The 111,736-nt window shown below is 61.9% G+C and overlaps 1 protein-coding gene and 1 non-coding gene across 51 annotated transcripts; both read left to right on the forward strand.

Moving 5' to 3' along the window:
- The first annotated feature begins 6,839 nt into the window (after positions 1-6,839).
- MEGF6 (multiple EGF like domains 6) lies at positions 6,840-109,270 on the forward strand. Of its 50 annotated transcripts, none has more exons than XR_011433706.1 (39): positions 6,840-7,219; positions 12,919-13,053; positions 17,171-17,280; positions 29,705-29,809; positions 77,202-77,324; positions 85,053-85,178; positions 86,054-86,176; positions 87,541-87,663; positions 88,026-88,163; positions 88,723-88,842; positions 89,227-89,349; positions 89,959-90,129; positions 90,537-90,689; positions 91,406-91,534; positions 93,700-93,828; positions 94,625-94,759; positions 94,837-94,971; positions 96,197-96,238; positions 97,496-97,621; positions 98,195-98,326; positions 98,423-98,551; positions 98,711-98,842; positions 99,683-99,811; positions 99,912-100,040; positions 100,342-100,470; positions 100,868-100,996; positions 101,314-101,442; positions 101,701-101,829; positions 101,961-102,089; positions 102,176-102,383; positions 102,520-102,648; positions 103,250-103,378; positions 104,170-104,298; positions 104,509-104,637; positions 104,933-105,061; positions 105,151-105,279; positions 105,873-106,001; positions 107,537-107,584; positions 107,909-109,270. XR_011433706.1 is itself a non-coding variant. In XM_023635932.2 (39 exons), exons 1-39 carry the CDS (start codon positions 7,011-7,013, stop codon positions 107,971-107,973), a joined length of 4,899 nt encoding a protein of 1,632 aa, XP_023491700.2. In that variant the 5' UTR covers positions 6,840-7,010; the 3' UTR covers positions 107,974-109,270. The 50 variants fall into 50 exon arrangements, 45 of the variants coding, with proteins under 45 accessions (XP_023491700.2, XP_070110307.1, XP_070110311.1 ...); XR_011433711.1 differs by having other exon boundaries at positions 107,912-109,270; XR_011433710.1 differs by having other exon boundaries at positions 104,509-104,628.
- On the forward strand, positions 46,076-46,137 carry MIR551A (microRNA mir-551a). The gene has a single exon (NR_032807.1). It is a non-coding gene; the product is annotated as a microRNA mir-551a (primary transcript).
- Positions 109,271-111,736: the final 2,466 nt, after the last annotated feature.

Raw genomic sequence — 111,736 nt, forward strand, 5'->3', positions numbered from 1 at the left:
TGTGGTGGGTCCAGGCATGTGCCAGAGGGAGCCCCAAGGGTGGGACTTCAGAGCTGCAGGGTGCTCCGGGGGCCAGGGCCCCCAGGTTGGAGGGTAATGTGCAGCCCAGAGAACATCCCCATTTGCGGGGTCTGTGGGCCGAGCTTACCTTCCAGAGATAGCTGCCTTCTGGGCGAAGCCTCTTCCTCCTTGAAGGAATCAAGCTGTGCAGTCAGCTGGCCCCAGGGCTGCGTCCAAAGCTGAACAGTGCTTGGCAGCTGTTGTGGCCCCTAGAGACCCAACTAAGAGTGGCTGTGTAGTGTATGGTAGACACTGCCCTCGACCTTTGACTTTGGCAGGTCACAACAGAGGTAGGGGCAACTTCGACAAAGAAACACCCAGATGGGGACGTTGGCCTTCGGGATCAAGAGGACAGGCTTCCGAAGGTCTTGGCTTTAAGGCTCAAGAGCAGGATACGGAGAGTTAGGATGGGACAGAGTTCTCTGCAGTTTCGAAAGGCCAAGTGGTTTCCTTGGCAACTTTCATCACATCCTACTCTGTTGAGAGCTATAGCCACCACATGAAGTTCTGACACCACGGCAAGCGAGAGCCAGGAGGACACTGGGGAACAGCAGGATAGGTTTAGGGGCCAGGAGATCTTGGAAAGAACGTTGCCTGAGACTGAGGTGTTGGTTCTGTTCCGGACGGCATGGCAGGTGAGGGACAAGGAGACGCCTATTGCCTCGTTCCTGAGAAGTGCAAGGGCTGCACCGCCAAAAGTGTGTCCAGCAACAAAGTTCTGTCCCCAGACTCGGCTTCAGGAGGAGCCTCTGTCTGTCCCGCGGACACGTGCTGCTGAGACGCCCCGGCAGGAGGGGTCTGTTGGGCTCCCCGTGCATGTCCGTCTCCTCTCTGGGGGGGGGCTCCCCCAGGGCAGGCACTGGTCTGCGTCGTCACAGCTTGTATGAATTTCCTGTGGCTGCCGTAAGAAATGATCACAGCCTCAGTGGCTAAAACAACACAAATCTGTTCTTTCACAGTCTGGAGGCTGAAGCCTGAGATCCAGGTGGGGCAGGGCTGGCTCCCCCCAGAGGCTCTGAGGGAGGGCCGTGGGTGCCTCTCTCAGCTTCCGGTGGTCACCGCAGTCTCCCGTGTTTCTTGGCTTGTAGAAGCATTGCCCGGTCTCTGCCTCTGTGTGGCCGTGTGCCTTCTCCGTGTGTCTCTGTATGTCTCAAATCTCCATCTCTTTCCTCGTTTTCTTTTTTTTTTGAGGAAGATTAGCCCTGAGCTAACACCTGCCACCAATCCTCTTTTTGCTGAGGAAGACTGGCCCTGAGCTAACATCCGTGCCCATCTTCCTCTACTTTATACATGGGACGCCTACCACTACATGGCTTGCCAAGTGGTGCCATGTCCGCACCCAGGATCCAAACCAGCAAACCCTGGGCTGCCAAAGCAGTACGTGCAAACTTAACCGCTGTGCCACCGGGCTGGCCCCTCTCTTTCCTCCTATAAGGACACCTGTCATTGGCTTTAGGGCCCACCCTAAATTCTGGATGACCTCATCCCAACATCCTTAAGCACATCTACAAAGACCCTGTTTCCAAATCCAGTCACATTCTCAGGGACTGGGGGTTAGGACTTGGACCTCTCTTTTTCGGGGACACAGTTCACCCCACTGCACTGCTGGACCCCATCACCTGGCACTGTCATGTGAATGGGTGAAGGTTTCTGCTCTCGGTGTTGGCAGGTGATCTAAAACACCCTTCTCGATGCTGCCCCGGCCCCGGGTAAGGGCAGGGATGAGTGAGGAGGAGAGCCTGCGAGGGCGTGCGGGCCAGGCCTGTCTGCTTTCCAAACAGCAGCTGTGCATGTTGACCCAGCCCAACAGGCCTGGCGGGTCAGAAGCTGAGCGGGAACCAGCTTCTGAGATGCTGCCCTGCTGTTTCTGTTTCATCCATGCGGACCAAGGCACAGAAAGGCACCCCACCTGGTCCAGGGCGGCACAGCTGGTCAGCAGAGGAACCCTGACCCAGGCATCTGCTCCAAATCTCCATCCTACCCACTGAGCTTGGGGGCCCGTCACACGGCCTGCCTTAAGTTTGTGTAGACCGCTTCCTTGACTTTGGTTTCTTTTCTGGGGCTACCCAAGGACTTCCTACTGAATTGGCAGAACGTCAGGTGTAGCGTTTCAGATGCCAGACTTTGCTGGTCTGGAGGTTCCTCCACCTCTGGCTCCAATCAGAAGTGATGCTGATTCACAGGCAGCCCCCGGGGGGCCTGTCTGTGGACACCGGCAGAGGCTGCCTCTCTGGTACAGAGCACAGACCCCTAGGAACCCCTGCACGCGGGCCTCTCATCGGAGGGCCTGAAAATGCCTTTGGCGCTACTTCATTTGCCTGCTTGCTGTCAGGAGAGTGTCTGTAAAACCTCAGCCCAGACGGAGATTCTCCTCTTGGACAGCCGACAAGGGGGTGCGGGAGCTTGAGAGGCTGTGTGGAGCCCTCTCCGTGGGGCCCTGTCTTCCCTCCCTCCAGGGATGCGAGTGGACCACAGGAGAGGAGCAGCGGGTGGCTCTGGGCCGGTGGGAGGAAGCCGTTTGTATGGAAACGACCAGCCCGGCTGTGGGGGGCTCTCCCTCCTCCCCATGTTATTTTTCTTTGGACCAGAGGCCATCTTTATTGTTTCCCCGCAGAGAATGAGACAAAAATATTGAAAAGCAGCGTCTTTTAAAAATGCTTTTCCCCACACCCTGCTGTGTTTGCCTGATGTGAAAGGGAACGGTGCTCTCTCCCACCTCTGCTTGGGGAGGCTCCACACCAGGCCCAGTTCCACGTGAGAGCCCGGAGAGGCCACTGGGGTGTCACCAGCGGGCTAGTGAGTGTCTGCCAGGCCTGAGGTGGGGCTGCTGTCAACGCCTGGCTTCCTCGCTGGTGCCTGCTGAGCAGGGCTCTCTTTCTGGCCCGAGAGGGTTGCCTTCCGTCGGGTGTCACACACCCACCAACACGAGGGATGGTGATGAGCAGACGGTGTCTGTACCTGCGAAGTCGAGTCAGCGAATCCCAAGGTGGAAGGGGGACGTCATGCTACAGGTTGGCAAAGGCTTCCGGGATGGGAATTTGGGCTGGGACCTGAGACCCGAGGTGGGCAACACTCCCTCCTGAGCTCCAGTTCGACTCAACGGGAGTCTGACGCCTTGGATATACAGAGGCTTGTGAGCACAGCGCGGGGCCCAAGGGCTTCACTTCTCCAGCCCTACAGCAGGGGCAGCGCCCCACAGTGCGGGCTGCCAGCCTCTTCTCCCCCGCCAGAGGGTGAATCTTCCCACGATAACTCTTGCCCTTCTCAAGGTTGGATTACTGTGAAGCCGTCGGTTCTGCTGGCATTAACGTATACGTTTAGTGCAATTCCAACAAAATGTCCAGTGCAGCTTTGAAGGAACTGCATAAAGGGACTCCAAAGTCCATTTGAAAGAATGACGGGCGGGAATTACTAGTGTCGTGTGTGGGGGAACATAAAGCAGGGACAGGGAGGTGCTCCATGCAGTCACCTACGCCTGTCAGCAGCAGCTTCTGGAAGGACGACCATGGTGCACCTGTCTCATTGCGGGCTGCAGGGCAGATGGTGAAGCCACTTGGAGGTGGCGCCAGAGTCAGTGGAAGTGCCCACAGGCAGATCCTATTTGCAATTTGTCCAGTTGAGATGCTGTGTCACGTGGGTGGAAGCAGGCTGGCCAGGTGGCACCGGCACAAGTGGACAACTAGTGAGAGTCCTGCCTTCCGGCACAGAGCAGGGTAAATCCCACGTGGAATAAATGCATACAAAAAGTCAGTGAAGAAAGAACATATTCATGATCTGTCTACACTAACTGCTTAATTCTAAGCAATGGAAGAAACAGCAGAGTGAAAAACCATACTTTCTTTTAAAAAAAAACTGTTTAAACTAAAAAACAAAACTATACGTTTGAGTACACAAAATTAGAAACATATCATCTGGAAGCATCGTCAACTGTATTAAAACTGAAAGTACAGACCAGGAAAATGTCTGCAGCGTCTCACACACTGTCCCTTTATTTCGAAAATGGACAGAGATAGATAATTCTTAGGGGATATTTACTGTGTGTCATCTGTTTGGTTTGGTGACCCTAAAAGAAAACTTCCTTGAGTGAAATCCGCTTATGAGAGAGCACTAAACACATACGTGCAGCTCGGTTACTTGTTTCACGTATAAAGTCTAAGCATCCCTCTTGTGGCACATTGGTCATCTGTGCAGAAAACACAGTAGGATTCGAACCATCAGATGCTTACCCATTGCCCCCCTCTCAAGTTTCAGACTGGGCAGAGGAGACGGGCGGGCGTGCTGGGGGCAGCATCAGGGAGGCCGGACGGCCTGCGTGAGGGTGGCTTTGCTTTGAGAGGTGCGGATTCATTCTCCACACCTACACCCAGGAATGTTGGCTCTGTCTGGGGGTGGCCACAGACCTACTGAGTGGATTCCTGGGGAAGGGCAGGTGGCCGAGCAAAGGGACTTCCAGCAAGAAGAGCACACCCTTTTCCTACCTGCCTGCCCACCTGGCACTTGCCTTAGGGCTGTTCCCTTGGTGCCTGTACTAGATGCCCTGGACAGTGGGGTGGGTGGGTACTTCAGGGGCCCTTCCAAGTTGGGGGCAGGAGAGGGACTGGAATGTGTGCACCGGGTCATGTATTTTTGTACAATTAGCAAAATAACTTTTATTTACATTGCTTTTCTTAAAGAGGGCCCCCCAATTTTATATATTTCAGGCCCCACCAAACATGGATCCACCCAAATTCTTTCCTTCTTCCTCTGAGAAACTGGGGAATTTTATGAAACCATGAGTCACCCTCACTCCACTGTCTGGGGGCAGGATGGAATTCAGAGGAGAGGCTGGTGACATCTTAAAGGTGTTCACTCAGTCATTCAACACGCACTTATCGGGCAGGTCCAGAAGAGAAGGGTAAGCTGTAAAGATGGAGAAATGGGTGGACCTGCTGGGAAGCTCTTGGGGTTCACAAATGCCTACTTGTACCCCAGGACTGTGGATACAGCACCCCAGGAGTGTGGGGCACTCAGAGCCTGTCTTTGGAGGACGAGGTGTCAGGGAGCCTGGGAGAGTGTGTGGCCGGGAACCCAGGCGTGGGTCAGCCCTGCTGCTGTGATCCCAGCGAGGGGCTGAGGAGTAAGACTGGGAGCCCAGCAGGCACACAAGGGTCACGTTTGGGGTATCAGCAAGCAGGTGCCAGCCTGTATTTGGGGTTTCAGAAGACAGTGAAATCACCCTGCTGTGGACTGAACTGTGTCTCCCCAAATCCACATCTTGCAGCCCTAACCCCAAATGTGACTGTATTTGGAGGGGCCTTGAAGGAGGTGATGAAGGTTAAATGAGGTCAGGGGGTGAGGCCCTGATCCTCTAGGGCTGGAGCTTTATAAGGAGAGGAAGGGACCCCAGAGCTTGCTCGTGCTCTCTCTCTGTCTCCCTGACCTGGCAAGGACACAGGGAGGGGCTGGACCCTCTGCAAACCAGGAAGTGGGCTCACCAGCCACCCCACCACCAGCACCTTGATCTTGGACTTCCCGCCTCCAGAACAGCAGGAAAACAAACGTCTGTTGTTTAAACCTCCTGGTCTGCAGTGTTTGTTACACAGCCCATGCTGACTGAGATGCCCTCCCTGCCATGGGGCAATCAGACTTCCCGGACATTTGTCTACTGTCTGCACTTGAGTGGTCTTCTCTGATTTACAGGCAACAGAGTAGGGGGTTTAGCAAAGGTCCCCACAGCCAGAACCCTGCGTTCGATTCCCAGATCTGCAGTTTACAAGCTGGGTGACTTGGGGGTGCTGCCCCCTGACCTCAGGTTCCCCATCTGTACAGTACAGTGGCAGCCGGCAGACCTGACAGGACACCCCCTCCCCCCCCCAATTAGGATGACTGTAACCCTCCAGGTGGTGTGCAGGACTCAGGTAGATGGGGGGCACTATTGCATCTCCATTGCTTCTGGACAGCTGGGGGTCTCTGCCTCCCAAGCCCCTCCAGCCAATGCTCTGTGTGAGGGTGGGGGTTCTTCAGCCTTCCAGGTCACTCAGACCCCACCAAGCGTTGGAGGAGGAAAGTCCCAAGGAAGAGGCCCTGGAAGGCGTTGCAAGTGAGGCTGATCATCTGTGGGCCTCTGTAGCTGGGCCTGGGGGGGGCTTGCCCTCCACACAGCTTCAGGTGACTAGGTGGGTGCCCCCAACCCCAGGCCATCGGCCAAGAACGCTCTGAGCAGAATAGGGATAAAAATGCCCTGAGGGCGGTCGGTGACCACCAATGTAGGTGCCAAGTGGGAGTGCTCAGAGGCACAGGGAGAGCTCGCCCGGTGCAGGAGGGGACAGGGTGCCAGAGGGGATGGTGGAAGGAGCATCCGCAAGGAGGACAAGGCAAGGCCGGTTCCCCAGGGTACTTAAGAGGGAGAAGGGCTGAGGGCTGCTCTCAAGCGCGGGCCTCTGGGGTCCGGGGTCCGCGGAAAACTGCCTTTGCAGGGGGTAAGGGGCGTGCCCCTTGGCGCTCCGTCCCTCCGGGGTTGGTCTCTCAGATCGCATGGGACCTGGGAATTGCAGCCTGAGGGGAGCGGGCAGAGAGAAGGGGATGCGCCGGCCCGGGGAGGGGGGGCTGGGGGCGCTGGTGACCGGTTGAGGACTGGAGCGGGCCTGGGGGGGACTGGAAGCCTGGAGGCGCCGGGCTAGGGGTAGGGGTCTGGGCGGGCCGGTCGGGCCGGGGGCGTGGCGCGGCGGTGGTGGGCGGGGACGGGCCGTGGGCGGGGTCGGGGCTGGGGTCTCGGCCGGGGGCGTGGCGAAGGCGGGCCGGCCTCTCGGGCGCGCGGCTCGGCGCGCACAGGGCTCGCTCGCGCGGGGAAGGTCTCCGCGCTGCCCCAGGGGCGCGGGCGGGAAGCCGGACCCTCCGCACCTGCAGCGTCCTCGGGCTCGGCAGACCCTGCGCGGACACCTGCGGCTGCGCCCCGTGCGTACCCCGGGGTCATGGTGCACGTGGAGGCGGCGGCTCTGCGAACCCCCAGGGCTGCCTGTGAGCTAGGGACCGGAGGAGGGACCCGGCGCGGGGCCGCGGGCACGATGCCTTTCCTTCCGGAGGCGAGGGCGGCGGGGCGCGCGGTGGCCCTGACCCTGGTGCTGCTCCTCCCTGCCGTGCCAGCGGGCGCCAGCGCCCTGCTCCGCCTGCAGCCCAGCATGTGAGTAGCGGGAGCGGGAGGGCTCGGAGAGACCCCGGTCCCTGGTCGGCTTTGTCCCTGGAGCTCTGAGAACAGTGGTTCTGCCGTAACTGGGGAGGGGGAGGTTAAGAGACAAGTTTCCGGGGTTGGGTCTGGGGGCGCTTCCGTGGCAGGGCCATCCCGCCTCTCCCCTTCCCCTTCCTCTTCTCTCTCAAGTCTGCAATGTGGGTTTGTACACTCAGGCAGATGCTGCGCTCTGCACCCGACGTGAGGGAATCTGAGTCCTTCCTTGCCGGGCAGGGTCTGGCCAGGGAGCCCAGCTTGGAGAAGGAAGAAAGGAAGCAGTCAGTTCCCACTTCCTCCCAAAGCCTGTCTCCTGGGGCCTGGGGGGCCTGTGCAGGGGCGGCTTGTGCCCAGACAGGGGGCCGCCCGGGAGTTGGTTTGTGTGTTAAACACGTGTGCTTTGGGGCTGAGAGACAGAAGGAATTCAGTACCAGAATGGGCAGGAAGAGAGGGTCGGGGAGCCAGCCGAGATGCATTTAATTTTGAAAGATGATTCCCCAACGGGCCGTTTAGCGGTCTCTTTTAAACAGCAAATCGATCCTTTGTTGGCCTCAAAGAACACTGGTGCCGTGGTGAGCCAGTCTGGAAGAAGAGCAGGAGGGCCGTGCTTCTGCAGGGGGCTGGGCCTGGGGCCTGCAGAGCTTGGAAAGGTTGTCGAGGGGCTGCAGGGGGGTGGGGGGCAGCCCTGGCCTGGCCCGGGTTAGGGCCTCCTGGAGGGCCTGGTGCACCTGGCCATGGAGGATGGAGAGGACAGGCTTCCAGGCAGAGCTGGGGAGGGGTCAGTCCATGCCCCCAGGACCCTCACCCTGGGAGCAGGCTCTGGGAGCCTGTGCATCCAGGAATGTGAGTGGCTAGGTCGCTACTCTCCACGTGACTTCTGCCGGACATTCCTCTTTCCTGTGATCCGTCCCAGGGAGCTTAGTTTGTCCAGGGAAATCTCCAGCCTCCGACGGGATTATCCTGGTGGCGGTCGGCCGCTCAGTGTGCCAGCTTTTTACCTGGTTGGCCAGGGACATCCAGACACCCAAGCTCCTGGGAACTCCAGGTTGCTGGCTGGGTGGGCAGCTGCTCTGCCAATGAGGACAGAGTGCTCCGCTCTCAAGAGGGGGCCTCCTGCCCTGTGCACGGTGCAGACTGCTGGTCGCTCTTCCTGGACTCCCGTCCCTGAGCCCCGGGAGGGGAGCCAGAGCCCGTTTCTGTGATGTCTGCCTGCTCACCTGGGGCTCCGGGAGACCCCTGGCCAGGCTGGGGAAAGCCTTTCCAGCCAGCAGCTAGTGGCCACATGAGAGGTCTGTCTCTCCCTGCTTCATGCTTTTCCCAAAGCCGCCTCTCCCTCCCTCCTCCCTGCTCTTCAAATCCTGGGCTCTTTCAAGGCTCCGCCCACTGCTCCTCCTCCTCCTCCTTGGGGAACCTCCCACTCGCAGAGGTGGCTGCCTCTCTAGGGGCCTCTGTCCCTCTTTCTTGGCCCTGGGGTGTAGCCACTTGGAGCTTCTATCCTCAGACCGCCCCACTCCCACTGAGCTCCCTGCTGCCCACGCGGGTCTTGTAAGCACCTGGCGCATGCCCCGACATACAGTTTGCCCCATGGGTGCCACTGGTTCAGCGGGGTAAGGGGAAGGCTCTTCTGCTGGACCCTGGAGCCGTTTCTCCGCTGGGCTGTGGAGAACGAAGTGGCTGGTTCTTTGGCTCCCATAGGCCAAATGTGTCCAGATTCAAAACATCCAACTCTTATTTGTGCCTCTAAACTGAATTTCTGCAGCCGTGGAAGAATGGCTTGCCTTTCTTCCTGGGCCTGGAATGACTGCTGACTGCATGCAGGGCTGGCCCAAGGCTGCTGGCTGGACTGTGGGAGCAGAGTCTGGGGACGGGGAGGTGATGTGCACACACTGGGGCCCTGGCCAGCCGTGGTCTGGGGCTGCACAGCTCGGAGGAGGCATCCGCTCCAGGACTCTGCTTCCCCGGGACTGGAGTCTGCTCTGGGCAGCTGCGCCAGGAAAATGGCCAGTGCTTCAGAGTCAGCTAGTTATATCGACCCCTCCCATCCAGGGAGAGATGGTCCCCCAAGCTCAAGTCCCCACCTGGAAGTAGCTCTTGGACCCACTGGCCCTGAGGGCTGGAACGGCCCCATTTGCCAGGCTGAGCCTTCCTCGGGCCGTTTGGAAGCCCCCTGCCCACCAGGCAGGAGTCAGAAGGCTGAATTATACTTTCAGGGAACCGTGGGCAGCTATTGGGAGCCTCCCCTTTGGGGCCCTGCCTCCCCGCCTCTCCTGGTGGAAGGGGACATAGTGCACATGCATCGCCAGCTGCTGCGCGCCAGGCCCTGTGTTTGGCGCTGCACACGTGGTGACGTTGCACTTACTGTCCAGTTGTCTAGTGGGAGGGACCCCAGGGGTCATGACACTCTCAGGCCCTGGGGCTGGAACTGGGCTCACCCAAGCCCAGAGCGAGAAGCTTCCCCACATACCGGCTGCACCCAGGCCAGGGGATGCACGTTCAGAGGCCAGCTGTGGGGGTACAGACGGGAGCCCGGGAGCACAGGCGTGATGGAGACGCTCCTTGGCAGTGTGGCCTCCTGGACACGGGGGTGTGTGCAGCCGACCATCCCTGCTTGGGCCAGGTTGGCCATCCCTAGTTTTCTCAGCCTAACTGCCTCACCCTGAAGCCCAGGGGCCTGGAACACCCACCTGGAAAGATGCATGTCGTGCCCACCCTCACCCCCAGCTCTGGGCGAAGCCCGCCAGCCTCCAGGAGCCGTGCTCTGTCTGGGAGTGGATGGCCCCGTGGCTGCGATGAGCCCTCTCCGACGGAGCTGTGTTCACTTTGTAGTCTCCTGCCTCGTCCTGACTTTCCAAGCTCTGCATGGCCTGCCCCTCCTCCTGCTGACCCGTGGCCAGACCACTGCCCCAGCTCCCCCTGCAGCCCCTGGCGCCCCTAAGGACCCCTGCGCTCTGTGATGTCACCTCCCTGAGGCCCCAGTGCTGCATCCTGTGTGCTGAGCTGGGGTTGGCAGGAGGGCATGGTGGTGACATCCCAGGGCATGTGGGACCCTGGGACCCAGAAACACAGGGCCTTCCTCTGAGCCAGGGTCCGTGCCAGGTTCCAGACATGCAGTCTCATCTCAAGAGCACAGGAGCTATAGAGGCACTTGCTGCCATTGCACCCTCTTTACAGATGCTGAAAGAGGCTCAGAGAGGGCCAGTGACTTTCCTCAGACTGCGCAGCAGGCCCCAAGCCTGGGTTGTTGGTTCTAAAGCTTGTAACTGCTCTCCTCAGTGTCACCTCCATCCTCAGAGGATGACGGAGCCACTCATGATGGCCACCCACAACACGGGGGCTGTTTCAGGGTCAGGCTGGGGCCTGCTGCCAGGAAGCTCAGAGGCCCGCTCCCTTCCACTCTTGACTGGGAGTGCTGAGAGTAGGTATTTGCCTTGCGAGGCACAGGTGTGGGCAAAAGAATTTGGAACAAAAGTGATGCAACACCTGTAGCAGTTCATTTGGGCTGATTTCAGTTTGCAAATGGCACTGTTTTCCCTGAATAGAGAAGCAGTCGTTTGCTGCCCGCGTGCGCCAGCATCGGTAGCGATACCAGCTCACACCCACAAGGCTGTCAGGAGCCTTCTGAACTGGCTCATTTAACCCTCACGACAGCCTGCGAGGTCAGGGCTGAGTCCTCATCGTCCAGCGAGGAACCGAGGCGCGGAGACATGCTGCAGCTCGCGCTTCTCCTCCATGTGCATGGGAGCTGAGGTCCAAGCCCAGGCCGCCTGGCAGCAGGGTCTGTGCTGCGAGCTGTTGGGCTAGTGGATCTCACACATGAGTGTGCCTCAGTATCCCCCAGAGGGCTCGTTACAGTGGGATGCCCGCCTCCCCAGCTTCTGAGTCAGTGGGTCCAGGTGCCCAGAGAATTTGCATTTCTGATGAGCTTCCAGGAGAGGCAGCTGGGGACTTCCCACTGCATGGCACTCTGCTCCCTGGGCGAAGGGCGAGTTCAGAGAGGGTGTCTCGGGTGGCAGCCATGGGAAGGCAATTCCATCGCTGAGGTGAAGGACATGGAGGGCCCATTCCCTGGAATCCAGGGAGCTGCAGCTGCAGGCGGGGCACCCAAGGGTGCTGTGGCCTGGGATGAGGTGTGCAGCCCCTGCCCAACCACCCGTGGCAGGAGGAGAGCGAGAAAGGGCAAGTACCCAGCTTCTCTCTCCTCTCGCCCCCCCATCTCCTGCTGGTCCTCCCGTGGGCAGAGCCACCTGGAGCCAGAGGGCAAGGATGTGTGTGTGCGTGCACACATGTGTGTATACACACGTGTACACATGTGTGTGCGCACATGCTTGTGAGTGTGTGTATGTACGCATGTGCATTTGTGTGCATGTACTTGCATGTATGTGCACCCATGCTTGTGAGTGCATGTGTGTATGCATGTATGTGGGTGTGCATGCCTGTGGCCGGCCTTGGGCCAGGGCAGGCCAGAGTCTCCGAGTGCTGAGCCTGGGAGGACCAGCCAGCCCAGCAGACCAGCCATGGACATTGGGGCCTTGTCAGGATGATGAAGTCCCTGCCTGGCGTGGGGTGGGAGGGTGGAAATGAGGCCAGATGATTTTAGGTACAGGGGCTGTGGGCTGTGCCGATGTGGCCTGGCAGAGCGGGGACCTCAGGTGGGAGTTGGGGAGGGGCCTGTGCCCCATTTTCCAGGCCTGCTGTGCCCCCAGCTTGGAAGGCAGACTCATCTGAGGCGCGAGCCTAGAGCTTGGCTCATGCAGGAGGAGGCGCCTTGCTCTGGGCCGGACCCTCTTTCTCGGAGGCCCTGTGGAATCTGGCCGGCTCAAAAACCCCATGGAGCAGTGAAGCCTTGCCATCTCTCCTGAAGTTTGCCTCTGTGGGGACCACCCGGTCCCTGAATCAGGGCAGGCGAGGGGCGGGCCGAGCTCTGGACATCTTGCTTGGCCTGTCTCCAGGACGCCTCTCCCCTCACCTTCCGGAGCAGGGTGGGCCCCTTCTTCATTGTCGCACTCACCACCACTTCCTTCCCGAGCGGGCATGTTCGTTGTCCACACGTTCACCTGTTGGGGCTCAGGAGGGCTGGGGAACCCCTGAAGTTGCAGGGATGGTGGTCACCGGGAGCCGGCCGTGCCCCTGCCCCGCATGCCCCCACTCCACGCTGCCTGGATACTCCCCTCTCTTCCACACCTTGCTGCTCTGCTTGTCCTGCCAGGAGCAAGCTCCCACTTAGCTGCGTGCCCCAGCATGCCCAGCTCGGGGGACATCTCTGAGGCCGGGATGGTGGGGCAGAGAGAACCTAGGAGTGCCGTCAGAAGACTCAGGGTCAACGTTGTTGCTGTTCCTGCTGACCCCCAGTTCCCTTTTCAAGGGGGCAGTGGTATCAACCAGTCAGGGTCTTGGGAGGATTGGAGCGATGCTATGGGCAGCATGTGGCCCATGCGTGGGGGAATGCTCAGATGTGGCCCTGTGGTCATTGTTCCTTTTCCTTTTGAGCCCCTGTGCAGGCCTGGGGTGGGCATCTGGCTGGGCATCCTGCCGTGGGGACTGGCCTGGGGTCTGGACCCCGCTCCGGATGACTGGACACTTGAGAGCAGGCATGCAGGGGGACTGCTGCCTGCCAGCTGTTGGTAGTCGGGGTGCTGACTGTCTGTCCTCTGTCCCAGGCCCCACGTGTGTGCTGAGCAGGAGCTGACCCTGGTGGGCCGCCGCCAGCCCTGTGTGCGGGCCTTCAGCCAAACCGTGCCCGTGTGGAAGCCGGGCTGTGGGCGGCAGGTGTGGTGTGTTGGCCACGAGCGGAGGTATGTGCTGGGGTCCCGAGGTCCCTCATGGGAGTGGGGTCTCTGCTCACACCAAAAGCAGCATTGACTGCCCAGGAGCGAGGTGGCCAGGGCGGGGGCTGTCCTGGTCTCAGGGCCACCTGCAGCCCCCTGAACCCCTCATCTGAGGTCAAGGCCTCTCACAGGCCCCTTGGGGTGAGGCTGCCACAGTGCCAATTCCCAGACTGTAGCATTCCTGCTGCGCAGGCACCCGGGCCTTGGTGGGCTGGGGGGCACTCTGCAGGGAGGAGGGGCTCTGAGGGGGATGGGGGGCCCTGTGGGGGAGGTGCAGACCCTTTGGGGAGAAGGAATACCCTTCGGAAAGGGAGTCTCTGCGGGGGAGGACCCCATGGGGTCGACTGGGGCCCTGCAGGGAGGGTGCTTGTCACTCAAGCAGGTGAGACATGGGCGCCCAGCCTGCTGAGTTCCTGGCTGGAGACGGCTGCTGCCTCACCCTGGGCCTCGTTCCCAAGCCCGTGCAAAACCTTTTATTGCTCAAGATTTTATTTCAAAATCAAATGCAGGGTGTGCCTCTGCATACCTCTCATCTTCTTATAGATGCGGGTCCTGGACTCTGCCTGGGTGCGAAGCTGGATGGTGGAGGGGGCTCAGCTGGGGCAGCTCTGGTTTGGATGAGGGAATATGGGGCTGTGTCCTCGGATGGGTGTGGTATCCAGCCTCTCGGCGAGGTCTTTGGGAAGTTGCGTGCGTGGTGTTGTCTGTGTGGGGCGTGAACCTGCTGTGTCTGACCCGGGAGCCCCAGGGCGGCTGGTTTGCCCCATGGGGGGTGTAGCTTTCATTTTGAACGTGGGTTTGCTGTACGATACATACGTGTTCATGGGAGAGAAGGTGCAGCGGAGCTCCAATGGTGGTCCTTGACCCCGAGGACCCTAGAGTGTCTGGAGAGTTTGGGTTGCGTAGGGTAGCTGGGAGGACGGGCTGCTGGAGCCAGAGTAGGAGTGCTCGAGTTCCTGGGGCGCGCAGGCTGGCCCGCGGCCGTGAAGGGCCCCCCGAATGTGCGGAAGCTGAGGTGGAGACACCTGGGCAAAAAGAAGAAAGCTCTCTCGTGCTTCCCCCAGAGGCACATGCTGCAGCCTGTCCTCCAGCCTCCACGCTCTCGAGGATGTGTGTGTGTTTACAAAACGGGACTCAGGTCCCGTCCTTTGCATCCTCCTCCGCAGCTCCTGGTGAAAGGGTACTGCTTTGGAAGCAGCTAGAAGCCCTGTGGACCCAGGACTGGCGAGTGTGGTGGTGGCTGCACTGGGGAAGCCCCCGTGGTGGCGGTCAGGTGATTCTCGTCGCCAGTCTCCAGGCTGGCCTGGGCAGGGCGGGAGTAGCATTTCCAAAGTGGCTGGGTGCCTGCAGCGTCCTGGCGGGGTATCTGGCAGGGCGAGTCCAACTGTCAGGGGGCCATGCTGCCCGGCCATGTGCGGGCAGGGCCACAGGCTCTCTGCCATGCTGCGTGCCTGGGGGTCTGTGCTCTGTGTCAGGGTCTCCTGGGAAGGCTCAGGAAGGGCCTGTGCACAAAGTGGATTCGGGGATCTTCTCCTCGCATGGCCCAGCTCGAGGGGCCTGGGAGCCTCCCTCCCCAAAACACGGTGGTCCCACTCGGGGATCGGCGGGGGCAGTTTGCTTCACTGGCGGGGCTGGGGGCAGCTGGGTGGACGGGTAGCCGTCTGGTCTGCCCGGCTCAGGGACATAGCCGAGGTACCCCTTCGCTCAAGGTGAGTGGGAGCCGTCTCGCCACCTCTGTGCCCACGGGCGGTCAGGTGGCCTGTGGGGTCTCCTGGACCCAGCACCCAGTGTTTGGGAGGACCCAGCCTCACTTCCCTTCTGGAGGGCCCTGGGCACCGTTAACGTGTCGTATTCCCTCCCATGATGCCCACGACTGAGCCCACCGAGCCGGCCGTGGGAGGTTCCCAAATGCCTCGTCCGGGGGTCCCTCCAACAGCTGTCCAGGCTGTGGCCGGCGCCGAGGATGACCTCTTGCTGACCTGCTCCTGTTCATCCTTCACCAGCCCACAGAGGCTGCGGCTTCCCTGTGAAGCTGACCCTGAGCCCCCACCCTCCCTTCCCCATCTGCCAGACCAGCGTCCAGCCCTCCTTCATCCATGTCCCCCTGCTCCTAGTGTATCAGGAGCATTTCCCCGATAAACCCGCCAGCATGCAAGGCCACCCCAGGCAGGGGGGCTGCCCAGGCTGCATCAGGGGCCTGCTGCCCTCTGGGGCTGTGGTCCACGCAAAGGAAGAAAGCGGGGAGGGAGGAGGGAGGAGGGGGGAGGTCATGGCCAGAGCACCGAGCACACACAGTACCCCTCCCCTGAGGGCCCCCTGAGAGCCCGCCATGCTGTGGCTTGGGCTCAGAGGTGGCCACAGAAGGTGGAGGGTCGGGCACCAGCCTGATAGCCACTGTTGACCGTGGACCTGCCATGAGCCAGGTCTGTGGTGGCGCCTGGGAGCCTGTGTGAACTGTTTCCTGTGGGAGCTGTGTCCTGTGTGAGGTGTGTCCCGCATGAGGTGTATCCCATGTGAGGTGTGTCCCACATGAGCTGTTTCCTGTGTGAGGTGTGTCCTGTGTGTGCTGTGTCCCCTGTGAGCTGTCCTATGTGAGCTGTCCCGTGTGAGCTGTATCCCACGTGAGCTGTATCCCATGTGAGCTGTAACTCATGTGCTATCCTGTGTGAGGTGTCCTATGTGAGCTGTCCTGTGTGAGCTGTCCCGTGTGAACTGTATGCCATGTGAGATGTCCCATGTGAGCTGTGTCCCATGTGAGCTGTGTCCCATGTGAGCTGTCCCGTGTGAGCTATCCCATGTGCGATGTCCCGTGTGAACTGTATCCCATGTGAGCTGTCCCATGTGAGCTGTCTCCCATGTGAGCTGTATCCCATGTGCCATGTCCCAGGTGAGCTGTGTCCCATGTGAGCTGTCCCGTGTGAGCTGTGTCCCATGAGCTGTCCCGTGTGAGCTGTCTCCCATGTGAGCTGTATCCCATGTGCCGTGTCCCATGTGAGTTGTGTCCCATGTGCCGTGTCCCATGTGAGCTGTGTCCCATGTGAGCTGTCCCGTGTGAGCTGTCTCCCATGTGAGCTGCAGGGGAATGAGGGGTCAGCTTTCTTGAGGGCCGTGGAGGCACAGGCTGACCAGATCTCTCCAGGGATCTCTAACTTTCGAGGACACAGGGGTGGCCGATGGGCTGGTGGGCCCCGTCTTCCGGGTGCCCGAAGGGAGCAGCACGTAGCCCCGGGAAAGGGATAAATATTTACGGTGGAAGGCCCAAACACTCTCCGCTCTGCCAAATCCTGTCCGCTGCTGCGGTCGGTTTCTGTCCAGGCAAGTGGTTTCATGTCCTGCCAAGGCGGGTTTTGCACAGCCCTCCCGAGGCGCCCTGTGCAGTGTGCACACACTCACGCTTCCGGGCAGTGGCCCTTGTTTGTCTATGGGGTCTGGGTCCCCACGGTGGCCCGAGAGCTGAGCCTCTGCACGCAAGGGTGTGTTTGTTCCCTGGAGACGGGAGCTCAGGCCCTCTGGGCATCCCAGGGGCTCAAGGGCTCTTGACCCAGCGGCTGTTGGCCGCTGTCGGTCTCTGTTCCTACAGACTGCAGTGGGAGGGGGAGGGGTTGCTGTGTCTGGAGGCTACAGGGTGGCCCCAGGGGTGTCCCCTTCCTCTCCTTGGGTGACTCCACTCTCTGTCCCTCTCCCTCCCTCCTGCCCCCACACGTCCATGTGTCCAGTCCTGTCCTTGTGGACACCTGAAGAGGAGCTGGGGTGTAGGAGCCCTGCAGTCGGGGGTGCAGCCAGAACCCAGGGCAGCGTGACCCGGCTGAGTGGGGGTGGGGTGGGGGCGGGGCAGCGTGTTCTCTGGCAGAGCACGGCACGAGGCCACTGTTGCTGGCTCCCGGATAGCCGTGCACCCCCTTGCTGGCCCCTCGTCCACGCGGGTGTGGCCCGGCCTAGGGTCATAGACCTTCTACCTGCCTCCAAGCCTCCACCTGCTCAGCTGTGAAGTGGGGACGCTTGGAGACGCAGTCTTGGGGAGGCGGTGTGGCAAGAGTGCTGGGCTCTCCATGGTCAACACTTCCCTTCTCTCTTTCTTTTCTAGAACCGTGTACTACACAAGCTACAGGCAGGTGTACACCATGGAGACCCAGACCGTGTTCAGGTGCTGCCCAGGGTGGAGCCAGCAGCCTGGTGACCGGGGCTGCCTCTCCCGTGAGTGCCCTCACGCTGTCTTGCCTGTCACTCTGCAGACACTATATCGGCCCTTGGCAGAGGCCGTGTCTAAGGGACCGGGTTCCTCCGGCTGCGGTGGGATGCAGGCCCTGCGTTTCCTCGCTCGTGCGACTGCTCCCAGCAGCATGAGCAACGTCCAGGGCCTCTCATTCAGCCACTCTGTCGCCACAGGCTGTTAGAACGAGACACTGACAGAAGGAACGGTGGATTCCCCCGGTGCTGATGCTGGCAGGAGCTGCAGAAAGAGCAAGCTTGGGCTGTGGGGGCTCTGAGCTGGAGGGTCTGGGGCTGGCTGCTGGCGCCTGAGAGCCTGGCATCAGGAAGGGGTTTGAGGGTGGCTGTGGGCCACGAGTTGGTGTCCGTGGGCTCAGGCGACTCTGAGCCTGGCTCAGGGTGGGTGTTAGGGGGTGTGACCCCTGGACCACCTGCCTGGCCATGCCCATGCCCCTGCTTTCGGGATCCTTCTGCCTGCTTTGGTCCCAGAAAGGTCTGGTGCTGGGCAGTGGGCCCTTGGCCTCTGTGGGCACGCGCGACTCCTGTCCCACCTCCCACTTGCTGGCACCCTGGGCCCAGTCTTCCCATCTACTGAGTGGAGTCAGCCGCTGCCTCCCTCAGAGAGAGAGCGGGACCCCTGAGTATCAGCACATACGAGCGGCACCACACCGCACATGACAACCCAACCCGGGGGGCACCAGCAACCTCTTTTATAGACAAAGAGGCTGAGGCCCTGAGAAGCGGGCTGGGGCTGGAAGTGACTTGTCTGATCCTAGCGGGTGGCTGTGAGTCCTCTGCTTCATAAAGGAACAGGGCTCACGGCAGTGGAGTCCAGCTGCAGCAGCTGTTTGGGAAGCTGGCCTGTGGGTGTGGGCATAGGTGGGCCTGCAGGTGGCTGTGGGGACAGGAGGCTGTGAGCACAGGTGGGTGGGTGTGGGCACGGGTGGGCCTGCAAGTGGGCATGGGCACAGGTGGGAGGCTGTGGGAACAGGGGACCGGCAGGTGAGGCTGACTGGGTAAGAGTAGTCAGCATCTCTTCCCTGGAGAGATCGGCCCAGAGGCCTGGCCTCCCCTGGAACAGTGACGTGGCATCTGGTGACGTGAGGTGAGGGATGGGGCTGGGCTGTGGGGAGTGGCTGGGGTCAGGGCTCCCCTGAGTCGGGGGCTAAGTGTGGGTGGGTCGTTCTGTGGCTGGGACGGGAACTGGACACAGCGGTCCTCATGGCCCCTGGGTCCCTCCTCACACAGAAAATGAAGGGGCCCATAAACGGGGTCCAGAGACGTCCTCATGCCAACTCCAGCGGGAAGAGGGGAAAGGAAAGGATGTGGCAATGTTTTTCCAGGAGAGGAAATGAACAATTCTCTCCAGGAAGGGAGTTGGAGGACGCAATAGAAGGAAGCTGCTCAGGGGCCTCCGGTGCAGGCAGGAGAGGCGCCGGGGCTGGGTGCCGGCCAGCTGGGCCCTCGGCGAGGTGGCCAGGCCCCGACAGCAGCCTTCTCCCTGGCGCTGTGATTGCAGTGGCTGATGGGAGACGGTCTCTGCTTCTGGCATCTGGGAAAATAAAGGGGTCTGTTGAGTGGGGGTGCAAGGCGGACATCAAAACTGAGGTCCCCCGGGTTCCTGCTCTGAGGTGGGGCTCCTCAGGCCTGCCACAGGTGGCTCCAGTAACTGGTGAACCAATAATGGGCGAGCAGAGGGAGTGGGGCCTAGGTCTGCCACTCCTGGGGTTCACGGTGGGGAGCGTGGCCTCTCACACCCAGAAAGGGACATGGGTGCACAAGTGCAGTGCAGGCTCAGAGTGGGGGGTGTGCGCACCCCTCATGGGCTGGGGGAGGGAGCCGGGGGGCAGGTGCAGGTTTGCATGGCAGCGTCCCCATGATTATTGTCTCCTCCTGCACCCCTGAGCTGGTGTCCGGTCATCCTTGGTTTCACCTGTGTCTTGGAGTAACCGTTCCAGGGTCAGGTGAGGGAAGTGCAGGGCCAAGGCCCAGCCCCACCCTGGGAGGCCAGGTTGACCTCTCCCTACTTCGGATTTGAGGCCTGAGTGCTGGCTTCTTGGGAATTTGGGGCTCAAATTGGGACAGGTCCACAGGGCCAGGGTTGTGACAGCGTTTCATCCCCAGTCTAGCTCTGTGTGAGCTCCGGGCCTATCCCACAGCTCTGCCTTCTTATGCCTGGCCTGGTGGGCCGGCAGGGGAAGGGATGCAGCGGGGGGCCAGGCCACACTGCTCACTGGGAGGTGGGGCCCCAGAAGGGCAGAAGCACTTCAAGTTCCTCAGCTTGGGGAGGGGTCTCGGCTGGGACCCTCCCCAGGGCAGCCTGAGCCTCGCGGAGCTGAGGGAAATGGGCTGGGGCCAGGCTGAGGTGGTGGGGAAATGGGGGGCCAGGCCCGGGAGGTCCAGGTTGTCACATCCGCCGGAGACACAGGACAGGGTCCCCATGTGTATCCTGAACTTGAAGCTTTGGCTTTCTTGGTTGTTTGTTTTTAAAAAATCATTTTTAGGTCAGGATTTACTGATTTATGCTTTTGGCTTTTATCTGTTTGTTTTAATGATCCAGGAAAAGCCCTGTGATCTGGCCTCTTGGGACCTTGCTTGTCCCCCAGTGTCTGGGTCACCAGTGCGTGCAGGAGACGGGGTGGGGGTTCTCACGGGTGGGAGGGGTGTGGGCACGTGTGCATTGGTTTGTTCATTCATTCATTCATTCTTGCACTCCTTCATTCGTTTGGCTTTTGCTCAGCTGCCACCAAGCCGTGGGTATTCACTGCCTGCCCGTGCGGAGCTCAGGTCTGATGAGGAGGCTGGCTGCTGGCAGATTCTGATGTGACAAGGGTGTGATGGGGAGCACAGAGCCAACTGGGGCATCGCTGTGAGGACGGGCAGGCGAGGCCAGCCAGGTGGGGCCTGGGGTGTGAGGGAGCTGGCGGGAGCCCCGGGCAGGAGGAGTGTGGGCGGCTGGGGAAGGCACCTGCACACCTGGGAGATGCAGCTTCGTGTGGGGCAGTGTCAGGGCCCTGGGGTGTGTGTGTAGGACCGAGGAGAAGGCGCAGTGCCTGGGCGAGACAATGGCAGGAAGCTCCGAACGCTGCTGGGACTTCTCCGAGACCCACTTAGCAGCACTGTGACCAGGCCGTGACCGAAGAGAAGAAGTGCTGGCTGGGCGGGGCGGTGCTGCCTGATGACCAGGGGCTTCCCCAGGATCCGCGTGGCCCCGCACACGTGCGCCCGGGGGGCAGCTGGGCTCTGACCCCTTCTGCTGTGGAGGCCCCGTCTCCCTGCTCAGTGATTCTCTGAATTCCATGTCTATCAGTGACACTCAGGTGACACATTTTGCCTGGAGCTTCCTCATGTTTCAGCTCTAGTTGCCCTGGGTCCTGGCTTCCCCTCATTGAAGGGGGGGACCCTGACTGCACAGACGTGCCAGGCCTGGAGTAGCTGTGCCGCCCAGACCCCCAGCATGCAGACCCTGAGGTGGATGCCCCCAGGAGTGAGGTGCCAGGAACACCATCTGCAGCTCTGGTCTCGAACTCTCTCCATGTTGGCTGGGCTCAGTCCATCCGAGGAGGCCACAGGATGGAGGGGCACAGCCTGAGGAGCCACACCAGCTCTGTGGGATGTGAAGAGCTCTGGGAAGGGGATTCTGTGGTCCAGGGAGCTCTGAGCAAAGCACGGTTAAGCAGGTTCTGTTTTTGCAGGACTTCTCAGAGCCTTTAATATGCTAACAGGCACTGTGGATTCCTGAGACAGACTATGTAGTGTTTTCCAAACTAATTCTTTCTTTCAAAAGAAAGGAAGGAAAAGAAGCACCAAAGTCAGAATAATAAAAGTGCCCCTGAAGCATTTGCTGGGAAGTGCTGACACGGGCCATCCACTTGACGAACATTTGTGGCGGCCCTGCGCTGTGGGTGGTGCGCGAGGGTGGCAAGGGCAGAGACTGGCTCCAGCCCTGTTCTCAGTGAACTCATGTCCTATGGCAGGCAACACTCAGGAAAGCAAGCAAGCGGTTCTGTGGCAGCAGGTGTGTGAAAAATGCTCCAGGGCGCAACGAGGCGGGAAGGGGCCCAGGGAGGGGCTGCTGGCTTGGATGGGGGTCTGGGACGACCCTCTGTCTGGGGCATGGATGGTCCTTGTGACGTGAGCAGTGGGCCTTGCTCATATGGGCCTTGAATAAACTCGCATTTACTCTCTCACGGTTCCGGAGGCCAGACATCTGAAGTCGAGGCCTCGGCAGGACTGCGAGCGTCTGGGAGCCCTGGGGGAGGAGCCCCTGCATCTTCCGGCTCCTGGCGGCTGCTGGCGGTCCTCGGTGTTCCTGGGCTTGTGGCTGCGTCACCCCAGTCTCTGCTCTGTCTTCACGTGGCCGCCGTCTCCCTGTGTGTCTGTGTCCTTTTCTCTCTCATAAGGACTTCATTGGATTTGGGGCTGATCCCCATGCAGTGTGAACTCAGTCCTTACCTTAGTCACACCTGCAAAGACCCTATTTCCACACAAGTCACTTTCTGAGGTCCTGGGTGGACATGAATCTTTGGGGGACATGATTCAACCCATCGCAAGGGGGCAGGTCCTGGAGCTCTTGTAAGGATGGGAAGCCGGTGCAGGGTTTGAGCAGAGGGGGGACACGGTCTGCTGTGCAGGGCAGAGGCCAGAGCAGGATGGCCAGGGGCTCACGATGGCCCAGGGGAGAGGTGGCGGACTCGGCCCAGGGTGGTCAGGGCGTGGGGGTGAGAAGTGGCGGGATTCTGGATTTGTGGATGGAGTGGGCGCTGGGTCTGGGAGTCTCTGCCCTGGCTGTGCCTCCGAGAAGTCTGGGGTCCCAGGACCGTGGAGGCCTCCAGACCCCCTGTGTGTGCCCTGGGTGGCTGGGGCGGCCTGGCCCATGACTCTGGAGCAGACCCTCAGAGGTCACTGCACCCTGGGAGGACACTGAGTGTGGTGACCCAGAGTTTTCTCCACAGGCTGTCCCTGCCCCTCACTGACTCCTGCTTTCCTGCTGCCCGGGGGATGCCAGCCCGTCTGGGGGATTGACATGGTCTGTTGCTGCAGGAACCCAGGAGGGGCTGTGCCATTGCCCCCTGCCCAAGTGGGCTTGGCCGAGGGGATGGGAGCCCAGACCGCTGGATGCAGCCCTGGGTCTGGGTGCTAACGCGCCTTTGGCCTTGGTACTTATGGTCAGGGGCCCCTGGGGCAGGGCCTGGGCTTGGTGCGCCTGTGTCCAGCGTCCGCTGCTGGTAGGTGAGCCATGCCGGTCTCTCTTCCCTCCTCTGTGATCCTGTGGCTCTGGGCTGCTGGTTGGAGTGGCAGGAAGGCCGCCGTGAGACCCCAGGGAGGGCCGCCCTCTGCTTTCCTGCCTCTGCCGTTCGCTTTTCCTTTTCCGTTCTGGACACCCGTCAGCCCCACGCCCAGCGTGGGAATTTGCAGGGCCGGCATCTCGGCTCTCCCGTCCTCGGTGTGGACACAAATGCCCACGCAGTTGCCGGGGGTGGGGCATGTTGTTCTGCTGAGCCCTGACCCCCCGGGTCTCTCCAAGCTGTGGAGTCACATGCAGACTAGCATGGCCTGGTGCCCACGTTTGCACACCCATGCCGCTCCTGCATGGGACCTGCTGTCCACCCAGACAAGCTTCCACACTCACAGCCTCACACATATGTGTCCACACACATGCACATGTGCCTGGGTCCATTCAAACACACATGCTCACACTCACATATGCTCGCTCACACGTGTTCAATCACGCATGTGCACACATGCACTTGCATGCATGTGCTCATGCTCACACACCTGTGCACGTAGGTTCATGTTCATTCACACGTGTGTATGTTCTCACACTTGCACAAGTGTGTCCATACCCACATATGTGCGCTCGCTCATATGTGTGCTCATACTCACAGTCACAGTCCCGCTACAGGGCACGTGGAGCCCATGTGGAGGCTTTGGAGTCCTCAGGACGCCTGGTGGGGGGCAGGGGCGGGGCGGTGGCCGACAGCCTGCCCACTGAGCCCCGGCCTCCGGCTGAGACCCACGTGGAGCTCTGTGTCGTTGCTATCTCAGACACAGTCCTGGGACTTACTTCATGACCTTAGCAGAGGGTGGGGGAGTTTCACTCATCGATTTGGCCAGGAGTTACTGATGGTCAGTTGGGTTCTGGTCCCTTAGGTGGCCCTGCTGATTCACCGTGACAGGACCCCGAGCCTCTCCCGGGGGCTCTGGTGTAGTGGGGAGCACAGGTGATGAGACACAGAGATGCCACTACCACCTGGAGCAATCCTAGTGCCAGGTGGAGCTGGCAGTCCAGGTCTAGCCCTTCTGGAAGGTTTCAGGTGCATGGCTCCTGGCCTGCCGACCACCTTTGGGGGCTGGCATGGTGGGGGTCAGGGAGGAGAGGGAGTAGGCAGAGATATGCTGCCCTGCTCCCGTCTGCTCTCAGGGGCTCACAGCCTGGGATGGATGCTGGCCTGGAGTGGGCAGTGGGCTTCTGTCGTCATCATCAGGTCCCCTTGCTCTGCCACCTCTCTTATTGACAGGACACGATCTCCCAAACCCATGTGGCCAGCTTGTGTCCCAGACTTGCTGCCATGCAGCAGCTTTGGGAGCTGGGCCTGACTCTGGGCAGAGAGAGTCTGTCCACCCACCTGTCTCCCGGGACCCACCTGTGTGGTGGGCGCTGGTGTCGGCACATGGCACAGGGGGCTGGCCTGGAGGCCTTGGCCCTTCTCTGGGAGCTTGGAGCCTCAGTATCCAGCGTGGAGCTGAACTGACTCCCTCCCTGTGGCAAGGGTCTGGGTTGGGGGAGGTTGAGGTCGGGACATGTGGTTGGGGCTCCTAGCCCCCAGCCAGCGTTGAGTCGTGGGCCAGCAGGTTTGGGTGGCAGGAACAGGGACAGAGGGACAAGGCAGGAGGGGCTCACGGCCTCGAGGGGCCTTGGGTTCCCAAGGAAGTGGCCTCCCTTCCTTAGCCACTCCTGGCCGTGAGGTGGGCACTGCACTTCCCACGCCCACCTGCTCACAGGCAGCTCTTATCAGTGGCTTGGGCGAGGCTTAGGAAACGCTGCCCAGCACCCTCAGCCATGAGATGAGAACCACGCCTGAGCCGCAGCGCTGAGTCCTCGTGGGCTCTTGTGCTGAACCAGCCTGCTCTGCGGGGTCTCTGGGCCACCGTGGTGGAGGTGCCAGGGGATGCAGGCGACTGCTCACTCTCAGGGCTGGCTTTGAGAAGGCCCCACGTTTCTTCCCTGTGCACATTTGGCAACCTCGGCCCTGTGTTCACAGCCTGTGGCGGGTGGGTGGCTTAGCAGACTGGGAGAAACTGGTCAGCCTGGATCACACCTGCCCGCCTGGGCTCGCTCCAACTTTCCACCAGATGGCTGCTCGGGGGAGAGAAGAGAGGGAACCGGCGGCCCGGCCGGGCAGCAGTTCCAGGGAAGTGGCCCGGGGTCCAAACTAGCAAAAGCCAAGCCCTTGGAGAGGAGGGGGTTTCCATAGTCAGCCCGTCCTGGACGGGGCATTGTGCTGGGCGCTGCTCCAGCCACTCGTAGCGGGTTCATTGGAGGTCCAGCCATGCAGATGTTTCTGGCCTTTCTCCGTAACAGACAGTGGCTGTTAAGATGCCGCAGAAAATGTCTAGACGTGCTGCCCTCGCCCTGCCACCGTGCTCCCCAAAGCTGCCGTCCTGCACCCGGGCCCGGCCAAGAGCACCCTCGGGTCTGGACACCCCTCAGGGCCCTCCAAGCCATTGATTCTAGGAATGTGGGCAGACCCGCCCAGCCTCACCCCAAAGCTGGGACGGTTGGGTGATGGTCACCATCCCCGTGCCTCCGGCTCTCAGTCTGTACACTTGGGAGAGATGTTCTGCATCGTGGGCAGGGAGACCCGTGCAGCCCTGGAAGTGGGCTCTGCAGATGGGGTGTGCTTCTCCAGGTTCAGGTGATCGTTGGAGGTGACAGGGACAGTGCAAAGGGTCGTTGAGAATACCGAGTTTGATGTGTGCAAATGGCCTGTAAGGGAGCGTAGCCCAAGTTTCTAACCAACTGATAAGTGTCAGAACTGGAACTTGAACACATGTCTACAAACCCAAGCGCCCTCGCCCTGCTGAAGCCTCTGGGGCGGTGGGGAGCCAGTCAGGGTTTGGGGTGGCAGTTACTGGGGGCCTTCTTCAGCTGTGAGCGTCTCGCCCTAGCTCAGGCCTGCCCTCCGCCTGCACGTGGCCACCGTGGCCCCGGGTCACCTGCACCTGAACTTGCATTTCTCACACTTGTGGGTTCGGATGGTTCCTTCCGGGGCCCAAGGGCCTGTGAGTGCCGTCTCGGCCAAGCTGACAGCCACAAGGGACAGTCCCCAAGCAGAACTCCTGCCTTGGCCCTGGCACACAGCAGGTGCTTGTAAGATTCATTGTTTTTTTTAAATTAACTAATAGTAAGTATAAAACCAATTCGTTACTTAGAAACCTCTACATTGTTTAGTGAAGCCCCGTGGCCCCCGTTGGACAGCATGTGGTGAGTTTGACAGTTTGTGAGTTTTACAGTCTGGTCTCCAGGAGTCCCCTGGTCTTCCTGCTGTCCGCCCCTCTCTCTTCATTACACGGTGCCAGCCCTCTGCCTTGGAGGAGACCCAACGCTCTCTAGAGCCGTGGGCGGATGCCCCTGAGCTCCGTTTCCTCAGAGCGAGCTCTTCCGCCTTCTGACTGTGGGTCTCTCTCCTCGCCTGTTGGGGGCTTCTTTTAGGGGCTTGTCCTTGTGGCGGAGACAACGTGCCACCGCCGTCTGGTCTGTGCTGTGCCCTGGAGAGAGACACCACCGTTGTTTGCTGGTTTTAGTGATAGGGGAAGGGGTGGGCTCTGCTGCTGACCGCTGCCCTGGGGTCCCTGACCACTGCCACATCCTTCTGACACGAGAGGCAGATCCCCGTGGTGCTGCCAGGCCTGAGGGGTGGGGTCCTGCAGGGCTGGACCCCTGGGTGCCCTGCGGGGGGCCCTGTCTCTTTGTGGCGGTGCTCTGTCCTGCCCCGAGCTCCACTCCTGCCACGTGTGGAACGTGCCCAGCACCACTCCGTGCCACCCCTGGCCCTGGTCCCGGGCTCTGTCTGTGGTGTCCTTGTCTTTCCAGCATCCCACGAGCCTCGGAGCCACCAGGAGCACCCCTTCTGGGTTTGGGGCATAGCTTTGTGCATCTCTGTTGTGAAACCTTTTCTTTTTTCCCATCTCTGGCTGTGCTGCCGTTTGCATCCCTCTGTCTTGAATCCTGAGCTCCTGTCCTTCCCCCTAAGGCTTCTCGACAAATACCTTGCCCACTTCCAGCTCTGCCTGCCATTAGTTGTCTTGTTCGTTTGCTCATTCATTCATTCATTCATTCAAAAAAACTTATCAAGCACCTTCCAGGTGTCGGTGGCGCGAGGAGCACGACGGTGAGCAAGGTGGAGTTGGTGCCTGCCCTCGGGGAGCCATGGCCAGGGAGATAAGCTGTCGCCCCGGTTAACTGCTTGGGTGCGGTGGAGAGGCCCTATGGTGGGAGACTGCAGGGTACCACAGTGCTGATTTGGGGATTAGGAAGACTCCCTGAGGAAGCGACTTCTCGGGAAGAGAGAAGATATCCAGGCAGACAGCAGCCGAGAGCTGGGCAGGGTCTGACGGGCGGTCAGGGGGCTTTGTGCCAAGTCAGTGGGAAGCCACCAAAGGGTTTTCCACCATTGCCATTGTCCGATTCCTGTTGTAAAATATCTTGAGGGCTGCGGGTAGAGAAAGTGGGTAAACAGGAGCAAAAGCCAGGGCCAGCTACAAGGCATCTGTGGGGAGCGATGTGGCGGCTCTGACCGGTGTGGAGATGGAGGGAGATGGTGTGCTCGAGGTACAGCGGGGGTAGAACCCATTGGCCTGACTGTGCGCTGGACACGGTGTGAGCTGTCGAGTGCCCGTGAGGGTGGCTCCTGGGCATCTGGCCCGAGCCTCTGGGTGATGGTGACACTGTTTACATTGACTGCGTGCTCAGAAATGACAAAGCCGTCTCTCTGTAGACACTGGTCCAATGGGCTCGTCCCGGGTCTGTCCAGCGATCTCATAGCTGTGTCAGCCTAGGGTGGCGATGGATGAGGGATGTCTGTCTGGGACACAGGACAGACAAGGGGTCCCCTGGCCCATGTGCTTGTCGCTGCCCGCTCCAGGGGAGGGATTTGGCTCGATTTACCTCGAGAGATGGGGTTTTCAGCCCAGACCACCGGGGATGTTGCATGGGGACAGTAGGAGTCGAGGTCTTGATAGGGCTTTTCAGAGCTCGTTTCCTTTCCTCTGTTTAGGATTAGTCTGGGGGGTGGTGGAGCAGGGTGTGGGATGAGGGGCAAGTGACCACTGTGGGCACAGGTTCCAGAGAGGGCACCTGACATCCGGGAGGGCCGGGCCAGCCTGGGGGATGGAGGAGCCACAGGCTTCAGGCAGAGCGCCCGCCCAGGGGAGCAGGAACAGGCTGCCGGGGCTGCTTTCTCCTGAGCTCTGAAACCAAAATAAGAAGCGGACGCAAGGCAGAGCGCTGGCAGCTGGGGCCCCAGGCTGGTCCTTAACGTGGGCAGGACCTGAGAGGGCCCTGGGGGTCACAGTCCAGGGGGTGGGCTTCCAGGCTGGGTGCCTTCTCCCCACCCCAGGCGTGGCCCGTCTTGGCGGTTTGGGGCTGGAGGTCTCCGGGACAATGAAGTCCTTCTTAAGATGTGAAAAATAAACACAGCTGGCCTCTCTCCCTCAAGAGAAGTGCAGGGGTCAATAGGTTTCAGACCCTCAGCACTTGGGATACTGATGCTGCATGAGTGTGGTCTCCAGGATCACTATGTGCTTCCTCACCACCCCTCTGTGGCACCCACTTTGTCCCCCAGCCCCCACTCCCACCCCATTTCGCTCATATCCTCCAGCTGCAGGTGTGGGCAGGCAGGAGGAAGCCAGTGGGGCCTGCGTTTGCCGGGCATGAATAAGCGCCAGCTGGTACCTCTGCAGGGTGGCCTGAGGGGGGAATCCCTCCAAGACTGGGGTTATGGGACGTAGAGGAGGAAGATGCATCCTGAACAGGACCTGTTTCTCCCTGGGCTGGGCCGGGTCCTCCTGACCCCAGATGCTAAGTGGGAGAGTCCTGGGACCTGGTCCCTCCTCACTGGCTGTGTGACCAGGGGCCACGTGCAGCATGTCTCTGAGCCTCGGTTTCCTCATCAGGCACAGCACCTGGTCCAGAGCGCTGCTTGGACTCATGTGCCTGGCCAGCATCCCTCCCCCAGGGGCTGTCTGGAGCTCCTCTCCCTGCTCCTGCTGGCAATGCCATCAGTGACATTTAAGCTCGCTGAACCCACAAGTTGCACCAGGCTCGGGAGCTCTGGGGGAGCAGGTCACTGTTCAGAGTGTCCCCTCACCCAGTGAGCACCCCTGAAGCCTCTGGACTCAGGCCTGGGTCGTTGGGGTCACGGGGGTGAGGGTACAGCCCACCTGCCTGGCCTGGCCCTCCTGCACGTGGGGGTGTGAGGATGGTGGCTGCAGGGCCGAGAAAATTGGTGCGGAAGCCCCCCCAGGAGGTACTTGGTCTAGCCGGAGTTGGGGTACTTGCTGTGATGGGGGGCAGTGGGCAGTTTGGGACTGTCAGGCCGCAGGGGAGCTGCCTGCCAAGCCTCAAGGACCTGTCCTTCCCCACCTGGAGCCCCCGACCTGGGCCAGCTGCAGCCTCCTCCACCCACACTAGTGGCCTCCTGCTGGGAGGGTGGGGCTCATTAGCATGGGTGGGCGGCCTCTGTGGGCCCAGAGGGCTGGGGCGGGGAGGTCTGGGAGCAGGCGGTGTCCTCTGGAGAGTGGAGGAGGCAGCTCTTCCCAGCCCTGACCTCCAGCCCAGGATCCCCCCTCCTCCCCTCCCCAGGGCCTGCTGGCTTGGGCTGGCATTACCCCTCCTTGGGGTGGGACCAGCCTGAGAGTTTCCACCATCAGGGTCTTGCAGGGGCTGGAGAGGGTCCTTAGCCAAGCTCTCAGCCCCACTTTCAGCCATGGCCTGTTCCCCTGCACCCCGCGCTCCCCACCCTCTTCCCACAGGCCCCACCCCCCACTCCGTCCTTGCCTCCAGAAAATACCCTGGAAATCTCACATCCAATTGAAATGAGTTGGGGTGTTCAGGTTCCAGTGGGGGTGGGGCAGTGTGTGGCCCAGGACAGCAGAGCTGGGGCAGTGACCTGAGGGAGGTTGGGGCTGCCTGCCAGGGTTGGGGGCTCAGCCCTCAAAGTGCATTCAAGGTGCAGTGGGGGGAGGGGCTTTCCTCTCTGTGTTGAGGGTCTGGGTCCCATCCAGGCCCAAGACCTCGGCTTATGGGGAGATTAACCCAGTGGGTGGGGGTGGGGAGGTCCCCAGGGACTTCGTGTCCTGGCCAGGCTCTGCACCTCCTCATGTGCCTTTTCTCCTCTCTCCACAGCCAAATGCAGCGCTGGCCTCTGTTTTAACGGTGGCCGCTGTGTGCCTGGCTCAGCCCAGCTGTGCCACTGTCCCCAAGGCTTCCAGGGCCCCCGCTGCCAGTATGGTGAGTGGAGCCCCCTCCAGGCACTGAGGCTCTGGCTGTGGGCAGAGGGGTGGGGGGCACAGCTGTGCAGGGGCAGTCCCTGCATGGACGGGCATTCTCAATCCCCTCACCCTGCTCCCTGCAGCCCATCTGAGGTGGTTGGGAGGAGGGAGTGGCCCTGAGTTCCCTTTCCTAGGCAGATGCCTCTGTACCCCATAATCTGAGCGACCACCATCCAATCCTGCCTCTGTGGATGGGGACAGTAGGCGCAGAGACAGCAGGGTCCAACCGGGGTCGCTGGGCAGGCCGGGAAGCAGCCGGTCCCATGGGTCTCTGAGCTGTACTCCTGCTTGCTGGAGGCTCTCATGTCCTTAATGTTGAAAGGTGGGGGACATCCGGGGTCCCACCTGGGGCGATTGGTTGCATAAACCTTGGTGCATCTGTAAACTGGAAGCCTGACACATGGTAAAAATCAAGCCCTGTACATGCCGTCCTGCGGGGAGATGTTGATGATTCCGCGGGTGGCGGGTGGGGACAGGCTCAGAGCAGGCGCGTGGGCTCAAAGAATTTTTGGAAAGAAAGGTGCATGCAAATGCATGAAAATTGTCACAAGAACCCCTGCAGTCCTGCATCCTCATTTCCGTGAGTGGTGGGTTGGGGTGGCATGAGAGCTCCTCACGGCTTTGTTCAGAGTCCCTTCGTTGTACACGGAGCCCGCAGGGCCCTGCTGGGACAGGGCGCAGAGCCGCGGCCACCCTTGAAATGAAATACTCCCAGATGGTTTCTGGCGCCTTAGACTTGCTGCTGGTGAGCAGCTGGGGCTTCTTCCCGGTGGATGCCGGGCTTACATCCTGGGAGCGCGCTGCCACGCTCCCTGATGCCCAGAGGGTGACCAGAAGGAAATCAGGAAATCAGGCAATAGGGGGTCCCCTGTTTGTAGAGGGGACCCCTGCCCTCTCGCTGTTCCCTGTGCGAGCACACGTGGTGCCCCCCACCCCCCCAGCGCTGGGCTGAGGGCAAGGGTCCTGGGGAGGTTCTGGGCCCCAGAGTTCTGAGATGGGTGCTCATAGTCAGGGGTGCCGGCAGTTGTTGGAAAGGCTGGCTGTTGGGGTGACTCTGATTGCTTACCGAATGTCCTCTGTTAGCTGGAAGGTTCTTTGAAGAGCCAGCTCTGCAAGCCGACTGCTTCCTGGGCTCTGGGCGGCTGGGAGGTCTGCTGCCCGGGCCATGCAGTGAGGCCACTGTGGTGCTCAGATGAAAGGGCCCCTCCAGGGGCTGGGCATCCCTGCCCTGAGCCCTGTGCCGCCCTGGCTCCAACTCTCCTTGTGGTTTCAGACCCGGAGCTCCTCTGTGGGCTGACCAGAGGTGACCCCACCGCACTCCCAGGCAGGCTGGGGTCCAGGCCAGGATAGAGGGGCCCAGCTGTCATGCCTCGCCTCTTCTCGCCTCTGTAATTATGACCCCAGGTGGGTGTGCAGAAATGCTTCAAGGACATTCCGTCTCATTCCTCTAACCTTTGAGAAGTGCACACGGCTTGCCTTCAGTTTCGTTGGGAGTATCACGGCTGTGTGGGTGGGGTGGGAGGGTAGTCCAGGCTTGAGCTGCCTTTGGGAAGGTGCTGGGATGGCTTGTGACTTGACCGTCAGCAGCAACAGACCCTGCTGTGGTCCCTGCTCCCCTGCGTGGGGAGGTAGGGAGGCTGTGACTCTGCAGTGTGGCCTGTCCTGGGTCACGTCATCTGGGAAGCAGCCAGGGAAATCTGCCCTTGCCCATCAGGGCCGGTCTTCCTCTAGTCCCCTCCCGCTCTGCCCAGCTTTCTGTCGACCATCAACTCCCCTCACCGCACCTTCTAGCCTGCTGCTCTGTCCAGGCGCCCGACTGAGCCTCACGGGCCGGCACCCTCTCCCACGGGAACCTGGCCCTTAGCCTCCTAGGTACCAGAGGGTGTAAGGGCTTGCAGGGGTGTAGTGTGGAGGGAGCTAGGCATCCAGCAGGGGAGGGGGCTCAGGCATCCAACAGGGAGCTCGGCATCTGGGGGGTGACTCTGTGTCCAGTGGGAGGGGGCCTGTCTCGCCCAGTCCTGGGGCCCCAGGATGGCCCCTGCTGAGTGGGCTCAGATCCACACTTGGGTACTCCAGGTGGTGTGGGGGCTGCGCTTATGTGCTCTGTGCCCACCAGCCTCTTGTAACTTTGGCTTCGGGCTTGGCTTTGCCTCCAAAGCAGCCCCGGCTCTCCTTGCTCACCATGGGGATGGCCTCTTGGGGCGGGAGGAGGGCCGGGAAGCTGATGCTCTGCCTGCATCACCTCGTTGCATCCTCACTTCGTCGTCTTGTGGAAGAGGAAACTAGCGCCAGGGAGGCCCGGCAGTTGCTGCCCGCTCAGCAGAGCTGGGGCTGGAAGCTCGGTCTCTCCCAGTGAGCACTTGGAACCTTCTGGCCACGTGCTGTCTGGGTACAGTGTCTGGCCTTGGTCAGGGTGGAGCCCAGTTGAGATCTGCTTCGGGGGAGAGAGAGATAGATCCCCAGGTCCCCACCCTGCGTTGACTCCCAGGCAGGGCAGGCAGGAGCATCTGCACCCGGAGAATTGGGCATGTGACCACCCTCAGCCCTGCAGGGTTGGGGCTTCCTGGGAGAGTGGCTGCTCGGGGAGCAGATGTGACCTTCAGGGAGCAGTAGATACATCTGGAGAGTGGCTGCCTGGCCTCTTCCTGGGGCACTCTCTCCTGGAAGAAAGGCTGAGTGTGCAGAGCTGGATATGCAGAGCTGAGTGTGCAAGCAGAGTGTGCAGGGCTGGATATGCAGAGCTTGGTGTGCAGGGCTGAGTGTGCAGGGCTGGGTATACAGAGCTGGGCATGCAAGCTGGATGTGAGGGCTGGGTGTGCAGACATAGGTGTGCAGGGCTGGGCATGAGGGCTAATTGTGCAAGGCTAAGTGTGCAGGGCTGGTATGCAGGACTGGGTGTGCAGGACTGGTGTGCAAGGCCAGGCGTGAGGGCAGTCCCGCCTGCAGGGGCAGTCCCTGTCCTGCTCACGCCCGAAGCTCTCCAGCACCTTCCTGTCCCTCCTCCACCTGGTTTGGACACCGAAGACCTGAGCTCCAGCACAGTTGGGAATATTTAACTAACTCCCCAATTGTGATTGATTCCAGTTTTGAAAATAGAAGCCATATTTTTTGGTTCCCTCAAATTCTTTTGTTTGAACAAGAGTCAGGGAGGGAGAAAGGGACCCTGCAGGGCTGACTGTGGAGAGCAGAGGGGGGTACCCCTCAGAAGAGCCCCTCCCTCTGCACGCTTGGCCCCCCCGCCCACGGTGGCTCAGCTTGGACCCACCTCGCGCCTCCCACCTCGCCTGGAAGGCTTTCTGCGGAAGCAGCAGGAGCACAAAGGGGGCCTGTGCCAGCCGGGCTGAGGTGGGGGTGGGGGCTGGCCTGGGGCCCTCGGTACAGTCAAGGCCTGGGCGCCGTTTGTCCAGGGCGGGCTTCCGTGCCATCCAGATGTGCCTGTGGGACCAGGATAATGTACTGGACCCCAGTTCCCCCTTCTGTTAGGGGTATAAACTAGCAGGTCCGTACAGGTCACAGGTGTCAACGCAGGTGAGGCACGGAGCGCCCTGGTGGGGAAGGACCACAGGATGGTGGTGACGTTTTCTCCCCAGTGGCCTCGTCTGTTGGACTCATGTGAGGGTGTGAGGAGTGGATGACAGGGTGGCCAGGATTGGCCCTTGTTCTTGGGCTAACTGTGCACACAGCATGCCTGAGCTTCCGTGAGGTGTGGCTCCCACGTGGCCTCTCCCTTGGGGTGGCCTGGGATTGGGACACCCTGCAGGACTGCTGCTCAGTGGAGCAGGGAGGTGGACCCTGGGGAGCCCCTGATCCTTATTGGACTCTGGGGGTCCTGCTGGAGCATCATTTCCATCAGACCGACCAGGAACGGTTCTCACCAGCCAAGAATAGGCTTCATCCTCCCTTTACACCCAGATCACACTGCGTGTGCTGCCAGACGGAGCGCGGGAGGACGCCCCCAGCCATGTCTGCTGGTGACGTGTGCTCTGCCTGGCCCCTGGGGTTGAATCTTTAAGGAAAAACAGGCAAGAAAAATGAGTGCTTAGGAACACTAACTGCTTAATATGGCTTTCTTTGTGCAATAAATCGTGACAGAATGACCACTAGTCATTTCTCATGGCCTAGGGGACAAGAGCAGTCCCTGAGAACTGAGGCCTGGGTCACTTCCAGTACCTCCTTAGTCTAAGAAGCTTTGCCTCTGGGTCTCCTCTGGGCCTCAGTTTCCTTACCTGTAAAACGGGCGTGTTGGATGGGTCTCTGAGGCAGTTCTGGGAAGGCTCCTTGGTCCAGCAGAGGACCAGGCGTCAGTGCTGCCCAGCAGAGGTCTGGTGGTCCCGAGGGCTTCCTGGAGGAGGTGGGCCTGTGGGCCATGGAAGGTTCGGGGAGGTTCAGGTGAGTCAGGGTGGGCTTTCCAGAGGGGAGAAAGGCAGGGGCACAGGAGCAGAGAGGAGGGAGTAAAGCAGTTTGGCCCGGAGGGGCTGCGGGGGACCGCAGGAGAAGGTTCAGCCTGGAATCCGAGGATCCGAAGCTTCCCTCTCTGAGCCCGTTGGAAAGATCTGGAACCACGAGGGCTGGCCTGGGGCTGGCCTGGCAGGTGCCCCTGGGGACCTGCTGTGGCCTGCACCTGCACCTCCTCCCCAGCCCAGCAGGGAGAGATGTCAGTGGTCCCCCCTGGAGCCTCCACACCCAGGCTCCCTCGGGTGCCTGCCTTTGGAAGGAGCCTCAGTTTCCCCACCTGAGCAGGAAGCTGGCAGATGGGGGTCCCTGGGAGTGGGCTGGAGGTGGCTGTGGGAGCCCTGGTGGCTACACCAGGAAGCAGAGCAGGGTGGGGGCGTGGGGGCAGGAGGCAGGCCGGGCGGGTCCTGAGCCCCCAGCCTTGGCTCAAGGGCGACTCTGTTTCTAAATTGGGATAATTGATTAATGGAGAGGAAGCGGCCCTTCCAGGCCACCCTTCAGTGCTGCCCACTGTGTCTGAGGGTGGGAGTCTGACCGCTGGCCCCATGGGGCTGCTCTTGGCCACCCGCCGTGACCAGGCCTGGGAGCTGCTGTGCTCCTGGAGTCTGGCCCTCGGTGAGGGGTGGGAATGGAGGGGCTGGCCAGCCCATCCCACCCACGGGGGAGGCTCCGGGAAGGCCGGGGCTCTGGGGCACGGACGTTTCCTTCCATAGCCTCCCTCCATCTTGTCTGCACTGAGGGCACCATCCTGGTGGGTGCTGGAGCTGAACGGGCCAGCTGAGGCCACGTCCCAGCACCCCTGCAGTCCTGCCACCTGCCACGGGGTCACTGTTCTGAGGCCTGCAGCCCCAATGCCCCTAACCTAGCCTGATTCCCTCAGGAGGCAGCTCAACTCCGTCCTGTGGGTGTGGTCTGGGGTTAACCTGTCCTGACCTGCCTCTGACCTGCATCCTTGGCTGTGGTCCCAGGCTCCCCGTGCCGTTCTTGGCATCAGCCTCTGGGCCTGGCCAAGCAGAAGGTTTTCGCTTTCCCCTTTAGGGCTGGAGTGTCTCAGCCACCTTAGCGTGGTGGCCGGGCCATTTGAGGGCCATGCTGGCTGTCAGCACGAGGTCAGCTGGCTTCCGACCTCAGGGATTGGAGTGCGTCCTTCCTGAGCACCTGACCCCGTTCACCCAGGTGGGGACGCGCCTCCTCACTGTGGCCCCCAGCCTGAACTGCCCTCAGGGTCCAGCCTTTGAGGCACTTGGTGCAGTTTCTGGGTAATGGGAAACCCCGTGACCCAGCAGCTTGCTGTGCGTGGCTCTCCTCTCCCCGCGGTGGCCCCTTGCCCCGCTCTGCTCTGCTCTGCTCCCCGCCAGAGTGGACAGAGTGGCTGTAGCCTTTGGCTTCTCCCCACACGCCCCATTTGGCTGCCCTCAGCCCCTCCTTTGGGGACAGTTCTCGGAACCTCCAGCGAGCTCTGCTTCCCTGTGGGAGCTGGTGCTGGGCGTCTGCCTGGTGGCTCTTGCTGCCTGTGGGTTGAGTGGAGGGTGTGGGTGGCTTTGACTATGCCCTCTGGCCTTGGTCCCTCCTGGCGTGACAGTCGGCTGGGACAGGAGTGGCTGCTCCAGGTCCTTCCTGCACTCAGGCTGGGTCCCTGCAGGGCAGCGCGTCTGCAGGCAGGCTGCTCCAGGACAGCCTGGGGACGGCCCGCACTCAGAGTCCCCGCCCGTCTCTCAAAGCGGCTGACTCTGGGAAGGGCATTCATGTTCCCCCAGTGAGTCGGCTAATTACCAGGTTCGTCCCACTCCACAACACCCACAAAGGCGCCTCTGTCTGTTGGGAGGACTGTGTCTTTCCAGGCTGGCTCCCTGCACAATGGGCCTCTCCCAGGGCTGGCTTCTGAGATGGGGTGGGCTTCTAATGACATAATTACGACAGGAGAAACTAAGAGACAGATCCTCTAGGGCATGGGGGGGTCTGTGAGCTCACCCCACCTGCCCCCACGCCTCCCTGGGACTGCCCCAGGCTAGAGGCCCCACCTGGCCCTCCCGGTGGTCTCCTGAAAGGACCCTGCCAATTTGCCTTCCCCTGCTTTGGCCACACTGTGTGCCCCTGCCCTCCCAGGAAGCTGCCCCAGACTCTCCCGGTGAAATGCTCTTCTCTGGACCACAGGGGCATCCTGGCGTGTGCCCGGGGGCTGGGTGCTTGTCCCGTTTTACAGATGGGGCCACTGAGCCTGTCAGTCCCTGATTTGTGAGGTCAGTGATGGGCTCACTGGTGGCAGACAGCCCCTTGACCCACAGGGTGGGGCTGGATGCTCCTGGAGGCCCCTGCTGGGGTGGGGGAGCCTGGATGGATTCTAGAGGACCCGTGCAGCCCGAGTACCTGGTGTGGGTCCCCAGATCATCACTGCCTCGGATCTGACAAAGTGTGGGTACAGGAGCTCCCCCAGGTGTGTTTGGGCCGAGGGGACCTTCTCCAGGCAGCCCACTGGGCCAAGTGGAGCCAGACAGCTGCCCACTCACCAATCAGCTGCAGTGCCTCATTTTACAGCCCCCGGCTGGCCACGGTTGATGGCTTGGCACTTCCTATTCTGGGCAGAGGAATAGCTGGGCCAAGCCGAGTGGGGTGGCAGTGATGGCTGAGGCCGCCTGGTCCCTGGCCCTTGGAGACCTGCACTGCACAGAGGTGCTCTTGCATGCCCTCCTCCACCCTCTGGTCCTTGAGACCCTTGCTGGCTCAGGCTTTCTTCACCAGTGGAGAGGAGCAGAGGGCAGAGCCCCAGCCCAGGAGGCTCGATAAGTTGAGTGTCTGCCCTGGGTGCTCATGGCCCTGCAGTGGGGCGAGGTGGGGAATTCCACACCAGGAGGGCTGAAGGATAGGCAGCTGGGTCGGGGCATGGGGGCAGCAGAGGTGGCTGGAGAGGGCCAGGGAGGGCAGTGCAGTGTGTAGGGGTCCCTGCACTTGGAAGAGACCCTCACAGTGCACGCCACTGGCCCTGCCCTTGAGACACTGTGTTTGTAGAAGGGAACTCACATAGGGAGCTGGAGCCACCTGAGCCGCCTGAGCCCTCCAACCTTCTTCCCCCCATCTGGGTGGACCCACCAGCCTGCTTCCAAAGGGGCTGCCTCCTGGGGACCCCCTGGGGTATCCAGGACCACTGCCCAGGGCCCCACTGTGTTGGGCCCCTTCTCATAACCCCAGGAATCTGCCCCCACCATGGGAGCTTCCGTGGCAGGGCTCACCTCTCACCCCTGCGCCCTGGCGGGATGAGCACATTAATGAGTCAATAAAATGCAGCCAGCTGCAGAGCCTGCTGGGTCTAAATTCCTGAAGACTTGCTGCCTGGGGCGGTCCTGCTGTCAGGAACCCGCTTGGGGGCTGGGTCAGCCTCCTCAGCACTTGGGGTCCCTGTCTCCTGCTGGCAGTGCCCTGAGACCTTGTGGAGGGAGGGCTGGGGTGGCAGGCAGACAGCTCTGGGTGAGCCCCAGGGCCCTGGCTGCTTTCTGGGCCCCTGAACGGGCGTCTCAGTCTTGTGTCCACTCCACCCCGCTGTGCCCGCTGAGCGCCAGCCGCCCGGAGCCGTAGCTGTTCAGGAGCAAGTTCCAGGAAATGTGCTGATTGCCCGTTTTCCGGATTCCTGGGGCCCGTGTCTGTCTTCCCCTCCCAGTGGGATAATTAATGAGGGGTCTGCAAGCGAGGGAGCTGGCATCGGCGTTCCGGAATCTGCTCTCGGGTCTTGGCGGCTCCAGGCATTCCAGAGCAGGGCCAGGCCCTCTGCGCCCGGGTTGAACTGGGGTCTGGGCAGCGTCATGTGGAGCCAGGCCAGCTGATAACAGGGCAGTTCCCGCGGAGGAGGAGGTGCAGCCGGAGGGTGTCGCCGACCTGCTGGGCTGGTCTCCTGCTGGCTGTGCAGGAACTGCTGCCCAGGTCTGTCTCCTTGGCCCACAGCTGCCCCGCTGGGAGCCAGGAGCAGCCGGGAGGTCAGAGCAGGATGGGCCTGTGGGTCAGGCTTCCACAGTGGGGTCCCCCCGCGGCCAGCCCTGTGGTCAGAGGTCTCAGGAGGGCCGAGGCCGCCTCCCCATGGAGCCCCATGCTGCTGCCGGTCCTGCTGTGTGTTGGGACTCTGCAGAGCTGACCTGGAGGGCCAGGAGGGAGCACAGGCCAGTTCCTGGAGGGGGCCAGGGCACAGGCATCCCACACATCTGTGTGTACCTGTGCACATCCGTGCTCTCCCTGGTGGGTGTGGCCACCCTGACGTGGGGACCCTTGACCTTCCTTAGGAAAAGGCAGTTTGTGTTGGCACGTGTGGGCCCATGGGCCCCCGGGGCAGAGGGCAGTCCTGTGGTCCCTCCATTTAACCAGGCAATTGAGAAGGTTCCAGGACAGTGGACATCTCTGTGCTAAGCCCCGGTTCCCACCTGCGGAGCCCGTCCCTCGCCCAGCCTGGGCTCAGTGCCCCCACAGACAGAAGGGGAGCCCCCTGCTCATCTCAGCTCCCTGGGCAGTCTGACGCCTCCCAGCATGGCCTTGGCCTTGCCTTGGGCTGGCTTTGTGCTGGTCATCTGTAGGCTCCCTTCCAGAGGGCAGGCAGTGCCCTTTCTGCTCAGAGGAAATGAAGGGCGAGGTCTGGCAGCAGACCTACTGAGGACGGCATGGCTTGATCATCAGGCCAGCGCGCTCCACGCCGTGTCCCCTGACAGTTGCCGTCCTGCACAGAGGGGATAGGACTTTTCCGTTTGTGCTCCGGCTGCATCCTGGGAGGTGTGCAGGGTGGACGGTTCTGTCCAGTGCTGGCTGCCCTCAAGGGCCTGTCACAGGGCCAGTGTTCTGCGGGACCGTGAGTCACAGGCCTTTCTGTTCTTCCTGGGGCTTCTGGACCCAGTGCCCGGGGTCTCAGATCTGCCCGCCTGGAAGTCAGGGCCTCCCTCCCAGCATCAGTCGCTGCATGCGCCAAGGGGACAGCTGGGGTGGGTTCAGCATCAGAGCTCCTGGCTGCCCTGACCTGCTGGGGAGCCCCCTGCACAGCCCCTTCCTTCCTGCCTCCTCCCCATGGGGCGAGCTCACACCCGAGCGCCACTACTTTAGAGTCTGGGTGCTTGTGTCCCGTGCTGGCCTGCCCACCCCCAGCCCTCTCTGACTGGACTTGCCCTTCTCAAGGGCTGTCCGAGAACAAGGCAGGCTGGGGACAGGGAGATTCAAGCTGGCTCTGGGCTGGATCCAGGACAGACACCAGCTCCCAGGGCTGGTGGGCCAAGGGTGGTCAAGCTGCTCCCCCCTCGAGTGGACATCTCTGGGTGCCCTCAGGTGACAAGGGCTCATGGGAGGGCAGGAGGTTGTCCTGGGGAGGAGGTGGCACAGACGACATGGCCGGTACCCACATGGCACTTAGTACCCAGTGCCAGCTCCTGACCCATGCAAGGGCCCTTCTCTGGAGCCCCTGCTGGGAGCGTGGCCGGCTCATTGGGTGCTCACACAGCCTGACCCTGAGTGGAGCTGCATGCGGGGTCGCTGCCCTCTAGACCCCCTGCCAGAGCTATGGGACTGGGGAGCCCTGGTGAGTGTGGCGCTCTGCTGAGTGTGGCGCTCTTCTGAGTGCTTGCACTTTCCTCTGGGGTCCTCCAGCTCCTCGACACAGGCTCCCACCCCAACTTTGCAGATGGGGGCACTGAGGTTTATGAAGGGCAGTGTTCATGGCCAAGAGGCCGTCTTCCCACCTGTCCTGCTTCTGGGGGACTCCGGCAGGGCTGGGCTGAGTGGTCTGGTTGTTGCTCGGCTGAGCTGCAGGGACAGGTGTGGGCACAGGGTGGGCTGCAGGCCATGCCGACCTCTCTGCTCACAGCCCCCCAGACCCTCCCATCTCCCGTCTCCAGGGAGCACGCACAGAGTCGGCTGAGCTGTCTGGATTCCCGTGTGAGGGGGAGGTGCCAGGCTTTCTGACCCTTTCTGCAGCTTGTGGCCAGAGGATGCCCCACCCTGGCCCAGCCAGCCCCGGGATCTACCTGCTAGACCATAAACCCAGAGCCATCAGGAAGAGCCCTGAGTGCTGCAGGCTTCCAGGATGGGGGACCCAAACAGGGACCCCGGCCCATCACTCTCCTCCTGCCCCCTGGCCCTCCTGGACAGGCTGCGGGGTCTCTGAGGTCAGTACATCATGGCTCGAGGGGCCAACAGGCCACAGAGTGAGACCCAGAGCTTGGCAGGTAGGGTGAGTGGTCAATGAGGGCAGGTCTTGACCCTGTCTTTCTGTCCCTGAGGCCGAGAGCTAGCCATGATCATGGTTTTGTTGCATGAGGCTGGTGTGGTGATGCCCCCAGGGACTAGGAGGGCTGTCCTGGGCGGGTTGGGAAGTGCTGGCCATCATGCAGCCGAGCCCTGCCATCACCCCCAGGAGGCAGAGGGCTCATCCTGGACACCGTGTCCAGCTGGGGAGCTTCTGAGGACCATGCCAGGAGGGTCTTGGGCAGTGTGGCCCCTGTATCCTGGGAGCCTTGAGGCTGGCCACCTCCCCTAGCCTTTGGAGGCCACAGACACACCTGCTCCCTTAGGGGTGGGCAGAGGTCAGGTGGATGGCATCGGGAGGTGGGGGGGCGATCCTGGGCAGAGCTGTCTTCTGCAGTAGCATGGGCACCTGCTCATCCTTGAGTGAACGTGGTCCCGTCTCCTTGTTTCAGAGCCTCGGCCAGGCCAAGGCCCCAGGGAGGGTCCGGGTGGGGGTGTGGCACACAGACAAAGTTACCCCACCTGGCTTCCCTGTCTATTTCTGAAGCCAGGGCTCCAGGAAGTGGGCAGCTGGGCCCCACGCCTCAGACAGCTTCCCTGCCCGGCTGTCCCAGAGCAGAGGCATCTCCCCAGGTGGGTGGGGATTTGGTTTCCCCCAGATGCTGTGGGATGGTACTTCTGCCGGGGCAGACCAGGCCCCAGGTCAAAGGTGGCTGAAGGATGCTGTTGGATCCCAGCCCCTCCTTTTACAGACTGAACTGTGGCCTTTAGAGAGGGCGGGTCTGCCCAGGGCCCCTCCCTGTGTGCTCCAGGAAGACGAGCACCAAGCTGGGCTCTCTCTGCGCTGTGTGAATGAATGAATGAATGGATGAACGAGTGAATGACATGGGGGATCCAAAGGTGCTGGGTGGGGTAGGCTTCCCGCCAGGAAGGTGCTGTCCCCGAGGCCCAGGGCACAGTCATGGTGGGATGGGCGGGGGCAGCTGGCCCCACACACCGAGCAGTGTCCACGGGGCTTCACCCCACACCAGGCAGACGTTGTCCACCCGAGGCATGGCTTTGTCCCTGCCCTTCTCAGTGCAGGGCACTCGCCTGCCCTCGGGCCCTTGGTTGGTGCCGGGGTCTGAGAGTGGTCCTGGCGCTGGAAGCCCCTAGAGGGTCCAGGATGGGGAAGGAAGGTCAGGGGCTGGCTGGGAACATGGGGGCCCCAGGCAAACGGGGCTCAAGAGCCTCCCCTCCCCAGGACTACGGGCCCCCAGCCTCTCAACCCAGGGCCAGCTGATGGTGCCCTCAGCCCTCCCTGTCCTTCCACAGCTGTCCCCGGGCTGCAGGAAGATGCTAGAACAGCCACAGGGCGGGTTGGGGCTCAGGGACCCCTCCTGGAAGGGGCTCCTGCCCCAGCGGAGGGCCACCCACTGTCCCGCCTGTCTTCAGGGCGGGCACCGGCGCCCCCTGGTGGCGATGAGAGGCCAGAGCAGGCGCCCAGGCTGCCTGGGATGGAAGGTCACTGTGAACACGGGGACAGAGCGCCAGGCTTCCTGCAGTCTTCACCCACTCCTGGTGCCAGCCCAGCCCAGTGACACTTGGTGTCACATCTGACAGCTGCTGAGGCCTGAGGGACACAAGTGGGAAAGAGGATGAGACCCCGACAAGGGGGTCACAGGGCAAGAATGGGGAAGGGGCGGCCAGCCTGGGGGCACACCCCATTCGTTCATTCACTCCTTCATTCATTCATTCATCCACCGTGTGCCAGGCCCTGGGCTTGGAATCCAAACAGAACCGCTGCCCTCAAGGCCTGCGTCCTGGTGGGGCAGGCGGCAGGAAGCAAAGATAATGACTCGGGAGCCATAGCCATGAGGAGCCCATCAGGAGCGGGTAGAGCGTGACTGGGCGTGGGGGCTGCATCAGTGGGGATGGCGGCGCCTCCCAGGACTTAAGTAGATGCGGTGGACACATGCGTGAAGACCTGCGGCAGGTCTGGGGCGTGGACACAGCCGGCACAGGGAGGCGGGGGGCCAGGTCACTGAGTGTGGCAGGTCACAGCCAGAGGTTTATTCGGCGTCTGTCGCTTGGTATTTGTGGAGTGTTTGCTTCTGTCAGGACTACCGCGAGTTTTAGGTTGGGACGGGCAGCAGACTTGTGCTTTAGGACACTGCTGAGGTGCTGAGGCCGGAAGTCCAGGGAGCCACTGTGGCTGTGCTGGGGCCGGGCTGGTGGCCAGGGTGCCGTCAGGCCAGGGCAGAGAGACGGAGCCAGCGTGGTGGGGAGAGGATGATGGCTGTGGGTACCAGTGCGGGGAGGGTGGGCATACTTGCTGATGGGCCCCTGGTGGGGGATAAGGGAAAGAGGCAGCTCCCAGGGTCTGGTTGGACTAATGGGGTAGATAGTGGTGGCTTTGCTGGAATCAGGAAGACCAGGCCAGGAGCAGGCCAGCGGGAACGTGGAGCTTCTCTTGAGGCTTCTGTGCCAGGAGGGGCAGGCCTGGCAGGGAGGTGTCCTCTGGCCACGGGGTTTTGCCTGGTGCCCTGGGGAGTCGGGGGCTGTGGTCTCTCAGGGCATCTGGGCACATGCCTGGGCAAGGCCACAGCCCCCCTTCCCAGACGTGCAGACACCACAGGGCTGGAGCATCTGGACGCTCAGGTGGCTGCACCAGCTTCCCTCCGGTCTGTGTCCATCTGTAGAGTGGGGGCTGCACTGGCCGACCCTCGAGGGCCTCTTGCATGCTGACATCTGGGCGTCAGCCTCACTTCTCCTCCTCGGGCTGTCTGGGGAGCTAGGGGAGGGCTCTTTGCACAAAATGTGGAGCTCATACTCAATCCGGATCCCAAATGAAGTGATCATCACCACCTCATTTCCTTCTTTCTGTCAGCATCTTTCCACAGGTACGTGCCGGCCTTCCCTATGTGCCAGGTGCCACTGAGGCTGCCGCACGAAGTCCCGGGGAGGCGGGCATCCCACCGCCAGAGGTGCGATGTGGGCTGTGGAAGGGGACGTGTAGCCTGGGCCTGGCCTGGTCTGGGGGTGGGGCAGCCGATCTGTGGGGTGGCTCTTTGCTCCTCTGCACTTTCCTAAAACTGTCTGTCTATCTGTCCATCTGTCCAAGCCCATAGGTTTGGGGTGCCTGTTGGCACCAAGAGTGGGGCTCAACCCTGGGACGCATGGACCTGCCCTTGTGGCCTTAAGTGACCTACAGAGAGACAGGCGTGAATCTGGAGGGCAGTGAGGATAGTGCTGAGGGTTTGGGCAGGTGGACAGGCCACCTATGGAGGCACAGGTGACATATGTGTGTGCCTAAGGCCTGGGCTGGGCTCCCTTCCCAGGCTGGGCAGGGGGCTGAGCCGGTCAGCAGAGCAGAAGGCCTCTGGGGAAGTGGCTCTTGTGTAGGCTAAGAAGGGGTGTGGGTGAGAGCCAGACCAGGGGACAGCAGAGGTCCCTGCGTGGGCAGAGGGATGCCTCTTTGGGGAGCTCTTCCAGCCATGTCCCAGGAGCTCTTGGGGAGAGCAAGCTGCCCGCCCAAGGGTGCATCCTGGGAGGAGCAGCTCCTCGCCTCCACTGTAACCTCACCCTCAGGAGCCAGCCGGGGGGCGGGGGATGCTGCCACCCTGCCTCGTGTCCTGGTCAGGGGTGGGTCTGGCCGAGGGGCTCCCGGAGGGGGAGGTGCTTGGCTGACCAGAGGCTCAAACATGTCCAGCCCAGGGGGGGATGCGCCCACCAGGGAGGTGTGAGGGGACAGCTGGGCATCCGGCAAGGTGTCGGAGCCTGGCTAAGTGCTCTCACCCCAGTGTGGGTGGGCTCCCAGTGAGGCCCCAACCCCATCCTGGCCTGGGCTCTGAGCTCTGCTTCAGGAAATAATAGAGGAGTGCTGAGCCCCCACTTCTCGCTGATCTTGGCCTAGAGACTGAGCAAGAGAAAAAGAGAGGTGTCACATCCTGTCATCCAGACCAGAGGGTGGATGCTGTGTGTCGGGGCCCTGCAAGCGCTCTGGGTTGTACCGTTCAGGTCTTGACTATTTGGGGGATTAGAACGGCTCTGAGTGGTCCCCACGTGAGCCTAGAAGTCCAGGTTCTTGGCACAGAGAGAGAAAGGCACACACATGCATCCACGTGAACACACATGCATGCTCACACATGAGCGCACACATCTGTGTGCGCACATGCACGTGCATGTGCACATATGCCTGCACACACACTTGTGCATACACATACACTTGTGCACACTCATGCACACACAGAGGAGAGGGCTGAGAGTGTGCATGGCTTGGCCCACCCCAGCCCTTCCTAAGCCTCACCCCCTGCCGTGGGGGCCACTCAAAGCCGGGCACTGGCCTCCAGGCTGCAGCCGGGCTGCACTGCCAAAGAACCATCCCAGGAGCTCGGCCTCGGGGGGGGGTGGGAGTGGAGACCTGGATGTTTGGGGAACCAAGGAATGTTCTTGGCTCTCTTCTGGGCCTTTTACATTTTGTCTTGTTTTCTGGGAAATAAATGGAAAAAAAAGTCCCATTCCCACATTTTTGGAGGCTGATTTGTATAAACAGACCAAACCCGATAACTTTCAGAGTAAACAGAGAAACTGCCCGACGTCGGGAAGGCAGCTTCGGCCCCAGGCGTGGCCCGGACGCACTTGCCTGAGCAGTGTCTTCTCCCATATCCATTTTTCCTTCTGCTGCTTCAACATTTCTAGAGGAGGCGTGTTTCTGTGGGCACACGCTGGGCGTAGGATGGGAACGGTGCGTTTCCACGGGACCGGGTTGCCCCAGGGTCTCTGGGCCCGGGGTGTCCATCTCTAAACGGGCAGCGGGTCACCTGGCGGCTGTTGGGGCTCCGTGTGAAGGGCCTCCGAGTCCTCAGTGGATCTTGGCCCTGACAGAGGCTGTCACCACAGTGGCTCTTACTCACTGCCACATGCCAGGTGTTGGAGCTCTTGGGTTCTGGGCTGGTAGCAGAGGTGAGGGAGTCCTTTTGGTCCTGCCCCAGGTGGTTCCACTTCCTTAAATGCCATTAATGACGGCTTCGCGCCCACTGCCCGCTGGGGTCCTTCTTGGGAACCTTCAGGGCCCCCCGCTGACTTTGCCTGAACTTCCGTGATGCCTGACCCCCCACCCCATCTCGGGCCTCATGGGCTGGACTGGCCGCCGAGAGTCTCTGCTTAGCCCTTGTGCCTCGGCTGAGCGGGGAGCACCCCCTCCCTTCACGGGTTCCCAAAAGCTCTGCTTGAAGCCTGAATCTCCTTCTGCCATCTTCTAGTCAGAGCCTCTGCCGATGGGACAGTGCCCGTGTCCCATTCTGCAGGCTGGCTCCAGCCAGGCACGGCCTCTTCCTTCATGGCACCCTTGCCTGCTGGAGACAGGTCAGCAGATGCTTTGTAAAAACTCACAGCTTTACTTGACCTCCGCCACCTCTGTGCCTGCCCGGGGGGTACAGAGGGGCCAAGAGCTGACCCCTGCCCTGCGGAGCCTCTGGGTTCTAAATAGTGTGCACCCAAGCATGGGAGAGCCGGGGGCAGGGAGAGCCCAGCACCCCACTTGCAGCCTGTCCCTGTGACCTTCTCCTGGGAGACTGCCGGGTGACTCTGGAAATCCAGAGTGGGTGAGGCCTGTCTGACCATTTCTAGGCGACCCACTCTTGGTTTCCATGGTTGCCCTGGAAACCACAAACGCTGGGGGAGTTGATGAGCCAGCCTCTTCTGGCCCTGGCAAGGAACCCCTAAACATGGGGAGCTGTCCCTGCCTCCTTGAGCTTTCCTCTGGGAAAACCATGAGAACAGCTCAGCCTCCTTCAACACATTGCTAAGTGGAGGAAGCCCCTCTGAAAAGGCTGTGTACTGCGTGCGTCCAACCACATGACATTCTGGAAAAGGCAAAACCATGGAGATGCCGGGGGTTGGGGGTGGGAGGGGTGAGCAGGTGAGTGGGAGGATTTTTAGGGCAGTGAAAGTACTCCGGATGACACTGCAGTGGTGCATACATGTCGTCATGCGTTTGTCAAAGCCACAGAGCGTGGAACATGCAACCCGGAGAGTGAGCCTCTGTAAACTGGGCTGTGGTTGACAACGCTGCGTCTTTCTGGGGATTGGCCCCTCCGTTGTAACAAATGTAGCAGAAATGTAGCAGGCTGTTAGGAATGAAGGAGGGTGTGTGTGTTGGGGGAGGGAGCACATGGGACTCTGTACTTTCTGCTCAATTTTTCCAGAAAGCTAAAAGTGCTCTAAAAATAAAATCTATTAATTCGAAACAAAAGAAAACTAAACAAAAGCCCAGCCTTCTTATCCTTCGGGAGTGGCCTTGGCTGACCCGGCCTGAGGGCCCCCTACTCCCAGGCTCAGGGTCGGCCTCCTTGCTTTCTGCTGTTTTCTTGGCCTATTGCTTAGTGTGCCTCTCCTGAGGGTGGGCTCCATGGTTTCAGCCTCTCTGTCTATCCCTGGCCCAGAAGCCATTTAGTTCCTAAATGTCATTGTTACAAATGTTTGGAAGTTGGTATTTGAGTGGTCAAGCATCGAGATTCCCAGTGTTGTCCACGTGCAGCCTCTGAGCACGTGGTGTGAGGGGTCCCTTCTGTTGCAAGGCGACCCCCACTGCGCCACCCCCCCCCCCCCCCCAGGCTCCAGGGAAGAAAGGAAGGGAGCCGGTTAGGCAGTTCCTGGAGCTGTCACCAAGGGGTGACATTGGACCAGCGCAGCTTGGTTGCTGTCCAGGTGAGGATGGACAGGAAATGGGTGTCCTTCAGACACAGCTGAAGGGTCAAACGAGAAAGCCTCACTTTAGCAAAGCCAGACGGTAAATCCTGAACCCCCGGGGCAGTGGGGGAGGATGGTTGCACCACCAAGTTGTCTTCCTTGCAGAAGGATCTACGGGATTCCTTTAGACGGCAGGCTATCAGGAGCACTTGAGATGGGGCTTGGTGTTCAACGTCTGTCCTTGGAACCCTGGAAGCATGGCCATTGCCACCTGGCGCCCCTGTCCCAGCAACACCTCCTTGGAGGGACAGATGGCTTCCTCTGAGCCTGTCTGAGCAGCTTCAGCCCTGGGACGCCTCTTCCAGGAGGCCTCCCTGATGCTCCCCTGATCGCCCACGCTCTGCATGAACTTCTCAGGCTCCCCCTCCCCGTCCTGTGAGTTTTCCTCTCCCCGTCTGACTCGGGAGCCCGTGGAGAGCAGAGGCAGCATTTCCTTGCACAGGGGCCGGGCGTCTCCGGCACTCCGTAGACATCTGCTGTGGGAGGGAATGAGTGACAAGTGGACCCCTCGCCCGGCTCCCTCTGGCCTGCACTGGGGTGGGGTCTGACAGGAATTACCTTGGAATGTTCTGGCTGCCCCAGGCTGGGGGGACTTCTGACCTGCAGGAGAGAGAGAACTGCCCAGCGAGGTGGGCCGGGGGCCTGGCACCCAGGCTTGCTTAGAGAGCGGCTCCCCCTCAGGGCAGGGGCCCCTCCCCGGGCCAGTGCAGCCGGGTGGGGCACCCTCCTGCCGGCCCTGGAGGCCAGGGACAAGTTGCAGCAGGGAACAGCGCAAAGAGCTCTTCTCTAAGGAAGTGGGTTTTGGGTTTCCTTTTCCCAATTTTAAAGGTGGTCTAGTGGTTAAGATTCGGCGCTCTCACCACTGCGGCCTGGGTTCATTTCCTGGTCAGGGAACCACACCACCATCTGTCGCTTGTCACACTGTGGCAGCTGCGTGTTGCTGTGTTGCTGACAGCTATGCCACCAGGATTTCCAATACCAGCAGGGTCACCCCTGGTGGACAGGCTTCAGCGGAGCTTCCAGACTAGACCGACTAGGAAGAAGGACCTGGCCACCCACTTCCGAAAAAATTGGCCATGAAAACCCTGTGAATAGAAGTGGAGCCTTGTCTGATACAGCCCCGGGAGGTGTGAGGATGGCGCAGAAAGACTGGGCAGGGCTCTGCTCTGCTGCACACGGGGTTGCTAGGAGTCAGATCGACTCCCCGGCACTAAGAGCGACAACAAGCCTAATAACCATGTTTATTTTTCTTTTTCTGCCATGACAAATTGCCACAAACTTAGTGGCTTAAAACAACACATACTTATTCTCTCCCTGAGCTGGGGTCCTAAGTCCCACATGGGTCGCCCAGGCCAGAGCCGGGCCGTGGGGCTGCTCCTTCTGGAGGCTCCTGGCGAGACTCTGCTCCCTCTTGCCCAGCTTTCGAGGTGTCTTGTTCCGTGGCTTGTGGCATCTCCTCCATCGTCACAGCCAACGCGGCAACGTCTCTCTGAGCCTGTTTCTCACGTCGTCACTTCTCTCTCGGACTCTGACTCTCTCTCTGCCTCCCTCCTCCCCTTGTGTGGACCCCGAGATTACACTGGACCCACACAGATCGTCCAGGACACCCCCCTGTCATAAGGTCAGCTGAGTAGCAACCCCAATTCCAGTTGCCGTGTCGGGGGCCGGGCATAAGGACGTGGACATCTTTGGGGGCTATTATTCTGCCTGCCTGTCAGAGTAGATATGGGAGTAAATATGGGAAAACAGAAGAATGATCGTGGTCTCGCCTGCAGGCCTGGTGTTCTGTGAGGTTCTTACCCATGAGCGCGTCTGCCCAGTGGGGACAGCACTTTATTATCCTGATGTGATGCTTGCTGGGCCTCTGCTGTTCTCCAAAGTGAACCGTGTGGACGATAGTTGACATGCGCCCGCCACCGACTGTGTGGTCTTGTGTGTTCCCCTTATCGCAGGTGGTCATCTTGGTTGTCATGGGGACTGCAGGCTGTTCTGTGGGGGACGTGCCTCCTCCCTAACCGACCCTGAACTGCCGACAGGAAGCCTCATGTGTGAGCATCTGATCGGAGTCTGCGGGTGCCTTTTCTTTACAGGAATTTCTCTCTCTCCAGCTTGCTCTGGCTCTGGGAGGAAGAAACCATGCGAATTTAATTCCATCCAGCAAACAGTTTTGGACGTGCCAGTTACCATGACAACCTCATAAAATGTGTGTGACTTTTTCTGCCCCGGGGAGCTTATAGGGGTCTCTTTGGACCAAGGTCATGGAGTACAGTCTGGAAACTGGCCTTCTGGCTTCACACACGGAGCTCCAGTTTCCCCGTGGGCCGCCCTGCCCCACTCCCCATCCTGGGAACTCCTCGCGGGGCTGGGGGGCTGAACGTGGACCCACGAGATGGCTCATCAGCACAGCCAAGTCACGCAGTGTCCGGGTCAGGGCCGTCCACTCCCTCTGTGACAGGCTGAGCCCGCCTGGCAGAGGGGCTCCAGTGGCCACAGAGGCTGCTCTGGCTGTTCCCAGACGTCCTGCGGGGGGGTGGACTGGACACGAAGGCAGTTGTGGTAGGCCCCCACAGGGCCTGGCAGCCAACACAAGGCTTGGCAGCCAATAGCCTGCCCCCAGGCAGGGGTGGGACAGCTTTTAGAACTGGGGGCTTGTCTCAGGCAATTCTCTCTCTGATGGATATTCAGAAGTACGCCGGCAGATCCTCCGCCATGATTGTTCCCTTGGCCTTTGGCTGCCAGCCCCAGTCCTTGCCCCACCTGGCAGATGCTTCCCTGGGAGCCAGGAAGCTCCGCCTTGGCCTGGGCCCCTGGGAGGGAATGTGGTCCGGGAACTCCTGGGACAAGCTGAGGCGGGTGCCAGGCCTGCGGCTGGCAGAAGGCCGGTGGAGGACACGGAGAGGGCTCTGTGCGGCCCTGCGGGGCCTCAGCGTTGTCCTGACAGGCCACGCTTCCACGGAGAATGGTTGGGGACTGGGTTCCAGCTGTTGTGGGCCTGGGTCCCAGGCTGGGCCCTGGGGCTGTGCTGCTTCAGGCTTCTATTTGTGTCCCAAATGGAAGTGAACACTGACGGGGCTCATTGCTCTCCACGGAGTCCCTTGATCCCCCAGCTGTCCTCCCGCGTGTGCCTTCTTCTCCCCGGTTTAGAGATGAGGAAACTGAGGCCCAGAGGATGTGTGCAATGGGTCACGTCCACCCAGCGGCCAAGAGGCCAAGCCAGCCTGGTTCCGTGCCCAGGGGACCCCACCCCTGCTTTCGGGCATGCCTCACCCATCTTCCTCTGAGTGCAGGGGGGGCGCGGAGGGACAGAGGGGTGGGGGGTTGGAGGGAGGCGTGGATGTGCAGAGGGAGGCATGGGGGCGTGGACGGAGGGGTGGGGGGGGTGGAGGGAGGCGTGGATGTGCAGAGGGAGGCATGGGGGCGTGGACAGAGGGGTGGGGGGGGTGGAGGGAGGCGTGGATGTGCAGAGGGAGGCATGGGGGCGTGGACGGAGGGGTGGGGGGGTGGAGGGAGGCCTCTTTCGGTCTCAGGACGTCTGAGCACTGGCTCTCATGGGAAATGTCCCGGAGATAGGAGGAGCACACTCTGGGGTTCCCCCCTTCCTGCACTGCTGTCCAAGCCTGGGGGGGCGGGGGTAGGAGTGATGCGGCCACAAGCCCGGGAATGCTGGCTCCCAGAAGAGGCCCAGAGCCGCCAGAGGGAGCGTGGCCCTAGTGACACCTTGGTTTCAGCCCAGTGATGCAGATTTTGCGCTTCTGGTCTCCAGAACTGTAAGAGGAAAAATTTCTGTTGTTTCAGCCACCAAGTTTGTGGTACCTGGTTGCAGCAGCACCAGGACACTAGATAACTACCTCTGGGATACCCTGGGCCCCTTGCGTGACTTTGGGTGATAATTCCTGCTCCTTTGGGTGAAAGCCAACGGCCCCTCCTGCAGCCCTGCCCTGACCCAGCCAGAAGTCTGAGACCTGCAACCTCGATGCCCCGCCTTCCCAGCCTGGTCACTGCTGGAGCCACTTTCTCTCCGTGGGTGACTGGCGATGCTCCCAGCCCAGTGTCACATGTTTTGTCACCACTTCGTGTGGCCCCCGTGGCATCTGCTCCCAAGGCTGGCTGAGAGCCCCCACAGGGGCCTTGTCTTATCCGTTGCAGGGGCTGGAACCCCCAGCCACGGCATGCAGTAGTGTGCGTGGGGTGGGGTGCCAGTGCTCAGCCCCGCCCTGAGTGGGCTCCTGAGGCAGGCCCAAACCTTTCCCTGCTGGGGTGCCGAGCAGGCATGTCGGCCCACAGAGCAGGCTCGCACAGGGAGCCCCTCGTCCCGCTGCCCCCAAGGGAAGGAGGGGCCGGCTGGGCTCTGGGAGTGGAGCATTCCTGGGGAGATGTACAGGCACCAACTGTGCCTCCTGCCCAGGGGGAGGTTCCGCACGTTGGTGTCGTCTGGCGAGCTGGCTGTGGGGATGCTCCCGGGCACCCCTCTTCCCAGATGCCGGACCTCCTGTCCTTCAGTGGGCATGGGGGTGAGGGGCTGCCCACCCCTCCACAGGGGGGTACCTTTCCAAGCCCCTTGAAGCAACGGGCCCTTTGTGAAGTCCAAACATGAAGCTAGCCACCCTCCTCCCGTTCTGCAGCTCCTCCACCTCTGTCTCCAGGGCTCTGTTTGGCCAGCTCCGGTCCAGCTGGTTTTCGTCACCCTCTCGGCTGAGATCAGGGAGCAGCCCTGGCCTGTCTAGGTGACACCTGGCTGCAGGAAGGCAGGATTCTTGGCCTCCTCGGCAGGCAGGACCTCATAAATCCTGGCTCCTGACAGGTAGCCCAAGGCTGGGTGGGCGACAGGGATGAGGGCTAACCGTCCCCACAGACCGGGTGAGCCAAGGCTCGGCTGTCTCCCCTGCCTGGTGGGCTTGGGGCGGCCTCCCTTTGGGTGTCTCAGCTTCCGTTCTGCAGGGTGAGCCCTCCTCATCCTCATCAGCTCTACTTCATCGCGGGTGGGTAATGGAGTCCCTGTCTGCCCTGTGCCCTCTCCCCCGCCTCCTCCTACAGACTCCCAGGAAGGGACTTGGCATGCTCAGGGGACACAGGGCTGATGAGCAGAGCCCTCTCACCAGCAAGTATAGTTCCAGGGGTCACCAGGTCACTCAGGGCAGCCTGGGGAGGGGGCAGGAGCAGGCCGGGGTCCCGGGAAGGGGGTCAGGGGTTCCCCATGCTGAGGTTGGGAGTCGGGGAGTCGGAAGAAAGAGGAGGAGGAGACAGAGCAGGTGGGAGGCAGGACTCCCTGGGCAGGTGAGAGGCAGCCTGGCTCTGAGGCCCTGATGGTTAGTCTGGGGGCTGGCCTCCCCCGACCCTTGGAGGGTGGCTGTGCTTTCTCACTGCCCCTGCCGCCCTTGGACCAGAGGGGCTTGTCTACCCTGGCCACAGGGGCAGCTGAGTTTGTCTGCAGGAGGCTCATGGTGTGGAGTCTGGCAGGGTGTAGTTGGGGTCCGGCTGGCAGGCCACAGAAACGCCCAGCTCAGAGCCCCGTCTGTCTGGTCAGAACGCACGGTCTCTCCTCCATGTTGGGAGACTGCCTCTCAGGGTCCTGCCTCTTGTGTGGATTGGGAAGCGACAGAGGGTAAAAGCTGGGTTCCCAGAGGGTGGGCTCGGGCAGGCTGATGCCCTGTGGCTGGTTTCCTGGTGGGAAACCCACTGCCCAGCTAGTTTGTGGCTGGCGTGCTGCCACCTGTCCCACTCCCCTAGGCCAGCTCTCGTCCTCTCCTGTGGGAAGGCATGGCTGAGAGAGCCGTGTGCCACCCTCTGGGGGCACATAGGGAGGGTTAGGGGGCAGTGAATCCTGGGCAGGCCAGTGTGGTACAGGTCCCCTGGCTCAGAGCCGGCCCGTGGCAGCCGGGGTCCCGTTGGGGGTGGGGGAAGAGGGAGGGACAAGGCCCTGCATCCTGGGAACCTGCCTGTCTTGACCTCGCATCTGGCCAAGGAGGTTTCCATCTGTCACCCTGATGGCATCTGCTCCTGAGGGAGGCCCTGCAGACGTGTGCAGACCCGGCCGACCCTGGCCTGACCCTGCACTGCAGACTCAGTGTTTGGCAGAGCCTCTCCTTAGTAGCGGGGCAGGGGTGGTGTCTCCACATCCCATCCCTTCCAGGCCCCCCCGAGGCCCTGTCACTCCCAGCAGCCTCTACTCCAGAGTGATTAATGATGGCTGAGCGGTCCAAGCACGCAGCCTGTCCCCAAGGGGTCTCTGCGCTGGACCTGCTGACGGGGACTGCTACGTCCCCGGCTTTGTGCTCCTTGGAAACAGGCTCTGTCCGTGTGCAGGGAGGTGGGGGCCACCCTCGAGGAGCCCCAGGGCGTCTCACTGTGGGGAGGGACGGTCCCCGGGGCTGGTAGTGTGTGGGGCATGCCCGGCCATGTGACCACCCAGGCCTGGCTCTGGGAGCCTGGAGCCGTACGCCTCGCCTATGCTCCATCCAAGGCCCACAGTGGCCACCCAGCCCCGGCTGGGCCAGACTCTCCCATTCCACCCGCCTCGGTACCTCATGGCTGACCTGAGAGCCCCATCGTCGCACGCGGGCTGCTGGTAGACAGGGGTGTGGGGGGAGGATGGGGGGGTGGGGGGGTGGTTCATGGAGGCCAGCTCTTCCAGGGTGGGCACACTGGCCCTGGGGGCATGGGCCCCCTCTCGGCCCCCTGGGTTTGGGAAAGGTGCAGCATGCTGAGGGCTCCTCACTCTGCAGCCTGTGGTCGCCGGGCCAGCTGAAGGGGCAGGGTTTTCAGAGCCCTCTCCTGGACCAGGTGGCCGCTGGCTACCTGGCGCCTTTGCAGAGTTGCTGCCCCCTGAATGAGGGCCCCTCTGATGTGCCAGAGCCAACCAGGAGCCGAGGCCTGGGCCCCTCTTCCTTCTGTACCAAAACCCTGGAGAAGTGGAGTGTGGGACCCAGTGTGAGGAATACTTCATGTTTTTAAAAAGATTGGGGTGAAATTCACATAACATAAAATTGGCCCTTTTGCAGTGTGCAGTTCAGTGGCCTTTAGCACGCTCACAGCATGTGCAGCCACCGCCTCTGCCTAGTCCCCATTTTCATGCCCAAAGGCGACCCTGTGCCCATTGACCAGTGGCTCCCATTCCCTCCTACCTCACCCCAGCCCCGGGCGCCACTGAGCTCCCTGCTGTCTCTGTGGATTTGCCAGTTCTTGAGATTTCCTATAAGTGGAGTCGCAACGTGTGGCCTTTTGTGGCTGGCTTCTTGCACTCGGCATTGTGTTTCCGAGGTTCATTCACACTGTACCCGGTGTCAGTGCTTCATTTCTTTTAATGGCTGAGTAGTCCGTTGTGTGGATGGACCACGACTTGTTATCCGTTTGTCCACTGATGGACGCTGGGTTGTTTCCACCCTTGGGCCGTGGTGAGTAGCACTGCTGCGAGTGTTCTCGGACGGGTACCCATTGAGTCCCTGTCTTCAGTTCTTTGGGGCAGATGCCTACGAGTGGAATTTCTGGGTCACGTGCTGACTCTGTTGAACTTGTTGAGGGAAATGTTACTTTCTGCTGATGGAAGAGTCTTCCAGGGAGGAGAGGGCTGGGGCAGCCAGCCTTCCCCTCACCACCCTTCAGCCTGGCCCCTCGCTCTGTGTGACTTCTGTCACCACCTGCAGCTTTGAGGGCAGGGGTCCCTGGGGTGGGGGGTGGTGAGAAGGATCAAGGGCCAGCCTTGTGAGTCAGCATCTACATCCCACACTACATCACACACAGGGGCCTGGCTTGGGGGCCAGAGGCAACTCCATGCTGCAGCCTCCCTCCAGAAAATGGGGACGGTGCCCCCGCCCCTCCCCCAGGAAGGAGCCCACTCTCCCTGGATGGATCCTTAGAAACGCTGCCCTCCCCCAGGTGGCGGGGCACTGCTGGGCCGGTTACATGAGGGGTCAGGGTTTCGGGGTGCCTGCCTCATGAGCACTTGCTGATGCTTTCTGGAGCAGAGTGCTCTCCACCAGTGGCCAGATGGGCCTCCAGCTCCGGCTCCAGGCTAGGAGTTGTCTCTTGGCCCTCAACCTCCTGACCCAGCCTGTGCTCAGGTCACCCCTGTGACAAGCCGGAGTGAGGAGACTATCTGGTGCTCAGGCTGCTGGGCTCTGAGAGGGCCACCCCCCCAACTGGCTTCCGGAGCAGGAAGAGCGGTCAGACCCCTGGGTGGTTTCCTGGGTGGTGCGTCACCCAGGTATAATTCCAGATCTGCACAGGCCAGGCCAGAGCTGGAGTGGAGTCCTGTGGGGCCAGCTGCTGGGTCAGCTTCTGGGGGGAATGGGGGCTTCAGGGAATAGCCCGTTGGAATTTGGCTCCAGGATGCCGCACACTGGGGTCCTTGGTGAATCAATGGATCATTCTGGAAGCAGCCAACCAGTGAGGTTTGTGCTGTACATCAGTGTGGGCCGGTACTTCCCAGGATCTGCTCCCAGAAGCCCCCAGGCAGCCCCAGTCCCACATCCAGACCTGGAGCCCTAAATACCTGGTCCTGGGGGAGGAAGGGAGTCTGGGGGCATTGCGGAGGAGCCCTCACCTGCTCCTGGAGCCGAGCCTCTCCTTCCTGGGCCTGTGCAGGGCGCTCCAGGCCCTTACGCCGCTGGTCTCCCTCTGGCCACATGGCCTCTGCCCAGTCCCTGGATTCCAGCCCTGGGGCGCCAGCTTGAAGGGTCTGTTGTTTGCTTTGGTTCTTGATGGGCGACACCCACAGGTGGCTGCATTTCAGGATCTAGGGTGTGGAGTAAGCTTCCCTCCCGCCCCCCTGACTGCCAGGGACCCAGGAGGCTCCCACGGGGCACCTACGCTTCCAAATTCATTCAACGAGCACTTGAACACCTGCCATGTGTGAGGCTTTGTGCTGGGTGTTGGAGTTAAAACAATGCACAAAAAGATGAAGACTCCCTACCCTGAGGCCCACGTTCCGGAGGGTGCTGCGTGCATGGTCTTTCGCTCGTCTGTGGGTGACGTGGGATTAAACAGGGCGCCTCGAGAGAGGGCGTGCTGGGCAGCGGGTAAACAGGCCCACTGAGCAGGCAACTTTGAGCCTGAAGCGCAGCGTCTGGGCCCTTCCCCGGTCGTGGTCCCCCCCTCCCCATGCAGCCCACTACCCAGGATGGTGGAGTCGCTTACGTCAGTGTGTCCGAGCCCCTAGCTGGTTACACGGCGGGCGCTCCGCAGAGGGGAGGCTGCTGAGTCTGCCCTGCCGCTCCCTGGCCCTGGTCAGGGCCCTCCTCTCGGTCTGGCAGCCACTGCCTGGGGAGTGGGCGTCGCCTCTGCTTCTCTCCCGGGGGCTCATGAGTGAAGTTGCTCAGTGTTCACTGAGGGTCTCCTGCAGCCCCCTGCGTGCCTGGCCTGGGCTGGACATGGGGACCCTGAGACGAGTGGGACCCAGTATCCACGCTAAGGAGGCCCAGTCTAGCTGCGGGCTAACACAGGTGCTGAGCGGCTGGCCCAGTGCAGAGCCACAAGAGGCTCAGCCCAGCCAGGGAGTGGAGGGGGCTGCCTGGGGCTGCAGTGGCCACCTCTCACCCTGCTGTCAGGCGCGGTCATGGTGGGGTGCTCACGTCATGGGCAGCCATCCATTCCTGGGTGGCCGGGGACCCTGCCGTGAGCAACTGCGAGAGAGCTTGCTTGGTCTCCAGCCCCGCCTGTCTGATGGCATGCCCTCCTGGCTGCCCGGCCAAGCGGCCTGAATGTCGGTAGAGGTCTCGGAGCTTCTGGGCAGCCTCAGACCCAGCCCGTTCCTTGCCCACCAGGCCTGGCCTCTTGCTATCTCCCCAGGCCTGGTAGGGAAACCCTGGACCCCCCAGCTCTGACCCCTGGGCCCCCCGGCTCTGACCCCTGGGCTGAGCTGACCTCCGTTTCGCCCGGCGTAACTGTCCAGGAATTCCCAGGAAATTCTGTTGGTAACCTCAGCAGGCCTGGGCTGACTGTTGCATTCCAGCAGTCCCGAGGAGGGTTCCAGCCACAGCCTTTCCCGTGGGACTGTGGCCACCCCTGTACCCTGCGACCGGCTCGGGACCTTCCAGGGAGCTGCCCAAGGATGTGCAGAGATGAATGACAGGGCAGTGTGGCTCAGTGACTTGGCCTCTGTCCGGGGTCTCCTAGCCTGCTCTACCCTCCTTGCGGGAGCCCAGTACCCCGCCTGACTCACATGCCACATGATCCCAATGGACCAGTGTGTAAGGAGAGGTGTGGGAGCCCCCGCCAGGGCTGGGCAGCTGTGAGGGCAACTCTGTGTGAGTCCTCCTGGCCTCAAAGCTGGGAAGCCTGGCAAATCGACAGCTGCACCCAAACACACACAGAGCCCTTCTCCGGGGCTCACACACACAGCTGCGGCCCCTTTTAGGGAGCAGGGCCCACTCCTGGGCCAAGCTGTGCCCGAGTGGCGTTCCTGAAAAATCCCACTCAAATGTTGGAGGACCAGCTTGTCCTGGGTGCGGGAGGGGCCCTGCCAGCAGCGTGTCTCCCTGCTCCTGGGTTCACACGTCGGTTTCCGCTCTCGTGGGCCCTGTCTGGAGGAGTGGGATGTGCCCGTCTCTGCTGGACAATGTCCTCTTGTGGCATGCGGGCCCTGAACCTCACCCATCTGAGGCCTGGGGTTGGGCCGTGGCTGGGAGGGAGGTCCCCGAGTGGCCCGCCACTCACCTGTGTCATCCCCTCAGATGTGAGCAGGTGTGGTGCTGGCAGCGGGGGCTGTGGGGGCTGATGCTGCAAAGCTGTGGGGGCTTCTGCCCCCAGCCATCAGCAGTAGGGACACTGCCAGACTTGCTGAGGTAGTCCCACTGCCTGCCTGCCATCACCACCCAGCCTTGGCCTCCCTGCCCTGGCTGGTCCCCAGCCCCCCAGCCTGCTGTGAGGGGGGCCTCTCAGGGCTCTGGGTGATGTCCAGCTCCTCAGGGTCCTCCCCACCCCACTTGCTCACCATGCCGTTAGGAAGGCCCCACGTCTCTCCTGAAATGAGCCTCGGGGGACTCAGAACCTCATATGGGTGGGGGACACCTGGGGGCCATGCAGGGGGAATGAGGGGGCTCTGCCCCAGGGGGATGCAGGTCGGGGGCCCAGAGCTGCAGCTGGAGAGGGAGCGTGGGCGGCCAGTGGTGCCAAGTGCAGGCAGCAGGGCCAGCGACAGAGGGAGGGTGGGCATGTGTCTGGGCATGAATGGGGCGCCAGTGGGCACCCTGTTCCAGCAAGGCCCTGCTGGGGCCCCGGGGCTGGAAGCTCTGGGCATTCCCTTTACCGCAGCCCTGCCATCACTGACAGGCTGTCTGCAAAATCACGAACAAACAGAAAGAAAATTCCCCTGAGAGAGAAGAGAGAGGGAGAGAGAGAGGGGAACAGATTAGGGTTGAGGCGAGGAGAAGGCGGGGGGGCCGAGGTGGGGCCTGCGCCATCCCCCCATCTCCGCCTCACTCCTTCATCTGTGTTGTCGTCCCCCCTCACCTGCCCCCGGGGCCAGCTCTGGGCTGCTTGGCCCTCCCGAGAGCTGAGAGCGAGTGCCGGTGTTGGCCAGCGGGCATCTGCTTTTCCTCACCCCGTATCAGACAATCACTATCATCTCCCGTCTCCCAGACCTTCCTTTCCTGAGCAGAACGCTGCCTCCAGCTGTGCCGAGGCCAGCTGTGAGCCATCGGTCCATCAGAGGGCGTGGGCGGGGCACAGCCTACTGGGCCGGGTGTCTGGGCCTCGAGTCTGCCCTGGATGTTCTGTGGTGTCCCTGAGCTCCTGCAGGGGGAGGGGAGGGGAGCAGTGCAGCAGAGATATCACAGTGACCCAGTGCTCGCGCCCAGGACCTGGGCCCTGGCCTCCGGGAGAGGGCTCAGGAGCAGGGCTCGGTGAGAAGGGGAGATGGCCCCACGTCACCCACCCGCTTCCTGCCTTTGGCCTTGGTTTCCCGCTCTGTGAAATGGGCCCTACTCGGGGGGACAGAACCTGCCGAAGCCCATACTCCCACCTCAGGATGTACCCAGTGCAGATGGAGTTGGGGAGAAGGGAGGAGTACCCCTCCCCAGACCCAGGGTGAGGGGGGGTGGCCCAGCTGCCAACGCCCTGCTCTCCTGCTAGTGTCCTGTAGAGTGGGGGTGAGTGCACTGGTGTAGGGAATGCATCCTGGGGAACACACCAGGCCCGGGGCCAGCTCCCCGTGAGCACCAGCCCCCACCCCAGCTTCCCAGCCTCTGCATCCAGGGATGATGCCCACACAGACGACAGAGTGGCCCCTGACATGTGCCCCTCCACTGAGGTTCTCCTGGGCTTTGACACAGCAAAGGTGCCCCTGGAGGATCCTGGTCCTTGCCAGTGTCTGCTGCTGGCACCGGCCCGACCTCGCAGGCCTGGCCTCTCTGGGCCTTTTCCTCTGTATCTGGGGTCTCCCATGTGAGGGGCTTCCCGTCCAGGGGCCTCCCAGGTTGAGGCTGGGCCTCGGGTTTCTCATCCCTTGCCTTGTCCAGTCCTTGGCCCCCAGAGCCTGCTCAGCCTGTGGGGTCTGCAGCCTCAACCTCTGGTCTATGTTTGGGCCGCCCCTAGTCTTTCAGGTCAAGGGCTCGCACCAGGCCCTGGGGGACGTGCTGGGGCTGCCCCAGAGCTGGGGGTCTTCCGTCATGTGCTCTGGGCCCCAGGCCAGCACTGGCATGGCCAGTGATATGTCTGCAGGTCCTGTAAGACCACAACTCAGCCGCCAGCCAGAGCCCAGCACAGGGTCAGCAAACCCAGCCTGACTGTGTTTCTTAGGAGGCGCTGGAGTCCCTCCAGCCAGAGGCTCCCTAAGGACGGGTGAGGTTGTTACCATCTGGCAGAGTTGGCTGAGGACAGGCGTATGGACAGATAACCAGGGAGGAGGCCAGGCAGGAGGGATTAGCCTCCGACTCTGCGTCCCGCTGCACCCACCCCTTCCTCCCCACCCCTCCCTTTCCCCAGCCCTGGCCCCCCGGGAGTTTGCTGACCCCAGCTCTGCGTGTTTGGGATGGCTGGGGCTCCGAGTCACCGCATGGCCGGGAGGGCTCTGCCGAGCGCCAAGCGCCTGCTGTTTTCTCTGTCCCCGTGCCAGCCGGCCTCCCCCGAAACTGCAGCTCCAGCAAGCGAGCAGGGCTCCTGGGGCGCCGGCTGGCCACGTGCAAGCAGAGCCGACAGGAAATCAAGATGTTACTGCGGAGGCAAGGCTGGCTCTGCTCGCTCACACGTGGGGCGTGCGCGCCGAGTTGATGGTGGGTGAGCCCAGAAACCGCTCGGAGTGATGAATCGACGCTGTAAAACGGAACGCTGGTGCAGGAGCCTGGCGGAGGGCGCCTTGGCCCTCACTCCGGGGGCATTGCCAGGCCGGTGTGTTTGTTGTGTTCTGGGAGACCGTCCTGGAGCAGGAGCCGGGCACTCTGCTCTGCAGGGAGGCGGGGGCAGGCGCAGCGCCCGGGTGAGGCCACGTGCCTACTACTTCCCCAGCTTCCCAAGGAGGGCGCAGCCTCTGACAAATGCCAACCCTCCCCTGACCCACGGGCAGGTGGGCTCAGACCTGTGGTTTAGGGAGGCTGCAGGCCCTGGGGAGAAATGTGGGTTCCTCTGTAAAGTCCAGGGCGCTGAGCTCCTATCCAGGGCTGCCCAGCTTTCCATGTCAGCCCCTCTGGGGAGGCCACTCTGGGGCCACACTTTGCTGTCAGCAAGGCGCCGGGTGAGCTTTAGCTCAGCCCCTTGGGTGAGTAACTCTGAACCTCAGTCTCTTCACCTGGAAAGTGGGACTAATTCTCTTGCCTCTTAGGGCATTGGAGAGGACTCAGGGGAGATGCCTTGAGGCTCATGGCCCAGCGCCTGTAGCAAGCTCCTAGCCCCCAGGCCAGCTTCAGGGGAAACCCTGGTGGAGAGAAGACCTGTCCCCCCGGAGCTGAACCCATCCTCTGCCTTGGCCTTGGGGCACCTGCCCTCCTCTCCAACTTCACTGCCTCCTCCAGACCAAGGTCTGCAGGACTGTGAGGGGCTACATCCAGGCCCAGGGTGGGAGAGACCCAAGACCCTCCCCAGGCTGGGGAAGGGGAGACCGACATCCAGGCCCATGGTGGGGACCAGGACCTCCGTCGGGCCTGGGGGCCCCTTGGCGATGCTCCACCCCTGCCCGAGGCCCTCTCGTCTCCTCCCCTGTCCCCTCCGCTGTGGGCTGGTGGGGATGCTCAGTCCTGTAAACGCCCCCCACTGTGAGATGGGTCCAAACCTTGGTTGGGCCCGACGGTTTGGCCTGAAGACTGTAGTGACACTGGATTGGGGAGGATTTTTCAGTCCTGTTCTGAAGGAGAAATTAATGCTGGTGGTTGGAGAAAATCTGGGTGTCTCCACGGGGAGACGTGAGGCTCGGGGTGGGGCCTCTTGGGTCGAGGCCCACAGGCCTGCCTTCCCACGCTGGGCTGAGACCGTCCTGCTGTTCCCAACCCTCAGTGACCCCTTCCTTCCAGGAGATAAGGAGGGCCTGGGAGAAGGGCTGAGGGTGACTGCCAGGCAGGGCTGGGCAGCAAGCCGGCTTTCTCTGGGCGGAAGTCCTTCTCGGCCCAACGTGAGAACGGCTGGCTCTTTCTGTGGGTGTCTACCCCTACCTCTCAGCTGCTCCTTGGCTGTAGGGGGTCCAGGGCAGAGCTGGGGTCTTCAATGGGGTGTCTGTGAGGAGCCTGTGGAGGCTCAAGGCCTTGGCAGATAGTTACCGTGTCCCTGCACTCCGACCTCTGTGAGCCCGGCTTTGACGTCTGTGCTGAGCAGACGGTTTCGCTGTCCCCATGCTGGGAAGCCGCCCTTCTCCATAGCAAAGGGGACCTGCTCCAAGGTGCGTGTGCTCAGGATCGCACGGGCCATGGAGGAGCCTCTCGCTGAGGCCTTGCCTGCCCACCCCCGCCCCGCTCGGCAGTCACCATGGGCTCTAGGCCGTCCCCTGTCTGGGAAAGCATCCGAGGGATGCAGTCACTGTGGGCTCTACGCCGTCGCCTGTCTGGGAAAGCATCTGAGGGATGCGTCCGGACAAGTGCTTCCCTCTCACACCCGCTTAGCTGGAGAGAGGAGACTGCCAGGTTCTCCCCATCCCGAGGGAGATGCAAGAATGTGGGAAGTGACAGGCCTTGATTCCGAAGTCTCCGGGGCTCTGGCCCGGGCTGGGAGGGCTGTGGGCTGACCCAGGCCAGCTGTGCTGTCCTCCAGCCTTCAGGGGGTCAAGGGGAGATGCCATGGACCCTCATCATGGTGCCCAGCGTGGGGCCCATCTGCACTTCTGTTGGCCCTTTGTTGGGGGGCTTTCCCTGACCCCTTTGTGGGGGCAACACTAGGTCCCCCTGAGGGCAGGACTCCCCCGACCAGGGGAGTCTCTTGAGAGGTCTTAGTGCTGAAAGGACTTTTGCATTTTGCGGGGAAACCCTGCTCTTGCTGAATCAGGAGAGCAGGAAGGGTGGCAGCAACTGTTACAGTGGCCTCAAGAAGGCTGCCCGCCCTGTCCAGCCTGCACGCCAGCCCAGGCCCGGGCTGCAGCCCCCTGCTCTGGGCTGCCCAGTGCTCATGGCCGCCCTATGGCCCCCATTTTATAAAGTGGAGTGGGAGGCCCAGAAGGTGCGGTAGTGCATTTGGGGTCACACACCAGGGGGAGCCGGGCGTGAGGGATGAAGTCCAGGGCCGTGCTCTGGGGGTAGGGGCCCAGCGCTCAGACCCCATCCAGGGGGTCCCCTCCCTTATCCTCTGGACTGCCAGCTTCTTAGGAGCTGGAGGGGGCTGCTTGCTCACTCCCCGCTGTCCACACTGGCAGTGCCTGGCACGTGGTGGGCATTTGGTGTGTATCTGTTGAGCAGCCTGCCCTTATAGATGTGGAGCCTGAGGCTGGAGAGGAGGCCTGGCAGGTTCATGGCACCTGGGCTGTGGAGCCCAGCATGCACTCAGGTCTTCCTGTCACAAAGACCCTGCCTCGTTCCTGCGAGGGCTGGAACCTGGGTCTGCCCAGCCAGAACGTCTGGCTGCCTGTCCTCCGGACACGGTGAGGAAATCTGACCGTGAACCACAGTCCTTTGAGGCAGGACAGCAACGGTTCCACCGAGGTGCCTGCGGCCAGAGGCCTCCTCCGTCAGAGGTGGTGAGAGTCAAAAGCTTTCATTTCGCAACTCTGGCTCCCTTTGTGCCTCTGGGGAGCAGATTCTGGCAGGTGTGTTCTTGGTTAAGGCCAAGGCAGGAGAAGTAATAGCCGTCAGCGTCAGCAGTCAGAGCCAGCCGGTGACAGAGGCCTGCCCCATGGGCCTACCCTGACCCCCCGAAGCCCAGGGCACTGGGCAGTTTCCCGGGAGGAGACCCCAAGATCTGTAACCTGCAGGCATCGAGTTGGCTGAGCTCTAGGTGTCTACAGCTGGCCACAGGACCTGCAGGTGTAGGCAGAGGGGCAGGGGACAGAGCTGGATGTGGGAGCCGGAAGGGCCGGGCTCGCACTCCTGAGCCCCGACCTGGCACAGGTATGACCCTCGGAGGCCGCAGTCCTCAGACTCAGGGAGCAGAGGGAGGAAGTGTGGGTGCGGCTTCTGGCAGGGCCGGAGGCGCGGAGACTGGCGTGTGCAGGCCCAGCCGGGCGGGCAGCCCTCCTCCCAGCCTTGCCCGGGAAGGGCAGGCCTCACCTCGCCATCTGACGGGGTGAGAGAGTTCTTCCTGTCCCTTCTTCTCATCCACCGCTGGGTCTGGTTCCCTTGCCCGTGTGTTTGTGCTCACCTGGAGGGCCCCCTTCCACCGGAGTCCGGCCTCCTAATTGGATTCTCCTGCTGCCTGTATCTCTTGGCTGCCTCTTATCTCTGTCCCTCCTGTCTGTAGCTGCACCTTCCCGCCACGCCTCCATCCGTCTCTTCTCCAGGCTTTCCTGAGAAGGGGAGCTGAGCCAGGCCTCCGCCCCCACCCTCTCACCCCCTGCTACTCCCGACCCTGCTGGGCAGCTCCGGACCCCACCCAGTCCTCAACCAAACCCCAGAAACCCGTGGTCAGATCCTCATGGCTCCTTGCTCTCCAGGGTCTGGCCAGAGCCCTTCTGGGCGTGGGGTGGGGCGTGAGCGTGGGCTGGGGGTGGGAGTGGGGTGGGCGGTAGCACTAGAATCCAGAGGGGAAGGGCTTTTCCTTCCTCCTGGCGAGGAAATGAGATGCCTGTAATAAGACCCTCAGGGCTAATGCGTGTTCCATGTAAAGACCTTAGGGGGAGGGTGTGGACGCTCAGAGCCAGGGACTGACCCCTGGGCAGAGCTGGGGAGTCCTGTGGGCTTAGCAGTTGCCTGTCTGTGTTTATGTGGATGGCGGGCTGTCCCCAAGCTCAGTCTGTACAGCAGGTGGCCTTGAGGACTCGCAGGCAGCCTGGGGGCATCAGAGATAGGAGGGGCTGATGGGTAGCTCTGCCAGCTTCAGGTTTGGGCACCTTGGAGGGCAACGTTGGCTGGCCCTGGGCACCCGGCCGGATCAGGCTGTCACCCCTGTGACTTCAGAATCCTGTGATCTGCTTGGCCTTTGGGTGGGAAAAGGACAACAGGAGGGGTGACCGATGGGCCCAGCAGGCTGTTGGGGGTGCCTGGGCAGTTAATTTGCCGGTTCGTTCTGGCCGGCTGGGTGCCTGCTGCGGGTCAGGGCCAGTCACACGGCTTCAGCCAGACTCCCTGCCTGGCATTCGCCCCTTCTCGGGCTTCCCTGCCTCTGCACCAGCAACCCTGCACTGCCCAGATGTCCTCTGACAAGGCGGCCTATGAATCCTGCCCTTTGCCCTCTATCTGTCCAAAGGCCAACCCAGGCCCACCTCCTCCAGGAAGCCTCTCCAGCGCTCAGCCTTCATCATCTCCTCTTCTCTGAGTGCAGGTTGAGCCCCGGGGCTATCCATGCACCCTTTCTTTGGTCACTGCTCCCTGGCATCTCGATGCCCCCAGTGAGAGCCAGGCCTTGGGGGCTGTGCCCGTGGTGGGACCCATGTCAGTATTCCAGGGTGCAGGCTCTCCCGGGGCTGGACCTGGCCTTACCCGGCCTTCACATGGCTACAGGGGAGTCCCGGCAACAGAGAACCGCCGAGAGGACCTTGTCACGGACAGATACACGTATACACACGTGCGGCAGCCTCTGGCATGGCTCTGGGTCTGGCCGGCAGCAGGCGCCTCCCCGGGTGGCGTGGGTGATGGAGGCTGCTTCATCTTGAGCTCCCCCAGGGGGCCCATGTGTGTAAGAGGAGGGGGCTGCCCATTTCCGCCTGGCCCCAGCCAGGGGCAGCCGCAGGCAGGAATGGCAGCTGGGCTCTCGGAAACAAGCGTGGTTTCAATTTTCCTTCCTTTGGCCTGGGTGAGGAGCGAGAGGGTGATGGGTTTACCACGAGGCCGGCGCTCGGCTCCTGAAATAAACTGCAGCCGCGGCCGCCCTGGTGGAGGGGGCAAGGGACGATCTGGGGGCAGTTCTACTCCGTCTGCATGGAGGGGGAGGACTGTGTGTGACCCCAGACTGTAAACTGACCTCCTGCTCTAGGCTGGGCTCTGGACATCAAGGGTGCAAACAGCCAGGCCGGGTGTTTGTCACCTGGGGGACCAGAGGTGGCCAAGGAGGGCTTTTGGGCTGAGAGTCCTTGAGCACCCTAAGGCAGATTGAAAGGAAGCCAGAGAGGTGCGTGGCCTTCTGGCACCTCCCTTGCCCCTAGGGGGGCCTCTTAGGGGCTGGCTGATCACTGGCCTGTCTGTTGACAGTCCTCGTCCCTCTGAAGCTCCCGGGTGGCACCCACACCCCACACTGCTCCCCCTGGCCTTCAAGATCCTCCAACTCGGCCTCTGCCCTCCCAGCCCTGAAATCAGTCACGTGACCCACCCAACTTCAGCGGGAGGGGGAGGGGAGTTAGCGGAGGTGCTGGCGAGGCCTGGAGTCTTGCGCCTCCTGCCAGTTGCTCCACACTCACGCGGCCTCGATCTGGGTCCACCTGTCCACCTGTGAGCGGGCACGGCCTGGCCCCAGCCCCTGCGCAGTGCCCGGCACAGAGGACACCGTGGGTATCTGTCGGTGGTGGGCTACTGCCGCCCCACCCTGGGCCAGCTGTGCCGTGGACCTTCACCTCCAGGCGTCTTGGGATCATGGGCAGTGACTTCTCCGAGGGCCACTCCTCTCTCTCACACCTCCACCTGCCTGCAGCGGGTTCAGTTCCTCCTGAGACTTTGGGCCCTGGGAACGCCCTGTCCCCCGGCCAGATGGGAAGGACCAGGGTCCAGATCGTGGGTTCCGCCCTCAGAAGCTGCACCAGGTCCCATTGGAGGGCCTCCTCAGCTCGTGCCTTGACCCCTAGGAACCTGGAGGGGAGGTGTCAGGCAGCCCCCACACCCACAGCTGTCTTCTGCTCCCAGGCCCAGCCAGACTTCACCTGGCACCTGCTCTGCATTCAGAGGCCGTGGTGGCCTGCGGGGTGCCTGCCTCGGTGGGTTAGCAGCGTGTGATCAGGTCCTGGACCTTGAGGCAGAGCAAGGTGGGGCCTTGAGAGGCCTCAGGGAGGACTTCAAGGAGGAGGTGTTTGTGAGCACCGAGGAACAGACACCCCACATTGGGGGTGGATTTTGCAGCTTGGCCGTGTTCTGGTTCCTGCTGGCCCCCAGCAATGTGGCAGGTCTGCCCTAAGGCCCTGGTGTCAGGGGCCTGTGGTGGGACGGATCTAGCACTAAGGGGGAGCCATGGCATTCAGGGGGCAGCATTGGGCCCTTGCCCCAGCCCGGGTCCTGGCAGAGGAGCCCGGCATCCGCCCAGCTTGGAGAGGAAAGCTGGAGCCGGCCTCGCGGGTGGGGGGCGGCTCCTTCTGCTGACACACAGACATTCCGCTGGGCAGAGCCGCCCAGCCGCCTTTCTGCATTGGGAAAGCATTTCCCAAACAGCTTCCAGACCCCACAGCCACAGGCCTGGATGCGCTCGGCGGCACTGGGCAGGGGGGTGGGGAGGGCAGTGGCGTGGCTGTGAGCACTGTCTGGGCTGCCGGTGGCATTCTGCACTTGGCAGGCTGCGGGCCCCCATGGCCGTGCCCCAGTCCCCATGCCCGGCCTGGTGAGGATGGAGGCCCAGAGCCGTTGGCACCCCCAGTCCTTCAGGGAGGTGCTGCCAGAGCTCATCCATACCACGAGTTGTCCCGGGCTCTGAGGACCTGAATGTAACCTTCAGTTGGGTGGGGAGACATCACCGCACCCAGAACCATGTCCTGTTCAGAGAGGGCAGACAGGCCATTGTTGAACGAAAAGAATGAATGCGTGAGTGCATGAGTGAAGGACTGGGTAAGCAGAGAAGAGGGCTGGGCCGGGCGCCGGCGAGCACAGAGGTGGCCACGGCTGGCTCTGGGGTGAGCCGGCTGGGGAGGTTTTGCAGAGAAGGTGACCTCTGAGTTGGCACTTGACAGATACATAGGAGCTCACTGTCCACCAGGCAGGAGGAAGGACAGGCATCTTGGCTGCTATGGAAGCTGGGACTCCGGGACGGCCAGGCCACCCAGACAGGATGGTAGGAGCCAGCATCTAAAGCCAGAGCTGCCTAGAAACGCGTTGCCCAGGGTCCAGCTCAGAATCTGAGGGCCCTGTGTGGCCCGGCCCGAGGGAGCCCCGGCACTGGGTTCTGGCTCACAGTCCAGGGATGCCCGTGGTGAGGGGCAGTGGGTGAGCAGGAGAAACCCCATTTGCCCCTGCACGGGCACCCCTCCTCCTCCTGGGCCTCTGCCTCCAACTCACTCAGGACTTTCTGGGTGCCCACTCAGAGGGAGCCACCAGGCACCCACTGGGGCCCCTTGTCTCGAGGAGCCTGGACGAGGTGGCCCGATGAAGACAGGATTTGGGTCAGAGTCAGACGTGGCCCCCCTTGACTGCCCCCCTCTGTCCTGTGTGACCTTGGGGGACATTGGACTGGGATGTCAGGAGGCCTCTTATAGCTCTTGAAGGTGTCCAGGGCAAGAAAGACGGTGTTTGCTTTGCCCAAACTTGTCACAAAGCATTTGGAAAGCCTCTTGCTTCAGGAAACTCCAGTTGCTTTTTTATTGACTGCCTTCCTGCTCCCTGGACCCCCTGGGCATGGAAGCGGGGGACACTCCTGGCTCCATTTGTCCTTCCCAAGTCACATGTGTCCCATAGCTTAAGGCCCATGGGCCCCTGAGCTGCCCTAATCTGGCCCACTGTACAGATGAGGAAACTGAGGCCCTGCAGGGTCTTGGGGCTTCTGCCATGCAGCCCTTCTGTGCGTCAGGACCGACATCTGCTGCCTCCAGGCTGTGCTCTGCTCTTCCCCAGCCCTGCCCCATGCCGGTCGCTGGGGACAGGGGCCCGAAGCAGCCCACCCCCACCCCGGGAAGGTCGTGGGAGTGAATCAGCCCTGATCAGCTGGGATGTGACTTGGAGTCCAGGTGGATACAAAAAGGTAGTGGCAGCTTTGAGGTGAGATGAGAGGGCCAGAGGACTGGTCCCCAGCCAGCTTGTGGGTGGGGAGGTGCTGGACCTGGGGAGGGAGCAGTGAGGGTCCCTGGGTTATGGCTATTGTGGGATAGGGACAGTCCTCAGGTCCCATGACTCTTCTCAGGCTGACCTGGCTGGCTTCCAGGATGGCTTCAGGACCATGGCTGCATCCGCCACGGAGCAGGGAGATGGACAGGTGCCAGGATACTGGCCCTCCGGACTTTGCTCTGGATGCTGCCATGGGTCTCACTACTCAGCCTGGAAGTGTCTGCCTGAGCAAAGGGCCTCTGTGGTCAGGGAGTTGGGCATGCAGACCTGGCCACCGACGTTTATGGACTCTTACTGACTCTCAGTGAAGCACTTTCCCCATCATCTCATAATCCCCATATGAGGCAGGTCTGTGATTATCATCCCTTGTTACAGATATGAGCACAGAGAGGTTCGTGGCTCACCTGGGGCCACACAGCATTGCCCCTTACTAGCAGAGCTGGGGGCTTGGCATGGGGAAGACCAGTGCTGTCTAATAGAAATAGAATGTGAGCCACACATGAGGGCCAAATGTGTAGTCTTAAGATTTCTCGAAGCCATATAAAAAGATAAAAAGAAATCGATGAAGTCAACTTTAATAATATATTTTATTTAACAGAATGTATCCAACTATGATCATTTCCACATGTAGTCAATATAAAAAGGGTTCAGGCAGTGGTTCGCCTCTTATCCAGGCCCAGAAGGCGGTGCGTGCTTTCCTCCTAGCGCACGTCTGGATTTAGGACGCGCTGCACTTCAGGTGCTCAGTGGCCACGGGACCCCTCCCTGCCGGGGGCCTCGCTGAGGGGCTCCAGGGCTCTGCCCTCCCCTCCCACCCCTGACCCTGGGCAGGACAGGGCGGGAGCCCTTTCCAGGGTGGGCGAGAGTTGGAGGCCAGGGGTGGCCTGCTTCAGACACAGCTGGGGACTGAGGCTGTGCCTCTGAGCAAAGCAGGGCCCAGGGGTCTGGGGTTGGAGGCACGTCCACGGCTTCGGCAGCCTGACCCCTGGGGCTCACTGCCCCTGCTGGCGAGTCCTCCCTTCGCTCTGGCCCTCTCCCACCTGCTGGAGGGTGCCGGGATCCCCTTGCCCAGGCTCCGTCCAGGTACCAGCCCTGGTCCAGTGGAGGGCATGATAGTGCTGGTGCCGGACACTGGGCTGGGGGGCTACAGGCAGCTGCTCCCCTTCCAGGATTTCCACGTTGGTGGGTTGGCCTCAAAGTACCTCTGGCTCCCCACACTCCCCAATCTTGGCAGAGCTCAACCCCATCAAGCTGCCCCCACGAAGGCCCCTGGTGTTGCCAGGGTGGCCTCCTTTGCCACTTTGGTGTGTTTTCCGTGTTGGCGCTGGGAACACACGTTTGTGCATGTGTGCCTATGTGTATGTATGTGCCTGTGCATGTCTGCAGGGTTCTGTGTGTGTCTTGTCTGCATGTTTGCACACGGGTGGGTCTGTGTTTGTGCATGTGTGTCTGCGTGGGGGTGCCTGTGTTTGTGCGTGGGTCTGGGTCTGTGTCTGTGTCCCGGTACGTGAGCGCGCGCTGGAATGCGCGGGGCGGGTCGGCGGGCGCCCGCGGGGACCAGCTCAGCCCCGTGGGGGTGGAGCCGGGGGCGGGGTTGGGGCGGCCCCTCGGGCTCCGAGGACTTGGCCTTTACCTGCGGGGGGCGGAGGGAAAGCTGAGAACATAAAGGCGAGGGGCGGGGCGTGCCGGGCCGCAGCGGCTCCCGGCGGCGCCGAGCGGAGGCGAGCAGGGCGGCGGGTGTGCGCGCCCGCCCGGAGCCGGGAGTGGGAGCCCGAGCTCGCCCGGCCGCTGGGCCGACCCGCCATGGAGGCGTCCCGGGGCCGCGGCGGGCTGGCCGCGCTCTGGTGCCTCGGGTTCCTGGGGGGCCTGGCGGGCGTCGCGGGCACACACTACCGCTACCTCTGGAGGGGCTGCTACCCGTGCCACCTGGGTCAGGCCGGCTACCCCGTGAGCGCTGGCGACCGGAGGCCAGGTGGGCGCCGGCTGGGCTCTGCGCGGGCGGGCGGGACGGGAGCCTGCTCCACTGTGCGCTCCCTTTGTTTCTTCTTTTTAAAGTTTGTGCCCATTGCGCCCTGACGGGTCATAGCGCGGAGGCTGGAGGGAGCGGGCGTGGCAGTGTCCAGCAGGCAGCCGCTGCCTCTGAGGCAGGGCTCATGTGCTCTGAGTCATCGCATATTCCCGTCCCCTCTCGGGCCTGGCTGCGGGGGTTGCTGACGGCAGATTGGTTTCTTGACCCAAGGGAAGAGAAACATCCCCTTGCATTTGCTGCTGGGCACAGGGGGTGCCCTGCCTCACAGCACTGGCAGCTGTGTGGGTCAAGCAAGAAGGCAAGCTCCAGAGAGGCCCCTGCACCCCTTGAGTGTGGCAGGCACCATCCTTTCTGCCTACTACCTGCCCCCAGTCCATGGGAGCATGGTCAGCCTAGTGGGCTTCAGGGTTAGCTGGGAGGACCCCAGCAGCCTATGGAAAGTGGATACATAGCTGTCCTGGGTCCATCCTGCCCCTCCCTGCGATTCAGATCTGGTACCCAGTCTGGGCCAGACTCCTTGCAGGAAGCTCCTTTAAGCATCCTTGAGATCCGAGGAGCCTAGAGCGGGGCATCCTCAGGAGCGTGAGATGGGGCCTGGTGTGCAGCTCCCAGCGAGGCATCACCTGGATCACCCGGCAGCCGCTCCCCTCCAGACCCTCCCAGGCCCCTGAATGTGGCACTGTGCAGGGCACCTGGTCTCCTTGGAGACATTGGTCCTTCTCAGCTGTCCTCTGGGCCAGTCTCTGCCACACTTCATGCCCCGAGGGCCCACAAAGCACTGAGCTGCAGGCCCTTGACTATGGCAGAGTCTCCTGCTTCCCCTGACTTTGTTACTCGGCCAGCTGAGGCCCAAGCTTGGTCCCCACCGGGTAGGCAGACCTCCCACTTGGTGGCTCAGCCAAGGCTGGGCCAGCACTGTCACTCCCCCACTGGTGGCACCAAGTGCTGTGAGACTGTGCAGCGTCCAGAGGCCTGGGCTGGGCAGGGCTGGGCTTTGGGGAGCGGGAGCCCCCGCCCTGCTCTGGGGCCTGCTGGGGCTTTCAGAGGGGAGAGACGGGCCTGTGGATAATGGGGTGCACTGTCCGGGGATGAGGACCCTGTGGCATATTTGGAGGGAAAGCAGGACTCTGAACTTCCTGATCACCTGAGTGGAGCTTTCCGGCAGAATCCCAGAGGGCTCAGGTTTTCCCATAAGTATGAGGGAGCTTCAGAAGGGGCTTATTTTGGGTGGTTTCCGAAAGGGTAGCTGATTCGACCCTGGCTGTGCGCTCCTGGGCCAGGAGCTGGTATGGCTGGCTGACAGTTGGTGGAGACCCCACGGGTTCCCAATAGGGTCGTGGTGGGCTCCCCGAACCACCACCTTTGCCCCCCTCAGCAGACACCACAGGTCCAGCCAGGCTCCCAGGGGAACTGGCCTGGTGTTGGCACAGTGATGTGTCACCATATGCCAGTGTACGAGGCAGTTCCCATCCCCAGGCTGCCCAAGTCCTCGTCACGCGTCTCAGCTGATGGCAGCCACAGGACCATGGGGACCTCCCTGCAGAACCCTGACCGGGCTGGTCATTAAAATAGGTGCAGCCCACAGGGTTCTGGGCCACAGGGCTTTCTGACGGTTCCTCCCTGTGCAGGGGGGCACTGCACCAGAGCTGTGGAGGCTGGACCTTGGGCCGGAGAGGGCTGGGTGGGTTTGCCCTGGGCTGAGTGCTGACCCTGAAAGGGGCAGGTGGCCTCCCGGCTCCCTTTCAGCCTGGGGGTGCCCACACCACCGTGGGGCCCAGGCCCTCTCTGTGGTGTCTGGGAGAGCGATGTTTTCTGCTGTAGTTTCAGAGTCTAGCGGCCGATGCTCAGTTGGGGACCCACCATTCAGGGTGTCTCAGGGCGCTGGTCCTCCCACAGGGATCACTGCCTATTGGCAGTGCAGCATGAGGACAGGCCTGCCTGACGGACTCAGGGAGTGCAGCCAGCCCCCCAAAGGGCACAGCTGACCTCACTGTGGGAGTCAGGAGGCCAGTCTGGCCAGAGTGAGCGTTTGGGAACCTGGGTTTCTGAGCTTCTGTGACCCGTGACTCTGGAAAGGACGTCAGAGACAACAGTGATGTGCTCTGTGTTCAGTCCCTGTGGCTGCTGTAACAAAGACCCCAACCTTAGTGGCTTACAACAGCGCCTTACAGTTCTGGAGGTCAGAAGGCTGAAATGGGCCAAGAGCCAGGTGTGGGCAGGGCTGGTTCCTTCTGGAGGCTCTGGAGGGAGAGCCCACTTCTTGCTTTTCCAGCTTTGAGGCGGCCAGCATCCTTGGCTTGTGGTCCTTTCCTCCATCTTCAAAGCCAGCAGCACCGCACCTTCAAATCTCTTTTTCTCTGAGCTTCCTGCTTCCCTCTGATAAGGCCCAGTGATGACACTGGGCCCACCTGTTTCTCCAGGATAATCTCCCTTCTCAAGGTCCTTAATCCTACGTGGAAAGTCCCTTTTGCTGCGTAAGCTTCCAGGGAGTAGGATGTGGACCTCTTTGAGGGGCCATTATTCAGATGACCACACTCTCTTTAAAGACCAGTGAGCCTGTGGCTACTCAGGTCATGGCCGCTACCAGGGCCTGGGTCACAGGGCCAGCAGCTGCGGGGGGGTTGAAGCCGGCTGAGAACAGCTCTGTTCTGCCACCACGTGGCCTGCCTTGGGAGCCGGCCGGCAAGGTTTAGGTAACTCGATCTTGCCTTGTTTTGAGTGTAAGTCATTTCTAATAAAGGGGCCTTAAGTCTCAGAGCTGGAGGGGACCCCGGCAGGAGGTCGTCTGGCCACATGTCCCGCCTCCAAGCAGCCTTCCGCTGCCCAGAGAGGCGAAGGCGGAGGCCTCAGATCCTTCAGCCTTGAACCGCCCCCATGTGTTCCCATATCCAGACCTGCTAACAACCAACAGCAGGCGCTGGAATCTGTGGCTGAGCCTCATTGCCCGCCCCCTGCCTGTGCCGCTGGTCAGGGACCCAGTCTCGCTGCCTCCTGACCGCCAGGCAGTGCAGCTACGGGTGGGAAGGGCTTGGGGCTGGGGTCAGCATGCCGGCCCCTCCTGAGAGGGCCTGTTTTAGGTGGGATCGGGACTTCTGAGAGAGGCCAGGTCCAATGTGGGCGGCTGAGTGTAAGTGTTCCCATCACTGGGCAAGAGGGTGGTGAGAGCGCAGGTCACGTGTGTGGTGGTGCCAGGGGCGGGAGCTGGCTGTCAGGGCCAGTCCAGTGGGAGGGTCCTGCTGACCAATGGCCGTGCCCTGCTCCGGCGTCCCATTCCTGCTTCTTCCCAGACTGTTTGGTGTCCTTGTGGCCCTCAGGGCTGCGGGGCTGGCCCGAGGGGCAGACGCTCTCCTGGGCTCCCCCACGTCCTGGACATCATGCTCAGGTTCACCTGGGTCCTGCTCGAGGATGCGGCCCCCCAGCCAGGTGTCCTAGGGGCTCAGGAGCATCCTGCCCTCCGGAGTCCAGTGCCCCTGAGTCAGCGCCTCCTTGAGCCGAGTGTCTGGAGAGAGCCCTGGGCAAACGCTGAGTCGCCAGCTGAGAGCTGGTTTCCGGAAGCCAGTGTCCCCTTGGGCTGCTGGCTTAGTGCCTGCCTCTGGGGCCCTGTTGGAGGCACATCGGTGAGCTGGAATGACAGCCCCTCTGTCCCCCTCTCCCTGCTTTGTCTGCCAGCCAGGCAAGGCCACTCTAGACTCACTGAGGCCTGGTGGGTCTGCCCTCCTCCTCAGACAGCACCCATGTGCCACCTCTTCCCCCAAGGCCTTACGAAGCAGCTCCCTATGCCGGGGCTGTGCTCCATGCGTCACATCTTGACCTATCAGGGACCCTTAGGGGGATCTCAGAGCCAGGGGTCTCTTCTCTGAGCCCCCTTAGGTGGGTGCTGCCCGCCTGCCCTGCCCTGCCCTTCCCAGCTGGTGTGGGTCTGCCCCCCGCCCCCAGCTGATCTCCCATAGGAAGGCCCTGAGCCCTGAGCCCTCCCCCCTGCACCCTGGTGCGCTCTGCCCCCTGCCTTCTCGGGGCTCTGTTGGGGGTTGTTAACCCTTTGCCTTCAAGCTTCTCCCCGATTACCATCCTGGCTTCGTTCTGAGGCAGCCCACAGGTGCCCCTGGTGCAAGTGAGGAGATGCTCTTGGCCTTGTCTGTCCCTCTTCTCTGAGGCAGCCTCGGGGCTTGGGAGGGACCCAGCGGTCTCCCCAGAGTGGACGTGGCTTCTGCAAGGATCAGATGGCCCTGGAGGTCCAGACAGAGACCCTGGCCTCCTGGGGTTAGTTTGGTGTCATTTCTGGAACACCAGGCGCATTCTCAGAGTGTGGACTGGTGGCAAGATCTCTATGTGTGGGAGGCAGTGCCTGGCGGGCAGGCTCGGGGGACAGCCAGGAGGAGCCTCACCTGGTGCCGCCTTGTCACCCTTCAAAAGTGTGCTCAGGGCTGGAGTTTTAGGACAGGAGACTTGGAGGGGGGCGTTTTCATGGGGACAGTGGTGGGAACTGCAGAGTGGAGTCATGGTGGATGGCGTGGACCTGCCGGATTGCTGAGCCGAATTAGAAACATCAGCTCTGTGCGGCCCCTGTGTCGTCCCCCAATAGCTGCGTTTCCCACACAGCCGAGGACTTGCCCCTCGAAATCATGTTTTCTCCCAGGGGAGCCATGTGGAGTGGAATCTTCTACTGTCCCTTTGAGCCGAACACAGCCCTCCCCTGTGAGGCGCGGTCATCGGTTAGGGCCTGTTGTCCAGGCCAGGGTGCCCGAATACCCCAGGCTCTCTGCTGGTAGACATTCATGAGCGAAGAGCATCTGTCCATCTGTCTCCCCTCTTCTCTGGTCCGGGAAGCTGGCCACCGGGTTGGCGAGACCGGTGTCTGAAGGTGTGGCCTGGCCTGAGGAACACGTGCCCGTGCCTGGTGCTCTAGGGCCACTCTGTCTCTGTGTCTCTTGGGCAGTCAGGTCCCTCCTGGCGTTATCCTTGCACACAGATGTCTGAGGCAGCCTCTGCCTCCTGCCTTCCTCCCGGTCTGTTTTGTCCACCTCAGTCACTGCCCAGGTTGGTGGAAGTGGGCCTGGAGGGAGGGATGAGGGACGAGGCAGCCGGAACCTTCTTGATACCTCTGCGTCCCTGCAGCAGGAGCTGACCCTCCTGAGGGTCAGCCCCCTGGGCCTCCAGCCCTGGGGAGGTTTTTCCAGCCCCTGCACCTCCCAGCTCAGCTCCTGGGGCAGCTCCCTGGCCTTCAGTCACTTTCCTGTGGCCTGAGCCGTGGTGCCAGGGGGAGGAGCACGTGTCCTGCGCAGGTGCGGGTCATCCCGTGGTCTCGGGTGTGGAGTGTCCTCCTGGAAGCGGAGTGCCTAGGCCGTCCGCGAGGTCCTGTGCTTGTGAGGTCTGCTGTGCTGGCCTCCTGTCTCCCTGGCACAGGGAGCCCATGGGGGGACCCCAGGCTGACACCCCCTGCACTGGTTTCCTGGGGCTACTGAAACCAATACCACAATAGACATTTGTTCTCTCCCAGTTCTGGAGGCGGGAAATCGGAGATCGATGTGTCGGCAGGGCCACACTGCTGCTGAACCCTCCTGGGGAGGACCCTTCCTTGTCTGGTCCTTCCAGCCTCTGGTGGCTGCCAGTGCTCCTTGGCTCATGGCCGCCTCCCTCCAGCCTCTGCCTCCTTGCGTGTCTTTGACCAGGACCCCAGGCACTGGATTTAGGGCCCTGCTTATCCAGGATGGTCTCATCTGGATCCTTAACTAGTGACATCTGCAAAGACCCTCTTTCCGGATAAGGTCACATTCTGAGACTCTGGATGGACATAAATTTTGGGGGGACAGTGTTCAGCCCAGGACGTACCCCCTGGCCTGCCCTCTCTTAGGCTCTTCCTCTGAAGCCTGTGCAGGGGTGTCTCATGAGGTAGCAGTTTCTCCTTTTGGCCTCATGGGCCGCAGAGGAGGGGCTGCATTGCCCTGAGAGCATTTCTGGATTTGGCCTTACGATGAGTGTGTGCTCCACGCTCAGGCTGGAAAGGCACTAGGAAGCAGGCGTCCCCTGACCTGAGTCTGCTCCCCCCGCAGCCACTGCACTGGCTGAACCACTGTTCCCTGTGTTCTGGCTGACCCCCGGCAGCTCCCCACATTTCCACTGACCCCCGGCTGCTCCCCACATTTCAACTAACCCCCAGCTGCTCCCCACATTTCAACTCACCCCCGGCTGCTCCCCACATTCTGGTTGCCCCGGAGGTGGTGGCTCTTCCTCCTGAGCAGGCCGGCCAGGCCTCGGGGATGGGCCCTGCCTTCTCTCCACTCTGCTTCTGCAGGCGTGGGTGAGGGGCTCTGGGAGTGTTGCAGGCCTGGTCTGAGAAGGAGGGTCTTGGGTCTGGGCCCTGGCATCTGGGCTGAGGGCAATGTCCTCAGTGAGGGGGCTGAGCTGGGGTCTTGGGGCCACCACAGAGTAGGTGGTGTTAACACAGGGTACTGGCTGTTAACCCTCGGCCCTGTGTCCCTGCCTAGATGTGGATGAGTGCCAAGTACACAACGGTGGCTGCCAGCACAGGTGTGTGAACACGCCAGGCTCCTACCTCTGTGAGTGCAGGCCTGGCTTCCGGCTCCACGCAGACGGCAGGACCTGCCTGGGTAAGTGCCCCTGCAGCCTCGGGAGTGGCCGCCCCTCCTCCGACCTCGGCCTGGTCCCTGCACTCCTGGGCTGAGAGGCCTGCTGCAGCCTACCGGCTCAGCGACAGCTGCTGTTGTCGCAGCTCCATCCTGCTGAGTGTGGTGTGCACGGAGCCCGATGGCTGGCCTGCCTTGGGCCTTGCCAGCTCCACTCTGACGGGGGAGGCTCAGGCAGGTGAAAGAAGGTGTCCTGAGCCATGCCGGAGCTGGCCCCTGTGATTCTGGGCCCCTGTGACCTTGAGCACCCTCTGCAGCCACACCTGAATCCTGCTGGGGTGCTAAGACCATCTCCCCGGCGGGGGAGGGGGGGCCTCTCATGACTTGAGGAGGAGCCCCTGGGCCGCCATCCTATTGAGGGTCCTCTGCAGCAAAAGCCGCGGTGGTGGGTCAGCAGGGACCCGGGCCTGGTTGTGCTGTCCCCAACCTCAGGGGAGTCTCAGTTGCTCACTGGGTGGTGGGGGATGCTGGCCAGAAGGCCTGGCTTGGGGCAGGGGCAGTGTGAGACCACCCTTGGCCTGCAGAGCTGGGCTTCCTGGACCCAAATCCCCCCACCCCAGCTTTGAGGGACTAGGGGATTGGGTTGTGGCAGGCGGGGATAACAGAGAAGGGGTAACTGAGAAGTGGGACGCCAACACTTGGTTCCTCTGCAGGGTCTTTTTGCTGTGAGAAATGGGCTCAGTGGAGGCGCTGTGGCCACAGACTCCTGCCCCTGCCAGCTGGGGAGAGTTATGGGGAGAGAAGGGGAGAGCACCAGGTGGCCACTGAAGCCGTGGGTGGAGGGGCTAGAGGCCAGGGCTTTGGTGTTGGGCAGTCAGTGTCCACGCCTCACCCTCCCTTGCCCCTCTCCTGGCTGGCTCTGGACACAGGTGCCTGAGGCACAAGACTGACCCCTCCCTGATGGCCACTGTGTCTGGGAGGCTGTGTAGAAGTGGTTCTCTTTCTGCCCTGGGGATCCAGAGCGGCCGGGCGGGCTCTGAGCGCCTTCTTCCTGCATGCCTTGCTGCCATGTGGCAGGGCGGCCTGCCAGCCCTGGGGGGCCCTCCCTGCACACACTCGCACATGTCCCGGCCGCCGCTCGGGAGGAAGCAACTGGCCTGTGAAGTTTCTCTGGGTCGGAAAGTGGAAACAGATGCAGGAATGTTGTGATGTGCTTCAGACAAATACGACACGGGTGTAGCCCCCAGCTGCTGCCTCCTGGGGCGGGAGAGGAGCTTCTGGAGCCCATAGCCATGGACTATGGCCTTGGGGTTCTCTGGTCCCCCAGGCGTCCCAGGTGTCCTTCCCACACCTCTCCTCTGGGGCAGGTTCTCTTTGGAGAAGGGTGTCCCTTGGGGCCGGTCTGGGGGGCCAGGTGGGGACTTGTGAGTGCCCAGTGCTCCCTTCTTGCTGTCGACGCCCCTGGGAGGGGCCTGGGACGCCCCCTCCCCATCTCCCTAGTCTCGCCCATCTGTGCTGCTGGTGGCCTTCACTGAGAGGCCAGAAAGGAGGAGGGCTGGGTGGGGATGGGTGAACAGCATGTGAAGGGGAGGGGGCCCTTCAGAGTTTTGGAGGGACTGGTAGTGGCCTTGAGCTGCTGGCTTCGGGAAGCCTGGGAGGGATGCCCCTCAGCCTTGCCCCTGGCCCTGCCCAGCCCACAGTGGACCTGACGTGCTGGCCTGGGGTGGGTCAGGGTGGCCGGGCATCTCAGATCCTGGAAGACAGACTTCCAACTCAGGGCTGGTGGAGGGTACTGCCCGGCCCCTACAGGCTGCTGGACTCTCCTGGGGCTCTGAGGGGGTGGGGCTGAACTTCCCGCCACTGGGAGGTGTGGGGCCTTCCCTGCTTCTCTGGGACTCCCAGTGTGCAGGGTGTGGGAGGAGCCAGTGCATTGTCCAGGGTCACAGTGGCACCTTCTGAGTCCAGACTGCCCTGGGCCTCAGCAGACGTTATAGGAAGAATCAGTCTGGGAGCCATGCGCTCTGTACCTTCCCCTCGCCCACACAGGCCAGGGGGGCTGGCTTCACAGCTGGGGCACAGCCACTCTGGACCCTCCCTGGGGCCTGCTGGGGTCCCCTTGTGGGAGGGGTGCTTGAGCTCTCCTGGAGCTTTGCAGGCAGGCAGGGAGCAGGCCCAGGCACCTCCTTGCCCCTGGCCGCCTGGTGTGAGGATGATAAACATGCTGGAGGTTGGGTGTGGAGAAAGTGCCCGCAGGGATGTGACAGCCTTCCAGGGTACAGGGCGGGATTGCCCTGTGTGCTGGACCTTTCAGGGTGGTGCCACATCATGGGGCCCTAAGGGATCTGGAAAGTCCTCAAAGGAGGCAGGCTTGAGGGGGTGCTTTAAAACACACAAAGGAGGCCTTGAAGCAGTCATCAAATTAGCTTCTGAGGCAGGGAGAGGACAGGAAAAACACAGCCTTCTTTCATCCCTCCCTTGCAAAAGAAATTAGAGAAATAAAACAGGAAAGGTTTCAATTATTAAAAGTGAGAATATGCAAGAAGGATTTTGCCATTGGCCCCAAGGCCCCTGAGCACCGAGTGTCCCACCCTGGCCGCCCCCTGGCCAGCCTGGCCCCAGGAGAGGCAGAAGCAGCCAGGCATCCTGGGGTGCCCTAGGGCCCTCCTAGGTGTGTCCCCCAGGCTCTGGGGTGGCCCAGGGCTGGTGCACCCTGCTTCTCACCCTAGGGGCACAGAGCCGACTCCGTCTGTCCCCTACTTGTGGAAAGTGGGGCCTGCAGAGCAGTGGCTGGTGACATGTCTAGGAACGTCATTCTTGCTTTTCTTCAGCACCTTGCAGAGCACCAGTGTGTGAACCTGCAGAGGAGACCAGCTCCTGGGTCTGCAACATGGCGCTGGGGAGCCCTCCTCCTCTGGGTGACTGGGCACTCTGAGCCAGTGGCACCTGCCCAGTAGTCCCTTTTGGACCCTGCCCTTGGACATGGCTGCTTGCCCATGTTCCCCAGGGTGAGCAACACACCCGGGGCCAGTCTGAGGAACCGGGATGTCACTGGGTCAAGCAGCATGGGGTCCTTCCAGGCCAATGCCCTGCACTGGCCTCTTGGAAGAGTGGGGCTCTCCATCCTCCTCCCCTCGCCTTAGGCCTGTCGGGCCTTTTGGACAGATGCGGTGGGGAGGACTCTGCTGTCAGCATGCATGCCCCTGGTGGCCTGGCTGCCTCTCCCGTGTCCTCTGTCCCTGGAGTCAGATGGGCCTGACTGTGTCCACAGCATGAGGAGGGTCTCCCCAGCCACTCCTTCCCTTAGGGCTCTGCCATGGTGTGATGTGTGGCCTCAGGACAGACACTCCCCTCAGGCCTGGGTCTCCCCGTGGGGGCTGCACAGGGGCCTCAAGCCCGCTATTCCCTCCACTCCTTGGAGAGGAGACCCTGGGGAGGCCACTTGGTCCCCTAGAGGCTGCTGCTGGCAGCGCATGGGGCGGGTACCAAAACCACAGGCCGCAGAGAGATGGAGACGGCAAGACTTGTGTGCAAGACTGCAGATGCAGCTCCTTGACTGTTTCCCGATCCCCTTCGAATGGAAACAGGCAGCAGGACGGGGAGAGGGGAGGGCGGCCCCGTCCCGCGAGTCTGCCCTGGGAAGTGGGGGCTTTTCCTGAAACCAGGACCCCAAAAATGCAGCCTGCCAGCACCCAGGGCGTGGTGGCATGGCCCCCCACCTCCCCCCCGCCAGGATAGCCAGGGGTGGCCGCAGACTGTGGGCTGGGCACAGAAACCCAACGAGGAAGCGAGGGCTAACTGGGGCCGTGCGTGGAGGCGGGCCATGGGATTAGAGTCGGGTGTGAAAGGAGGGTGGAGCTGGATTCCAGCCGAGGCGTGTGTGGGGTTGGGTGACAGGGGAGGAGTGAAGGATGGGGATGGGCGCCAAGGGGCTGCTGCAGAGCCTGGGGTTCACACCTCTGAGTGCCTCATCCCAAGGTGGGCAGGTGCTGGGCAGGACGGCCAGCACAGCCTGGTCCTGGGTGCCCGCTTGTGCTGTGCTGAAGGCCTATCTTTGGTGCTTTCTCGGGCTGGGACTGAGGAGCGGGGGCCGGTTGGTGGTGTGTAGTCTGTGATGTTGGCGCCAGTGCCAGCCCCTGGCTCTTGGGCCAGGGTGGCTGCTTACATGGCTGCAAGTTGATCTTGCCTCTCATGGAACACGGAAGCCCCGTCCCGGGGTGGGGGATGGGGCAGGAGGCATAAGACAGAGCAGTAGGTGACCCATGAGCTGCCTGGGGACCCGGGGGGTGGGCAGAGCCCAGGTGAGTTTCCCCTCCTGGCTGAGCCGGGCGGGCCACCCTCTTCCTGACCTGCCATCCTGGCCCTGTCCCCAACAGATGGCTTCCTAGAAGGAAAGGCAGTGGGTGGCCGCTGACCACACATGGTGTGAAGCTCTTGGGACCTAGAAACCAAGCCAGTGATTTGAGGGCAAGCCAGTGAAACTGAGGGCAGTGATTGCAAAACCTCGTGAAGCCAGCCCCAAAACCGCCTGGTTGGGTTTGGCGGCTGGAGCAGAGTGGGCTGGTGGGCTTGGCCCCTGGCTGACAGGCTTGCCCTCCTGCTGGCTGGCCTGGCACCAGCACAGCCCCTTGGATGACCGGCTCGGGCTGGCAGGCGTGCTGGGCTGGGATGCCGGGCCTTGCAGCAGAGCTGCCCTCAAGGTCGGCTGTCCACAGCTGGCACCTGCCACTTCCTCCATGGCACTCAGGTGCACCCGCTGCCCCGAATCTGTGCCCGGGTCTCAGGTGCTGCCACCTGCTCCTCTGCGATGGGGGACAAACTGGCACAAGCAGGCCCTGCACCCTGTAGGACGTTTGTTTCTAAGGTCCAGTGTCCGCTTAGGTAAGGCCCCGTTCCCTTGGGTGTGCTGGACGCCTTGCCCCTGAGGCTCCTGGGAGGAGGCGGAGTTGCAGCCCAGCTCTGTTAGACCCCGCGAGTCCCCTGGCTGAGGCCCCGTGTCCTGGGATTTGCAAACTGGGGAGTGAGGGTGTCTTAGCCAGCTCAGGAGGCTGTAACAAATGCCACAGGCTGGCTAGCTTAAACAACAGACATTTATTTCCTCACAGTTCTAGAGACTGGAAGTTCCAGACTGTGGTGCCAGCCAATTTGGTTCCCCCTGAGAGCTTTTTTCCTGGCGCCTTCTCTGTGTGTCCTCATATGGCAGAGGGAGAAAGAGAGAGGGGAGCGAGAGATCTTGTGTCTTTTCCTACAAGGACACAAGTCCTGTTGGATCAGGGCCCCACCCTTATGACCTTGTTTAACCTCATTACCTCCATAAAAGCCCCCCCCCCCAAATGCAGACACGTTGGGGGCTGAATTTTAGAGGGACACAAGCGTTCAAGCCATTAGGGGCTGTGAAAGCCCTAATCTCCCATTTTCAATGGGTGCTCTCAGCTTTGCTTCAGGTCTGAGCGTGGTCCTGACTTGCATGACTGCCAGGGAAGGGGTCACTGGGACATGGGTCTCATGGCCTGATCTCATAGTGACCTGGGGGCCTGGAAACTTCACCACCAGCTCTGGGCACTGGGCACACAGAGGCTGGCCCTCCCCTCAGCCACACAGCTCAGCGCTTAAGAAAATCTATCTCGTTCAGCTTTCCGGGAATCCGTGGCACGGGACGTGCACGATGACGCTGGGCTTGGCGCCTGCTGTGCACAGCTTGGAAGCATCTGGAATGGTAGAATTTGTGCAGAGCGATGAGAGACGGACTTGGGAGGGTGCAAGGCTGCATGGGGGGCCCATACCCCCTCCACCTGCGCCCACCTGTCTGTGGTTTCTCTCCCGGTGGGCCTGGTGCTGGATCGTCCCGGGGCCCATCTGGGGTCTGCCCATCTGGAACGGCTCCTTTTCAGCACTGCACAGCTCCCCAAGTCCTTCTTGTGGCCACGGTGCCTGTCCAGCCGGCCTGCCTGCCCGGGCTCCAAGCCCCTCTCTCTGTGCCTGGCTGGCTGTGCCAGGAAGGGCTTCTGGTTCCTATTAGGAGTCCTGAGCAGGGATGAGGGTGTCAGGAACACAAACAGAGCTGCAGGAGTGGGGCCAGGTCAGGTTGTGCTCTGAGCCTCTGAGCGATGTGGTGGCTTAGCAGAGCTGTCTCAGGTGAGGCAGGCGGGACCTTGGAGGTCAGTGCAGAGTCGGGGCCTGGTGTAGGTGGGTGGAGAGTGGGCTCAGAGTCTGACGGGGACGTGAGTTGGTGGCTGCCCTGCTTGCCTCAGTTTAGCCCAGGCCTCGAGTCTCTGCTGCTTCTCCCCCTACGTGGCAGGGCTGGGTGGAGCCAGGAGACAGAGCTGTCACAGCCACCTCTGGGCATCCTCCCACCCCTGCAGGGCTAGCTTGGCCCCAGGAGGGGACCCTAAGCACAGCTCCCCACCCGCATGCTGCACGTGGGGAAATGCGGCAGTGACCTGAGTGTTGTGTTTGGCTTTCTTCAAACAAACTTGCTTTGAAGGAAGCTTTGCTTCTGGCAGACAGCGTGGCCGAGGCCTCCCCAGAGCCCTGAGGCCATTCACGTCCCCTGTGTGTGGACGCTGTGGCTGCTCCCAGCTCTGCTGGCCTCTGAGCTCCTGCCTCTGAGGGTCCAGGCGTGCTGGTCCTGGCTGCTACACAAAATGACAGTGAACGGCCTCCGCAGGTTGGGCCAAGGCCGGCGGTCCCCCAGGGTCTGTGATGACAACACGGGTGGCATCTCGGGGTGAAGCCTGGTCCCGCGGTGGCTGCAGTGTTTGAGTAACGGGACTCAGGTTTGCCCCAGGTCCAGGCCTGGGCGGTAGGCCGTGCCTCCCGGGGCACAGACACGGCACATTCTTGCCACTTCGCTTCGGAGGAGGGGCCGACTACCTCCCTAACCTCGAGGCCCCAACCAGACTCACAGAGCTGCAGGAGGCCCAGTACCCACCCGGGGTGCCCACCCTCACCCAGCGCGTCCTCCCCGGGCATGGCCCCAGCCCATCCACCTGGTACACGGGCACCCACTTGACCAGCCTGACCCACAAGGCCTGATCCTGTAGGGGCCTGAGCGGGAAGGCCTGGACCCTGCCTCCTGGGACTGAGATGCTGGTTCCTGGCTCTGAGGTCTCACTGAGTACTGTTCCCCATGGCCACCAGGAGGAGTGGGGACTGTGTGAGTTCAAGTAGGGGGCAGGGCCCGGGTTGGCAGAACTACACTGGTCCACTGGGAGCTGGGGGCCAGGCCTCTGGGCCACGATGGCCGTCCATGGCAGCACCATGCCACCCCTCCACCCTGGCCTGATGACCAACATAGGGCAATGTCTGGGCCTCCACCACCCCCTGCTGGCCTGCCACCTCCTCGAGCCTGCTAGCCTGCTTGGCCTGTGAGCCCTGGATGCCCTGGCTCTCAGTGGGGCCCTGATGTCCTGCATTCTGTACTGGGTGGCGTTGGGCTTCCATTGCGGTGGGCAGTCTGCTCTGCGAGGCCTCTCTATGCCTGTCCTCGGGCAGGCTGGGGCCGGAGGATCCAGAGACGGACCATGGTCCTGCTACACTGAGTGTGGGCCGGGAAGCAAAGCCAGGCCCATGGACCAATAGCAACAGTGTCGCCCTCTCAAAGCCCTGCTTCCAGGGCAGAGATGGAAAGGAGGAAGGGCCCAGTGTGGCCTGGAGGATCCTGGAGCCTTCCTGTAGGAGGTGGTCCCGGGTCATCCCCTGCTCTGGGCCTGCCCGTCCTCCTGGGCTGACCTGGGCTCTTCTCCGTGTCCTCAGTCATCAACTCCTGCGCTGTGGGCAATGGCGGCTGCCAGCACGACTGTGTCCAGCTAACGGTGACCCAGCACCGCTGCCAGTGCCGGCCCACATTCCAGCTCCAGGAGGATGGCAGGCGCTGTGTCCGTGAGTATGCCGCCAGCCCTGGGGCCCCATCCTCTCCGGACCCATAGGTCTTTCAAGGGACCCTGCAGCTGGAGCCGGGGCACATGCAGGACGTGCCTCCTCACTTGGCTTCTGGGGCTGGCAGGGGGGCCCAGGGGCAGTGGGGCCCCTGGGCTGCTGAGAGGTGGTGGGGCATCATCCAGCCCCCAGCGCGGGTTGGGAGGGAGCCCCCTTGGCTGTGCTCTGGTGTTGCACATCTGTGGGGGCAAGAAGCTCAGGTATGGGAGAGACAGGAAGGGCATCCGACAGGTCCCTCAGGTCCAAGGCCCACCCTGGGCTGGTACAGGCGTGTGGGACCCAGGCCCTGGCCCTTGGGCAGAGGAGGCAGGCCAGGCCCCATTTCTCAAATTACCCTGGCGTCTCGGGGCTGCCTGTCACAGAAGGAGGGGGCTTTGCTGATGGAGGAGGTGGAGCAGGCTCAGAGGCCCCCTGAGATATGGAAATGGGGGGTCAGGGTGGGGCAGGTTCTGAGAGAGTCCCCCCGCCTAGCCTCCTGGGTCCCGGGCCAGGAGTGAGTGTGGGCTTGAGGCCAGCAGTGGGGGCAGAGTGGCAAGGGGTGATGGACCTGGGGGCCAGCTGGGCACCTCGGCTCCAACTGGGAGAACAGGTGCAGGAGGAGCTGGCCGGCGCCCTGCTGTCTTCTCTGAGTCCTCTTGGGGGATCTCAGGGGCTCCCACACCTGGGAGGAGGGTGACCCACAGGAGCAGGAGGGGCGAGAGTGCCAGGTGGGGGCCTCATGAGGGGCCCTGGGACAGGCACTCTGAGTCCACAGAGTCCCCTGCCTCCCACCCTGACCTCTCCCCTTTGCCTCCCTTCCTCTGGATCTGTGACCTTAGGGAGAAACCCGTGCACGGACCGGAATGGCGGCTGCATGCACACATGCCAAGCTCTCCGGGGCCTCGCTCACTGTGAGTGCCACGCGGGCTACCGGCTGGCAGCTGACCGCAAGGCCTGTGAAGGTAAGACGCCCCTCCCCATGCTCCGGCCCCCCCCTCCCCACCCCCAGGGTCAGCTGTGGAGGGACCGGGTCCTGCTGCACCGGCTTGTGTGAGAGGGCTGACCTGGGGTGATGCCCCGGCTCATCTCCTCTACTGGGGGCCAGGGGCCCGGCTGGGCAGCAGGGAGCTGGGGAGGAGGGGCAGGGACTCCCCCGGTGAGCTGCTTCCAGCCTGAGCCTCATTTCAGCCGGAGCAAGCAGGAGAGCTCAGGTGGCCTTTTTGCTTTTTGAATATTTCTTGTATTATCTAAGTAGTACCTGCTCGTTAGGGGAACAGAAGAGCTGAGGAAGCATCACCCTGAGCCCGGATGACATCCCCATGTTGGCTTCCAGTTATTTTTTCGGGTTGTTTGTGAATACGCAGATTAGAATCACCCGGATCCCAATTGGGTGCCACTTTCTAGAACGTGCTTCTGTGTCCTTGGCCGCAAGGTGTCTGCTGGGCGACTGTGCATGTTTGTTAGTTACCCCTCCCAGGACTCTCTGGTGCCCGACTCCTGTTACACACAGCTTGGGATGAGCAGCCTCAGGGAGGGGTCTGCGCGCATCGCTGTCACCCTTGGGCGAGTCTCTAAGGAGATGGGGGTGTGTCCAGGGCAGGCAGCAGTCAGAGAGATGGGGCCTGCGGGCTGCAGAAGCCCAGTGGTCCCACATGTCACCAACACCAGGAGGGAGCATTTTAGGAATCGTTGCCAAAGTGAAAGGTGCCCCCTGTCGCTCTGGGTGCAGGTGGCTTTGGTGGGCTCAGCAGGAGATGGGCTGAGGGTCAACTTCTTCATCCCAGGGAATCTTAGGGGATGTGACCGAAGCACTGGTCGGGGACACCAGGGTTCAGGTCCTGACAGCCAGCGCCATGCAGCTGTGGGAACGCACCTGGATGTCAGCGGCCATGTGCTTCTTCCCCCTGTCCCCAGAGGCAGGTGGTGAAAGGCCGGGCCCTGGACACGGCTTGGTGAGAGTAGGGTGGGCGCCACTGAGGGACCGTGGGCGCAGAGAGGAGGAGCCTGTTGGCAAAGCTGCTGGCGGGGCCCGAGTGCGAGCTGGTGGGGCTCCAGAGCAGACTTCCAGCTGTGCCCTCCTCGGCCTGGGCGGGAGTGTGGTTCTGCACCCGAACTTGTGGATGAAAATACAGCTCAGCGGGCCGGCCCCAGTCATGGAGCCATGGAACGGGAAGGTGGGAGAGGGCACTGGGTGGCCCCCTCTTGGCACAGGGGGCCCGAGCCCTGACCCTCTGGTGAGGACCCCTCCACACCCAGGCACCACCCCTGGGGGCCGCATCTCCCAGGCTAGTGGTTCACAGCTCTCCCCTTGATCTCTCCCATCCAGACGTGGATGAATGTGCCATGGGGCTGGCCCAGTGTGCCCACAGCTGCCTCAACACTCATGGGTCCTTTAAGTGCGTGTGCCACGCAGGCTATGAGCTGGGTGCCGATGGCCGGCAGTGCTACCGTGAGTGGACACTGGGCAGGCATTGGCACCATGGGGCATGGAGGTGCCTGGGGGTGGCAGCACTGCTCCCCGGTCTCCCACGGACTGCCAGCTTGCTTTGGCCAAGGGCAGTGCTAGCCTGGGAGCTGCAAGTGGGTCCCAGGAGGTCAGGGGAAGATGATGGGGTCTGGGGAGGTCAGGGGAGGATAGAGGGTCCAGGGAGGGCAGGGGAGCATGGGGGGCCCGCAGGAGGGTACAGGTTCCAGAACCTGCCTAGCTCAGGAGCTCTGTGTTTCCAAGCAGAGTGGGCCTGGGGGTCCCGGGCTGGCTGCTGGGGTGGGGGAGGACCCTGTCCCACATCCTGGTGGTGGGTTTCATCACAGGGATCGAGATGGAGATAGTGAACAGCTGTGAGGCTGACAACGGCGGCTGCTCCCACGGCTGCAGCCACAGCAGCACAGGGCCCCTCTGCACCTGTCCCCGCGGCTACGAGCTGGGCGAGGACCAGAAGACTTGTATCGGTGCGAGCCGGGTCCTTCCAGACCGCCCCATCCCCCCGAACCAGGGACCCGCTGCTGCCCCGAGTCTGTGGATTGGTTTGACGCCATGACATGGAAGCCCCCAGTCTTGCTCTCTCTGCCCTGGGCCAGGGGTGTGGTCCGAGGGTGGGCCTGGCGAGAGCCCCCACTGAGGCCCCGCCAGGCACACCCCATTGTCCATCAGCACCGCCTCCTCCAGCTCTGCTCAGTCACTTAGTTAAATCCCCATGTGCTTAGAGGAGCACCCGAAATGCTGTGGTGTGCGAGAGTCCTCTCTTCTTGGGGAGACCCTGCCCCCAACATGGACCCCACACCACCCTCCAGCCCCGTCTGGCCCCCACAGCAGGGGGTGGCCTTGGGGCCGTGATGTTTGTCCTCTCTGTGTCTGTGTACAGGACCAGAAGCGTACGTGGGTGCACATGCACACGTGTGTGGCCATGTGTGGGACTGTGTGCAAGCGTGCATGTACTGGTGGGCGTGGGCAGGGCGTGTGTGCAGGTGGGCGCCTGGGTGCCAGCCGGGCTCGGGTGTGTGCCCGCAGATGTGGACGACTGTGCCGACTCGCCGTGCTGCCAGCAGGTTTGCACCAACAGCCCCGGCGGGTATGAGTGTGGCTGCTATGCTGGCTACCGGCTCAGCACCGATGGCTGCGGGTGTGAGGGTGAGTGCCAGCCGGCTGGGGGGCAGCTGGGGTGGCCAGGGGAGAGGGCCACCCTAAGGAGGGACACGGGGTTGCTTCAGGTGCTGCTCTGCTTCACCTCTGGGCATTGCTTGAGCACCTGCTGTCTGCAGGGCATGTGGACCTGCCCTCCTGCTCCCCTACCTGTGGTCACAGGTCACTTTCCCGGGGCTGGGCCGGCCTCCCTTGGGCAGGGTGTCCACTCTCACTCTGACCCTGGGGACGGGAGGATGGCTGCAGCGTGGGCATCGCCCAGCAGGCATGTCCACCAGGCCTCAGTCTGGTGGCCAGAGCCGGGGTGGGAGGAGCCTCCCGCGTCCCCGACCTGTGAAGGATAGGCCACAGCAGCCCCGCGTTTGCCTGCAGACGTGGACGAGTGTGCCTCTGGCCGTGGCAGCTGTGAGCACCACTGCACCAACCTGGCTGGCTCCTTCCAGTGCTCCTGTGAGGCTGGCTACCGGCTGGACGAGGACCGCAGGGGCTGCACCCGTGAGTCCCCCCCTGTCCCCGCAGGGGTCCCCGGCTCCCGGTGCCCCATGCCCCTGCCTTCGTGGCATCTGTTCCTGGAGCCCCTGCACCCACCATCCTGTCTATATGGACCCCACCTCAGTGGGTCAGGCTGGGGGCAGCAGGGTGGGGGGAAGGGGCTGGCTGGACGGGCATCCTCTAGGGCAGAGTGTTACTCGGGGGTCCCCGTTGTCCAGCTTCTCTTTTGCCCAGATGAGAGAAGGGACATCGTCCCTGGGACTGAGGACAGTGTCCAGAGGGGCAGAGAGCTGCGCCTGTGCCCCCCACCCCCACCCCCCCATGCTCAGGATCCCTATGGCCAGGGCAGGAGCCAGGACAGCTGGGGAGGACATGACATGGGCCAGGTCCTCAGGGCCCAGAGGCTTCTCCGTCCTGAGAATTAGGGTCAGGGGTGCAGCTGGGACGACCTCTGGCAACCAGGGTGAGGAGAGGTGGTGGAGGCTATAGCTGGGGGCCCATGGGGTGGGGCACAGGCCCTGAGCTCCGTCTGGGTAGCCAGGGGCAGGGGACTCCAGTCCCGGGAAGGCAGGTGGGCAGCAGGAGTTCAGGGGCCTTTGTGCCCCTGCCCAGCCCTGGAGATGCCTGAGCTGGACCTGGACAGCCAGCTGCCCCTCGTGCGGCACCTCCCACACATCGCGGTGCTCCGGGACGAGCTGCCCCATCGCTTCCAAGACGACTACGTGGGGGCTGAGGAGGAGGAGGCGGAGGCCCGGGGTGAACACACGCTGGCGGAGAAGTTTGGTGAGAAGTGGGCCCAGCCCTGTGGCTTCTGGTCTCCAGGAAGACAGCCAGTGCCCCCTCGGGCCAGGCTGCTGCTCACCCTGCAGTCTTGGGCATGAAGAAGGACCTCTTTGATGGCCTTGTTTGACCAAGGCTCAGAGAGGTTAATCTGCTTGCTCAGTTTGCACAGCACATCCAGGGCTGAGCCTGGGCTGGATGGGGCCCCAAGCTCCTGGCTAGGGCCCTCCCAGGCCCTGGCATCCAGCTCCTGCACCCCACCTCGCCCACTTGGGGGCCTTCATGGGCTGAGGACGTCCCTTGTGCCCCCTTCTCTGGCCTGAGGCCCTGAGCTAGCCTCGATGCGCCTGAAGCCTGGTGGGGTTGGAGGCCAGGGGTCCAGCTCTGAGCCCCTCCTGGTCTGCCCCCAGTCTGCCTGGATGACGCCTTTGGCCAAGACTGCAGCTTGACCTGCGACGACTGCAGGAATGGAGGGACCTGCCTCCCAGGCCTGCCAGGCTGCGACTGCCCTGAGGGCTGGACCGGGCTCGTCTGCAATGAGAGTGAGGCTGCTGTGGGTGGGGGTGAGGGGCCATGAGCCAGACGCGCGGGAGCCCATTTGTTTTCTCTCCTCTGCTAGCCCTGGGCAGGGCGTCCATGCGGGGCCCTCCGTTCAGGCCTTCATTCACTCCATTCGGAGTCTGCTGACTGCCCGCCCTGTGCCAGGCTCGGTTCCAGGCACCTGGAGGTCCCGGGAACCAGCGAGGCGGGGGTCTCCACTCGCGGATGTCACCGTCAGCTGGTCCAGTGATAAGCAAGCCTCCAGCTCACTGAGATGATGGGGGGTTGCGCAGAGTGGCTGGTGGGTGGCCAGTCGTGCCTGTGTTCCAGATGGGGCAGCTACTTCCCCGGACTCCACGACACTGGTAGCTGGAGAGCATTTGGAAAGTGCTCTCCCAGCCTCTGTCTGGAGCCTGTTCTGCTCCCCTCCCAATGACCCCCGACCAGGGCTGTACTGGCGGTTTGGTCCCTAGGGCCGCAGTGACCTCTCTGCCTGTTGAAAGTGCTGGTTGAGAAGGTGGCTGTGTCGCAGCTCAGAGGGAGGATGTGGTGGTTGATTAGTGATGTCTGCCCTGTGCGTAGTGGGGGCACAGGCACGAGTCACCGGTGTGGCTCTGGGCAGTTGCTTCTGACACGGGAGGCTCACACCCCAGGTGTCTCGGTGTCTCTGGAGGGGCTTCTGGGCCCAGAGTCCTTTTGCGGGCTGGTGACCCTTGTGCTTCCCTGTCACCCCCTGCAGCATGCCCTCCAGACACCTTTGGCAAGAACTGCAGCTTCTCCTGCAACTGTCAGAATGGCGGGACCTGCGACCCCATGACGGGGGCCTGCCGCTGCCCTCCCGGTGTCAGCGGAGCCCACTGTGAGGACGGTGGGTGCAGTCCCTCCTGTCCCCCGGGGATTGTCCCTGGGGTGGAGGGGAGGCTGGAGGCACAAGCTCTCTGCTCCCCTCTCCGCTTCTCCTGGTGCCTTCCTTCCGTGGGAGGGGAGGGCACCACAGGTGAGGCCCTTTAGCAGAGAGGCGTGGAGTGTTCGTTGTTTGCTAATTCTCCTGGGGCCTCGTTAAAGCCTGGTGGTCTAGTGGTTAGGACTCGGGACTCTCACCCTGTGGCCCGAGTTCGAGCTCGTTTCCCCGTCAGGGAACTACACCCTCCGTCTGTGGGTTGTCACGCTGTGGTAGCTGCATGTGATGCTGAAAGCTCTGCCACTGAGGCTCCAAATACCAGCAGGGGCCCCACAGTGGACAGGCTTCAGCGGAGCTTCCAGGCTAAAACAGGCTAGGAAGAAGGACCTGGCCACTCCCCCAACAACTGGCCGGGAAAGCCCTGTGAATAGAAGCAGAACATTGTCTGATATAGCGCCAAAGGTGCATAAAAGAGCATTGTGTGCTGGGCACCGAGGGTGAGAGGATGGCACAGAAAGATGGAGCGGGGTTCCGCTCTGCTCTCCATGGGGTGCTGAGAGTCAGAATTGACTCCATGGCACTAACAGCAAAACTATAGCCGTGGTGAAGACTTGACAGAAAAATAGTACTTTCGGAATGGTTTCCTCTGTGAGGTAGTGAGCTCCCCATTCCTGAAAGAATTCAAGTAGAGCTATATGTTGTCTGAGTGAGATTTGCAGAAGGGATGCACCTCGGCCCGTGGCTGCATGGGATGACACCAGTGTCCTTTCTAACTCTGAAGTTTCAGCATCTCTGGAGGAATTAGAAAGTCCACATGCATAAGTTTCTCAGGTGACTAATGCCTCATGTTTAAGTCTTTAGAACTTTAAAATTCTGCCTCTTTTCCTGGAGAATGTAGCTAACTTATCAAGAACTTACCGCCTTGGCTGGTAGATGATAGCAGTCCATGGAACGTGTCCCCACTGCCTCTGGATGGCCCGTGTGAGCCCTGCAGGGCAGGGTTTGAAGTCCCAGGTCCAGTCCTCGCTCTGGCCAGCCTTCTCGGCTCGGTCAGCATCCCTGCCCTTCCTGGTCTGCTGAGGGCTGAGAACCCGCTGCCTGTTAGAAGCTTTGTGTGTGTGACGGGCCCTGAACAGACCCAAGGGACTCCTGGTGGATAAAGGCCCACATTGTAGTGCTTCTGCTTGTGAGGTGGCGTGGCTGCCTGAGACCTGGGTCTCAGTTGGGGTCCCGTGGGTACGAGGTACCTGTGCAGGTGAGCTTGAGGAGGTTAGTCCCAAGAGAGGCGTGGCAGGCCAGATTTCAGGGGTGGAAGGGCTCCTCGGGCCCCTGTATTAGTTTCTGAGACTCCGGGTATCCTGGGCTGGTGGCCACAACCCTCCAGTCTCTACCTCCATCTTCCCATGGCCTCCGTCTCTTCCTGTCTCCAGCCTCCCTCTCCTTTCTCTTCCAAGGACACCTGTGGGATTTAGGCCATCTTGGATAATCCAGGATGGTCCCACCAGACCCTTGAGACATGCACATACCTTGGGGTCACCATCCAGCCCCCTGCAGCCCTTCAGTAGGCAGGACTGGGGCAGGACTGCACCAGAGGGAGACGTTTCTAGAAGGAAAGCCAGAAGGCCTTCCCAGCCCTGGGTGCCTGAGTTGGGCCTGGGACCCTGGCCAGTTGAGGCTGTGTGTCCTTCCTCCTTTGAGATCTGGAGGTTGGGCTAGATGGACACCAAGGGACAGGAGTCAGGATGCTGTAGGTGTGGGTCAGACTCAGGCTATCTGGACGAGGTCTTTGTGCATCTCTCACGTGTGTGCTGAGGACATGCTTGGCCTCCTGCCCTGGCCACCTTCCAGGCCACAGACCCTGGGTGGAACAGCCCAGCCAGGGTGGACGGCTGTGTCCATGGGGCTCATCTTGTGCCTGCCCTGCCCTCCTGATGCCACGCCCACCCCCTGGGCCCTTCCCTGTCTGGGATGCAGGGTCCTCAGGCTACTGGTGGCCCCAAAGTCCTCCCGCTGTGCCCTGGAGGCCCAGACCACCCCTGGCTCATGTGCTGGGCACTGGGGCCCCTTGGAGCATCTCCTAGGGCATGGGGGCCATGTCCTGGGGGCGCTCAAGAGGCCCTGCCTTCCCGCAGGCTGCCCCAAGGGCTTCTATGGCAAGCACTGCCGCAAGAAGTGCCACTGCGCCAACCGGGGCCGGTGCCACCGTCTCTACGGGGCATGCCTCTGCGACCCAGGGCTCTACGGCCGCTTCTGCCACCTGAGTGAGTCCTGCTGCCTGCTGGCTGCCTGTGTCCGGGGAGGTGGAAGGGACGGCCTGTAGTATGGCCGAGCGCTCACCTTGTGCCTTCCTGCACGCGGTCCAGCATGTGTTGACTCTTCACCATTTGCACACAAGGACACGGGGCTCAGTGAGTTCCCTGGCTAGGATGTGGGGTCCACCCCGGGTCTCTGGACTCAAAGCCACATCCTCTGGGCTGCTCTGGCCTCTAGGGTGTCTGGGTGGACAGTTCCCAGCCTCCTGGGGCTTCCCAGCCCCAAATGGGCCAATGGGTGGGCTGCAGGCAGAGGCAGGGGCAGACCTCCCCCGGAAGCTTCTGGGGTGTAGGGCTTATCTTGGCTTTGGAATTTCCTGGCAGCAAGGGTGAGTCTTGAGCCCCAGTGGGGTCAACCCTCCCTGGAGTCCACGGACAGGCCGGGAGGCCAGGGGCGGTGGGCTGGTGGAGAAAAGGTGAATGACGAGGAGCGGACTCCAGCCCAGCAGCTCTCTGCAGTACCTCATAAAAGGATTATTTTGAGCAGAGAAACCCGGATCCTGAGGGTTTCCCCGCTGGGAAGTGGTGGGACCCAGGGCAAGTTCCTTCACTTCACTGAGACCCTGTTTCTCGTCTGTAAGGGGGGGCACAGTGTCCCAGTCTCCTGGGCACCAGTGGCTGGGCAGACAGTGCTGGCTCCGTGCTGGTCCCGGGGATGCAGCTCAGGAGGTGGGGGCAGAAGGCCCTGGGACTGGGGAGGGCTGGCATGCAGGGCGCAGGCCCCCTCACGGTTCTGTGGGTGCAGCCTGCCCGCCGTGGGCTTTCGGGCCGGGCTGCTCGGAGGAGTGCCGGTGTGAGCAGCGGAACACGCGTGCCTGTGACAGGAGGGACGGCAGCTGCTCCTGCAAGGCCGGCTTCAGGGGCGAGCGGTGCGAGGATGGTGAGTGCAGGGGTGCGGGGGGGAGGGCCCCGGGGCCGGCTGAACCCTGCAGGCCATTCTCTCCTCGCCCCCTGCAGAGTGCGAGCCGGGCTCCTTTGGGCTGGGGTGCCGGCAGACGTGCGCCTGCCCTCTGGGCGCAGCCTGTGACCCCGTCAGCGGTGAGTGTGGGAAGCAGTGTCCGGCTGGCTACCGCGGGAAGGACTGTGACCAAGGTGAGTGATGGCCTCTGTGTCCAGGATCTGGGTAGGGTGCAGGTCGTGGGGTTCATGATGGGCACTGGGCACCGGAAGCTGCAAGCTGGAGGCCAAGTCAGCCCTGCAGCCTGGCCTGGGGGGCACCTTTAACTGCCGCGTCACTGTCCTGGACCAGCAGTGACACAGCCGCTGTCTGTGCCTGTGTGCCTGCGAGGGCTGCTCGGGTGGGAGCTGGTGTGTGTGCCCAGGGCCTGGCCCAGAGAAGGGGTCGATGCCTCTCCGAAGTCATTCACTCGCTCACTCACTCATTCATTCCATGGGAGCATACTGAGCTGACGTTGGGGTGCCAGAGCCCCTTCTGGATGGCCTGAGTGAGCTGGACAAAGCCAGCTGCCTCTGGCGGTGGTGGCTCAGAGTGAAGTCTGGGCTCGCGGTGCCAGCACTGGGCATGGGTGGTGATGGAAGGCTGTCCACGTGGATGCCGAGGCCTGGGGGCAGTATGAGTGGGCATAGAACGGTGGGCAGGGCTGGAGGCTGGGGGCCCCACATTTGAATGTCGTGGGCAGATGGAGGGGACAGGCCCTCACCATGAGTGACAGGGCTGCTGTGGCCCCCGCTAATAGGGCATGGGCAGGTTGGGATCTCCCTTGGTTTGCGGTGCACACATTGTCCACGTTTATCAGCCAGAGCAGTGGGAGCCGTGGGGGTCTGGGGTGTGACTGGCGTGGGGCCACACCCAGCCCAAGCCAAAGGGTCAGAGTCTCCTTCTGCACCCACGCCAGGTCCCTCCCGCATAGTGGTCCCAAAGACCCCAGGAGTGCTCCTGTTGAGGGCTCTCAGGCCCCATTGGTGCAGGAGGGGTGTGTGTAGGGCTTGGAACCCAGCCTGGCCCGACCCCCCAGCCCCACCTGCCCTGCGGTGCTCCGTGGGGGCATGTTTTCCGTAATGAGTAACACCCACACGACAGGGCTGGGTCTTCTCTTGACTCCTCCTGACTCTCTTCTCTCCCTACCTCCCCCCACACCACCCACACCCACGCGCACATGTGAGTGCACACACACTCACACTCACACACACACACACACACTCACGTGCTGCTCACCCTCCCCTGCTGCCTGCACGCCCAAGGGGGCCTCTCCCCAGAAGAGCCGCATCCTGCCTGCCCCACGCAGCCTGTTTGCTGAGACCCCCAACCCTTCCCTGCTGATTTTCTCATTCATTCTTTTCCTTGTTTCTTTAAAAGCCTCCGGAGCCCTAAGGAGGAACCACAGGAGATGGCACATGGGTATAGAAATGGTGGGCTCCCCGCTGTCGTTGGTTCTGGAAAGTGTTACCGCCCCAAACGGGCGTCTGCCCCCAATTAGTGAAGAGGGGGCTCCCTGAGGCCAGGCGGGACAGCTTCACCCTGTGCCGCAGAGCCTCCCTTCCCTGGGCCGTGTTACATGGGGGCCATATTTGCACCTAGTGCACGTGCATGTGCTGCACGTGAGTGCATAGGGCGTGCACTTGAGTTGCACACAATGATCTAGTGTGTTCCTGTGTGCTGCGCCTGCAGTCCTCTCGATGTGCCTGTGCCCTGGGCTGGGGTGTGGGCGGGGCCCTCTGGGGTCTGGGCCCTCATGACAAGAGTTCCCCGGGTGTGTCCTCTGTCCCTGTGCCCCTCTCTGGGCTCTGGAAGGCCCCAGGTCTGGGGCCCCGCCCCATCTGGCTGATGCTCCCCCCCTAGGCAGGACGCATCCTCAGCTCCCAGCACCCCGAGTGTTGTGGTCAGTGGGCTCTGCGTCTTCAGGCGTGGTGCATGGGCCTGCAGCCTGCCCCTATGGGTGCCGTGCACACCTTCGGGGGCCTGGGAGAGCTTTCCTTCCAGCAGCTTCGGGGTGGGCCGAATGGCGCTGGAGCAGGCAGGGGTCTTCTCCACCCCCGGGCCTTTCTGTCCAGCCAGGGCAGGCTGGGGAGTGTGGACGGGCTCAGGGGCTTCCAGCACCCGGGGCTCTGCAAGGCCACGGAGCAGCCACTGCGGGCCTTCTCGTGGTGGCGGTGAGGCTCCATGGCACCTACATTCTTTCATGAGGCCCTGCCCTGGGACTGTTCCCAGGATGCTGTCACTCCTCGGCAGTGGAGAGGACACTAAGGTGACCAGCAGAGGGTTCCCCAGGCTGACCAGGGTAGGAGGAAGGAGGGCAGAGCCTGTCCTGCCACCTGCTCCCGGCTGCTCGATGCCCAGAATTCTGCTTCAGCCACGCCCTTGCCCTCTGACTGCCCCTGGCCCAGCTTGCCCCTAGGTCCTGCCCATCCAGGCCACCCCTCACCACTGCTCCCTCATGCATGGTCAGCCCAAGCACTGGCTGCCGACCAAGCACAGGCCAGCCACCCTGCCCTGGATCCCCTGTCCCCTGCCCATTCCTGTGGCTGCCCTGGTCACCCAGGGACCCGGCTGTGTCCAGCAACCCTGCTGGGGCAAGGGGCAGGTGCCAAGGACCCTGAGGGGAGGAGAGCAGCTCCACATGGGGGTGGCTGAGGCGCTGCATGCTCCCTCCTGCAGAGTGCCCGGGGGGGACATTTGGCGTGAACTGCTCGGGTTCCTGCTCCTGTTGGGGAGCCTCCTGCGACCGGGTCACGGGGCAGTGCCTGTGCCCTCCTGGGAGGACCGGGGACGACTGTGGGGCAGGTGAGTGGCAGCTGTGTCCTGAGGTGCCCCCCTCACCTCCCTGTGGGATGGGACTCCAGCCATGGGCTATGTTTGGGGACCCCAGCCCTAGGCCGTGTTTGGGAAGCCCTGGCCCCTGGCCTGGAGCCCTGCAGACCCCAGGCCCCTCCACAGAAGCTCCAAGAGCCCATACTGAACCACCCTTGGGTCTGGAAGGGTGGTCTGCAGCTACCCTGAGTGGCCGTGCTCACACAGTGGCCCCCTGGGACCCTGTTAGCCATGGGGACAGGTCAGCTGGCAGAGCCCCCTGCACTCCCAGGGCCTGTGCTTTGCCCTCCTGGGCTTCCTGTTGACTGCGTGGGGTGTCCCAGCCCCTCGGATGGAGCCCCATTCTGCCTGTTGAGCCGTCCTAGGACAGGAGCTCTTCCCGAGGTGGGCGCCCTGCAGCCTGAGGAGGGGCTGGGGCTTCTGATGGCCTGCCCCTGTCCCTCCCCTGGGCTAGCTCAGATGGGAAGAGTGGTTCCCGCTCCTGGGCCATGGCACGCGGGGTCAGGGCCATGCCACACAGGGAGACTGACTGGCTGTGGGGTCTAGATTGTCCTGAGGGCCGCTGGGGGCTCGGCTGCCAGGAGATCTGCCCGGCGTGTGAGCACGGGGCCACCTGTGAGCCTGAGACTGGAGCCTGTCTGTGCCGCCCCGGCTACATGGGCAGCCGCTGCCAGGACGGTGAGTGCGTGCCGCCCCACCTCCGCCCCCGCCTGCGCTCCCCGGGCCCGCGGGCAGTGCCTGGCCTGACTGCACTCACCCGCCCTCCACCTGCAGCCTGCCCCGCTGGCTGGTTTGGGCCCGGCTGCCAGATGAGGTGCTCCTGTGCCAATGATGGGCACTGCCACCCGGCGACTGGACATTGTAGTTGTGCCCCTGGGTGGACCGGCCTCAGCTGCCAGAGAGGTAAGCGGCCCTTTGTCCAAGCATCCCTCCCACCCTAGAGAAGTCTCCACCCCGGACCCGGGACACTGGGGGCCGGCAGGAGGCTCCATGCCTCCGGCCTGGCTGTGGTGCCCCTAGGCTCTGCTGGGCCTGCATAGGGTGACCCGGGCTCTGTTGCAGCTTGTGACAGTGGGCACTGGGGACCTGACTGCAGCCACACCTGCAACTGTAGCACAGGCCACGGGAGCTGTGATGCTGCCAGCGGCCTGTGTCTGTGTGAGGCCGGCTACCTGGGCCCACAGTGCGAGCAGAGTGAGTCCTGGCCTGGCCCACAGCCATGTGCCGTGTGTGCACACGTGCGCACCCACACATGCGCGTGTACACACCCAGGTGCACACATACGCAGGTGCACACACACAGAGGTGCGTGCACACACACACACAGGTGCATACACACAGGTTCACGCACACACAGGTGCACGCACACACACAGGTGCACACACACACAGAGGTGCGTGCACACACACACACAGGTGCATACACACAGGTGCACGCACACACAGGTGCGTACACACAGGTGCATGCACATGCACACACACACATATGCAAGCACTGGGGGACCTAGGCTTGCCCTCCTGTCCCCCAGACAAGCAGAGGGTCTCCTCGCCTGAGCTCACCGCTCTCTCCCTCCCCAGCCTGGGCCCAGGCCCCTCCCTCCTACATACCTGGGCCGACGTAAGGCCCACCTGGAGCACTGGGCAGGGAGAGGTGGGGCTAGCTGCACTCCCCAGGGCACCTGGCACCTAGAGGAGGGGAGGGCGGAGGCTGCTGAGGACCGAGGGCCGTGCCCTTCCGTGTGTGATCCCCCCACGGCTGGGCTGGTGGGTCCAGGGTGGGCTTGGGACAGGTCATCCTAGAGGCAGCCCCAAAAGTCCCACCTGGGCCCCCACCTGCCCTGGGGCTTGGTTCCTAGTTGGGCAGGGAGGGGAGCAGGGCATGTGAGCAAGCCCAGCCCCCCTTGGGTAGGGAGCGGTCTGTGAACGAGCCTCTGCCCCACGGTCCCAGGCCTCGGCTGGGATGGCGGGGGCCCGGGCAGGACTGGGTCATACTCACTGTCCCTCGACTGATGGTGGGCCGGGGCTGCATGTCTCAGAGTGTCCCCAGGGCTACTTCGGGCCAGGCTGTGGCCAGCGGTGCCAGTGTGAGCACGGGGCAGCCTGTGACCATGTCAGTGGGGCCTGCACCTGCCCGGCCGGCTGGAGGGGAACCTTCTGTGAGCGTGGTGAGCCAGAATGTGGGCTGGGGCCAGGCTGGGGTGGCCCAGAGTGCAGATGGGGTCCCGTCACCCCTGGTCATGTCCCCATCACATCTCTTGCCTGCAGCCTGCCCCGCTGGCTTCTTCGGCGTGGACTGCCGCAGTGCCTGCAATTGCACCGCTGCAGCCCCCTGTGACGCCGTGAGCGGCTCCTGCCTCTGCCCCGCCGGCCGCCGGGGCCCCCGCTGTGCCCAGAGTGCGTGAGGCCCCTGTCAGCTCTGGGTGCTGAGGGAGGGGCCCCGGCCCACTGTGCCAGACTCACTCCTTGGGTCCTCTCCTGGGTGTCCAGAGCTGCCAGGTGGCTACCCCAGGGATGCTGCTTTGCCCACAAAGGCCAGTGTGTTGGTCCCTGTCTGTAGTCACCCTGAGTGTGTCCAGGCCAGAGGGAGGGCAGATGGACCTCAGCAGCCCAGGGGCGTCTGTCCAGCTGCCCAGCTCTGCTGCAGCCCCTCCCCAGGTGCACCCCCTAGGCCCCTGAGCGCCCCTCTCCCCTGCAGCCTGCCCAGCCCACACCTATGGGCACAACTGCAGCCAAGTCTGCTCCTGCTTTAACGGGGCCTCCTGCGACCCTGTCCAGGGGCAGTGCCGCTGTGGCCCTGGCTGGTCGGGCCCCACCTGCCTGCAGGGTAAGCCCCACCCAGGAGTCTGGGGCCAGGGACTGTGCTTGCCGCTTGCTGGGCCGTGCGGGGTCACATGGGCATGGGATGCTGAGTGGACATAAGCTCAGTGGGGCTATGCACAGGGGGCACTGGACCCAACACCCAGGGCACTTTGGACCCAGGACCATACACTTCGGCACTGAGCCCCCAAGGCTGGGTTGGTGGGTCCAGGTGGTTTGGGTCCAGGTCATCTTAGAGGCAGCCCTGGGTGAGGTCCTCACCCCCGAAGTCTCACCTTGGCTTTGGGGTGGGCTGGAAAGCCCGCAAGTCCCCATGGCTGGCTTTCCTGGGGGGAGGGAGGGTTTTGGTCCCCGTGGGTCTAGTTGGCGGGTTGCTGCAAGTTGCTCCCCTCTCTGTCCCCCAGCCTGCCCAGCAGGCCTGTATGGTGAGGACTGCCAGCATTCCTGCCTCTGCCAGAACGGGGGCACCTGTGACCCTGTCTCGGGCCACTGCACCTGCCCAGAGGGCTGGGCTGGCCTGGCCTGTGAGAAGGGTGAGCCCTGGGAAGGCGGAGGAGGGAGGAGGGACCTTGGGGTCTGTAGGAGCCAGGGCCAGCACCCCAATGTGCCCCAGTGTAGCCTCCTCCCTCTGTGGCCGAAGACCACTTCCCGGTGTGTGTGGGGGGGACACTGTCCTGTGGTGTAGCCATAGGCCTGGAGCGTGAGAAGACCCCAGGCACCTCTCCTTCCCAGGGACTCGGGATTAGGGGCTCTAGGTGCAGGAAGCACATGTCGGGCAGGGGTCTCCTGGGTCCCAGAGGGCCAGCCCTGCCCCAGGAGGTGGGGCCCTCACCCATGCCCGCCCCTGCAGAGTGCCTCCCAGGGCACTTCGGAGCCGACTGCCAGCACAGCTGCAGATGCGTCAATGGTGGCCTCTGTGACCGGTGCCTGGGCCACTGCATCTGCCCAGCCGGCTGGACGGGGGACAAGTGCCAGAGTTGTGAGTGGGCAGGCTAGAGGCCAGTGTGGGGAGGCCAGACGGCCCTACTGGGCCCGTCAGGGGGTGGCTTGAGCCTCAGTCCAGGATGCAGGGGCCTCACCGCCATGGTCAGTTGATAGACAAGGGGTGGGGCTGCTCTCTGAGCTGCCAGGGGTCCTCTGCGGGGGGGTCTGAGCCCAGGAAGCTGGCCTGAGGGTCTGGCGTGCGTTTGGTCTGGCCCAACCGTCTAGAGCGGGCTCAGCCTGTCTCATCCCACAGCCTGTGCCGAGGGCACGTTTGGGACTGGCTGTAAGGAGCGCTGTGCCTGCCGGCAGGGAGCTACCTGCCACCACGTCACGGGGTCCTGCCTCTGCCCGCCGGGATGGAGGGGCTCACAGTGTGAGAATGGTGAGCTCCCCAGCTCCACTGGCACCCAGGGAACCACCTGCCTGGGAGGGGGTGGGTCCTTTACACAGTGACCCCTCTGGGCCTGTGCTGGCCCCAGTGCTCCTGCCACCCCAGCCCACACCTTTCTGCAGCCTGCCCACAGGGCTGGTTTGGAGAGGCCTGTGCCCAGCGCTGCCACTGCCCGCCTGGAGCCGCCTGCCACCACATCTCTGGGGAGTGTCGCTGTCCCCCAGGCTTCACTGGGCCTGGCTGTGAGCAGGGTAGGTGACCGAACTGGGTGGACCCTGGGGCAAGGGGTGGCTCAGCCTGAACCCCTGAGCTGTGCCTTAAAACCTCCTCCCCTAAGAGGGGGCCTCGGGGGCGACTCCAGGAGGATGCCATTCCTGGGCCGGGCCAGCACTGATCCCCTACCTGCACCCCAGCCTGCCCGCCCGGCACCTTTGGGGAGAGCTGTGGGCAGAAGTGCCAGTGTCCCGGCAAGAACCAAGCCTGCCACCCGGCCTCAGGGGCCTGCGTGTGGGCTGCTGGCTTCCACGGCACTGGCTGCGGGCTACGTGAGTGCTGCCCATGCCACCTGCCGGGCTATCCTGGGAAGACCCTCACCTGAGGTCATGGGAGGGGGATGTCGGGCTGTGCATGGGGGGTAAGCCCAGCCCCCCAGCTCCTGGCAGCTGGCCCCTCCCCTTGCAGGGTGCCCTCCTGGGCGGTTTGGGCCGGGCTGTGAGCAGCTGTGTGGGTGTGTCAATGGTGGCTCCTGTGATGCGGCCACGGGTGCCTGCCACTGCCCTGCTGGGTTCCTCGGGCCTGACTGCAGCCTCGGTGAGTGGCCGGGGTGAAGGCAGGGGTGGCTCCTCCCGGCACCTCAGTGGGCAGGGCCCACCAGCCAGCCTGGAGATGACAGCCCCCTGACCACCCACCTCCCTAGCCCTCCCATTGGGCCTGACCCCAACCTGGGGCCTGAGCTTCAGCCCACACAAGCTGGGGGGTGTTGATGTGACCTCAGTGTCCCTGCTGGCCAACTCTGCCCGGCTGTGTGCTATGCCCCCCTCACTGGTTGTGCCCACCAGGGGCTTGCGCACCACCCTGCAGGCCAGCCAGGTATCCTGCCCAGAAGAGGGCCTTTCCCTAAGTCATGTGGGGACTTCCTGCCTGTCTAGGATCCTGGCTGGGCTGGCGGGGTGGGGTGGAGGCCGCAGTGAGTCACTGTTGCAGTTGTGGAGCAAGCCCGGCCCCCAGCAGAGCCTGCAGGTGGAAGGGAGACGGCAGGGTGGGCAGGGGACTTGGGAGCAGGCAGCCTCCACCCTGTCTGGGCCAGACACAGGGGTCCCCCCTCTGCCTCATCCTGTAGTCTTCGGGTTGACACGCAGAGAGAGAATGGGACCCAGACAGGGGCTGCCACCCTCCGTCTTCTTCCCTGCAGCTTGTCCCCAGGGCCGCTTTGGCCCCAGCTGTGCCCACGTGTGCAAGTGTGGGCAGGGGGCGGCCTGCAACCCCGTGACTGGCACCTGCACTTGCCCTGCAGGGAGGACCGGCATCCACTGCGAGCACAGTGAGTGCCCACCCCGCTGGCTGTCCTCGCACCTCGTAGATGTCACTCCATCAACCTCAGGCAGGGCATGATGGGGACACAAGGCGGGTCACAGGGAGAACTGGGCCCTGGGTAGCGCGTTCACAGCAACGGCCTCCACTGGTTCCCCCACATGGCTGGTTGGGGCTAGCAGGTTCCCACTCTGAGCCCCGACCCAGAGCCCTTATGGCAGGAGGAGTCAGGTAGGTGCTTTGTCTCAGAACCGAGCCAGCCTCCTGACTCGTGTCCCCTCGGTCCTTCTGGCTCTTTCCGCTGGACCCAGGGTGCGCCCCCCAGGTAGAGAGAGGCTTGGAGCACAGCGCATGGTGGGGGCGTGGGGTGGCCCCAGGGGACAGTTGTGGGGCTCGTGCTCCTGATAGCGAGCCCTGTCCCCACAGCCATGCCCCAAACCTCTTAGCCTGGCCCCCACCCCCTGGTAGGTCTGAGCCCTCCGCCACCCTCTGGTCACCTCTGTCGTCTCATCAAAGGGCTGGTGACATTCCCCTCAGTTCTCAGCCCTTGACAGAGAAGGATCAGAAACCCTGTGGGTCCCAGCTGCAGCCAGACCATGTCTTCACCTGGCATTTGCTGACATGGGATGGATGTTTGGGCAGGATGCAGTTGGTGTCGTTCGCTGGCACATGTCTGTCTGGGGGACAGAGACTGGCCCCAAGATGCCCCAGGAATCATTTGTTGAATGAATGTCAGACCTGATGGGATGTGTCCCTGGAGCGTGTCTAGCCCTCTGAGCGGCACCCACCTTCTGCCCCCAGGCTGTCCCCAGAACCGGTTTGGCTTGGGCTGTGAGCACGTGTGCTCCTGCAGAAATGGGGGTTTGTGCCACCCTGCCAACGGCAGCTGCTCCTGCGGCCTGGGCTGGATGGGGACACTCTGCGAGCTGGGTGAGTGTCTGGGCCAGCCTGGAGGGTCGGCATCTGCACGGGAAGGGGACCCTGCCTCAGTGGTGGTGGTGGGGAATGGTGGCTTGGGTGTCCCTTGGCTGCCATGGGGCTGAGCGAGGCTCCTAGGGCCCCTGAGTCAGGCTAGTGCCCGAGGGGCCGCCTTCGTGCCCGGTTCTCCTGCAGGAGGCTGACCCCGGGCTCTCTCCCCAGCCTGCCCCGCTGGGCGCTACGGGGCCGCCTGCCGCCTGGAGTGCTCCTGCCGCAACAACGGCACCTGTGAGCCCGCCACGGGCGCCTGCCGCTGCCGCCCCGGCTTCTACGGCCAGGCCTGTGAGCACCGTGAGTGGTGGGCTTGGGACCCCTGCTCCCGCGTCCGCTTTTCCTGTGGGGAGGATCTGGGCCCACCTGGGCTTCGCACAGTGACGGCCACTTTCCATGTCACTCCCCATGGGGGCCCCATGAGATAAGGCTTGACTGGCTCACAGCAGGGCTCTGAGGCCACAGGTCCCCTGCTCAGGGTCACACGGGAGCAGACAAGCTCCCTGCCGTGACGGGAGAGCTCGGGCCCCTGAACCCCGCCCTTTGCTCGCTCTGGGCAAACCGAGACAGGAGCTCTGACCCAGGTCTCCCTCAGTTTGTCCTCCTGGCTTCCACGGGGCTGGCTGCCAGGGGGCGTGCGAGTGTCAGCAGGGAGCTCCCTGCCACCCCGTCAGCGGCCAGTGCCTCTGTCCCGCCGGCTTCCACGGCCAGTTCTGTGAGAGGGGTGAGTGTTCTGTGCCCCAACCTGAGCCCTGGCCCTGTCCAGTCCAAGTGAGGGGCAGGAGGAGACGCTGAGCCCACTGTCCTCACCAGGGTGCGAGCCGGGCTCATTTGGAGAGGGCTGCCACCAGCAGTGTGACTGTGAGAGTGGGGTGCCCTGTGACCCCATCACCGGCCACTGCCTTTGTCCCCCAGGGCGCATGGGGGCCACCTGTGACCTTGGTGAGTCTGGGGTCCCACTGAGGGGGGCATGGGCATGGGTCTCCATCAATGGCCAGTCTGCCTTGCATTGATTGAGCCCCGGTCGGGCACGGTGCCCTCCTGCACCTGTCCTGCCTCTGCAGGGCAGCTGCTCTGAGGGGCCCAGCATGGAGCTCCTGCTTGCGGTCAGTGAGGGCCACACCCTGCCCTCTGGCTGCCCACAGAGTCTCTGCAGTGGCCTCTTCCTGGGGTGGGGCCTGTACTCATAGGCAGAGGCCCCAGTTAGGTGGGAAGGAGACCTCCCTGATCGGCCAGGCTGCCTGGAGATAGGAGGGGCCGTTCTTCATGGGCTGCAGGACACACGTCTTGCCTATCTTGCCCTGGGGAGAAGCACCCCTGACTGCAAGGTCCCCGTTTGCCAGCCTGGGGCCTTGGCAGGTGCCCAGTGCTGGCACTTTCCCATGTGAGGGCTCACATGCGGCCGGGAAACTGAGGCCCGATGTTTTTGCTCCCGCATGCCCCCACCCGGAGGGTTGCCGGAAGGCCGGGGGTTCCCTGGCTGGGCCAGACAGAAATAGCACTCAGGCACATCTCTTGCCCTCTCCTGCCTGCAGACTGCAGAGGGGGCCTCTTCGGGCCGGGCTGTGCCCTGCGCTGTGACTGCGGGGGTGGGGCTGATTGTGACCCCATCACTGGGCAGTGCCACTGTGTGGACGGCTACACAGGGCCCACGTGCCGGCAAGGTGAGTCAGGCTCCCAGGGGAGAGGAAGGAGGACACCGTGCCCCCAGGCCCACCCCTGGCCGAGGCCCTGTCTCTTCTCCCCATCCCTCCACCCCACACGCAGAGTCGGCTGGGCCAGGCTGACCTGCGCTAATGTCACCATCCCCACGTGGTACCCATGGTGTCCGCACGGCTTCTGGTGGGTGAAATGTGAACCGTACAGCCACTGGACCATGGGGTAGGGCTTGGCCGTGCTGCCAGCACAAAGTAGTCCCACTTCTCCAGCCCCAGTGAGGGTGGGCTCAAACTGCAGAGGGCCGTGACCCCATGGGCAGGGCTGGGTGATCCAGTGCAGGTGGGCACTGACCCAGCCCCCACCACCACCCGCTCCTTGCCTTGGCTGCACATGGACCAGTGCATGACAGTACACGTGTGCATGTGTGTGCAGCAGTGCCTGTGTGTGCTCCATCTGTGCATGCTAACACCTATGTGTGCCTCAGTGTGTGCATGCCAGTGCATGTATGCTCCAGTGCATACGTGTGCATGCCAGTGCATGTGTGGTCTAGCATATACGTGTGCCCCAGTGCACGGGTGTGCTCCAGTGCATGCATGTGCTCCAGTGCACACATGTGCCCACACGCACCCACAGGCATAGTCAGGGAAGCTTCAATGGCAGCACCTTGGTCTCTCAGCCCTGGAGACTCAGGGGGAACATGCTGTCCACAGGCACAGTGTGGGGGTGCACAGGCCCCTCTGGTGTCTCCTGGTCAGCTCCCCAGACCCAGCCTGCTGTTGGGAAGGGACCTGTGCACACTGAGAGGGTCATGTCTGCAGAGGGAGGCAGGAGGCCGGCTTGAGGCTGTGCCAGGCAGGCCTTGCAGATGGGTGAAGGGGGAGCTGTGAATGCGGATTCCAGACTGGGGTCCTCGGCTTGATGACCCCACACACAGGCTTGATGTGGTGTGTGCATGCCTCTTCTCAAGCCTCTCCAAGGCAGCCCTGGCCCCCAGCTGTTAAGAGCCATTAGCAGAGGGCTCTCTCCTGCCACAGGGAGTGGGGTCCGCGAGGTGGAGGCAGAAGTTGCAGGGCTGGTGCTCGGGCAGCACCTGGTGGTCAGGTGTGGTACTGCACCGCAGGCCCTGCCCTGGGCCGCCTTGACATTGAGCTGGGGGGTGTGGAGCCGGCGATATGCCTGCCTGAGCTGCCCCAACCCCTGCTGCCGCCCCAACCCCTGCTACTGACCAAGGCCTCCCCTGCCTGAGGCCAGGTGGGAAGGAGACAGGCAGGGCCTTGCTGCCCTGTGCCCTGGAGTGAACACAGCTTGGCCTCAAGTGAAGGCCTTCATGCTTCCCAAAGCCCTGCCTCCCAGCCCCCCTTCTGCCTGGGCAGGCGGCGCTGGGGCTTTCATTTGAGGAGGAGACCCCACCATTTGCACAGGAGTGGGGGCAGGCTCTCCAGGGTGGGAGTGGGGGTCCTTGCAGGCCTAAGTGGATGGTCTGGTGGTAGGTGCTAAGGATCCAGGGCATTAGTATGAGCTACTGTCTGTCTTGCTTCAGGTGGGCCCCCCCAGCTCCCCGAGAGCCTGTCCCCAACCCCGGGCCCAGGTAAGGGGGCTGGGAAGTCTCACCACGTTTCCAGGAGGGTGGTGTTGTTGGCATCATTGGTCTGTTAGCAGCAGACTGAGGCCTGAGGAGGGATGGAGACGGGGCACATAGGCAGAATCTGGGCTCCACAGGGCGGTGGGCATTCCAGAATCTGCACGTCTGAGATGCGGCTGCGTGGGAGCTGGGAGGAGGGGGTGGCTGTGTCTCCTCCGTCGGGCTGGAGCCAGAAGGGCAGTGAGGGAAGCGTGAAGTGTGAGCCCAGAGCTCTGGTGGCTTCGAAGCTCTCCACCTGCCCTGGGGCTGACCCTCTTTTCCCCTGTGCAGCAGCCTCGCCCTCAGCCTCTCATGGATCAGCGCCCCGGCTCGGGAGCGGGACAGAGAAGCACTAACTTAGAGGCTGCCTGCGCTGAGGCCTGCCGCCCGAGGACCGCCCAGGGCACCAGAGACTTTGATGATGACCAGGGAGGGACGCCTGTGGGCCAGGACTCCAGCCCCATCCTTGTCTCTGTGGGCTGTGGGCAGCGTGCAGCTCTCGCTCTCCGAGGGTCATCCGGCCACAAGGAGGGAGGCCTTGCATGGCCAGCTCTGCAGAGCCTGGGCGAGTGGACTGGGCCTTGGGCAGCACAGCTGCACTGGCCGGACCCCGCGTGTGCTGAGGAAGCCCACCCCTCCGGCTGGCCTGGGTCGGGACTGAGGGCAGCTGTGGGTGCAGCTACAGGTGCAGGCATGGGGCCCCTGCCCCCCAAGCAGGTTCTTCTGGTGCTAGGCCCCTGACTGCGGCAGCTCAGCCGGTTTACCTGGGAATGTAGCCCGGCTGTATTTATGTAAAGGTATTTATGGGCACTGGACACGCCCTGCTGCGCCCTGAGGGCTGGAAGGCTGCCCGGCTCCTCCTTGGCCCCAGGAAGCCCTGACCCGGGACTGTGGGGCCCTCCGGGCACGGGCTCCAGCGCCCTGTGAAACCCAGTCAGCTAAGAACAGAGCGGCAGCTTCCTCGCGGCCTGTGCATCTGCTGCTTTGTTGGGGCTCCGCCGTGGCGGCCTCCTGGGCACGACAGCATGAGTGTGCTTGGTCAGGAACCTCCCCTGACCAGGGAAGCCAGGCAGGCACCTGGCTCCATCAGCCCCTGCTCTCCCTGGGAATGGGGGTGCCACAAAAATAAAGTTGGGGCTTATCCTGGTGCTCTAGAGGGGCACACAGGGGCTGCCCCAAATGGAGGCAGATGGACCTGCAAAACAAACTCACAGCCAGGTGCCCCGAGATGTCCCGAGACCCAGGAAGCACAGCCTGCATGGAGGAAGCATGGTCTCGAGGGGAGGAGAACCAGCCCACGGGCAGGGGTGGTGTGGGGGCAGCCTAGGTGCCGTCTACCCCCATGTCTCCCCTATCTTCAGGGCAGAAACATGGTAAGTGGGGGAGAACATCACAGGGCCAGGTGGCCAGTAGGGAGTGTTGGACCCAAATTGTCACACTGGATACTTCAAGTCTGGGCTGTAGCCCCCTCCCCTCCCCTCCAACACCAGCCCAGCTAGCTGATACCTCCAACGACAAAGGATCTCAGGGGGCAAAACAAGGAGGGTTCTAGTAAACCCGTCCCCTTAAATGGACGACTAGTGAGAGGAAGCCAGATTAATGGGCCACCATGTTCAGACTTTGGAGTAAATATAATAAATATCCTGGAAGGAATAAGAGATGATCAGATGGTGACATGATGCGGGAAGAAGTGGTTAGAGCAGGACCTGTGGTGAAGGCAGAGTGTGGAGGACGCAGAAATTGGAGCATCCCGTGGGTGGGTGGCACAGACACAGCTGAGTAATGGGTTTTCCAGCTCAGGACGCTGTCCCAGGGCAGAAGGGAGGCTGTGAAATTACAAAAGGAAGGCCGCCAGAAATGGGTGAGACAGGTCTTAACATCTGTTGAATTGAAGTCCCAGAAAAGGAAGAAAAAAACCAGTGACGCGAAGCAGCAATGAACAAGAAGTTCTCAGGTCAGAAGGTAGATGCTCGCAGATTGGAAGGACTCACAGTGCCAAAAAAATAAAAGTAAAAAAGCCATAATCTAAAGAACTTTAAGAGTGTAGCAGCAAAGAGAAATTCTAAAATGCTCAGAAAAAGAGAACAGGAATCAGAGAGACCTCAGACTTTAACACAGAAACACTTGGGGCAGGAAGACAGTGATTTGCTGTTTTCAGGGTTGAAGGAAGAATTTGAAACTTGAATTTTATGTCCTGCTAAATTATCGCTAAAAAGCAAGGTCAGCATTATTCTTGGGTCTCCAAGGCCCCGGTGGGTTACCACACAGAAACCTGATTTGAAAATGCGCTCAAAGGAAGTTCTCCGGCAGGAAGAGGAAGCAGCCCGGGGGCCGCCATGAAATGGTCACCACGTTCCCCATACAATCCAGTAAGAGAATCGAATGCTCACATTAATCGACACTGGAAACTGAGCACAGTCTCACCTGCGTGAGGGCTGGAGGCGGGAGGGAGACTGCTGCGATGTCACCTGCTGGTGCGGGGACACAGTGAAGAGCTACGACAGTGACAAGGCCATAAACCCAAGTGCAGACAGATGTAGTAAGGTGGACGTGACCACCACAGAATACTGACGGGGTGTTCAACTTCTAAACCATCTGGAGGATGTTTCATCTCTCCAGTGGAAGGCAGGTAAGGAGGAAGAATAAAGCATGAGGAGAAGAAAATAGATGAACAAATCCTAGTGTAAATGTTTACAAATGGTGATCAAAACCCAGATCCCTAGACCACGTGAAACAGGATTGAACAGAATGTTAACTGTAAGAGGCACGCCTGAAGGCTAGAAATACAAGCATCTAAAGCATACCAAGAAAGCTGGGCTAGGGGTTTTAATATTTCTGGGTGAAAAGCATCATAAGCAACTGTTAATCAATATTTGTCTACACATATATGCACCTAACAATAGAGGCTGAGAAAGTCACAAAGCAATGATGGATATAACAAAGAATCGTAACTGCCGAGTTTAACGTGCTTGTTACAAAAACCAGTGGGTTAAGCAACAAAACATAAGCAATAATGCATTTTAATAACCTTCAACACACATGCTATATATATATATATATATATATATATATGCCTGTCTTCACAGATTATATTCATTTATATACACATTTATATTTATGTATATAGACTTTACACTCAGCAAACGGAGAATAATGGGACATTTAACAAAATTCCCTCTTTAAAGACTAATACGAGAAAAAACTCCAGCAAGATGAAGAAAAAATTACAAAAGGAGGAATAATTAACTACAGACACAATAGAGTAAGACAAAAAGGAAGACTTGAACAACTATATACCAATAACTTTGAAAACTTAGAAAAGTGGGTATGTTTTTGGGAAAATATAAAATGCCAGGATTGGTGTAGGTAGAAATAAAAAACTTGGATAAACCAATAGCTTAGGTAAATGCAAACAGTGATGCAGGCTCCCCACCTCCTCCTCTGCCATCGTCCCCAGTGATGCCTGGGGCAGGTGCTGGCGTAGGTGGTCATGCTGGACTTTCAAGACACCGTGAACTTGTCCAATGTAAGTTCTTCCAGAAACTTTAAATAGAGGAAAAGCAACTCTACTCATTCCATGAAGCCAAGATCAATTTTGTTCTAAAACCAGATGTTGGGGCAGTACAAGAAAATTACAGACTCATTACATGTATGCAAAAATCCTAAGTAAAGTATTAGCTACTCAAATAAAAATATCTTAAAAATAATATCCACTTGATCCAAGGGGAATTGGCCATGATGGAAACATAAGGACAGTTTAACATTGGAAAATGTGTCAGTATTTGGGTGAGAAATCAGATGATTGGTCAAAGCAGGAAGCATTCGACATCGATGCAGGATACAAATTCTTGGAAAACTAGGTACAGAGACAAGTTTCTTGACGATGCTTTTGTGCCAAGAGTCTACTGCAAGTTTAATGGAGAAACCAATGGATTCAAGTCTGTCCACATGAAGCCACCCCAGGGCCTGCCTTGCCACCTAATGCACCATGTGGGGTCCTGCTTGTTCTTCTCCTGGGGTTATTGATCTCTACGGCCCTGACGTTATAGCCCGGATCTCTGTTTGGCTGTCCTTCCACACCAGAATGCAAAATCTAGGAGGTGGGGGCCCTGCTTCCCG

Source organism: Equus caballus, chromosome 2 (genome assembly GCF_041296265.1).
Source record: "Equus caballus isolate H_3958 breed thoroughbred chromosome 2, TB-T2T, whole genome shotgun sequence".
Classification (NCBI taxonomy): Eukaryota; Metazoa; Chordata; class Mammalia; order Perissodactyla; family Equidae; genus Equus; species Equus caballus.

Bases quoted from the DNA above. Each gene is read 5' to 3' on its own strand.
- MEGF6 (XM_023635932.2), top strand. From the start codon at position 7,011: ATGGTGCACGTGGAGGCGGCGGCTCTGCGAACCCCCAGGGCTGCCTGT. The intron at 100,041-100,341 runs GTGCGTGAGGCC...TCTCCCCTGCAG, and splicing joins GGGCCCCCGCTGTGCCCAGA to CCTGCCCAGCCCACACCTAT. The intron at 102,649-103,249 runs GTGAGTGGCCGG...TCTTCCCTGCAG, and splicing joins CGGGCCTGACTGCAGCCTCG to CTTGTCCCCAGGGCCGCTTT.